Genomic DNA, 101,567 nt, shown 5'->3' on the forward strand with positions numbered 1-101,567 from the left:
AATATCTAAAAAATATAATCGTAAAAATATAGTAGTAGACAGACTGAGTGAATAGTTGAGTTTATTATTTATTATTGCACATGAGATATGAAATGTTGATACTGTATTGGATGAGCGTCTCCAGAGGATGAACCTGTTGCATTTGGAAACTCCATGAAACTTTCCTCTGGCAACTCCCCAATGTCAGCTTTGCGAGACCTACACAAGACTTTTACTGAGTGGATTGTCATGAAATGTATTGTGGATATTCATGTTCACCAGAGGATAGATTTGTATGATTTTTGTTAGCCCTTTGTCTTTTACTTTTTTGAAACCGGAGTAATTTTCCTCTCTATTTCAGAAATGCCACACTGTTCCAGACCATCGCTCCTGGCTGGTACCACCACAGTCCTCTGTTGGCCGCTGAGCAACTACACAGAGGCAGTTTGGTGTTACGTCCCCACTCTGATCTATCCTGCCTGTCGCCAAACTCATACAATGTCTTCCAAATTTATTCCAAAATCATCTGTACAGATTACTATAATTTACTGGAAACATTAATGTTGTTTATTTTACTTGTGAAGTGACCTTTCCTTCCTTTCTTCCCCACCCTCGGGCCTTCTTGCTCCAAGGGTCTAACAATAAATAAATCATCATTATGTTTTTTAATCAGTCCAACACTCTATTGTGATGAATGTTGCAACCTCTAGGGGCCGCTAGTGGGCTTTAGACTTCAGTGTTCAATCTATTAATGAGAACAATTATCAAATCATTAACTTAAAACAGGCTGCCGGGTCTTTTTTTTAAACTTTAATTTCACTTTAATTTGCATATGTGAAGTAGAGATCAGAAGCTGATATGAATATGGTTTTGTGTCTTCTTTATGGGTTATGCAGCTCAGCCTCCTTTAACCCAGCTGATGGTTCACTGCACCGGGCCACACCAGGGTGAGTAGTGTGCAGTTTACTGAATGTACAACAGAGGTCACTAGAAGCTGCTCCTGCATGAAGCTGGCACATCCTGGTGGGTCACTCTGCTGTAGATTAAAGTTTCCAGAAAATGCTGTAGTTGTGAAAGTCTTTCTTTGAGCTACCATTAACAAACAGCTTGTATCTTATTTCCACCCTCTCTGATTCAGCAAACCTGCAAGCACAGGCGTGCTTTATTTATGCTGCTGGATTTTATGCATGACAGTTTTGCTGAGGGGAAAAAAAAAGTTCCTCCTCCTCCTCCCCGTCTTCACCATGTTTCCCCCATTGATTTTGGCGCTGCTTTGATGTGAATCTGCGCCAGAAGTGTCACTTAGATGAATCACTGTTAGTCCAAGCTGGCATCGCTCGGCACTGACAGAAGGGAGAATTCCACGCGGATCAAATAAATACAGATGTGAAGTAATTAGTTGTATTCCCAAGGAGCCTATTGTGGGCACGTTAAAGATGCTAGGGATCAGCTGGCTCTCCCACCAGCAGCTTTTATCAATTTAAACAGGAACGTGAACTAGGTGGGTCACAACCCATGTGGCACTACAGGAGTCACATGTCCAACCTGGGAGGTGAAACGTCTGCATTGCTTGAACATTTAAATAGGAGCTGACTTTTGTGATTAACAAAAACCTGGCCTCTTCTTTCACAGAAAGTCACCAACTTGTGAAATTAAACAAAAATATTTATTCAAGGTAAGTCAGTCAGTGAAGTTCAGGCACCACTTCTGTGGGCTTTATATTGTTCCTGGCTACGACCGGGGACAGTTCAACAACAGCTTTTTGAATTACTCATTTTGTTTTTGTAGTATTTCACAGTACATTTTCTTTTTATTTAACCTTCATTCAACTAACCTGAAAGCAAATTGTTATTTACAATGTCATCCTGCGTGGCAAAAGGATTCTTGATTGGTGGAACTGACAGAAAGGAGAAAAACACATAATAAGAAACAGCAAAGCACAAAGCAGACACAAACAGAAACACGTGGAATCGTACCACATCTGCAGCATTTTTCTTAAATTCAAGATCGGGGTTGGTTGGCACACAGCTATTTTATGATCCTTTTGAAGGTCACAGAAACAAAAATGGAACAAGTTAGTAGAAATAGGAATCTGCTATACTGATATAAGATTTGAAAGTCTGAGATGAGTGATGGTAGCTGGCTAACAAAGTTCTGTAAAATGTGAGCGGGGTTGGTTGGTACATGTCCATTAATGTAACTGTTACTGTATATTCTGTTGAGGTATTTTGAGAGATTACAAAAAATTTTGAAAGTTCATACTTGTATTTTGGGTTTCTACTAGAACATGTTTATATGCTTTAATGTTAAAAAAAACTCTTTATTTTTCTCATATCAGCTGTGAAATGATCTGTTAAAGCCCAGTCTGCTCTGATTGGTCAGCTGGGCCACTCTGTTGTGATTGGTCAACTGAACCAAACTCTTCAGACTCCAGCTCCGCTCTAACTAGCTTTGTTTGAGGGCGTGCCAAACTAGCCGTTATGCAAATGTGTTACTTGGTAACATCACCACGTTACGGAAGAAAAGCAGGACTTCAATTAAGGCGTTTCAGGCAGTTCAGGAGCAGTGTTTCTATGGGGGAGAGTAACTCCCTTTGGCGTGGACTTTGGGCTTTATAACTTTACAAACCTTTTACATTATATAGCACACTAAAGGAAAGAGAAAAAGCACAAAAGAATAATAGGTACCCTTTAAAAAATGGGCAGCAATTCTATTAAATGTTCATGTTTTCTGGTTCTTGTTTGACTTAAATGTTCAAATTGTTTCTATTGGTTGCTTCATTTTATGTAACAATAGCATTTTAACATTGTTCCAACCAACCCCGGTCTCTCTCTATACTGATGGTTCTGTTTAACTAGTTTTCAACAAATGCTGTTGCTTTGGTGCATTACAACATCCTGAGAGGCTCATCAGGTCAGAGGCCTCCAACAATTAATGTAAAACACGCTTTGATCTTCACTGACCAAAAGCACATTTGAAAAAGAGCGCTGCTTTAAGTGCATCATCTTATAACAAAAGCAGTGTACGTTTGCCACATAATGCCGCCATTACGATTAATGCCACTTCCTTGTGAAATTGAAACCCACTTTTTTATTTATTTTTTTGCTCTCGCAATTATAGGCCCCTTCAGGAGGGGACGTGTTTATGCCCGGCAGTTAGCAATGCATTGATTTAATACGTTTCTAATCAGGACATACAGCTTCAGGGTCTGAAATGTTAATTTTTCCTGCTGCTTACAAAGTAGCCTTTGATTTTCTGTCACGGCAGTAATTACAGTGTTTTGCCACTAGATAGGGAGAGAGCTTTGTCTCGTCTAATTATGAGGTAATCATTGCTGTAGTGCCAGCATGTTGTTCTCACCTTTTTGTTAATACTATTTTCATTTTATTTGTACAGCTTCTGGCTGTTACCTTCCCTTCTAATTCACACTGTGACACCGTTAACACTGTGTGTGTGTGTCTGAGTGTATATTTGGAGTGTAGTGACTGTAATTGTTGTGGTATGGGTGCTGTTAATTACTGGAGTAAACGGTTGAATCACGGCCAGGGCCCTTTGTGGTTGCAGAGTGGCGGGCAGCAGCAGAGAGAGACAGAGGGCTGGAAAATTGTTTTTACCATCTGGGGACCGAGGGAGAGCGAAGGGGAAGCAGAGAGGAGAAAAGGGGGAACAGCGGCAGACAGAAAGGCCCAATTGGTGGCCAGAGCCTAAGGGTCCGGGGGTCCATATGGAAGGAAACACTTTGCCTTGCGCTTTATTGCACACCTTGCTGTTTTAATCAATGGCAAGCCTGTTCACAGAGCCTAGAGCAGCAGTGGTTGTTTCTCATTGTCTCGCTGCTACTTCCACTTTTCCTGCTCCACTACACCCCAACACTTCTCACCAAATCTCTGAAGAGCTGTGCAGCACTTTCAGGCCTCTCTGGAAGCCGGAGAAGTGGGTGTGCTGCGGTGAAAACGTTTGTGCGACTGGTAAAAAAGCTCCTATTTTGTAATGATGATTTGATACGCTTTTGGCTCCTGCCTGCGCTCTTCTAATTTCCCAACAAAGCAGGGATAAGAACGTAGACGCCCGCTGTGTGTGGAGTCGTTTCTTAAAATGGAGGACACCATTCCATCTGAATTCCATTTGAGTGTTGAAAGTAATGGGATTAGGCTACAAAAGGCGTGTTAACACCGAGACGCTGGGACGCGTGCTAATAGCGCCATAAAAGTGCCAGCCAGCAGTCGTCTGACTCCCTCGTAACCCCACCCTGGTTGGAGGCGGCTCTGGTAATCACCCCCCTCAGACCCAGCACCATGTTGAGGAGTGAGGCCTTTACGGTGTGGGAGGCTGAGTGTTTGATTTCATCACATGCAACGATATTTCATTAAATTAGACCCATTTTGTAAAGAACACACAAAACAGGTGACGCTACCTGTTTGAGATGGAAGACCTGCTGTTTTAATTATTATTATTAGTAACGGAGCAGCAATCACACAGAGGAGTGCTGCACTGTAGGTCTTTCATCTGATGGTAGGTAATGACTATAGAGGACAAATCCATTCAAACTCCAATTCATGTTGTTGCAATGATCTACAGCAATTCCATACATGAGCATAAATTAGGTCACACAACACTTCATTTCTATAAATAGATTAGGCATTCATATGAAGAATTTGTAGGTAAGATTTTGGCATCGGAAGCGTTCTGGTTTCTGTTTGTAGTCAGAGTTGGTAGTATTGACCAATCATGTTCGAGCAGGCTTTGGTTGAATGTCAAACATTCTTACTCCCAACTCGTCACATACCGCTGCTTGGTCAGTGCCCCTTGGCATCGGAGATCAACGCACAGGGTACCCCTCTTGCGTTACTAAGGAAACGGTCATGGTTGACTTTCACTTCACTTGACTAGTGACTCAATTGACTTACGGGGCTGACGACACTAAACGACTCACATGACTCGCCGGACTGACGATACCAAAAGTCATGTGACTAATAAAACTAACAAAATAAGTCAACGTTACTTTTAGTTTCACACGGGACACGAACAGTCTCCTGGATGAAAGTCTTGTGTTTGTTTGATCTCCAATGGAGAGCATTGGAAGCGGGCTCCCATACATTCCTATGAATGTTGCTCAGTGGCGCATGAAGCCAAAATGGCTCGACTGCCGAGTGATAAAGTAACCGGATCATCCGGAAATCGTTCGCATCCATTGGGCCCATATGCAGGCGCAGGAATGTTGCCTTTAACTCCGCCTCCCAGCCCTCGCTCCAGCCTCGGTCTGGGTCTCATTCACATGAACGGAGGAAGGAAAATAACTCTGGATGTCGCTATTGGTGCATTTTACAACTTTTAGGACCTAATGATTTAAATAAGGGCTATTCAAGTGTTCGTACTGGGAAGTTGATTTACCTCAAAAAAAATATCCGCCAAATTACAGACGTCTATTTCCCAATGTAAGTCTATGGGAAAATGTATTTTAGGGCCCAATGGCATCATGTGACGGACACAGAGGTTGTAGTACCACCGTTTGGCCAATACGAAAATTTGCTTCACAGCCCGGTGCACTTCCTGGGGGCTTGGTTGAAAGTCTTGTGTTTGTTTGACCCTTCAACCACCACTCCCGCCAGCCCTTAGCAGACTCTCACACTATTAGTACTACGTCACTTGCTCCAACCGTCGAATAACGCCGCGGGTGGGTTTACATTACAGTTAGTTGAAAACCCGGTTCGTCACAGAGCCTACTGTTGCCAAAGCGTGCCTCCGTGCGTCGTTTTCCGATGCCGAGGGGCACTTACCAAACAGCGATATTTGAGGAGTTAGGAGTGAGAACGGGTTGTAAACAGTCCGTGTGGAGAGCAAAAGAGGCGGAACGCAATCTCTGAATCCACCGGCTACCGTCTGACGATAATTTAGCTTTTTATTGTTTAGCTTGTAAACGGTCCACTTGTGAAACAATCCGGTCGTACACATCGTCTCTCAAATCCAACTCCAGTCTCACATCTCAAGTTGATAATCGGACTGTAAACAATGAGCAGCGCACCAAAGAGGAAGTCTTTGCCAGGATATCGGCTGGCTACACCACAACCCCAGAAATAAAGCTCCCCAGCGATCTCTATCTGTCGTCAGACCAATACAATTGGTTTCGGAGATTGCACTGATGCACACTAGAATCCAGAAAACCACAACTGATCAGTGATTTTATGTCCTTTACTTCCAAACTTTACCTCTTTTCTCCAGATAGGGCATCGACAACTGCCCTTCCCCTGACCCTGTCTTGTGCTGCCTTTATGGACTCATGAGAGACCTCATCATGTAAGTAAACCCATGATTTCTGTTTAATGTAAACAGGTAAAACTTCAAAGCTGTTGGTAATACACCAGGGGTCGGCAACCTATTTGATAAGAAGTGGCATTTTTTAAATTTCCTTGTTAATCTGTGTGCTTATCAACATTAAGGTTAACATTAAATTTGATTATGACATCACATCAAAATTCAAATCTTCCAGTGGATTTAAAAAACCTCCCATAATCAGGACATTGTAATTATTATGAGAGCAGAGCACTCTACAAGATCCACCATCCACATCTGTCTGAGTTCAATCAGATCTCATTGTTGAAAATCAATCAAACTATACTAATAATGGGCAACGCAATGCCAATGGTTGTCAAAGAGGTAATTTGGCATGCGGATGAGAGGCCACTTCAACATATCCAAAAAACTCTCTTGCACACTTATTGCTAGTGTACCAATGGTTAAGTGGGCCATTGGTGGCACCCCTAACTGAGGTTGCCTACCCTTACATTACACGGTGCATTTTTAGTTTTTATCATTATTATTATCATTCCTTTGGATAAAAGAGTACACATAATGTGACATTGCACCGAGACATTTCCACTATATAAAGTATTTTTTTTTTAAATTAGGAGAGTTGAAACAATGAGGGGAAGTGGATATGCAACAAAATAATTTCATCACAAAATAACTATTGTAACTCTATGGACTGGACATTTTTAATAACTAGTTTTGATGCTGTTACTCCTGTAATTAGCTTTCAGATGCAAGTAGACATAAAGTGACTACCCAGAGTGTGAACCATCCGTCTTACTATAACCAGATCATGCATATGTGTACCAAGCATGTTGGAGAGCTACGGTGGCCGACGCGAAAATGCGAATGTCCCTCTCTAAAGCCAGTTGTTGTAAGAGTAGCGTAGGTCGTTTTGAGCAGGGCCAATGCTTAGAGTGTGTGTGTACAAGGGAAGTGAGTGGTGAAGCAAGAGAGAGCGAGAGAGAGCGTCGGCGAAGGGAGCGAGTAACGTTACCAACTCCGGCCCAAGCTGTTCTGGGCTACTATGTAGAAACATGGCGGTGCAACATGGCGGACTCCGTGAAGAGGACACGCTCCCTATGTAGATATAAACGGCTCATTCCAAGGTAACGAAAACACAACAATTCTTATTATCAGGTGATTATACAGTAATTAAAACATATTTATTAATATTATATTCCATTTCTGCCAATAGATCCCCCTAATTGTTACACGCTGATCCTTTAATAAAGTTCACAGTTGAGTTTCCAAACATCGACAGTAACCTGGAGGGAATTTTTGAAGTAAAACATTTGTTCCCAAAACAAACCTCATCATCCCGAAAAATGCCGGATAGTATTCTGTGCTTTGATTGGCTGGCACAGCTGCATGATGTCATCCAGATGTCTGCATGGTGCAATAAACAGAATTATGTCTACTTTCCAGAAGTCCGACTGCAACAGTCTGCACTGTCTCTCCTCCACCTAAACTGACACTGTCACTGTTGTTCGCCTCGTTGTATTACAGCCTTCGCCATTACTTGGATTTGTGATTAAATTTAGCAAAGTGCTGCCGATAGCCGAATTGTCCAGCCACTCTCAATTATCGTCTAGGGAGGGTACCTGAAAAAGCTTAACGCAGCAATTAACAACTTAATTAAGTGCCACAGCCATTGTGGCACTTCTAGAGCCATGCAACAAGGGGCGTATTGATTGCAGGGGATTGCCAGTTGGTCCCCAATTGATCGCCCAATTGATTGGCTTGGATAGGCATTCCTCAATGACTCGGTGGAGGAGTTGTATGTGTGTGTGTGTATGTGTGTGTATGTATGTGTGTGTGTGTGTGTTTTGTCTCAGAGGAAGTACGCCGTCACGCCGATGTGTGACACACTGATAATGACCTGCCAGACTGGCTGCATGGCCTCTCCCGATCCCCCTGGGTGAGACACACATGTCTGGTGTCAATCACTCACTCACTCTCCGTCTCTCTCCTTCACACACACACTGACAAACACACGCACACACACACACACACACACACACACACACAGAGAGGCCCCATGACTGCGCTTGAATCCTAAGTAACATCTGCAGTATATTCGTTCTAAATACACCTGACAGAGATGCAGTAATAAACACACAGTGCAGAATACATTGTGAGTGAGGATGCACAATGGTATCAGCACATCATCGGCGACGGCAGATAAAAGCTTTAAAGTTAAATATCAGCATCAGCATTTCCTGTGATATGACAGGCCGATATGATGACGCATATACGCACACGATGCAAACCGTTGACGAAGCAGGTGCAAAATCAAATATGTCTGTGGTGTGGAGGTACATCGTTTTGCAACTTTGAAATTTTCCCTGGTTGTGCCTATTTTTCCGGATTGTCTCAGAGATAGCATCATCCAAGCCCGTTAAAGTAGGATGAATACTTAAGTTTTGTTTGAAAATGTTACATAATAATAAATATGGCATGTTTTACATGTAGCCTAAGTTCAAGTAGCTTTCTTATTTTGCCCAGTGAATGTTTGCATTTTGAAAAGCATTGTATTTTATTTCTGCATCTGTCATCACAATAACAGTAGGCATAATAATATATTAATACTATAGCTTTCAATTCATTAAAATACTGTATTTAATCGCAATTAATCTCATGATTGTCTATAGTTAATGGCGATTAATCGCAAATTAATCACACATTTTTTATCTGTTCAAAATGTACCTTAAAGTGAGATTTGTCAAGTATTTAATACTTTTATCAACGTAGGAGTGGGTAAATATGCTTGCTTTATGCAAATGTATGTATATATTTATTATTGGAAATCAATTAACAACACAAAACAATGACAACTATAGTCCAGAAACCCTCACAGGTACTGCATTTAGCATAAAAAATATGCTCAAATCATAACATGGCAAACTGCAGCCCAACAGGCAACAACAGCTGTCAGTGTGTCAGTCTGCTGACTTGACTATGACTTGCCCCAAACTGCATGTGATTATCATAAAGAAGGCATATCTGTAAAGGGGAGACTCGTTGTAACCATAGAACCCATTTACATTCACATATCTGGAGGTCAGAGGTCAAAGGACCCCTTTTAAAATGGCCATGCCTGTTTTTCCTCACCCAAGTTATTAGTAATATTTATAATAGCATAAGTTTGGAGCGTTATTTAATCTCCTTCACGAAAAGCTAGTATGACATGGTTGGCCAAAGGATTCATTAGGTTTTATAGTTTCATATGATACCAGTATCTTCACTCTAGCTTTAAAGTTCAGATATAACCTAAAAATCGCAAGTTTAGTAAATGCATTCTATTAACACGTTATTATCGCGTTAACTTTGACAGCTCTAGTTAATTCCACTACAGGAGAGACTTGATATTTCCTCTGCAATTAGATGGGAAAAAAACTTGCATATATCGGCAATCGGCCAAAATGAGTTGGAAAATATAGCGGCAAAAATCCAATATTGTGCATCCCTAATTGTGAGCACTGAATACACAGGTACAGTACAAACTGATACTTTAGAAACACAAATTCATTTCCATATAATTCCAATGCAAGTTTTTACATCTTCAATAATTTCTTGAAGTCTTGATTTATACTGGTCAGAATTTATTTGTATTATTTCATTTGTATATGATTAGAATTAAGTCACAATTTGTTCAGGAACAATGAAGAGAAGCTCTTTTGGAAAAACATTGGACACAGATAAGCACATGAGGACAGACACACACACACACGCACACACACAGGTCCAGTGCTCCCTGGGGAGCAGTTAGGATGCGGGGCAGGGCTGGATGTAGGAGGGGAGTGAAGTGGTGGTAAGATGTCAAATAAACTGTCATCTCTTATTGTGTCAATGAAGTAATTCCCTTTTAAAGGCTTGACCCTTCACCCCAGAGGAGCTCGGCCAATTGCACAGGAGCCATGAGGTGATAACAAATGACTCAACTGAGGGGGGAGGGTGCCGCGGCGGACTCACCCTGGACCAGTTACACCACTTCACCAGGTGAAGGATGTGTCCAAATCAATTATAAATAACCCACACTTTCACAACCAATCGTTTATCTTTGTAACAGTATTAGTATGTTTTATTATAATTTCTATAAACTCACTGATTATTAAATTCAAACATTTATCTGAATATTAAAGAACTACATATGTTTAATTCTCTAGAGTAGGGCTGTCAAAGTTAACGCGATGATAACACGTTAATGCAAATGTTTTAACACCAGTTTAATAATTTAATAATTTCTTTAACTCATTAACACAACTTGCAATTTTTAGCTTGTAGTGGGCTCAATTTTAAAGCTAGAGTGAAGATTCATCATATGAAACTAGAAAAACCTAAAGAATCCATTGGTACCGATCATGTCATACTAGCTTGTAGGCTAAATAACGCTCCAAACTTAATTAACTAAATTTTGGCGAGGAAAAACAGGCATGACCATTTTCAAAGGGGTTCCTTGACCTCTGACCTCAAGATATGTGAATGAAAATGGGTTCTATGGGTACCCACGAGTCTCCCCTTTACAGACATGCCCACTTTACGATAATCACATGCAGTTTGGGACAAGTCATAGTCAAGTCAGCACACTGACACACTGACAGCTGTTGTTGCCTGTTGGGCTGCAGTTCACCATGTTATAATTTGAGCATATTTTTTATGCTAAATACAGTACCTGTGAGGGTTTCTGGACAATGATGGTAAAAAAGACAAAAAGCATTACTCAGGTCAGAAAATTATTAAATTCTAAAACAAGTCTGGCCTTGAACCCCACAATGAGCCCACAAAGAATGATTTCCAGTAATAAATATATACATACATTTGCATAAAGCAGCATATTTGTCCACTCCCATGTTGATAAGAGTATTAAATACTTTACAAATCTCCCTTTAAGGTACATTTTGAACAGATAAAAAAGTGATTCATTTGTGATTAATCAATAACTATGGACAATCATGCAATTAATTGCAATACAATTATTTAATCATTTGAATACCCTACTCTAGAGTGAAGTCTTACTAAACAACAGCTTCCTTTCAATTTACTGCATTTCACAGCATTAGTAGTTGCTTATTTCACCACTAGGGGGTAGTGTTATATGGACGGACATGAGGAGAGCTCTCAATGAGATACTCTGACTTCCTGGCACAGTAGTCCTGTCAGCTATGATCAAATATGTTTTTTGGCAAATACATCCACAACTTCCCAGATGCTCATACAGCGCTACGATGTAATGACACTTGATTCTGAGGGAAAATGATGTCTGTTTGTATGATTGTGAATGTGAGTGTGTGTGTGTGTGTGTGTGTGTGTGTGTGTGTGTGTGTGCGTGCGTGTGTGTGTGTATGTGTGCGTGTGTGTGTGTGTGCATGTCAGAGCGGTTGACAGGCTGAGCTCTCTCCCTGCAGCCTGCTGTGGTTCCGAGGTGGTCAACTTATGACCTGTAATTACATTGCTACTTTGCTCACACATCTCACCGGAGCAGGTTGGTCTCGGACACTTCAATTACCTCCCTTCAATACCTCTGTTGCTCTCACATGACCAGCAAAATCATAATGATAGTCCAGGGAATGGACTCAGATTTTACTACTACTGTGCCACAGGAAATGTTGCCAATAGAAAGACACTACAGAGGAAAACAACAAAATAGATTAAACCTCATCTTTTCTGGGTGTGTATCATTCTTATTATACAATTTGCATATTTCAAAACAGGCATTACTTGTCAGGGGGACAAAATTAAAACCTCATGCATCCCCATAAACAGGCTTGTAACATTTCAATATGCAGATCTTTCAATACTTAAACAAGGGAAGAAAACAGCCCAGCAAGGCCAACAACAATGGCCGACACATACTCTTTGAAAATGGTCTGCATCAATTTGCATTCAAACTTGTTGTAAAATAGAAAAGAGCAAAAGATCCATCTATTGGGGCATATTTGAAGGTTGGGTCCAGGTCGCATATGTTTGCCCTTGTATAGCTCTGCCACATTGTGGTGTAACGGAGCCTCAGCTGCAGGATTGCAGTTTTTAATGAAAAATTGGGGGCCGCCACATCCAGGTAAGACCCCTGGAGGTTGTATTTCCAGGGCTTTGTTATATCCCACAATGAAGCCGCGCGGACACACAAAAACACACACACACACACACACACACACATACACACACACAGATTTAACCAGACGATGAGAAGCATCTGATAATGCACACATGTATTTCCCTGTAAAAAGCGAATGTATCTTTGATAATCTGAACGAATCTCAGACAGGCGTTGGATATTATATGTCTCAAAACTTCCATCAAGTATATGACGAAACAGTTATTAAATGATCAGCAAATGCTACTTTGGAAATGGAAGAAAACCTGTTTGGTAATAATGAAAAACAGCCAGACATATTCACAGAGTTCTTTGTGGGCTCATTGTGGGGTTCAAGGCCAGACTTGTTTCATAATTTAATAATTTTCTGACCCAAGTAATGCTTTCTGTCTTTTTTTCCTCCTCATTTATAACTAGTTTTGTATCAGACAGCCTTCAATACAGCAAAGTGATGATTACCCTCACACTAGATTTTCTAACTGATTTTTGGATTTATTAGTAATGTATAAAACAGTTTTTATTGTTTATTATTTGTATAAAAATGTCTCTTATATTTTCTCCAGGACTGATTAAAATATTTATTTGATCGCATGATTGTCCATAGTTAATCGCGATTAATCGTAAATTTATGCCACATTTTTTTATCTGTTCAAAATGTACCTTAAAGGGAGATTTGTCAAGTATTTAATTTGTTTGTGCACAGAGATGTAACAGAATTTTAAACAGTCCAGTGTGTTTTCTTCATTCTTGTTGTAAAACTTACACCTACTCCTGTTGCCTTTTTTAATTGACACCTGAGTTAATTTGTATTCAACGTGACACATTGATCCCAAAAATTTACAACAATTTAATCATAAATGGGAGGAGGGATCTGGTTATGTAGGAGCTGGTTGACATGGCAGCAGGACGGCTAAGAGTTTATACGGTATGTAAGGTATTCAGGCTGTCCTCAACCAAAGAAAGTCGTTGATTCATCAATTAGTTAATTTAATCCACAGATCTGTGAAACTGAGTTTCTCCACAAAGAATCACACAAAAGCATCACTATAAATCTTGTGTTTACCAGAGATGTGCTCATAAGTTTCTTGGAAATAAGTCATCCACCATGAAAAAAGCATAAAAAAACTAATCAACTAATGAAATCTTAGTCCAAAACCACCGATTAGTCAACTAGTCGACTAAGAGGTGGCAGCCCTGTATGTACATCTTTAGCAGTTTCCACTGGGCATCTTTGTAGAGGGCTCATCAGTCAGCTGTGGCGTCCCAGAGACACTCAGCTACGCTGCACTAAACGCCTCACCTTTCACAGACACCATGGCTCATTGTTAGACAACAACATGTCACCCAATAATTTCCAATCACACCGCAAATCTTAAAACAGATCAGCTGACCATCCCGGGTTGAAACAGTTTCCTCAGCAACTCAGAAACACTGACAAGACAACTGACGCCGGCAGCTAGAAATGACCTGCTCAAATCCCCAAAACTGCAAATTATTGGCAGTTGTGTTCTCTCTCTTGTGTTTTTATAACAAATAAATAATGAATATGAAGCTCAAATCTGTACTCTTGTCTCCAACCAGCTGTTTAACCCTGCTGGATACACAAACCTGGATCTCATCAGAAAGCTTCGGTGGTGTGAGTATTTTTACAGTGTTATATGATCTGAAAACGTTTTTCACCGCTGCACACCAAAGATAACCTAAAGAGACGGCTGACACATGTAGCTTCAAAGAGAGTCCACTCAGCAGTTCAGAAACTACCATCTGTCAGAAATCATTGAAAATTAGTCTTATAATAATAATAATTTACACTGAGATCATTTTGCCCAAAATAATCTGATCCTTCTTTGTGCAAAGCTTTATAGTCTGATGAACACACAAGATGTTGTTGGCTTTTCACATTTAGGATTAAACTTTTTTCTACAGTATTTATTATTTACTTTTTATGAAGGTCAAATATTATCATTAGTGTGATTTAACAAATCAGTAATTTCAGCTGTTGTTAATTTAAAATATAAAGGTGTACAGTACCTAGCTAATTTGTAGACTTTAGACTCGACTTGACAAAATCAAAAAAGACTTTCAACTCGACTTGAACTTTAATGCCAGTGACTCGTGACTTCACTTGGACCTCAGCCTTTTGACTTGATATCTTCCCCCAAGCCCAATAATTAAAAAGCATGTTATTTGTTGTTATGTATGTGTGCCACAAATCAATTATTTTCCCTTCACCGTTAACGCTGTTCATTCCCAGCAAGTCGTCACTTAACTCACCGGACCCACTTTGTTTGAACCAATCCGACAGCATCCAGTCAAGGTACAGGAGAGAACCATGAAGAACTAATGTTACATTACTAAGCGCCAGTTGGAAAAAATTATACCAAAGATTATTTCGTTCATGTACAAAAACTATGCGATAGTCAACAAAAAACTAAGTGTAGCATGCAAAACGTGCAGGTCGAAAATTACAGACGGAGATGCAAATGGCATTAGATTTGGTGAAGAGCACATTATGACTCAAAACTCAAAGTTTAGGACTTCAAGGCAAAGACTTGAGACTTACTTGTGATTTGCAAAACAATGGCTCAGTCCCACCTCTGATATTTGGTATATGGTAATTATGGTGAGCAGATTTTCATTTGATTTTTGATGTTATATTTTGTATTATGTTGTATATTATTCAGTTGGCTTTTAGTGTTCCAGTCTGCTGAACAAGTATTTGATAATAACACCTAAACAATATACTCAATCAACAGTATTTCCCAAATAATGTTACACATACAGTAACTGGTGTTGCTTCTGGCTTATAATGTGGGAATGTACATGAAAGAGCTTTTGATAATTTGCCAATATTACAAACTGTAAGAATCTGAGTTTTGAAGTCCGCCCGGACCAGTGCAGTACCTCACTTGATGCTGACAGTATTGCTTAAATACTCTCCTACAGAGGGAATTGGACCCATAAAAACGCTGTGCAGCCACTATTGGTTATTGTGAGCGGAAGGTCAGACAATAGGCAGAAGGATAAAGATTTTAGTGTGTTGGCAGTGAGGAGAATCTCATCTGACAGGAAGGACCAACACACACTAACCCCACTACAACTTTCCACTGACTCACCACAGTATCAGGTATGTTAGTCTGCCATAAATTAGACCAAAGGAAGCTAGGTGCTAATGGCCTACTTGATTAACTACAACCTGTAAATAATTTGCTGTCCACGCCACACATACTGATCACAATAACATAATAATGTGAAATTTTATCGATTTTAATAAGAAATGTTTTCCCCTTCAGGGAGGTCAGATGTCAAGTTTGTGACAGGACCAGTGGGCAACTTCCAGGCCAGAAGTGAAGCCAATGCTGAAGTGCCTTAAACTTGCATTCTTTCTAATAGCCAGCAGGGGGCGACTCCTCTGGTTGCAAAAAGAAGTCAATGAGAAAATGAGCCTACTTCTCACTTGATTTATTACCTCAGTAAACATTGTAAACATGAGTTTATGGTCTCAATCACTAGTTTCAAGTCTTCTTCAATGCAGCATGATGTTCATTTAGTAAATTATGGTCCCATTCAGAGTCAAATAGACCATAAAGCAGGGGATGCTTTAGGGCGTGGCTACCTTATGATTGACAGGTCGCTACCATGGCGATGTCCGGTCTGGGTGTTGTCTGTGTTTTTGTCTTAGAACTTTAACCCTTTCACAGTGTGTTTTCAATAAATGAAAGTTAATTATAGCCTTTTTGGTCGCTAGAAAACATCTTATTCAGCATTCAGTTGTACTTAGCTCCACCCTCTTGTGTTACTTCTAGTTGCAAAAAAACAACATGCGACAGCTAAAATGCCGAACTTAAGGCTTCAAAACGGCAGTCCACAAACCATTGGGTGACGTCACGGTGACTACGTCCACTTCTTACATACAGTCTATGGACAGCATAGTTTCCTTGTAGCTGCTAGGAAGTGTCTATTTGACGGACCCCGTAGAATGATGGAAGCTTTATTTCTGGTAACTGGAAATCAAGAAAATATAAGAGGATATAAAGTTTATATGGTGTTAGGAAAACAAATTAATCAAGAGATTACTTTGAATAGCCTACACTTATTGCCAGGTTTTAAGGAAAGTACCGATATAAGCATTTTATGCTATAAATTTCTTGGCAGAAAATATTATAAAACATTAACTTTCTTTTTAAACTTGTTTGGTTGTTTAGCATTTTAGCATGCTAATATAAACAGGCACTCCGTCATGTGTTACACTTCGATAATAGCCTATACAATTTCTTTGATATTTAAAGGTTCTATATACGGTATTCAGAGCATTAATATAGCAGCAAACAACTGTTTGCTATGTAAAGATATAGTGGAGTAATGTCTACCTGAGCAGAGAATGAAGTCACTCTCCCTCTGTGTCCGAGCTTCTCCTCGCTTTGTTGACGTAGCCTTTGATATTTAAATTAGGTTTTGAAGCTATTGCATAATTAAATAAATCCACTGTGCTTTTGTGGGCTCAAAGTCTAATGTCTCCACACAGTATCCAAACATTTAGCCAATCAGCATCATCATGAACACTTGCTGTTGTTGCAGTTTTAGTAATAATTTTTAATACGACTTTGTAATTCACAATTGCAGCGTAAAAATGCACCATTTAAAATACTGATTCATAGAAAATAAAGGCACAGAAAGAATGTAATTCATGGATTAAGTTCTTTCTTTCTTTCATTGTTTGTTGTCTTTATTACTTTCACTGCTCAGTTCATTGTGTCGGGCTTTATATGACATGTGAGCAGTGACCATGATGAGTTCTTTCACACACCAAAGGTCAGAGGCATCACTTACAGAAAGAGAAGGACCCCCCAAACACTCACTAAGTCATTTACCTCATTCCCTATCAATTATTGACATGCAGTTGTCAGTTGAAAAGCCGGCCAGACTTTCCGTTGATCTGTTTGATGAATATTTCAGCTGACAAACAGGTTACCTGACACTCTGCACCAAATCAATGTGTGGTTGGCCGCAGCCATGCACATATGCATGCACATGTATATACAGTTACAGTGTTGTTGTTGTTATTATTCTGTCCTTAATGTTTTACTTAATGTTTATTTAAATTGATATCCCCCTGGACCATGTGCTTGTCAATGTTTGATTTAATTTTGAGCCACTTGTACTTGAGTACTTTATGCTACTTTATACTTCCACACTACATTTCAGATGGAAATATTGTACTTTTTACTCCACTAAATTTATCTGGCAGCTACAGTACATGTAGGTATCACTTACTTGGCAGATTGAGATAGTTCCTGCACAATCATTTAAAATACAACTCATTGTTATAGATACATTTACCCAACAGTAATAGTTACCTCCATCAGCTGAAACATTAACATTAGAAAGTATAATCAAGAACTGTACAGTATACCACTTCTCTACTTTTACTTTTTACTTCTTTAAGATTTTGAATGCATTGATAATGAATCCTTTTACAAAGGCCTTTAAAATGTCCTGAATAATGTACCAAAACTTATTTAGGTACCTATTTATGTACATTTGACAGACGGAGCTCCTGAGGCTATGCTACTTTCAAATGATGCTAGCTTTTGAACATCGTCGACCCTATCTTTAACTACAATGTAAACCCATCGGCGTCAATATCAAATGCTCAGGGAAAGTGCTGTGGCGACATAGTTTAAAGAGCGAAAGAAAAACACAGGGCGGGCAGGTCCAACAAACACAAGGCTTTTATCCAGGAGACGGCTGTTCGTGCCCCTGCATCACATTACAATCAGCTGTTCGTTCGTGTCCCCTGTTCACAACGTTCAGTGTTATTTTCACTGAACCAATGTAGTACCTTTTAGCTCAACCACGTTGGTTTTTCTTAAACCTAACTAAGTGGTTTTGTTGCCTAAAACTAAGCAAGTGTTTTTGTTTAATTCTCAACATTAAGCACGTGTTTACTGCGACTGAAAAGTGACGTCGAGGGGTCTGACAAAGTTTCAGTATGTGACGAGTTGGGATGAGAACGCATTGCAACAGAATATAAAACAGGAGAAAACAAGAAGGTTCATTTAGCTCCTTGGTCTCAACCAGCCCCATTTGTGACCTCAGCACTACATATGTCCCGCCCATATGATTCGGTCACCATAGGGGAAAAGTGAAAATGTTATTTTTTTTTACGTCATCCAGCAATGGGTCTGTCTGCACAGAAAGAAAATGAATGAAAATAAAATGTCTGCTCAAGGCAATACCAAGGTTTAAATCCAATATTTCCACAGACTTCACCAGCCACTGCCGCGACCTGCACAGCAAAGAAGAAGAGCAGAGTGGATCGGCGCGGCCTCTAGAAGTGTTGGATTTAAAAGTTGGCTTCGCCCCGGGCAAAAATGTCATATTTCCATGCAGAAAAAAGACATCTGTGATATCAGGAAAATACCTCTGGAACATCCTGGGAATCATCAGTACAGTTGGAACCTAAAATTAGATAGCAAAGTGAAATGTTTTGTGGCTGTAAGCATTTTTGTTTTCACTGTATCATGTGAAAATCAACACCATGTAGTCACATCTTGCATTCAATAAAGTCACTTGACCACAGCATGAAAGAGGAGCCAATAGAGCTCTGGTGAACTGGTGATGTGTTATTTATGTCAGGCTCAGTTCAACAGCAGCCTCTATGGAGGAGACACACCCCATAAATTTTCCTATGGCCCCTATGAGCAGGTCAGGAAGGCACCAATATTTCCTCTTTATTAGAAACAACAGAAACAACATGCAGCCATAAAAGGGAGCTCAGAGGTGAATCTGAAACATGGCGAACGGCAGTGAAAGCATGCTGCTCCGAGAGCTGAGAGGTAGTCACACAATCCATTTCTCCCAGCCTGCCATGGTGCATTTCCTCATAACTCTCACACCAGTGACTCACAAAGTCCCCGTGCTTCATCACAGGTCAACTTGGAGATGAACTTTAAAGGAAGGTGTAACAAATGATCGCGGCCTCTCAGGCAATTCATATCTAGCTGAAGTGCCATAACCCTCTACATATCCTGACCTCAATTTGGAGTCTGCGTGTTGAAGGCCCATCTGAGGGCGATGGTATCGATCTGAGCAGGGACTCTGGCAGCATCAATAAACAACAGGCTTCAGGCTTCAAGGCTGAGGAGACACATCTCTATTTCAGCCGCAGGGTTCGCATCTGGATACCTGAGTTGGGACGTGGCCCTGGACAGATGGTGGGATGCGTTTTTTCTCACAGCAGGTCCGGCTCCTTTTGTGAAACCAAAGCCAGTGATATCATCCCCACTGTTGGTTTATATCAAGGTAAATAAGGCCTTAAACCACCACAGTTTTACTTTGAATAATTACCATTAATGTTAAGGGACATAGTAAATAGAAAGCTACCAAGTAACAGTCAATACCTGCGAGAACGATCGATGCTTAACCAGCAGACAAATAGTATTTCAAGACCTTCTATATCAGCATTACAGTGGAGGAGGACAGTGCTGACTTCGGCTCATTAATCAATAAACACAACAAGCCAACCAATACATTTGACACAGACTAATGAAATAATAATCATCATTAGAGGAGAAGGAAGACGAAACAAACACAGGCTGCTTTGCTGCACAAAAAAACAGCCAAATGAAAATTAAAACCATAGTAAATAAGTAATCTTGCAGGGTAATTTTGTTGCTGTCTTGTTTACTTGCTTTTTTCCGTCTTTGCTGAGAAAGTTAAATAAGTGTGCCTCATACATTCAGAGTCAAACTGAGCTCACTTTGCGCTAAGCAGCTTGTCAATAGGGAGAAAAGAGGCGCCAGCCAAGAGAGGAGGTCTGATAAAATGGCTTTTAATTACCAGACAGTGAATGCTGGCCTTCCTTTTCCACTTTCTCCTCCCAGCTAAGTCAGGAGTTTGATTTCTGATAATGTGGATTGCTGACTGGGCTTCATCCTGGTTGCCCCTAAAGCAGAAGGACCTAATGTCAAGTCCGGGGAGAGTATGTTTGACAAAGTGCCATATAGATCCTCTGCTTTTCATCAGAGGGCAGTGCTGGTGGAGGCATTAATCAGAACGCTTGATAGCCCGGCTTTGTTTTCCCCTTTTACTCTCCTGTAACAATTAGGCGCACTAATAATATCAGGCATAACATGGAAATCAATGGGTCTTTAACCCAGCTGTTGGTGCAGGTGGAAGAGATTAGATCAGAGCAGGTCGATGCCATGAACTTCTAACCTTTGTGTGTGTATGTGCAATTGTGTTTGACAGTTGACATCAGACAGACAAGGAGATAGATAGACAGCGGTGGAAAGTATATTTACTCAAGTACTGTTCTTAAGCACAGTTTTGAGATACTTTACTTGAGTATTTCCATCGAATGCTACTTTATATTTATATATTTCAAAGGGAAATATTGTAGTTTTTACTCCACTACATTCATTTGACAACTTTAATTACTAGTTCCTTTTCAGGTTAAGATTTAAAAGAACGTTGTGTACGATCTAGCGGTGACTAAAGCCTCTCCCGTGTGTCAAGCGTTTAGAAGAATTACGGTGGCCGACGCGAAAACGTGAATGTCCCTCTCTAGAGCTGTTGTAGGTAAATTTTCTAAAGAAAATTAAGATTTATTTTTATGATGCATTTTACAAATTAAGCTACCCAACAGAATATCAAAAGAACAGTGTGTAACATTTCGGGGGATCTATTAGCATTAATGGAATATGATATTCCTAAATATGTTTTCATTAGTGTATAATCACCTGAAAATTGTTGTGTTTTTGTTAGCCTAGAATGAGCCCTTCATATCTACATACGGAGCGGGTCCTCTTCACAGAGTCCGCCATGTTGCTCCTCCATGTTTCTACAGTAGCCCAGAACGGACAAACCAAATATCGGCTCTAGAGAGAGCCTTTCACATTTTTACGTTACCTGAAGGCCACCATAGTTCTCCGACAAGCTTGTAAAACTGCGGTAACGTGAGCTGCAGAGTGCAAAACCGTCTGACTTCTGTTGCTCCTAAAGTAGTGTTATTATGGTAAGGACGGCCTCTGAGTGAGGCAAACGGCGTTACCGCAGTCTTGGAAAGGGAGGAGTGAGCGAAGGGGTACTCAGTCGGTTGCAATCTGCAACCACAACACTAGATGCCGCCAAATGCTACACACTGTACCTTTAAGTAGATAAAATTAGGCTACACCTCGACAAGCTGCAACATCAAAAAGCTGCTTACACATTAATGCATCAATAGAAATAATCCAATTCTATAATAATATACCCTCTGAAAGGGATGAGTCTGCATCTCCTACTTTTGATTCTTTGTAGAGTATTTTTACACTGTAGTATCAGTACTTTTACTTAAGTAAAGGATAGATATACCTTTTCCTCTTGAATGCTTCCCTTACCTTTTAAATGAGATGGTACCAGCAGATAAAGAAGTTCAGCCTCAGGCCAACCAGAGGTAGAGACTTTTGTTTTAGCAGCCAGTGAAACCCAACCTGCTGCAGTGTCTGGCACAGCGCACGTCTCATTGATATTGTTTTCAAGTGCCACATGTCCAGGCAGACCTGAGCCGTGGGGACACAGAACAAGCTTTAACAAGTTCTTATCATTACACAACACCCCGGTCAACAGACTTGGGTATCAGCTCTGTGAGCAGAGCGCTGTAAATTAACAGAAAAAGAGACTTCATTTTGCACAGGGATCAATGTCTTGTTCTTGGAACTGCAATCAGAGCTGTTCGGTGAGCGGGCAGGGAGACTGATGCGGATCCTCAATCATAAGGCCGTAATCAACGGTTTTAAGTGCCCCTTTGTTTTACATTCAATTATACACTAATGACTCATGCCTAGTGGAAACATTTAAATACTAATGCTGTGTTAATGTAGAGTGAAAGAGGCAAAAACCTCTTTGAATACTTGAAAAGCCATGGTCATGAGGGCATGTACTCTTTTGTACACCTTCTACTTTTTAAAATGAGTTTAGGTGTATTGTCAATCAGGCTGAGGAGCCTAGTACATTTTTCACAAGTTTCTGTGAAAGTGAGGACCATTCATTCGATATTCAAATATAGATAGAACATGTACAATGGTGATCTAAGGTAAATGATAAAAATAATATTTACCCATTAGATACCCAGCCATTATATCCCCAGAAAGCTATTGTATGCTCACAATTGTGCTCTCTTATGAAACTTAATCTCACATCAAAGCAGTCCAAGGTGACAATAATCTCTTTTGATGAATGATAATTTCAATTCAGTATAAAAGGCTGAGTTACACAGTGTCTCACCCAGTGTTGCCTTCAGTCACTTTTGTTTGCAAAGCTTTTCAGTCAAACTCTTTCTCGTCCAGACACATTTATAACCAGGGTGACATCCTGGTTTTGTCAGGAGTGAATAATGACATCAACACAAAAGAAAATAGTTGAAGTATTTCAAATCACATTATTCACAATCCAATATTCACAATATATATTACTTTCTAATAAGTTTGAATTAAACATTGGAAAACGCTTTGAATCAAGTTGCTTATTTAATCTTTTTAGCATGTTGGTTGTTGGTCAGACAAAGTCATGCATAAAAAAAGTTTAGCTTAAAACTGCAGTTGACTGCTATTCAGGTCCTTACTGATTTGGAAACCTGGACCATTTCTCCCTTTGATGTGGAGGCAGAAGCACAGACTGACATTAACATTATAGGAATTTTAAAAGTTCTTTAACATTTTATGCAAATATGTGACAGAGAGCTTTTGTAAGAGTAGATTTGAATGCAGACCAGTTCTGCTGGTCAAGTGGGAACAACAGCCTGCATCTGCTGTTATTAGTTTTTTTTTGAGTAGTCAGTAATACAATTTGTAGTGCTACTTAATCTTGGTTGATGTAGCCTGCTGCAGTTTTAAGTCTGTTGTCTCTTTTATGTTTTATATTTTATGTTTTCATGTTTGGTTTTAAACTTTTGGCAGTTCTGTTTTTAAGTTTGTTATTTGTGTTTTTCTGTGAGTTTTTTTATGAACCTTTTAAGCTGCCATCTTGGCCAGCACCCTCTAGTAAAAAAGTCAGAATAAAGGTTAAATAATAATAATAATAAAAATACTTAAGTAAAAGTAATAAAACCACAGTATAAAGATACTCTGTTATAAGTAAAAGTCCTGCATTCAAATTCTTATAAAGTTATATATAGAAAAGTAGAAGTACATAAGTATTAGCATCAAAATATACTTAAAGTTCCAAAAGTAAAAGTACTCATTTTGCAGTCCTATTTCAGAATAATATATAAAATCACTGGATTATAATTAGTGATGCATTTTTGTGAAAGCACCCTTACCGAAATGAAGTTTATTCAAGTGTGCTATTAGTATACTTCTTATGTACTTATCAGAGATATACTTAACAAAGTTATACGTATACTTGGCTCACACTGACAAGTATACAGAAAAGTCTGAGTATACTTGGCTTATAGGCCTACTTACTTCATCTTTTGATCTAGATATACTTAAGACAAGTATAATTAAGTATTCTTGCCTTATAGGCCTACAGAAAAGAATACTTGGCTTGTAGTTGTGCTTACTTTTTGATAGAGTAGCCTATTAAAATGTGTGAGAGTTTGTAAAAGGATGTTTTGATATGAATTTACATCAATTCATCAAGTTTTTGGATTATCCGTTCACCGTAGAGGCATGCGAGAACAACACATTTTATTTATTTTTTTTAAATCTCATCACAAATCATCAAGTTAAATAGCAAAAGAAGTAAGTATCTTTATGTAATACATAAATCATTGGCTAAGTACTATAAGTTAAAGTATACAAAGTATGCTTTCATGAACTGAAAAACAGAGATGCTCACAAGTCATTTTTTGCAAGTCCAAGTCAAGTTTCAAGTCTTTACTAATGTTGCAGCTAAAGGTGGAGCTCCTTTCAACTACTTTACATATGTACCATAATAATGCATCATCATTTATTAGTTGATTTATATTCTGTAATAATAATCTGAATCTGTAAAAGTAACTAGTAACTAATGTTGTAAAATAAATGTAGTGGAATAAAAAGTAAAATATTGGCTTCCTAATGTAGTGGAGGAGTACATCATTATCAAGTAGCAAAACATTTGAAATACTCAAGTAAAGTACAGGAGGTACCTCAAAACTGTAATCAAGTACAGTACTTGAGTAAATGTACTTAGTTACCCTCCACCACAGGAAGTACGTCAGGCATCTTACTTGACAGTAAAAGTAGCAATATTTTGATTGGATAATTCAATTCAATTCAAACTTTTATTGCAGACTCAAGGTCCAGATAAGAAAAAAGAAAAAACAACAACAACAATACATTACATATAATACCTTACAATACAGGAAGCACTATAAAAAGTCATGATTAAAAGATATTAAAAATATAAATATTAAAAATATATATACATACATCAATGCCTTACATATAAAGAACTATACCAGTGCCTCCACAGCTGTATGGGCCCCTCCATGATGAGCTAGTCAAGATGAGGAGCACCTTCAGCCACAGACTCATCCCCCCTCGGCACAACACAAAGCGCCTGGGTCAGTCCTTCATGCTGGTAGCCATCAGGCTCCACAACCAAGGCTGACCCCCATATGAGAACTATGAGGACTTTAAGAACTTTAAACATGCACTATCTGCAACCATCTTGGACTTCTAACCACTGGTGCACTTTACACTTACTTTACACTATACATCCTATATACCACTTTATAGACTGCACATATGTACATATTACATTTATTTATTGTACATACTACATTTATGTATTGACGGACTGCACACACTATGTTCACCCATTCACTCTGTATCTTTTATATCTCTAATTATTGTTTTTATAATTTTTGTATACCTTTACCTCTCCTGTGTTTCACTCTGTTTGCTGATGTTTGCTGATGTTGCTGCTTTGACACCTGGATTTCCCTCCAGGGATTAATAAAGGCTCATCTTATCTTATCTTGTATACATGGGATGAAGGTCTTTTATTTTGAAATTCCCTGAGCGGATGTTGATTCTGAACCGCTGTTGGAGCAGTTGTGTTTCCTCTAAACTAGCTTCATGGCTAAACACCTCAGATAACACAGAGTAACACCTGGTGAACACATGTTTACAGCTACAGCTGGACCTCCCGGTGCTGTTATGACGTGACGGCTGACGGGTTGTTGTTGTTAAACCTCCTCATCACTAGAGAGAGGTGTTAGCATGTGATGCTAGCTCGTTAGCTTAGCCAGCCAGCCCAGTGTTACTATGAGGCTGATCTGTTCCTCTTTATGCTCATACTCGATCTGAATAACCTCTCCGCCATGGACAGCGAGGCTATAGTGATCCGGATAAAGTCTCCGGCGGGGGACATGGACTCTGCTGTGGACTGTCCATCTCTGCTCAACTTCAACGACCTGCTAGTGAGTCTCCAGCAGACACACAGACAGCTGAGTCAGTTAGTGAGCTAGCTGTCATCTAATGTGGCAGTTCTCTGTCTGAACTAGCTGTAGGTCACAGTGAAACGACATGTATACAGTTTCCTCTGTCTGAGCCCAGAAGACACACTAAAACACTGTGAATGTGATTAACTTTACACTGTGTTTTATTATTGTCCCTGTTATAATTCACTCATGTCAACATTTCCAGGTTGCAATCAGAGATGTGATGCCTGAAGCCACTGTCACAGCCTTTGAGTGTAAGTGTGTGTTTCATACTTGTATTACTCTGCCTCTGAAACAGGGACTCTACCACCACAGCAAGGTTTATTATACACATCACAGCACTTTGTCAACTCCTGACAATCTCAAAGTTTACAGTAGTGAACTCTCTGAGACTTATACTGTGTTTCTCGTTGGTAACAACAGTTTGTACAACAAAACCATAGTCCTATAACTCACTAGCTGACAAAACTCCCCCTACTGCCGTATGGGAGCTCTTTAATTATTACCATTATCAATTCCCTTAAAGGGACTGTTTGTAACTTTCAGAAATGCTTGTTAACAGCGACACCTTAAGTCAACGAAAGTCAGCGTCCTGTTGCTCTCGCTTGCTCGCTCTACATAGACATGAACGAGCATTGCTCAAAACAGTGAGGCGACACACGTCAGCTAAAACCACAATATCACTCTATATTTCAGCTGCTTGGCAGTAATGTTAGTTGACCAGACGAAGGTCTCTCCATGAATCAGTGCTGATCCTAGTGTTGGCTTTTCCTGCTTCAGCCTCCGGGGCTGAAACGTTATCGTCTCCGACTGCGCCCGCAGGGAGACACCGGCACCGGGTCGGAGACTATAACGTTTCTCGCTGTGGAGCCCCGTCACTTCACAAGACACGGGAAACCTCTGTTGGTCTGGAGGAGCTGCAGCATTTATTTCTGCACAAACGTCGACTGCACATTCACTAGATATTCTCAGAGCTACGAAGTCTTCTGCAGTGTGTAGTGAGCGCGCATGCACGTGAGGTGGAGTGAGAACGAGCACGGCGTGTGAGTGAAGGCAGGCAGAGGAGCAAGGAGCAGAGTACAGCAGAGACTCCAGCCCTAGAGACCAAAGCTACGGTCTACCCCGCGTCTTCTGACCGCGGCCAACACTGTTTTGCAAGACGGGCTTCACTAGATACAACTTTGAGGTTTTGGTGCTTCCGTGTAGTTTGTGTTGGAGTCTGATGGTACGTGTCCACAGGGAGTCTGAACAGCATAGCCTCACACAAGCACGCATGTGCGAGCGTGCATGGGAAACCGACCCGGTAGATTTATACGTGTAAAAAGTTACAAGCAGTCCCTTTAATTTTACACTTAATAACGCATTATCTGTTGGAGATGTTCTGATACCATTTTCCTTCCCGATACAAATTCAGTTTTGAAAATGCATGAATGATCGTATCCCTTTGCATTGATGACACCCAAAATGTTGCAACCGTATTATTATATGTGCACAGTTTCAAAGATGACTTTGGTTTTACGGTTTTCATATGCAATGAGTTGCATCAAATATTTTGTTAACAGCTCACCATTAAAGTATTACTCATTGATATGTTACTAAATTCAGTTTAATTTGGTGTTCCAGTTTGCTGTATAGTTGCTATAGCACACCTACAGTAGTATAATCTTATCTCTTATCCCTAAATCAATCCAGTTTTATATCAAAAACGAGTTTTGTTTTGAGTGTAGCCTATGATATTGAAAGCTGTTTATATTGTATTATTTTGTTATAAAGTTTTTCAATCCAAATTTTAAGATGCTTCTGTGTTTTGTAGATGAAGACGAGGTGGGGGACAGAATCACTGTAAGAAGTGATGAAGAACTCAAAGCCATGTTGTCATATGTGAGTATGTAAATGGATTTGTAATTTTTTCATCATGTCACACATCCATCCCACAACTTGCAAAACAGAATTGTGTTTTTTTTTGGATTCTTATGTTTTAGCACTTTTCACGGTGGATATTTCTTCTTTATAAAGTAGTTCTAATGAAAACTGTACACATTAAGGTCAGACATCACTTTTGCCATTTCTGTCTACAATGTAGAGTATATAAGACATCCACTGCATGTCTGAACATCTGAACTTTTTGTTTAAGTTTTTTTTCTGTTCAGCTTTTTGAATTCCAAATCAATGGCCTAAGAGTATTGCGTGTTATATGTGCTTTGTGCAGCACAATGAAATAGCCACTCACTTCCCTTTTAATTTGGCAAAAATCTCAGAGACAGACATCTCAAAACATTGCCACATAAAACTCAAACTCTCAGCTTGAGTGTTTACCTTTCTAGCTGGCATGAAAACAGCTTAAATATAAAAATCAAACCACTTCGAGAACTATTTGAAAATCTTTTAACGTTGCATATGTTTTTGCTGCAGTAGCTAATCTTAGAACATAGCACATTTCATTACACGTAAACTCAAAGTGCTTTGCATTTAAAGACCTAATATAGGCATAAACATAATAACATAGGTAGCATAAACAACATAAATACAATGATACAGTAGTATACACAAGCATACAACCAAAGAAATAGAATAGGAGTAGAACAAACATTGAACTGTTTTTCGTGGTCATTTGACTAGTACAAAAGAAAATGGTAATTGTTGTTAGTTCTTATGGTGACAACACATGTCAGTGAAAGCATGGCCGTAAAGCGTGTGGTCGCAGCTCTTCTCCAGAGCGGCAGGGAGTGAGGCGGAGGGACCGTTATAGGCCTTTCAGACAGAACGCAGCAATGGCACCACTGCGCTCTGAAACCCATTATCTCCAATGTGATGCGCTGTGACGTGCGCTGAACTCAACGGTGAGCGCAGCACAAACCGCGTTCTGTCTGAAAGGTCCATTAGACCCAGCGCTGCTGCTGGCCACCTGCCTGCTGTTCGGCTCATTTTCTGTAAACCAGTGTAGCATTCAAGCATGGCGGAATTAGCAAGCTTGCTAGCTGGCCAGTTGTTAGTTAGTTAGCTAGCTAGCTTGCTAATTCCACCATGCTTGAATGCTACACTGGTTACAGAAAATGAGCCAAACAAAGTTGTAACTCATCTGTCGATAGCAATGTGTTTTCCTACGCTGCGACAAGAGTGTGTGGATAAAGCATTAAGTTGTTAAATTGTACTCTCTCTATGCTTCGCAACGTTCCTAATCCACTGCTCATTTTAGTCGCTACTGCAAAACCTCACCTCATCAGTGAGTTCACGATGTGCCGTAAGTCGGTTTAGTTTATACGGAAGTTGGCCCGCTACAACAGTCGCAATGGCAACGGTACACATAAAAATGGCCGCCTCTCTGACCATCCTGCCACGTTGATTTGAATGGGAATGTCCATTTTACTCTTATTTTATTTCTTTTCATACACTCAACCCAGAAGTACAGGATCCCCTCCATGGTCACCAAAGCCTTATTTAGTGGTGTTCAAAAGGTTCAGGGTTGTCAGATCTATCAGATACTGTATTTTTAAAAAGAAGGCACTCACTATAATGTGGTGTAGGAGGTACCGTTGGTCTGGTAAAAAAAAACCCATCTAAAAAGAGAGAGGTGCTGAGGACTAGATAGGATTGATCAATGTTGCCTCCACCTCTACGCTGACATTGTATTAATCTGCAACTCAGCAACCTATAAGACTCATAGAGCCTCATCCAGTTGTGTTTATCCTCAGGTAAAAAACAGTTTATTGGTAGTTTTCAGCAACACACACACACACACATGCACACATGTCTACTACCCATTCAGCTCCCCCACCTAATGCTGTACATTTTCATATTCCACCATACTTACTGTTCATGCCACGGACAGTAAGAGTAATGGCGTGTAATGGGTTTCTCTACGAGGTACACTGAAAGCTAAATGAACTGTCAATTTTTATTATTTATTATTCAGTACTTAAAGTTTTGCCTCATTAAAGAGCGAGGCCCCCTGGGCTGCAGAATTGTTCAAAATCTACTTTCATCTGTGGATGTCTTTTACCCCCCATCAGCTCACAATGATGCTGCTGGAGCCACAGGCACAATTTACACTCCTTGTTTTTTGTCCATTTTTATCATGCATTCACTTGTGGTTGCTTTTTAATCATTAAGTAGCATAGGGTAGCAGAGTGATTAAGCAAAAAGAGACAGCTGTTGTGCCGATGAGTGTTGTGAAACAGGCATGGATAAAGTATTGACCTCAGCCTGCTTTATTATTCACAAATCCAGCCGACGTGTTTTGAGGATATTTTGAAATTTTGCTTTTGCTGTGCTGTTTGTCCTCTTTGAATGGGACTAGCAATCGAGAAAAGCACAATATTGATGTACCATTAAGATTTCAGGAATTTCCTGTCCTGGGTGTTTTGGTATTACCACCATTATTGTGTGTATTCTATGCTAAAAACAATGGCTAAAATTGCATCTTAATAGAGAGGCGAAATCCCTCCCCTTCCGGTGGATCACCATGGGACCTTATTTTGGAAAAAATATGAATGGTAGTCAACGGCTTCTTTTTTTGATGGTCCCATGGTGGTCCACCGGAAGGGGCGAGACTTTGCCTCTCTATATTCATGTAACTACCTGGATGTAAAATATGCTGCTACGCTAGATCATTATGGTGAAGTGTTCCATTCTTTCAGGAAATGTATGAATGCATAATTTAAGATGGATAGTTTGAAAAGAAAATTCCATGGTACTTTTATCCTGAAATAATTTGATACATGATCAACCATATATCAACAATAGTTGCCAGTATACCTACCTGTGCTTTTTTAAATAGCAGAGAAGCATGTATAATACAACTAAAACATCTACAAGCTAGAATTGAAGCCATCAGTGTCCCTGGTAGTCAAATGTTATATGTGACATGCTGACATCAGTTCATTTTGTCAGATTTGTATATTAAAATATCAATGAACTTGATCTTGATCACTTTATTATGTACCTGTATGTGTACATTTATTTAGCAGAACAGGCTACATAAACATGTAGTATTATATCATTTTGTAATGTATAACGGCAGCTTATCGTCCCAACACTTCTTCTTTATTCAGATGATGTCACATGTCACAACAGCATATTAATTTATGACCCTGACCTGCAGCACAAATATTTAGTATCCACAACACTGCGCTGCTTCGTCCACAGATTTCAAAAGCCACAATGAATTTTTTTGGCAAACAAATCCAGGAATGTAATGGCTTTCTCCTCCTCATGGGACAGACAAGCTGCTGATCACCTGGAAAATACTGGGCTCACTAAAATATAAATTACACTAGCCGAGTACTTTAAATGTCTTGTGCAAGGGTTATGCATTTCAGCAGTCATTTGCATTTGTATTCAGAGGATTTTTCTTTTTTCATGTTGTGGTTGTTTGCTGCGGTTGCCATTTGGCCTCCGTAGAGACCCCAGTGGGTTTTTGCCTCAGTGTTGTTAATTCCAGGTGAGCAGACAGCCATTATGTGAAATTAATAGGAATTAAGGGAAACCAGCATGTTAGGTGAAAGGTGGGATAATTCATTAGAGTCTCTCATGGTTGCCTCGTGTGTGCATGTGTGTGTGTGTGTGGATGTTTGTGATAATTAATAATTTTAGACTTTTAAATATACCTAAACTACACACTTTTTTCTTATTCAAGATCTCTGCTTTAACATTGCCTTGCGAAAAACTCCTGCTCCTTGTTGCTGAGCAAAATTAATGCTCAAATTCAGCACTTAATTAACATCCGTGTGCAGAGGGCATTTATTGTGAAAAGTATCCCCCATCACCGAGAACATTGATTGCTACATGCTCCTGTGAGACCCACTAGTCTTCCAGGCATCTCTAATCATTGTTCGACACCTTGAAAGACAGACGCCCCTGTTCAAAGTTAAAGACTGGCCTGTGTCAGGTGCTAAAAAAAAACATGTGACCCCATCCGTTCCTCGCTCAGCTCCCCCTGGAGGTAGTGGCTCTAATTCCACCATTCTTACTCCCATTTCCCCTTCGTCTGCTAATGATGATGAGACCCACTCTCTGCTCTCGCTCTCCCACTTGTCCCTTAAGGCTGAGCGATGGTATTTGGGATCGGACACTGTTTAGTTATTGGCCAACAATGGAGAATGTCTTTTAATAACACACCTACTACAGATTAGGTGGTAATTGCAGCCTTAATCAATAAGCTAGCTGAGCGGAAAATTAAAGGTACGTGAAGCCCGACCCCCCCCTCCCGCACGCACACCCTCAACACACACAACATGTTTTTTGGTATTAGGCCCATTGTTCAGATGTGGCCTAGTGAAAACGCTGGAGGGCGAAAGCAGAGGGCTAGGAGCGAGGAGGGATCTGACAGTGATAAATAGGCCTTTTAATAACAGCTGTGCCACTTGGGTAGCCATTCTGATCCATTCCCATCCAAGCCGGTCCCATCGTCCTCCCTCCCTCCCCCACAATGAGAGAGCAAATTTACATATCGCAGTGATGACTTGGTAGTTCATACTGGATTGTAAATGAAACACAATGAACGCATGTTTACACATGTTTGTGTGGACTACATAAAGACATCTTCACAAGTGTCTAACTGTGTTTTCGGTAAGGTCTTTCTGTTCATTTCTGTTGGTTTGAAGCCTCAAAAAGGAGGAGGCATAAACACACACACACACTCACAGTTTAACAGATGGTTTGGTTAACTGAAACATCAATTATTGCATTGCGTCTGAGAGGCTCCAGTGTGTGTATGTGTGTGTGTGTGTGCACATGTTAGTCCTGTAGGATACGAGTGTTTGGTGAGCTGTTGACCTGGAGGAGAAAAGGGTTAATGCTACACTCCTTCAGAACAAGCCCACAGGGCATTGGTCCTCATCGGCAACAGATTTCAGCACAGCATGCTCACATTTTTGGGACCACTGTGGATTAATTCTGACGTCATTTAGATAAACATTGTGTGTGTGTAAACATGGAATATTCTAAAATTTGTCAGTGCAGTGCAAAGCTTTTCTTCATCTGTTTTTTTAAGTAATCCATTATTAATATGGCTGTTAAAGTTAACGTGATAATAACGCGTTAACGCAAATTAATTTTAACGCCACTAATTTCTTTAAGACATTAACACAACTTGTGATTTTTAGGTTGTAGCAGGCTCAGGAGGCTAAATAACGCTATAGGGTTTCTGGACAATATTTGTCATTGTTCAGTGTTGTTAAATGATTTCTAATAATACATATATACATACATTTGCATAAAACAGCATATTTGCCCACTTCTATGTTGATAAGAGTATTAAATACTTGTCAAATCTCCCTTTAAGGTACATTTTGAAGAGATAAAAATGTGTGATTACTTTGCGATTAATCATGATTAACTATGGACAATCATGCAATGAAATATTTTAATCGATTGACAGCCCTAATTATTAATGAACCAAAGTATACTTAAGTTCCACTATAATCACTTCAAACCACTATTGTGTATCTCAACTATTTGTGACTTTGCTTTTCCCCTTTAGTACTTCAACACAATGAATGAACAACGCATGAACGGACTGCTGCCGGACCCTCTGCAGATTTTTCCTCGAGGTACGGAGTGACATCTTACAGTTTATCATGGATTGGTAACGCTGAAAGGCTCAATGCATCTTTGTAATTAATGTGTTGACAATTAATCACAAGGAAAATTTAAATATATACAAATATTCACACTTTCCTAGTCGGAAACCGAAATGTGGGTAAATCACTTGTTCAAACAATAAGAAAATGGGAGCATTTGGTGGCTTGAAGTAAGAATGCAGCCTCTGGAAAACATTCAAATTCAGTGGCTCGTTCTGTTATTGTGTTGACAGTCATTTATAAATCTACATTTCCTTTTTCTCCAAGGACATTGAAACTGCAAGCTTGTGTTCAGGATAGCCCAAATCTCTGGCGTTGTGTAGTTTCTTCCTGCTTTTTAACATATACATTTTCTATATTTTGATATAGTTTTCTCACCACTCAAAGTCATACATAATCGCTAACAGGCCCCAAGGGCAACATTTATTGTCTCCCTCTCCTTTACTCCATATCTGTCTCTCTCTTTCTATCTTTCTCTTACTGTGTGATTCTATTTTCCCTTCCCACCTACCACCAGCTGTCTCAAGAGCCCAACATCTCAATCACTCTCTTGTCTACAACTAATTTCAGAGTAACCCTCATTTCATTTCATCTTTCTTTTTTTTTTCTTTTACAAAGAACTGATTCCTTTTCAGCACATTTGTAAATGGCCCAGTGATGTGTTCTACAATCTAGTCAATTACTGTTTCAGCCGGCAAGACTCCAGGGATCCGGAACATACATGGCCTGAAGGTACCTATCTCAATAATTGTTTCAGCTGCCTTACACGGAGAACAAGGGGAGGGGAGGGAGGGAAGTTGAGGCAAATGGATTGGTAACGCTGTGTTCCACTTATTGAAATGTCAATTGAAGTCAAGGCTCTCCTTTTCTTTCACTCATTCTCTTGCTCCCCTCGTCTATGTTTATGTATGGGGACGGCTGGCTGTGGCTGCAGCGGGGCTCGCCTCTCTCCTCCTCTTGTCTCTTTGTATTCTTGGTGCTTATGGCGTGATAGTCATTTAAAGCAATGCTGAACCCCCTCCAGAGTATTATGATCCTCTAATTCCATACGATAAGAAGAGCATCAGCGTTGGTTAGAGCAAAAACTAAGTCAATAAGAAGATGTTATTGTTCAACCATGAAATTGACATTGCAAAGCCCCCCTCCGCCTTTTACAAATGGCCTTCCACAGACCTCCCATTTTATGTTACGCATATGTTGCTATTGAAACTCATTGCTAATTACCATGGGTTAAATGACTTGACACCTCCTCCATCTCTCCAGATGATCCATATTATATCCATCTCCATTTCAATAATAAAATCACCCCCCTCTCTCCAAATACTGAAAGTGCTTTATTTAATGTATCCTCTGAGGAGCTTTGGTAACAACTACTGAACTGTGTCAGTTTTTTTAAGGTCAAGGGTCTGTTTTGATAAGATGATGTTTTCCAAAAACCTCAAGTCCTTTGGTAATCTTTCCCCTCTTTTCTCCTGTTTTAATACAAAAGTAATTGGCTGAGGGGAGTCTGTTTAAATTAGGTCTTCCTGGGCACTAATTAAAGAGAGAATCCCTGTGCTTTAGTGGACCCAACACACCGGCCTTTTGACCTCAATTAAATGAGTTATTTTTAATATGCCCTTTACAGGATCTTGTCTCTTCTGGGTTGAGTACAGAGGTCTTTGGAGTAAACATAGATGCAGATGAATAAATGTAAAGAGCAATGTCCCTAGTGAGGGGGGTGTGGGGGGGAAAATCGATACAGCAAAGTATCGCGATATTTTTGTGTGGCAATATTGTATTGAAACACGATACACAAGTATCGATCTTTTATTATAAGGGCAATCAATTAATCAATGTTGTCAATCAATGTCAATAAATTAAAATATTTAATCACAATTAATTGCATGATTGTCCATAGGTAATCGCGATTAATCACAAATTAATCACACATTTTTTATCTGTTCAAAATGTACCTTAAAGGGAGATTTGTCAAGTATATGATACTCTTACTGACATGGGAGTGGGCAAATATGCTGCTTTATGCAAACATATGTATATATTTTTTAGGGCTGTCAAAATGAACGCCATAATTATGTGTTTATGCAAATTCGTTTTAACAGCATTCATTTCTTTAACGCATTAACGCAACTGGAGGTTGTAGTGGGCTCAGTTTTAAAGCTAGATTTAAGATACTAGCATCAAATCATAAGTAGATAACCTAAGGAATCCATTGGTATCAACCATATCAAACTTGTCGCAAAGGAGGCTAAATAACACTCCAAACCTACGCTAAATTTTGGCGAGGAAAAACTGGCATGGCCATTTTCAAAGGGGTCCCTTGACCTGAAAATGTGTTCTATGGGTACCCACGAGTCTCCCCTTTACAGATAATCAATTCTTTATGATAATCACATTTATTTTTGGTCAAGTCATAGTCAAGTCAGCACACTGACATAAAGCAGCATATTTGCCCACTCCCATGCTGATAATAGTATTACCTATTTGACAAATCTCCCTTTAAGGTACATTTTGAACAAATACACAATTTGTGATTAATTTGCTATTAAATATTTGAATTGATTGACAGCCCTAATATAAACTATTAACCTATTAATAATCCAATGGCCCTCCAGATACTTAAGATACTGAAGATACTGGTATGAATCTAGAAAACCTAAGGAATCGATTGGTACAGTACCATGTCATGTTAGCTTGTCGGGAAGGACGCGAAATAAAGCTCCAAAGTTACGCTAAATTTGGCGAGGAAAAACTGGCATAGCTATTTTCAAAGGGGTCCCTTGACCTCTGACCTCAAGATATGTGAATGAAAACTCTGAGAAGAAACAGAGTGAAAACTGTATCTTATTAAATGAAACAGATATTGACAAACTGAATAATGTGCAGTTGAAAAAAGGTAATAAATCACAATGTATCACAATATATCTCTCAATCTCAGCATATTGCAAAATGTTTAAAAATTGCAATAAAGTATCGTGATAATATTGTGTTGTAGGGCCTCTGGTGATTCCCCCCCCCGCCCCCCAACCCCCCATACTAGTGAGGCATGACATTTTCAATGTCTTAACTTTATTTTTCTGGGAGTGCTTTGGTAGCCAAGTCGTTGTTACAGCGTCATGCCACATGACCATAACATCCCGGTTCGATTCCAGCCTTTGTTGCATGTCATACCTCTCTCACTCTCTCTCTCTCTCTCTTTTTCTCTCTCTCTCTCTCTCTCCATTTCCAGTCTGCCTTTACACTGTCATCTGTCCAATAAAGGCAAAAATGCTTAAAAAAAACAACAACACTACTTTATTTTCCTACAGTCTTTGTCCAAATCTGTTTTATCTGTCTCACTTCCTTCAGATTTAAGCCATGTTGCTGTACTTTCCCTCCCTCTGCTGTCTGTCATCCTTTCCCCTTCTCGATGTGGACACCTCTTCCTTTCTTCTTCGCCTGCCTCCCTTCTCTCCTACTGAAGCCAATTAACCTCCAGGCTGAACTGAGAGCGTGTGTTTTGTTCTTGTTCATTAGGGGGTCTGGCCATATGTCTGTCTGTCTTTTGGCCTTGACCACCAAGTGTGTGTCTGTGTGTGTCTGTGTGTGTGTGTCTTTTCACATTTTTGTGTATGTGTTTGCACACCCTCAGGTTAATACAAGACCTAACCCAGCCAATGACTGCACTCACGTTGTCCCAGACTCCATGGCCAACAACAGGTGAGCTGTGAGCTTGCTGGGGAGCATGTTACACTACCTGGAATAAACTTCAGTCGGTTGGTTGATAGATGAGTAGTAAGATGTCTGTGATACCTGCGTCAACTGTGCTCTGTTTCCTTCCTCCAGCTTAAAAAAATCATCCGCTGAGCTGAAGAGGATCCTGACAAATGGGCAGGTGAGCCTGAGATTTGGGTTTAAGTAGAATTTGACCGCTGTTATCTCACTGCTCCTGCTCTCGCACCTAGTTTCCACTGACCAGAAACACATTCTCTCTAGTGGTTGACTCTTTTTTCTTTGGCTATTGTGTCTTCACTGGGAGCACGGGGTCTGTGGGTTCATATAGGATCAAGCCTGCTAAAGTCATGTCTCTCTCTTTTATAAAACACACACTCTCTCATACACACACACACACACACTCACACTCACACACACACACACACAGTGGCTAACGTGTCAGGGAGACAATTAAGCCAGGGTCCTCTCAGGTTTCTGCTGTAACACAGTGAACTAATAGAGCTGTTCTCTACCCTCTCCTCCATCCCTTCATCCATCTTGTCTCATTCTCTTCACCTCCCTCCTCTCACCACCTTATCAAATCAATTGAGGTGGACTGGGGGGGGGGGGGGGGGGGGGGTGGACGTGTGTGTGTGTGTGTGTGTGTGTGTGTGTGTGCGTGCGTGCGTGCGCGCGCGCGCGCGTGTTGTGTGCATGCATGCATGCTCACATGTATTTTGTGACGCTTGCCCCTTTCTGTCTGTACAAATTAAGTTTTGGCCGCCCCCCACATTGACATCATATCAATATCAATCATTGAGAGCCAGACACACAAACGGTCCATACACATGTTGAAAGAAGTGCTCCGATGCAGAATGGACTAATTAGTTAGAGAAAAAATCACCAGACATTGTAAATTCTGGCCATTTTGGATGCAAAGATAATTATTTGATTTTCTTATAATATTTTTTATATTAGATTTTCAGGACACTAGTATTTTGCAATTGTGCATTTCCTGTTATATCGATAGGACATATAACATATTGCGGGGCTGCAACTAATGATTCATTTCATTGTTGATTAATCTGTCGATTATTTTCTTGATTAATCAATTAGTTGTTTGGTCTATAAAATGTCCAAAACTCAAAGATATTCAGTTTTATGTCATAGAGGAGTATAGAAAACAGAAAATATTCACATTTAAGAAGCTGGAATCATAGAAGCTAATCGATTAATCGTTGCAGCTCTAAAATAGTGTAAATGATATAGCTCTTCAGTTTTAAAATTGCGGTTTTGTATCATAGTACTCAATATGTTTATGTGAATGTAAAAACATTGGCAGAGATGAGATTTATTTAATTTTATGCATTTAAATTTGGAACAAAATATATTTAGATCATATTTTGCTTTTGCCACTTAGCATGTTAGATTGTTTTTTTTTCCCATTTACGGTATTAACAGAAGAGATTCAAACAAAGTGGTCGTTGTTACTGTTGAAATACAGTAAGTCTCACTCTAAAACTCAAGACCAGGTATAAACTACGTACAAATATATTCATGAATTAGTTATAAAATATTCCACACTTACATAATGATATGGAAGTTTTTTAGTTTTTACATTCTGTAACACTTTATTTAAAGTAGGGCTGGGCAATATGACGATATATATTATCAATTCGATATAAAAATGTTTATAGTATATATTTAGTACACTACGAGTGTTTTAAATTTTTTTTTATAATTTCACTTATAACTGTTATGTTCATTTTGCACTCAAGTTCTTAAAATGAAAAAAATAATTTTCATTTGTCAAGTATTTAATTCACACAGGGGACTAAACATATATACATGCTTTACCATGAGGTTATTTCATGTAGACTATGTAAAATTGGATTACCAGAAAACATGCTATTTCGTGATATATATATCGTTATGGAGATATGAAATGACCTATATCGTGATAGAAGATTTTGGCCATATTGCCCAGCCCTAGTTCAAAGTGTGTAATTTTATAACTGATGAACTTGCGGAGTCAATGTTTTCCTCTGTGTAATGCTAGTAGTTGCTGTTATATAACTAAATAATAACTACTGTTTAGAGTAATTTCATTATCATACAGGAACATTTTGACTGGTAATTTCAAAATGTGCGAGAGGAGGAAAGTTTTGCTCAGACCCGTCATGTTAGCGCGGCCGACATTAAATACCCACCTGACACTTTTTTATCGTCGAGTGGAACAACGACTGCAAACAAATCATCATTAAACTCTACATCAGTTACTCCCCCACTCACCCAAGCACAATGTCCTTTTATAAATTGGACAGCAAATGTTGTATTGATCTCCTGCTCCTTCTGTCCCTCTGTTTTCTCTCCTTATGTTGCTGAACTTGGAGTGACCTGAGTGCTTGTCTTGTTTATAGCCTCCAGTGACAATGTCATCCCCTCTCTCTTACGCTCTCTCCTCTCCGCCTCACCTGTGTAGTTACACGTATCATCCACTGGTTGCATGTCTTCTCATGTTATAACATCTAAGTGCCATTATTGTATACCTGTGTCTGCAGATAAATGCTCAAGATATCCACTATCAAGAGCAGCTCGGCCATGGAAACGGAGGCACGGTTTACAAGTAAGTCTTTGCAGGCTCTCACATTGAGGCACCAACATTACAAGGCCACAGCACAATAACAGATGGTGACAGTGAAGAGATACTTGGCCAAGCAAGTGAGATGGTCTGAATGATTTATTCGGGGATGTTACAGCCTCTATACAGTGCAAATATAAAGGAAGAATGTCTCATAAGTGGCCAGTTTTAGACTGATGAGTGTGATAGGATTCTTGTCTTTTCATATTTTTTCTGCTCAGTTTTTATGGCAAACGCATCACTCTGCTAGAGGGCTCTGTGAAGGGTTCCCCATTGTTCACCACCCTCCCTCCGTTCCTTCATCTCTCCATTTATCTCTCACTGTTTGGTGTGGTATCTATCAGGCTGGTTTGTGTCTTTACCTTCATTTATTTATTCTGGTTTGAAGGTTGCAAACATATATGATATTGATTTGGGGCTGTAAGGTATGACAGCAATTGACTTAATCTGTCTATAGTTCCACACATTACCTGCCACGATAGGAGAGCTCCATCCTCTCTGGCCAGACAAATGTGTTACTGCCCTGCTAACGTTATGACAAGGTTGGCATTTGTGTCGCTCCCTCTATCGTTCTTTTTCCACCTCTTGTTTTCTCCTTCCCATCAATCCTCAGCTATTGAGCTGTTTTATTGAGATTGAAGTATTGATCACTGCTCAGACTAACCTTGACTTGACAGAGTGGCCTGCTTCACACAGTCCCCAGCAAACCCAGTAAATGTCCTATCTAGCTTTTTTTTATTTTCACCCCTTTCTTTCCGACCACCTTTTACTGTTTTATGACTTTGAGATAGTTTCATTAAGAGCCAATCTCTCATAGTTGTAGGAGGAATAAGATTGCTGATCAGTTTGGCACCAAAAATGGTTACACTGCAGTGGGGAAGGCCAATATTGCAAGTCCAACAACTTCTCAGTCAATTTAGCCCAGCAAAAAATCCATATGCTTTGGCGCTGAAATTTTTATGGTTGGAAGGAGAAGATAAAAAAAAAAATACAGATAAAGAACAACCCAGCCTGGTTGTTTGTGCTATTTTCATGATCCAGATTGTTTTATTTCATGCCCATTTTATACAACATTCAGAGCATTAATATAGCAGCAAACAGCTATTTGCTATGTAAAGATATAGAGGAGTAATATCTACCTGAGCAGAGAAAGAAGTCTCTCTCCTTCTGTTTGTTGTAATCCGATCTTCTCTGTGCTTTGTTGACATAACCGGGCCGGCTGCACGTGCCTTTTAGTGCATGTGAGTGTGCCCCACTGACTCTGCACTGCACTCATTAGGTGCTCCTACGGCAGTTACAGCTGATAATGCCGTCCCGACCGACGGCGTTGTTGTGGAAGCGTAGTGCCCACCCTCCGGTCCCCCCCCCGGTAACACTGTTAGCTCTGTCAGCACTGTTGCTATAGTGTGCGATGTTAGCGCTGTTAGCACAGTTAGCTGCGAGCCGCCGGCTCAACCGTCACCATGTTGAGAGCCGTGTGGAGGCAATAGATATGCTCTGAATTTTGTATTGAGCACCTTTAAGATATACCTCATTTAGTTAGATAGGAAAGGAGCCTGTCGTGTTCCAAATTCCTACCACACACTAATTCTCAATAGGTTTTGAGTATGTGGTGTGTTCACACTGTCAAAGTGACAAAATATACTCAAAACGGTCAATATGTATACTAAAAACACTGATTTTGAGTGTGCTATTGATGGACACTAGACCATTTTCACTGCAGACATTTTGACTTGTCATAGCTGGAAAAGCACAGGTGAAACAAATTTTGGTAAGGATGGCTGGTTTTGTTCTGTTGATCTTGGTATTACACATAGATAGATAAAATAAATCTGATATTGTTATGTAGCTACTAGCAATCTCTCATAAGCTCATACACTTAAGTGTATTTACATTTAGAAAATTATAAATTGTATCAGATCTGAGATGAATCAAAATTGAGTTTCATCGACAATGTTTGTATCATTACAACAGGCTTCTGTTCAGTAATGTCCCAGTTGAGCTCAACATTTGCCCATCCTGCTGAGGACAGCTAGGGTGAAGGCCTCTCCTTTTATGCATATAAAAATGCATGTTCAGAAACTTCAAGGGTAACTGTAAGTCATTGTCCAAGCCTCTCATGAGTCCACAACTGGGCTTTTGCTTCCCAAACTACCCCAGCTGCATCCTTCCTGGCCTGCCAGTGCCTCTCTGCTGAGTCAGCAGTGACTTAGTACGCACCAACGTGTTCGAGGCAGCTTCATCCTCTGCAAAAGATTTAAAGTAGGTCCAAATCTGACTCCACATACCCAATATCTAACATGCCACTGGAGAGGCTGGCTTGACAATGAAAGTTAAAATCATTCTGAATCCTCACGCAAGTGTCTCCTGCATTTATTTGCTAATACAGCAACATAGTTACTGTAATTGTAGACCACAGTTCAGATCTGATCTGGCTACCCTGTACTCTGCCTGCCCAGATCACAGACACACCTGCACTTAATGCAGCATCCTGCTTGACCACAGGTTTGTGTGGAACCGTCACCTATGAAAAAATTAATGAATATAATCTGTTGTTGCAGAAAATGCCAAGTATGAGCTAGTGTTCTAGACCTCTATATAACTAGACTGGTCATTAGAGCCAGAGGACACTCAAAATTATGAGTTTACATCACAATTGGTGTTAATTGTGTTGGTGGCCTTGACATCAGCTCCTAGAAATGTTCATCAATAACTGTTAATTGCTTCCCTGTTTCTTTCATTTTAATTATTTTTGTCACAGTCAGAAGAAGCTCTAATACCACTCTTCCCTTGGCGTCACCTGTGATGTGTTATTGACAGGTTGTTAGTCAGTGCTGACCTCTGGGTGTTGTATTCAGTTTGGCTTGATTTTTCACTTTAACAATTCCAATCAACTTATATAAAGCCCTCTTCTCTCAAATATTTAATGCCGAGTGTAAATTAGCTTATTTTAAGTCAAAAACGGTGATGCAGTGAGGGAGTGTATCAAAAGAATGCATTGGTCGGGTATCACTACAGCAATCTAATTTACAAACATCAGCTGAATAAACCAAAAAAGTCAGCTGCTAACGCATGCTTAAAAGTAAACTATGGGTTAGTGCAGCTTGGGTTACATTTTTTGCTGCTCTGGCCGTTGTTTTTTATCCATTGTATTCGCCAAAGTAATCGCTGAGATCTAGGACCAAGGCAGCATCATTAAAAGATGATGCCTGTAGCACATACCGAGCGCCCCATGCAGACAGAAGACGTAGTCAAGGTGGAGAAGCCATAAGGTTTCTGTAGCCACGTCAAACCATGATGCATTGATTGTCAAACACCACCGGTGTGCGGGCTTGCATAGAACAAAATTTACTGCTTTGACGTGTTGCTCTCCACAAATGTGTATTACCCTCAATTTTGTCTTTTGGCCAACTTTAAGAATTAACGTTAAATAGCTACAGCTGATAAAATATGCCAGTTTTATTTCAGCAGACAAATATTTACAATATTTTCATGATCATTTTGCTGGAAATTATAACAAGTTGCCAGATACACTACGTTTTCAATATCATGGGCACATGTGCCAAAACCTTTTTGTAAAACACGTTATGTATAAATTTGTATTTTAGCTATATTGGCCAGCTATACCGAACACATTTTGCGGTATTAAGCAGGAAATTAGGCATTTTTAAAAAAATACTATATGCATACTCACTGAGGCCGTGGACAGGTTTCCTGCTGTCTTCGAAACCAATTCTCTGTCCTCTTCAGCCTCTACCCTTTGGTCCAGCTTATATTAGGCTTATCACGTGTGAAAGCACTACCAAAGGCTCCCCACCTTTTAACCTCTTAGCCCATTTATGACCCAGAGCCATTTAGACTCAATTGGATGTTACCAACACCTCAGCTCTCCATAGCCACGCGTTGACCTAGCCATCCATCAATGTCGGCCTTTGTTTTTTATTACACACTCTCTCAGAGGTCCATCTTGTCCAGCAATCTCACCGACTCTATGGCTTATAAATACAATAACAAGGACACACAGGCTATTTTCGTGACTCATGGATCCAGCAGTGCAATTAAAACAAGCACATTTGCCTGACTGTGACTGTGGTGACATCTACTTAGACACCCACGGCTGTTCCTTTACACTGTCAGCCCATTTTCTCCATTGATTTAGTTTTTTTCACCTCATTGATTAGACTGTATATTGAGGGGCCAAACCTCTTTGGTTAATTGGTGGTAACCTAGTATATTGTATGCAGATCTGTTCAGCTTGTGTTTAGAGCCAGCTGAATGGGATTACAGTTTACACCGCGCATCAGTGCAGCCTAGGTTTTGTCTTTGGTGCAAAATATTTAGACTATAAACTTGGGTGTAATAATTTGTATATCTCTTGTTTAGGTAGACTTTTTGATTAGTCTAAATTATCTAAGGTTAAGAGTCTGAAAAAGTGAAATCTACAAATATATTCACTGATAAAATCATCAAAAGCCAACATTTAGTGCTTTACAGCCTCAAGCTAAATGATTTATTAGGAAATGATTGTGCTATGATATGATTGTTTGTTTGAGCATTTGGTATCTGCTGGAGGTTAGTCCATAGATTGTATATAAGAAGTGGACTTAGTGGACCATGACGTCACCCATGGGTTTGTGGACTGCCGTTTTGAAGCCTCGAGTTCAGCATTTTGGCCGTCGCCATATTGTTGTTTTTTTTCAACCAGAAGTGACACGAGAGGGTGGAGCTAAGTACAACTGAATGCTGAATAAGACATTTTCAGGTGACCAAAAAGGTCTGAAAATGAACTTTGATGAACTGATAACACACTGTGAAAGGGTTAAAGTTGTAAGATGAAAACACGGACAACTCCCAGACCGGACAACGCCGTGGTAGTGACCTGTCACAAGGTAGCCACGCCCTAAAGCATTCCCTGCTTTATGGTCTATTTGACTTTAAATGGGACCATAATTTACTAAATGAACATCATGCTGTATTGAAGAAGACTTGAAACTATCGATTGAGACCATAAACTCATGTTTACAATGTTTACTGAGGTAATAAATCAAGTGAGAAGTTGGCTCATTTTCTCATAGACTTCTACACAATCAGACTTTTTGTTGCAACCAGAGGAGTCGCCCCCTGCTGGATATTAGAACGAGTTCAAGTTTAAGGCACTTCAGTATTGGCTTCACTTTTCAGACCTGGAGGTTGCCCACTGAGTTCGTCTGACACAATGGTGTTCCAATTATTATTATTTATTTATAATGTTTTATTTAAATGCACTGGTGTTGCGAGACGTACAGTTTTAGCAGCTCTTACTGTCCTTGCCTGTAGATGGCGACATTGACATGGTCTACATCTGCAGCTGTTACTTTCCTTTCCTTGAGGAGGCACAATGTGGCATGTGTAGAACTGGTCTGACAATGAGCGAATGCTCTAGGGAACCCTCAAAGAATACCAAGTCGACAGCAATATTTTGCTTTATGAAAGTTGTGTTTTTGTAATTTCTTTGTCAGACACGTGAAGCCTCCTGTCAAAAGTGATGCCAAAGTCCTTTCATGGAACTAAGGAATATTGGTTTTCACTTTTTTAGCATGGTAGGATATAAACAAAACAAAAATAAACTTTGTTATTTGAGCTCTCAGCGCTTCGTCTAATCTACTGGATATTTATCAAGCCTTTTTGTGTATATTTGTGTGTACATGCAGGTCTGTCTATTAGGGCTGCCCTTCGATTAGTCGACTAATCGGTCTTTTTGGTCTTCTGCTTTTTTCATGCTGAATGACTTATTTCCAAGAAACTTATGAGCACATTTCTGGTAAACACAACATTTAAGGTGGTGCTTTTGCATGATTCTTTGTGGAGAAACTCGATTAAATCAACTAATCTATTAGTCGACAAAATCGTATGAGTGTTAGACAAATACAATGAATATTTCTTTAGTCGAGGACAGCACTACTGCCTGAATGTCTGTGTTTAGGTTTCTGTCTTCTCCGTGTCAGTGAGGACACTCATTATAGCCGTATCAGGTGAGAGTCAGGGAGAGAGAAAGGCGGCCCGTCATCCATGTGGCAGTGTAAAAGTACCACGTTAGCCCTGATCCAAGAGGCCAGTGTCTCTAACCCACAGCCCCAACTTCAGAGACATCGAGAGAGGCCCTATGAATACTGCATGATGGAGCTTTTATTACAGAGCAAGCTGGAGTGTAAATAAGATCCAGGCAATGGGGCACGTTTACTGGGGTCAGATCAGGGGAAGTGGCGGGGGGTGGCTATGTAACCTTGTCCCCATGTCTCCCGCTGTCACAAGCCTGTCACAGTAACTCATACAGGGATGCTCGGCCCTGAGGTGGTCAAGGACAGTCTGAGAATAAAGCTTTAACCAAGCAGTAGTCACATCATGTCTCCAGCCCTAAAACATGCCCTTAAAACACATCCGTTAAAACTTTGAGGTTTCTAAACTCTTTTACATCTAACTTAGACATACATTTCATTATTACCGTATAAAAATGAACTGCTGCTTTGTAAACATGCAGTAATATTGGGCCTGTTGTGCTTAAAGGGATAGTTTGGAGTTTTTTAAGTGGGTTTGTATGTGGTACTTATTCATAGTTAGTGTATTATCTACAGTAGATGGCGGTTGGCACGCACACAGTTTGGAGAAGAAGGCAGGAGTTTCCGGCACGAAAGCAAACAATGTACTGCTGTGGACGGGGGCTGCAGCAAGACGTATTTTAGCTAGCTTAAAAAAAATCGATCCGGTTTAAGTGTAAGCTATAAGTAAGCTATATTTAGAATATTTTCACCACTTTACCTTGCCGTCAAACAGCCCTTTCCGAGCGGGAACTGAAGTCGTTGTATCCATCTATGCTCTCTTCAAGGCCACCAGACTCCATTGACAAAAACAGTAATTTTACCTCGCAGAACACAGGAGTGGCTGGTCTACCACTGCCTCGATCGGTTAGTTTGTTTTTGTTATTGTGTGACTTCGGTATTTTAAAGAGTTGGATCGGATTTACCAAAGTCACACAATAACACAAACAAACTAACCAATCGAGGCAGCGGTAGACCAGCAACTCCCACGTTCTGCAAAGTGAAATAACTGTTTTTGTCAAAGGAGTCTTGCGGCTTTCAGTTCTCCGTCAGAAAGGGCTGTCTAACAGCAAGTAGGTAATACACTGATTGGATAAGTACCTCATACAACCCCACTTAAAAAAATCCGAACTATCCCTTTAAAATGATGTTATGGTTATATTTCCCTTCAGTCATATGTAAAGCACATTTAAGACACCACCCTGTGAAAAGGTGCTGTATATGGATGGCTTTAATGTCTGTTTACCTTGATCTCACTCTGGCCAAAATGAATCGCAGACATCAGAAAAAGACAAACAGCATTAGCTTTAATAAACAGATGTGATACTTCGCATGAACGTACATACACAAGAATTTACGTGCACTCCCACATGATGCTTGTGCACATGGTATCCCACGTACACGTTCTCATGTATTAAATTAGTAGTATGGCGCATTCAGCCACAGGCTGGGTATGTCTTTCAGCATGTCTACACTTCTCATCGGGAACTACAAGTTGTTTAGCAAGGCGAAGACTTGGTTTAATCTCTTTTCAAGCTGCCTTACACACACACACACACAACCTGCCCAGCCAGTATTTAACATGTCTACCCCTGCGATCTTGCCTCAATTAACATCTTTATCTTAATTAAGAGGCAGCACTCATGCTTAACTGATATTGATTGTAGCTTAAAGGAAGACGGAGACATCAAAATGGAAACAAGGCCGTCAGCCTTATGTGCAAAGAGCTCTTTTCCAAAAGAAACGTCACTAAAACTCTTTGGGCAAAATTAAATAACACTGTCCACTAGAGTCAGAAGAAAGCTCGTGGTTTGTTCTAATGACTAAAAACTGAATTTATATCTTTTGCTATTCCATATTATTTTATTGTTTATGTGTAAACTTTTGGCCCTAGCTACCTTATTCTTTTAACGATCTCTGAAAAGTCTGTAGTTTGTTTTTGACTTCAGCAGCGATGAGACTGTTATCAAAGATGTGTAAACTGCAGCTCACATACAGCTGCAGCTGGAGACCAGTGTTTGTTCCAACTGTGGGTAAATACCTGACATGGCACTAATGGGTGGCATTAATTAAAGGCCTGGGCCAGTTTTTAGGTGTCTGGCCGAAGAGCAATGCGATACTCCAATCTAAGACACAGTAATCACACCTTGCGCCATACACATTCTCTCTGAATACCCACTGACAGGTGAGTAGCCAGGTATCACATTCACTAAGCCTGCTTGTAAGCTAACCGGCCCGTGTGACGTGCACGGCCCCCACCTCATCCACATCACCTGACAGCTGTTGGACAGTATGTGTCCTTGAGGATTGTATGTTGAGAGGTCTTGAGGTGTTGTCACTGCTGGTGCCGTAAACCAACCTTCAAGGGCTGTAACTAAAGCCGATGTTTGGCATTAAGGAGTTTGATAATTAAATCATTACGGGGACGGTCTGTGGCTGCTGCTTTACCTGCAACTCAAAACTCTGTCTGGAACAACGAGTGATAGGGCTGACTGGATCTGGTTTTGGGTGGTGACCTCTGACCTTTAGGAGAAATGACAGTGTCTTTTTGTCATGCAAATTTAGACTCTGTTGCTCAGAAACTAGACCTGTGGAGTCTTTATTGCCTTGTCATTCATGTCATTTCATTACCCATCATTTGAACTTGATCACCATGTTTAGTACATTATTAGTCCATTACATTAACAATTTGTGATCACTTTGATCAATATTAATTTATTAACTACATCAGAATATTACATCTTTTTTGGGGGGCAGAGTGCATCGTTGATTCCAAGTATAATGACACCGTACCTTAAAGGGTAACATCGTTACCTTTCAACCTGGACCCTACTTTCCCATATTTTTGTGTCCAAGTGACTTATAGGGACGAATTTTTTTTTAAATTGGTCCAGTATTGTGGGATAACGCTGTAACCGACAGCTTTGAATCAAGCTGCGAGGGCAAGTGAGCGGTGTCAATGTAACATTACGTCCAATAAAAGTGCTTGTTTTTGCCACTGACAGGCTCAGATTGTTATTATAAGTGTCTGACAACATTATGGAAAGGACCCTACAGAGAAATAATAGTATAATATAGTATAGTATAATAGTCTGTTTGTTATTGCGTCCAAGTCCCGCTCAAGTCTCGTTGTGAAATCTGAATAGCCGTATACTCTGGCTCAAATAAATACGGGCGACATCCACATTGTCAAAATCATTTAAATATTCAGCCAGATTTCAGAACAAGACTTTCTTCCTCACTTGGAAGAAAGCTAAAATCAAACATTTTCCATTTAAATGCACCCTTTACAGCAACTGCTTTCTACAGTTTGGTTTCATATTATCTTCTGTTTTGTCCCTCTAGAGCGTACCATCTTCTGGGCAAGCGGGTTTTAGCTGTCAAGGTGAGAACTCCTTCCATGTTGATGATGGTACTTGCTCTTTAATAAGTGACCCTCAATCTATTCCACCCCATCAGAACCTCAAAGGAACCTGTTAATGTAGTGTTTATTAAAAGCTGTACCTTTCCCCCCCCATGTTTGATTACAGGTCATTCCCCTGGATATCACAGTGGAATTGCAGAAGCAGATCATGTCAGAATTAGAAATTCTCTACAAGGTAAGTTTGACTTGTTCCTCTTTACAAAAACAATGTCTCTTTTCTCCACTGAATGTTTCTGTCCTACTAGATCTACATTGTTAATAAACCACGAGTCTAACTAATGAAGTGCCATTTATCGCCTCTGATCTTACAATGTAAGCCAGGGATCAGTGAAACATGGAAACGCACGCAACATACACGTGGACTAGGCATGTGAGTTTACTGATCACTGTCTGTGGATTTCTTTCCATGTATAGGAGGAGGTTTTTTTTCTGTTGGCCCTAAAATGGGAAACTCACTTAAAATGAGCATGAATGCATCGTGTGTTATTAACATACAATGTGAAGAAAGAAGTTGTGGTGTAGCGATTTGCTTCCACTACCACGGGAGGTTATTTTATTTTACCCTGAAACAGAGGGAATAACAACTCACCTGTGCTCAGTATATGGATGTTTCTCTCTCTTCAGTTGATGGACTTCAAATTGATGCTGTTGAGTGATGGTTTTGAGCACTGACTACAATCACCTAAGGGGATAGTTTGGGTGTTTTGAAGTGAGGTTGTATGAGGTACTTACCCATAGCTGGTGTATTACTTACAGTAGATGATGGTCGGCACGCGCCCAGTTTGGAGAAGCAGACAGTAAATACAGCACGGAAGCAAAGAGATGTACTGATGTGGACGGCATCAAAATGTATTTTAGCCTCGTAAAAGAAAGGCCCACCTAAAAAAATCAGTTTGAGTGTATGCTATATTTTGAATATTTTCGCAGGTTTACCTTGCCGTGAGACGAGTATACAGTCTATGCAACGGGGGAACTGAAGCCGTTATCTATGCACCAAAGTCACACAATAGCACAAACTAACCGATCGAGGCAGACCAGCAACTCCCGTGTTCTGCGAGGTGAAATTACAGTTTTTTTCAATGGAGTCTGGTGGCTTTGGCAAGAGCATAGATGGATATAACGGCTTCAGTTCCCCGTCGAAAGGGCAAGGCAAAGCAGTGAAAATATTCTAAATATAGCGTACACTTACACTGATATTGATTTTTTTAGGTTAGTCTTTCTTTTAGACAACTAAAATACGTTTCGCTGTCGGCCCCGTCCACAGCAGAACATTGCTTTGCTCCGGTGCGGTAACTTCTGTCTGCTTCTCCAAACTGGGGGCGTGCTGACCGTCATCTACTGTAAGTAATACACTGACTATGGATAAGTACCTCATACAACCATACTTCAAAACACCCAAACTATCCCTTTAAGCATAAGTGATCATTAGAAACTGTACATTTTGTACACTTCAGTGCCGCTGCTGCACGTTTGCTCTCAAATTCCTGATCACATAATCACTTTTCACTCAACTTCATAATGACTTGGTCTTGCAGATAAATATTTTGGCATGCTCTTTAATGCTCACATTGTCTCTTTCTCTTCTTAATTGCAGTGTGATTCACCCTACATCATCACTTTCTTCAGTGCCTTTTTCGTAGAGAACAGGATATCCATATGCACAGAGTTTATGGACGGTGAGTTTCTTGGTGGCTTAAGCCAGTAGATCACGTGTTTTATCTCTGCTAGCCAGAGCTGTGTAGAAGAGACTTTGGGGATCTGTCTCTCTGCTGTGTATCCATTTACACTTCTGCAGATCAACAGAACGTCTTATCGCTGGGAGCTGCTTAGCATGCCTGTGTGCTAAAAGCTACAAGGGCGTGATAAATCTTGACTTAAGTGCATTTGTAGGTGCGTTTGTACGTGTGTGTCCAGATTGGTGTGAGATGGGGGACTGTCTGTTTTTAGGTGTGTGTGTTTGTCCAAGTGTGTGTTAATGCAGTGATTCCCCTGTTTCACACATTTGCCAGCTTGTCAACAAAGTCTGTCCAACCTCTCAGCACTCTTTACTTCATGAAACTTTTCTTTCATCAGTCATTTCCAGTTGATTATTGCAAACAAAATATTACGGTGTTATGAAAACATTTGACTGCATAAGGAAACATCAATGAATTTGTCATCATGTTTATTGTTTTATTTATATGACAAATAAATATTAAAGGTATAATATGTAACTATTGTCGGTTGCCGCATTCAAAGTTGGCTCACTTCTCCTCGGCTCAACGTGCAAGCGAGGGAAAGAGAGAGCAACAATGGCGGAGTGAGCTATAGAGTGAATGAAGAGAGGGAGCGCCGTTATTGAGAACAAAGCAGTGAATCAGAAAGTTATTTTCTGATTTTTTTCATTCTAAAGCACAAATAACTCGACCACAACTCCAAACACCTCCACACAACCCTGCGGGAAGGTGCCGCGTTGCCGGATTTTGAATGAATGAATCTTGTCCTCTATGCTTGGTGTGTGTGCCTCGGCACACCGATAGCAGCCACTCTGCACTCAGCAGAGGAGAGAAACAGGGGAAACTCACAGCGATGTTACAACCCTTTCTCATCCGTCAATATACGGCCGCTTTTTGTCTGACAGAGCTAAAAGGGGACTTGTGCCTCGGTATCAGATGCCGAGGGGCACGACAAAGAAGCGGTATATGACGACCTGAACGGGCTGCACACCCTGCACGCTGTTATTGGCTGGGGGTTACAACCCCACGTGGGACCGAAAAGCTATTTGCAGACGTCCAGAAGAGTCCCGAACACAGCAAAATAAGAAGAAAATACAGGCAGAGGGCTGAGTCTTTGTAGATACAGATACCAGCACACACTTCTAGTGGGTCATAGGTGATGATTGAGAGGGATTATTTTTGTACCAGTCTATACCTTGTATTGGATATTCTTGGATATTATACCTTTAAGCATATACAATGAAAGTGTCATGTGAAGTGGAATTATGAAAAACAAAAGTGAATATATCTAATATAACTGCATGTGTAGACTCATTTTCATTTCCAAGTACATTTTGAAACATACCTGGAATGTGTCGTCTGCATTTATACTATCTTAAATATTATGTGCAGTGGACAGCTATTCTGCTGTCAGCACATGTGTTGTCATGTTGTCACATTTTGGAATGCTGGTTGACCTATTGTAAATCTGGACAAGATGAAATTGCAAGCAACCCTTTTTTGTCAGTTGCAATCAGCATGGCCAACATGAATTTGGCTTTGTGATGTGCCAAAAAGGCCATTGGGATATCGGTTAAGAAATTGTACAAAATATGTTCATACTATGTCACCGCCTGAATGAATAAATTGTCTTTCGCAGGTGGTTCTCTTGACGTGTACAAAAGAATTCCAGAGCACGTGCTGGGGAGGATCGCAGTGGCAGTAAGTGTTCATGAAATCTCCCCATTAGTAGTTTGATTACTGAGCGAAAAGCATTTGAATCAAGAGGTATTTTAAGTGAACCACAGGTGTGAATTTTTCAGTTAGCTTCTATTTGGTGAAGTGATGGACAAAGTCAGTGTTATCTTCCTCTCATCCTCCCCTCTCTCCCTGTGTCCCTCCCTTTCTACTCTCAGTTAAAACTATAGAAATGGCCTTGATGTTGATAAATGTCTCTTTTTCCACACTCATTACCCTTCTCCTTTTTCAACCTCCTCCTCTCTGTCTCCGCCCCCCTTTAACTTTGTCCGTAATCAAACAATGACAGCTATTTAGTCAGTGTTAATTCTAATTCACAGCTTTGCCTCCTTTCCACTGTCACAGTTGTTAATTATCACAGAAGGAAAAGCACCCAAGAGGGTGTGAGTGAAGCTGCACGCTGCAGTTGTTGCACTCACACCACCACCTTTTGAGGCAGCAGGACTTCAGAGAGCTTTTGTGCTTTCTTAATTTATCTCAGAGGTTGTCTCATCAGAGATGGATGACAGGAGCCTAGAAGCTAGAATCAGCTCTCACATCCCATAAATGCAAAAAGCGGTATTACACATTTGGAAACAAGTAATACTTAAACAAAAATATAATGATTAGAAGGCTGTTGTATGAATCTAGCCAGGCGGGTGGAGTCATATGAGTGTGAGGGCTGCACAAAAAAATAAGTGCCTCACCTCTCCTACCCACTTTACAACATTTTTTTGCTCTCACCATTGTGTGTTTTACCCTCGTTGTTTCCTGCCAGTCATTTGTACACGTTACACCTCCAAGGAGGGGCAGCAAGGAGGCCTCCTTTCTACTAAACTCAATGAATTTCTTTCAATGTGAAGAAGCAATGTCTCATTACCGAGGTGCTCCCTAATTGCTTAGCTCCAAAGAGGCAAATCACCCTGTGAAGAAACATCTTCTTGGTTGCTTGTATCTGCAGTCTTATTACTTCAGTGTCTACCCAAAGCTTGTGACCTCACCGGAGGACTGGAGCGAAGATTTTGGAGAGCTTGAATGTGCAACTCCGCTCTCCCTTTGCCGCCACAGTTTGATACAAAGTCTGCTGTAGTGCAGCTGACACACCTAAACTGTAGTCAATTTTAGGATCTTTATTCCTGTTGTTAAGACTGAAAGATAGCTGAATTCCTCTAATTGGGGCAGATTCTCCCCCTCACCTAGGGAGAGTGAGTAGGAGTAGTAACGCTTTGCTCAACTAGAGACTGAAGACAATCTCCCTGGTTTCATTGCTATAACTGGGTGGAAACAATTATAGAGTTTTAAAAAAAAAAAACCTGCATAGCAGAACAATCCAAAGTTTTCAGGTCGGCCTTTAATATTTGGGCTATGACATGTAGAAGTTGTGTGCATGTAAACACTGGATCGTAGCAGAAACACATGCACAGAACTGTTGTTGCTACAGCTGCTCTGCTAGTGTGCTAACAGACACACACGAATGGTTCACTCACTGTTGCTGCTGTTCAAAGTTTAAATAATAAAAAAAATCTCGGAGCTCTCCTCCCACCAGTAAACAGCTCCAGAATATGATTTGCAGTCGTAGGTTTAATTCCTCCAGAATCTCCTGCTCCCTCCCACCTCTCTCCCCCGAAGCTGTCTGGAGTCGACCAATAACAGCGCGCGCTCCCCACATGGCACTTCATACGACCCCACACATGTAGATAAACCGTTGTGAGTGGCCTGTCCGAATCCAGGACATGTGAGGGGCATAGCTTTGTTAGAAGCAGTTCCCAATCCCCAGACTTAGGTAGGCGGATATCTCCTATTGTTGCAAGACTAAACTCGGGTAGAACCCATGGTCCATAAAACTAAGACAGACACAGAAATGCAGACAAGTTGCACCAATGTTGGAATCTAAGGCCCACAGTGGATGTGATTGACCATTATTGTCCAGAATGACATCACAGCTCTCTCTCCAAAGCCCGGTCTGTCACAGCACCGTCTTCAGAAGTCCTCTGGAAACACAGTTTTAAGCCGTATTCCAGATCTAAAAAGCACATCAACGTAGCGAATTTCTATGAATCCTCAAATGTCTGCCAGTCTGTAAAAATGACAAAATCCACACTGCTGCTCCTTAAAGTGAGGTTTAAAAATTGGCCTGTCTCTCCTCTCCAGCCTACAGGATTTCACAGGAAGGCTAATCGGTGTCAACACACCCTCTAGTCCTCATTTGTGAAACGGGCAGCACCGCTGCTGATTACCAATCTAAGGGCAACATCAATACAACATTAGAGACGTGTGTGAGCCATGACAGCACAGCAGTATCCAAACCTTTGAGCATTTCAGGGTGAATCTTGTCCAACCCTTTTGACTCTTCAGTGATGAGTGTCATGACAGCCAGGATGTGAGGTGTAAACTGGGTCATTGTCATTTTGTCCTAGGGGTGGGGGAAAAATCGTTACAGCATAGTATCACGTTATTTTGTATGGCAATATTGTATCGATACACGGACGCTTTTTCAGACTCGATACTGATTGCGATACCTGGGCTTTGGGTAACGGCCGATACAGTTTAATTAATAAGCTGTATGCCTCACTGTGTGGAAGTGACTGGGATCATTCTTTTATGTGTAAGGCAACATCAGGCTTGACTTAAACATTGCTTTCCTAACAAATAAACACACAGATATAAATTTACTGAATTGTTCTTTATTATTAAGATAATAAATCATACACCAGCAACTTGGTCAAAAATCTTCAAAAATAACAGAATTGCAGTTCAAGTGTAAACCTTTATACATACAGTATACTGTAGATATGTACAAGGGATGGATGCATTATCATGAGCTCCTGTGTAGTCTAATGGAGTCAGATCCATCAGCCTTACATGAAATTCTACCTTTGTGAAACATAATTTCTTTAACGCATTGACACAACTTGCGGTTTTTAGGTTGTAGCGGGCTCAGTTTTAAGCTAAAATGAAGATACTGGTATCATATGAAACTAAAGAACCTAAGGAATCCATTGGTACCATGTCATGTCATTTTCAAAGGGGTCCCCTTGACCTCTGATCTCAAGATATGTGAATGAAAACTCTGAGATGAACAGAGTGAAAACGGTATCTTATGCGGTTGAAAAAAGGTAATAAATCGCAATATATCTTATCGCAATACTCAGCATATTGCGAAATGTTTAAATCGCAATAAGATTGTATCGTGTCTTAAGTATTGTGATAATATTGTATCGTGGGGCCTCTGTTGATTCCCACCCCTATTTTGTCCCTACCTATAAGTTCAGTTTGTATAGTTCAACTGGAGGTAACCGCTCCACATTAACCAAGACATTTTTTAAGCCCCATGTGCTGGTTAAAGGTTGAATGTTAATCTGTTTTTCTTTCGTCTGTTTTGTCTGTCTCTCTACGTAGGTAGTCAAAGGCCTGACATATCTGTGGAGCCTGAAGATACTTCACAGAGGTGAGTAAGGCAGTGCATGGGCTTCGTGTTATTAAAAAAAAAGGACAGAGTTGATAAAGCTGTAGAGTGCTGATGTTGCAGTTCTATCAAGCAGTTTGTCTCCGCAGATGTCAAGCCTTCCAATATGCTGGTGAACACCCGAGGACAAGTCAAGCTCTGTGACTTTGGTGTCAGCACACAGGTACGCTGATTTGTTTGTGTGAGCATGGGAGAGAGAGAGAGAGGGGATGGAAGAAGGAAAACAATAGTCTATAGCTGCTTCATCACAGTCCTGTGCAATCTGTGTATGTGTGCGTGTGTGTGTGTGTGTGTGTGTGTGTGTGTGTGTGCGTGCATATGGTCAACGTTTCAATCACTGCATTCATTTTCAACTCAAAACATCAGCTCCGTCCCAAGGGTCTTCCTCTCACATTAACTTTCCCCCCCACCTCCATTGTTCTGCAGCCTCCAAAAAAATCACTTGTTATAATTATGACCCGCACACACAACGCCAAAGCCTCATTGATATGTATTCAGTAGATGTGGGGAAAGCGTGGGTGGCAGACAATAGCCTCGTCATTGTGTGTGTGCGTGGGGGGCAGTGTGTGTGTTTGCAATGTAATCATCAGGGACAGACCTTCAACGTTCCCCAAAACATCAACCCTGAGGACTCGGTCTCCCTTTTCAACACACACACACACACACACACACACACACACACACACACGCACACACGCACACACACACACACACACACACACACACACACACACACCGTCCTTTCTGTGGCAAATTGTTATTCATTTTTAACCTCCACTTCCTTGGAAGCTCCAAGGTGAATTTTACATCCTAGCAGCATTGACTTGTCCTCTGCCTTTTTTAACTCTATTTTTCTGTTTATCTCTCTTTCACACATACACACTCCCCCTCCCCCTCCTCCTCTCACACTGTAGGGCATGCTCAAAAAAACACAGTCATAAGGGAACAGACACTCATTATCACAGTCCTGTCATTGATGGCATGTGCCATTGTATCCACACACACACACAGACTCACTAATGTCTCCTTGTCTTACTCCTGTTCCCTTGTGCGAGGGTTGAGAGCAGCCCAACATATCAACCTGCCATGTCAATAGATTTAGATAATGTAAGTTAGGTCCAGCTATCTTTTTTTATTCCCTAATATAGGACAATTAATTAATTACTCTAAAAAGTTATTTATAAGGGTTAAGGTAGCTTATTACAGTTAGTTGAATAGTCTGAATTTATGTTAATATGCAGCACAATTATTTGCTTACCCACTGTTAATTAATTTCTCTTGCAGTTGGTGAATTCTATCGCCAAAACATACGTGGGAACTAACGCATACATGGCGGTGAGTGACCCCATAAATTCAGTCTCATGTTGAATAATTGTAAAGATGTACAGTAAGGGAAGATATGAGTTAAGGCCTTTGCACACCAAGTCTGTATTTTTCGTCAGAAATTGTTGCACGTTTAAAAATAAATACGACCTCAAGTTGTGTTAATCTCGTTGACACACTGACTCATTTTTGGAACAGCAGGTTTTCTGCCAGTGTATTACAAGCCCGGGGGCTCGCTGGGCCTAAATTGACTCCCCACCAGGCCTAAACATTGCGGAATTATGTCTTTTTAAGATGTTTTTTAAACTAAAATGTGTTGTACAAGTAGCAAACTCCTTTAAGGAATAACAGCGTAGGTTGTGTGCTTAGCGAGTGTCTGTGTTGGCGGTCGAGAGAGAGAGGGAGCGTGTGTGTGATGGCCTGACAGCGAGTATGAAGATAACATTATAACTGTGAGCGTAGCAGTGCAGTGTGTGTACGGTTTAGGCTGTGAGTGAAGAAATGCTACAACTCCTCAAGACACAAGCCAAGTTCCCGTTAGCCCCAAAGTTAGCCGCAACTTCAGCCAAACGTCATCATCCAAGGCGGCATGATAAACAATCATCTCCCAGCTCAAAGCACTTTACTATAAATGAATAAAAGAGAACAGATATGCAGAATTTATAGATAGATTGTGGCAGGTGATTGCAGAACAGCTTTGAATCTGGGATGGTCGCAAAACAAAGGATGCAGGAAAGATTAGACAGTAGTGATTGTGCTCTAGGCAGCTAAACGATAGCTTCTTGCTAATGTCATTCATTCATTAGCCCCGTTTGGCACCAGCGCTATCCATTGCACCCACGTAATTAATTCAGTTTTGTCTCGTATTGCGAATTTTCACAACGAAGAGAATAGTAAAAACGCATCGGACTCGGTGTGCAAGATTTCTGTGCGTACCGATTTTTTTCGGATGACAAATTTAAAAAGCTCATTTGAAAAATATGGACTTGGTGTGCAGAGACATTTAGCCTCCAACTTTGTCTTTACAGCTTTTGATGTTTGTTTTTGCTCCACAGCCAGAAAGGATATCAGGAGAACAGTACGGTATCCACGCAGATGTCTGGAGTGTGGGAATCTCTTTCATGGAGGTGCGACAATGTATAAATGGCTTCACACTATAGCTGGCATTTGTACACAGAGATGTGGGAATCTTATTAAGGGGACACTAAATTCTAGCAAAAGTGGTTCATTTATAGGGCTGGCCTTGACCACAAAAATTGATTGTTGATTTTATCTGTAAAACTGAGTTTCTCCACAAAGAATCTCACAAAAGCACCACTTTAAATCTTGTTTTTACCAGAGATGTGCTCATAGGTTTCTTGGTAATAAGTCATTCAGCATGAAAAAAGCATAAAAAACGACTAATCCACTAAAGAAATCTTAGTCGACTAAGACCGAAACAACTGATTAGTCAACTAATCAACTAAGAGGGGGGCCCTATTCATTTACATTTTTATGTAATTACACCGTTATATGTATTTAGCCTAAGATGCATCAGTATCTGAGTGCTTGACTGACACCCTTTGTTTTAAAATAACGTTTTAATTTCAGTATCACGTTCCCTGGTCTCTTGTCCTCCCACTGACACTATTGATTCTCCATCTGTTTCTGTCCACAGCTCTCCCTCTGCAGCATTACAAATGATTTGGGCTTCTGCCTCGCCTTTGTTTGTCAATAATGTTTAATATCATTACAATTATAACAATAATAGATGAGCTCAGAGGGAAGGAGCCATGTCAAAATTATTGACATGATCTCTGTGTGATAAAGATGGAGTTGAATAGCAGTGGACCCCGCTGGCCCTGTTCTCTTCATCTCTAGCTGTGGATGTGTGCATTAAGCTAAATGAAATGGCTTCCAGTCCCACTCAATTTGGATTGATCTTTAGCCTACTAGTTGGTCTATTTATGTTCAAGGAAAGACCGTGAGCGTTTTGACGTTTTAATAACGTAATGTTGCCAATAAGCCGCCCTTGACCAAGATGAAAAATGCCCACCCCAAGTGAATTGCCAAATGTCAGGGAGAGCTGTCACCCAACCCCCCCAGCAGCCAAAATAACGCACATTACATACAACCGTCCCACAATCCTGTCCTGCTTCTCTTTATCCCTCTATCTTGTTCTCTGCGGGTGGTAATCGTGGGGGGGTTATTAACTAATAGCTGATGTTGTTTGATGAGGAAGTGTTATCAGCAGGTGGGCACTAAGCTTACCTCAAAGACAGAAAGTCTCCAGTTCTGCACGCATCAGTGGCTTTAGCAGCATTTTCCTTCTGTGTCTTCAATTCCATGTCATTAAGACATCACTGGCAATGGAAAGGCATGTATACATTAATGCCATATATACTGTATATATATCTTAGGGCTGTCAAAGTTAATACAATAATAACGAGTTAAAGAAAATTTGTTTTTTAACGCCACTTATTTCTTTAATGCATTACCTTGCAATTTTTAGGTTGTAGCGGGCTCAGTTTTAAGGCTAGAGTGAAGATACTGACATCATATGAAACTAGAAAACCTGAGGAATCCATTGGTACATCTATGTCATACTAGCTTTTCGTGAAGGAGGCTAAATAACGCTCTAAACTTACACAAACATTTTGGACCTTTTCCAGTATGTTTTTATTATTTCAAATGTCTCAAGAAGAATCCAAGAATATCCTGTAGCTCTTATTATTTCTCTCTTCTTTACACAGTTGGCGCTTGGCATGTTCCCCTATCCACAGGTGAGTCATTCATTTATTTGTATTTTAGGCTAATTATTTTTAAATCCGTCTCCACCTAAAAATATCCAAATTTTTTAAAAGGTATTTGACTGTGAGGATTCATGTTGCAAGAAAATCACTATTAGTTTACAGTAGTAACAATGTTCCCTGTAGTTAAACTACTGTTTGTTTGTTTGTTTGTTTGTTTGTTTGTTTGTTTGTTTGTTTGGGGGGTATTTTGCTTTTTTTTTTAAGATCAGAATTTGTAACACATTTTGTATTATTCTTTTTTTTTTTTTTTTATTAGATTTTCAAAGAAGATTTAATAAGATGATTTAAAAGGCCCTGAATGAGACTAAGGGGTCTTTTGACCTCAAAATATAATTTTCTGTGATCTATATTCATTTCTAGATTAGTTGTTCAGTATTGATATACGACTTTAAATGTATAAATCTACTGTTTAGGTTCAGTTCCCCCCCCCCCCCCCCCTCCTCATTACACTAAGTTAAAATCCTGCTCAAATGTAATTGCCGACCTCCGTAGTGACTTCCCAATCCCATCAAGTCTTAATTAGCCCTTTAAGATGGGTTTATCTCACTAATCCCTAGCAGAGCACTCTAAACATGGTTACCTCAGGTTACCTCCTGGCCGCCTGCCTTCATGAAATGTGAAGGGACATGTTTTATCTAATGAAGAGTTTGTCCTTAAAATTACAGTTTGATTGTGTGAAAATTATGCTTATTTTTACAACAGAAATATTGTGGTTTTTAATTTCTATTTTAACATATGGACACTAGCTACAACTTTTCCTATTACTACTAGTACTTTTTCTACTCACTTTTTTGATTAACAAGGAAAATAAGTCTTGACAATGTTCTGCGTGTTGGCACATTTGATCATTATCTGTGTAATCATCCTGCGGGCTTAATGTATGCAACACTTGGACCGCTCCGTCAGTCAAATGAAACTTCATTGTGGTTGATTAAAGAAGCAGAGTGTGATGTAACCACCACTGCACTATCTGCCCGGGGATTGCCTAATTGACTGCTTCCTTTCACTATGCCAACTCTCCTTCCCGGGAAAGAGTAAAACAATTTACTAAACGTTGGAGTTGAAAATCATATGAGACTTAAAATCTCAGCATCTTTGCATTAAAATTAGGGCTGTCAAAGTTAACGCATTAATAGAGTATGGTCTAGACTTGCTCTATATGAAAAGCGTCTTGAGATAACTTATGATATGATTTGATGCTATATAAAAATAGATTGAACTAAATTTAATTTAATTAATAACGCGTTAACGTAAATTTGTTTTAACGCCACTAATTTCTTTAACGCATTGACGCAAATTGTGATTTTTAGGTTGTAGCAGGCTCAGTTTTAAAGCTAGAGTGAAGATACTGACATCATATGTAACTGGAAAACCCAAAGAATTCATTAGTACCAACCATGTCATACTAGCTTATCGCGAGGGAGGCTAAATAACGCTCCAAACTTGCCCTAAGTTTTGGTGAGGAAAAACTGGCATGTCCATTTTCGAAGGGCACCCTTAACCTCTGACCTCAAGATATGTGAATGTGAATGAAAATGGGTTCTATGTGTACCCACGAGCCTCCCCTTTACAGACATGCCCACTTTGTGATCATCACATGCCGTTTGGGGCAAGTCATAGTCAAGTCAGCACACTGACACACTGACAGCTGTTGTTGTCTGTTGGGCTGCAGTTTGCCATGTTATGATTAAAGCATATTTTTTATGCTAAATGCAGTACCTGTGAGGGTTTCTGCACAATATTTGTCATTGTTTTGTGTTGTTAATTGATATCCAATAATAAATACAGTACATACATTTGCATAAAGCAGCATATTTGCCCACTCCCATGCTGATAAGAGTATTAAATACTTGACAAATCTCCCTTTAAGGTACATTTTGAATAGTTAAAAAATGTGTGATTAATTTGCAATTAATCGTGATTAAATATTTTAATCGATTGACAGCCCTAATTAAAATTAACGGAAATTTCTTTTGGTCCATAAGTGTTTTGGGTGTTTGTGTCGGTTACCTCTGCTTGAAAATGTTATTTATTATGTGCTGAGAGAAACCCAAATGTGTTTTTTCAAGGATTAATTCAGCACGTAGCTGCGTACTTCCACAGTGAACAGCCGTCTGTGAGACAGATTACTGTCGTGATGCAGCTATTCACTTGTTTTCTGTGTTGATCATTAATTCTTGAGCCATGATGAAAAGCATATTCAAGCCTTTGTGCAAGGGAGCAAAGGTGTGTTTATACGGCACTTAAATTGTTTAGTGATGTAAATGTCACACAGTGATCAATCTGTGTGTCTACTTGTGTGGATTGTGCGTGTGACTACAGCCTCGGGCATGTCTGATTTTAGAGGGCTGTTCCTTCATTTAATGCTTCCATTATCATGTTAATTGTTGGTGTATTTTTGCAAATGAACGGCATTTTAATCTACCTTCATCGATAGAAACGGGGTAGACAAAATATTCGAAACACCCTCTCAGTTTATAGTTTAGGCTCTCCGCTGTCACGCAGCGTTCCTCCTCTCAGTGTTAATTTTCCCCTAACTCCATATGGTACTGCAGACAGTTCACCTGCAGGCTGTAGCAGAGCGGTGTGGCGAGAGCGCTCGGATCCAGCTCGTCAGGCGCAGCCAGCCAAAGTCCTCGGGCCTAAGCTGTCATTTTTGCAGACGCTGGCACAGCTGTCTGTGCAGAAACCCCTGCTACACTTCACAGAGAACATTTTAGTGCATACTGAGGGAGAGAAGTTGGAGATGCTGAGAGAGAGAGAGAGAATCAGAGTTTCCACTGTAGTGGAAGGTTGCGAGTTGTTAAAGTTGAATTTGGCTCTGAGGTGATCATGATTCGCACTTTTGCTAAGCCAATTTTAGCATCGTTTGGGGTCTTTTATTCAGCCTTACATTCTAAGGAAATGTGTGTGTTTTCCAGTTGCTTTTCATTTGTGGTTGGTTGATGCATTATCCCTCATTCATTCTTTTGTGTATGCACGCACAGTGGAATCATCACCTCACGTTCGTCATGATTAGAGATGGTCTCTTTAATTCCACTTCACCACATGTCGGGATTCATTTGCGTCCTTTGTCAGGAGTTAATGGAGTTTTTGCACGGCTCGCTCTGAAAGTCTTTGAAGACACCAGACCTGATGTGATGTGTATACAGCCGCCAGCGCTATTGCTTCTGATTGATTTGTTTGCTCCGTGGTTGTTTTTGTTTCTCTGTATTTTGTCATATTTTCTCAAATTTGAATGAATATTTGGATGAAATACCATGTCAGTTATTTGTGCGCATGTTTCAGGAGCTTCCATTACACATCACTGCATCCATCAAACAGCACAGACGCTTTCCCTGTCTTACTTTCTTTCTTCCTCTCAAATGGAAAGAAAATGGTATCGTAGTGCTCTGCACTGTGTCAGTAATTTTTCAGCACCCTATGCCAGTTCCAAACTCTTTTATACTTTGCTTGGTCACATGTCCCCTTTAAGAAATTAGTTAGTGTATTAGGCTTCCCTTATAGTATATAGATTACTTAACAAATGATGTGAAACAATATTGACCCTTCCTTCTCAATCTTAAGTATGTAAAGCCTCACTACATCTTTCACTATTTATTACCATGATAATTATAGTCACCCAAACACTTTGAATAATGCACAATGTCTGCATAACCTTGTATTTGGCTTCCTTATACAGCTGATTAACCCTCTGAGACCCACAATAGAGACGTTTTTGTCTTTTTTAGGGGGGTACAGGGAGTCTTTAAGGGGAGATAGCAGGTCAACAGTAGATGTCACATAGAAGTGGTGTACATCATCTAAAAGCTGGGAACATGAAGATTAATTTGAGATGCAGCTCAAAGTTTCTCTGGTCATATATCAGAAATAAACATGAAGATAAATTGTGAAAGTGTAGAAGGGCTTAGAACATTATGATAGAAGTATATGATGGCCATCCCCATGTTCTATTATGTCTCATAAATTGTTGAAGCAATTTTTGGGTTGATAACGTTTGTTACAAAGATTTGGTGCTAAATTTAACCATTTTTTACCACTCGAGAATTAATAAAAATGATCAAAAATCCCTCCAAAATACAACATTATATAATAATATTCAAACACACCATTTTAGTTAGTAATAGGCGAAAAAATAACATATTTACTGCATTCAAAAAACTGCATTGTTGGCATGTCTGTAAAGGGGAGAGTCGTGGGTACCCATAGAACCCATTTTCATTCACATATCTTGAGGTCAGAGGTCAAGGGACCCCTTTGAAAATGGCCATGCCAGTTTTTCCTTGCCAAAATTTTGCCTAACTTTGGAGCGTTCTTTAGCCTCCTTCCCATCAACCTGGTCCACAATCCCGCGGGTCTCAGTAGGTTAGTAATAGGTATTTTTTAAGGTGTAAAATGACTTTGCTATAACTTATTTTATTGCAAATCAAACCGATGATGCAAATCTAAATTTACCACTTAGTGAATGAAAGTTGAGCAGTATTGAAGCTTTTGGCTAAGAATGAAATATTTTCAGTGTGGAGGAAATCAGAGCATAATCTCAGAGTAGATCTCGGGCTAACAGAGTGACAGAGTTGTTGTTGACCTGACAGTAAAGAAAAGAACAGAGAAAACGACCTCTCACCTTTTCCCCTATTCTTATATTTATATCTCCATGTTGCCAGAGTGGACTGCACTTGCCCATAACCAAGACATGCATGTTAGTCTTTAGAAAGTCTTGTTAGAAACAGACGGTTTTGATCACAAAGGGAGCCTTTGGTAGGAGTTTTCTGAGTCCTTACCTTTGAAGAAATATCTTTTGAAATTCTTAAGGAGGGAACCAGCCATCTGATCTTTTAGAAGTGTTTATTGAGTTGCTCTTGAAAGGAACAGAAATCATTTGACATCTAAAAATGTTGACTTCTTATTATCGAGCCCGCTGTGATATTTTCAAATAACTGAAAAAGCTTGATGTGGCTCACAAATCGTAACAAAGCCACATGTAACAGAGACACAAGAAGCTGATGTTCTACACAACTACAGTCGTTATTTAGTGATACACACACAGTTATATACAGTACACTCCTACACAGTCCTGTCGGATGTGGATCCCTTCCCACCTTCTGCAGCAAACACAACATCCTTGCTTGTCAAACATCAATTTGCTTGTTCTTCTTAGATCCGGTTTCAGAAGGAAATGTGAAGAAATGCATTATTGGAAAGTCTTTTTAAGTATAAATGTCATATTAAACAATGTTCCCCTCAGGATGAACATGCAGATAATGATATGTCTAACAGATAATCAACCCACAGTGATGAGAGACCGTTAAGAGGGAGGGATAGGGAGGTATTGTAAAAGCTCTCCTTTTGATATGTGGTCAAGCTACCTAGTACAAGAAGAATAAATGCTCAATTATGCTTGAATAAGTTAGTCTCCCACTATCCAATTTCAACCCCTGGAGCAGCACGCAATTTTGTCCTAGTAATTATTTCTGAACAAATTAGTTTTCCATAGTTGCCTTTAATGTGTCTGAATCAGGCAAAACTGGATATAGAGGCAGTTTAGGAGTCTCTTGGTATTTGCAGAGTGTGAAAACCTGTATTTAATTGAGTGAATCAATAAGTGCTCTAATGCACTGTCAAAAGAGCCGGAGAAATGAGCAATTTATTTACCAAACATTCTTAGACATTTAGCTGAGCCTAGGTTTCAGGCCTTAGGCTATATCATTTAGTCTATATGATGAAGTTATAAATTTGGGTTTTTGGAGATTAAAACGGATTGTGCTGTTGAAATGAACCCTGGGGGGGGTTTAAGTACGAAAACTAAATGCTTTCTATAGTTTCACTGCATTGTCACTTCGGCCAGACACCCCAGGCACAAATATTGTTTTTCATGCACTGGTCAATTTTGAGATTTTGGCTATTTTGCTTCCATAACATGTCATCTTTCAGACTAGTGGAAAGAAAACATCCAAAATACACATTTAAGTGTTTATTTTACTACTTTGTCTATTTGCGTCTGCAGATTTATCTTATATTCACTAAAAGTTAACATTAGATAATGCCTCATTTGCATATTTAAACATACAATTTCAGAAAACTTGTAATGCAAAAAATAATTGTCTTAATTTAAGTAATCAACTTGAGAAATTCCATGGTGATATCTATTAGTTTTTTTTTACTCTATTCACCTGTAGTGTTTTGCAAAATGTATGGAATTTTACAATACATTTTATAGGTTTTTCTCAGACTCTGAGCCAGAAATCTCCACTTCAGTAGCACTCGTACACCAAACTTTCCAGTTTCATTCCTATCTATATTCTGAAGGTTTTTACCCAGGGGTTTTTTTCATATACCATTCATAGCCAGATTTATATAACATTGTATTCCTAAAAACATGGCAAAATTGGATTTTTTTATGGCTGTTGACAATATTTTCTGATTTATGGAGTGATAAAAAGAGATATCTAAAATTCCCTCTGTAAAAACCTTTGAGTTTAATATGTCAACAAAGTGAAACAAGAATTTTGAACCTGACTTTATCCAATGTTCAGATTTCCATTCTGGAAATGTATGCAAATTAGCACATATTTAATAAGATAATGCATCAGTTGCATATTTAAACATACAATTTCAGAAAACTTGTAATACAAAAAAAATGCTTTTAATGTAAGTAATCAACTGGGGAAGTTTCATAGTGGTATCTATTAGTTAAAACAATTTACCCTATTCACCAGGGGTGGCTATGTTTGGATCTTCCAAATTAAAAATTCCTATTCAAGCTCATAATATTTCCTTTCATAGGTTTTGATTGTGATCTTAGAAAGTATATTTAGTAAGTCAAATAAGTATGGAATATCTTAGATGTCTGTTTCTATATGTTGTTTGCCTCAAGACTAGTTATTTGGAGGGGTTTTTTTCTGCACCTTCAGAGATCCTCTTAATCCCTTTTTTCCCTGTAACCTTATTGTCATTAAGTATGTAGGTAGCTCACCATGTCGTAGTCTGTTTATTGTCAGTGTTGCACCTGTGAAATCGACACAATGAGCATGCTCATTACAAAGCTTGCTCATAGTGTTTCTAACAGTTATCCCAGCACATCTAGATAACCTGGAGGGTATGAATAAAGTACTACTCTGAAAATTAGCATTAGTGGATCTCTTACCCCCATTCTCCACAAATGAGAACAAGGCCATTAACATTTGTGTGTTTTCATTATGTAAATGGTGTTAGCGCATACTCACAAATTGCCAACAGGAAAGCAATAATTTTCTCCTAGTGATCATAATGTGTCCAAGTGCATCGTCTTGATTATGACACGCTAATTACATATTGCCTCGTCCCCTCTTCTCTGTCTTGCCCTACAGATTCAGAAAAACCAAGGATCTTTAATGGTAAGTTTTATTGCACTAGAATAGGGAGAAAGAAGAAAATAGAGGTCTCCCACACTATAGTCTGTTACTCTTGGTTGGCTCTCTCATTTGAAAAAACACTCAAATTGCATTTTTACAGTGAAATATTAGATCATGCTTAAACTGCTGGTATTACATTAGGTGCCATTATGGAATAATAAAAACATGCAGGAGCTGAAGGATTGCTTTGCCTGAGCTCGCTGCGTTTGATTAATCTAAGTAGATACTTTTTTTTTATCACACTATTGATTTTCCCTATTGCCAAGAAATTCCATGTAGGCTGACGTTGTTGTTTTTTTTTTCATCTCGCTGTGTCTCTCCTCTTCCAGCCTCTCCAGTTACTGCAATGCATCGTTGATGAGGTGAGTCGTCGTCTTATGTGCTTTTGCATCTAAAGTCAGTCCTAATGGCCCGGAAAGCTTATATTTTGTTTCCTAATGAAGCAAACCACTCAGGCGGCTTTGCTCCCCATTCACTCAACCCTTCACCCTATGCAACTGCCTCAGGCAACACACATATGCACACGCACATTACTGTAGAGGTTGGACCTGTCATGAGTGACACACACACACACACAAAACACACACGTACAGCATCACAGCTCTGAATTCTGTGTACTACGGAGCCAATACCAAAGCATTTGTTTAAGCAGGACTATTGTTATGACTGCACTGGGTGTTTGTTTCTATATAAAAAGGCCTAACACAAATTTAAAGAGACTGATAATGACACATGAACACTGAAGACCGCAATGAATACTTAGCCATCTAATAAGTAACATCTTTTTTTAAATCCACAATATACACACAACATATAAACTAGTGGTGCAATGGTCATCAAGCCCACTGCTCGGTTTGTATTGTGGTCTTTGGGTTTGGTTTGTTTTGCACATAGAGTGCTCCAGGGATGATGTATTTTTGTAGGCCAACAGGAAGTTAGCATCGCCCTGGTTCCCTCGACAAAAGGACAATGGGATTTTTCCATTGGGTTTTGGATTATTGCAGAAAATAAGCTCTGTGGCAAACAAACGTATATAATACCAACACGTTTTGTTCAACAAGATAATCTCCACAAATGCACATCACTTTTATGATTTTTGAAGCGTGTATGCAATCGCCATCAGTAGAAAGCTAACGTTAGGCTATAAATTAACTACACCGCGGTCGCATGAGCACGAGTATACACAACAAGGCTGTAAAAGTCTCATTTAGCCACTTCTTAGCAACCACGTTTTTTAAGACACATAAAGGCTTCAATATTCACAAGAGGGATATTTATTGATGTATTTTATGTCGTAGAACAAAACGTTAAAATCTCTTAAGTTTGTGTTAAGACCTTATTTCAGGCATCTAACCAAAAGCCCATTCAAAACACCCATTGACTTCCAGACAAGGGAACCGGAAGTGCTAAAATGCTAACTCCCGGGTTTTAGGACTCATTCCTCTATTCTCTCTATTAAGGAGAAGAAAAGCATAACCATTTCTAATGTGTTTGAACACCCAAATATTTAAATAGATAGACTGATTGATAGTAATGAACGATATTTCTATATTATATGAAGCCATAACACTGATTTTACACATGAAATGAGACGGACTACTTAATGGTCAAGTAGGCCTACGTTCAGATATTCGCCTCTTCTATGTCTCTGGCACCTCGTCAAATTAGCAGGCCTGTATTTAATAGTGGTGCAACAGTTCAACGAGCTCACGGTTTGGTTTATGCAGTCATTGAATGGTTTCGCTTTTTACGGTTCGGATTTGCATTCCTAAAATAAACATACATGTGTATAAAAGCAACAGTCAGACTGTACAAAAACAAAAAAGTGAATATGCAAAAAAACTAAGATGGACAAACAGACAGCAACAGACAAAAAAAGTTGACATACAACATATCTATCAACTCTTTAAAAACAGATGGCCCTTTTGTTGTTTGAATTTTAACCCTCCATCTTTCATTCAATCTCTTCCACTTTTCAACGATGTCACAGTTCCAAGCTTGTAATTGATTTTAACACTGGCTATAACCCAAACTTAGACAAATCTCATTATATAAAAATAGAGTAGTGGCACATTACAGAATATGATGAAAGTGATGTCTGCTGTATTTATGACTTTTTATCACAAGTTTGACTGACCTGATAATGAAGTGATCTCATGTCACCTCTCTTTTTCCTCACACACACAGTTTTTGATTTCTTGATGTATGGACATGCAAATGTATTATGTCTGTAAGCTCACACTGCTTATTCTTTCATCAGAAGCAGTAATCACAACCTTTCCCTCCTCTCTCTTTTTTTTTAACTTTTTTGCTGACAATGCCACAACACCTCTGTAGCCTAAACCAGCCCCCCAAACCTCACCACCAGCTATATCACACATTGAACCTACAATGTCACTTGTCCTTAACTGCCTATAGATTTGGCCTTAATTAATAATTAAATGCTTTTGGTTGTAATGGATTGACCCGGGCTGAACTGTTCATTAGTCAGCGAGACAGAGGCATCACTCAAAACTATTTTTCCTGTGCCTTGTCCTGTTCCTCCCCTTGAGGCGAGAGAACGTTTATGTTGTCCCCAGCGAGCCAGCACTGCCTTACTGTCCCAGCTAATGCAGTGCTTTGGAGGAAGAGACAAGAGGATAAGCACTCTTTAGAAAGATGAAGTCGCTCGGAGAGAATATAAAGGTTGAGGACTGCACTAGAGTGAGGACGTATATACAGTTCAATGTGCAGTACAATAACCAGAGAAGTGCTCTATCTTAAGGACTTTTCAGACGAGGCGCGACACTCCACCTGCATACTCGATTGTATCTGCAGGGTCTGACTGCTCTCCTCATGTGAATGGACAGGCAGCCAAGCTCTCCAAGAGGATACGCCAGGTGCTATGCGTGGCAACCATGCAAATGGCTTCTGTGCACTAGCATCCCCGCCGATATAACGGCTGTGTGGCGTATCATAAATCCATAATCACAGCTCGATTTGTTGACACATGTGGCAATCTTAGGCTTTGATTCCAACCACAGACTGTTATTGTTGATAGCCAAGGTTAGCTAAATTAGCATTGTTGCTAAAACAACTAGCCTATGTAACACTACTTGATACATCCAGTCTTGTGCCAATGCTCTGTCATGCGAAATCCCTCCTGTTTATGTCCCGAAAACAGTTATATATTTCAGGGAACTCCCAAACGGCAAGGATCAGTCTCTTGTTCATTAATTTACACCGCACATCGCGCCGCATGCAAAATAATTCTAGACAATTCAACTCTGCTAGGAGACGAGCGTGTGCGTGAGACGAGCATGACCGCGACAGTTTCAGAGGATTGCGTTCCGCCTATCAGATCACCTGCTCCTCCCTACCTGCCCCTCGCCTCTCATTGCAAATTAATTACGAGCCAGGTCACTCACTCCCTGTGTGAAAAGCCCTTGAGTATTCCCAGTTTGTTGCCTGTTCAGGACCTCATTAAAATAACAAAGAATATTTTTCTTACAACTGATGCTGGAGATTGTTTGATTTTCATTCTTCTTGATCTCAGCATTCGACACAGTAGATTGTTCTATTCTATTGGGTCGACTTGAAAAGTGGGTTGGCATCAGGGGCACTGCACTGGTTCAAACCTTATTTATTACCAAAACTTATTCTTTAGTGGTCGGTGATGCCTCATTTTCTGTGGCCAGTCTGACCTTTGGCGTTCCCCAAGGTTCCATCCTTGGTCCCCTGTTGTTCTGTGGTGCCACTGGGAAATAATGCACCTGATTTGACTGTTATCAGGCCATTAAATGTACGTTATCGCTCACTATATTTACTACGCCTACTACGTTGTAAAAGTGAAAGCAAAACTTAAAATCAATACATTCTAACACATTGTCAAACTGCATAATCATACACAATAACAAAATTCAGTACCATCGTTATGCAGATGACACTCAAATTTATGTCCCATTAAAAAACAATGAAAAGACCATTTTCATCAGCTATTATCTTCATTATTGTCTGTCATAAATAAAGTGCTGGATGTCCCCAAACATTCTCCAGCTAAATAAAAACAAATCTGAAATCATTCTTTGTGGTTCTCCAAAGTCTATCCCAATTTTGGCTCCCTGTATACAAATGGTGAACCTTTAGCCAGAAACCCAGGTGTAATATTTGACTGTGACCTTTAATTTGGAAAAACAAGTTACAAAAGTAGTTCAATCGTGTTTTTATCAACTGGGGAGCATCTCAAAAATCACAAATCATCATACTGAATACCTTTAAAGCACTTCAGTTATATTGCTGAGTTGCTGCTCCCCTAAGAGCTAGAGCGTAGCCTCATATTGTCAAGCACGGCTCTGCTGGCTGTTCATAAGTCCCGGCTAAAGACTAAAGGTTCTGAAAAGTGCTGTATAAATAAAGTTTATTATTTTTAATTTAATGCTAAGGTATTTTTAATTGAGCTAGACACACCTGACTTCAACCTCATGACAGGTGTGATAAATTATACTTGACTCACTGACATTTAGTAAGTATTGCCCATTAGTACATACTGTAGATGCGATCCAAATACTTTTTTTCTGTGGTCGTGATGCTTTGATATTGTTCACTGGGGATTTAAAAGTTGCTTTAATGGCTGAATGAGTAATAGGTTCCTGTGAGTGGATCATTAATATTATTGTAGCTAGAGGTATGTGTGTGGTGGGGGGTGGAGTGTAACAGTCTGCCTCTCTTTTTTCTTTCTTTTTCTATCAAAGACACAGTCAGGCATGGCTAAGAAAGGCGAAAATAAAGATTTGAGTCTCACGAGGCTCAAAATAAAGACCAAATAAATAAGGAGATGAAAATTAAGTTTAACAAGTAGAAGGTAGACACATCAAAAGATACACAGAGGACTGTAATTTTCACCTGAGTTAATTTTAAATATAAAGGCGGCTACACAGTAGGTCAAAGATTCTGAAACAAATTTTTATGTGGCAAGGAGAGTGGCCTTGAAAATAATGACATCAGCATAGATGAAATGTAACAGAGAGTAAGTCACAGCTAACCAGATAGATGGACATTTTCAAGGTAGTTCACCTCAAGTTACAAAAAAAACAAACACATTTTTTCACTAAGCTAGTGGTGTCTAGCCATGCAAAGTTGGTCAAATGGAATTTTGTTAAAAATTGCACAAGTCAAAAGCAATATCTCTTTCTAGAAACAGTGTCGCAGTTTATCTGGAAATCCACAGAACAAGCTGTCCACAGTTTCCATAGTGGCCTTTTTCTTTGATACAAAGTAGTTGGAATTAAAACAATTGTATGCATGCCACTTGGATGGAGTCACAAGTGAAAAAAGTTACATTGTGGGCTTAACAAAAGATGTACATATTGTAAGACCAGATACAAACTACATTGACCTTTCCTTCCTAAAGAATGGTCTAATACCCCCCCCCCCCAGTTCAAGTAAGACGTAAGTTATATTGAGGCCAAAGACTGGTACCTCATGTAGGGATGTCACATTGAGGAAATTAATCTTGTGACAACACCGGTGTTCCTGATTACACCGGACATTTTACAAGAACAGATGACGCCCAATATACTGTATGTAGAGCGCTTATTTTGATCTTTAACTTTGGATGGCTCTGTGTCTGGCCCATCCGGTCCAGCACTCGCTGACAGAGATTGCCTTATTGACGTTATGGTTCCCTTATATCACTGGGTTTAAATCCGAAATATTTCCAAATAGGCGCTTTTGCTTTTCGCTTTGAGACCAAATCCTCTACAGTCGTCTTCTTTGTCAATTCTCTGTCTGTCTGTCTGTCTGTCTGTCTGTCTGTCTGTCTGACTGTCTGTCTGTCCGTCAGTCTGTCACAGCTACTCCGCGCTGAGACTCCGTACGGAGCAGACACTTTCACTTTGTAGCGTCTGCCGTCCGACTATGTATTGATAACACAGCGCTGATTTGCAAAAATGAACTAAATGGGTTTATTTCTATAAAAAAGAAAGCAACGTTGGAGGTGGTGGGCAAGTAATGCAATCGATGTTTGCCTGTGTAACACCGCTAACACAGACTACCGCGGCAAGCCTAACCTCATGTATGTTCAATTTCAGTTAATTTCACTATTCTCCATTGAAGTGCATGCATTTTACACCATTTAGTTGGTATTAGTGTATGGCACAGAAACATGCTCCTAGTGTCTTGAAGGAGAAGTTCTCTGTAGTTGTTCCCACCATCTGTCCGCTGTCCACCCTCATTAAGGTGCCTCTCTGCTCTATTTGTTGAATAGCAAGTGGCTCCACTAATAAAGAACTCCCACTTTATTTTCAAGCCTGTAATTACTGATCTAATTTTGCCTAATAATTGCTCCATGGCAATGACATGTATATTTACTTGTACCCTTGTACCCTCGTAGTGTGTGTTCTGTCTCATAGTGGAGCGCATTGACAACCAGAGGAATAATTCACGCAGACTAGCCACTTTCATCAGCCTGCTTGTCTTTTGTGCCGTCGCCTGCTGCCACATCAAAGCTGCAGCGGTGTTGCTCTCAGCTGGAGACGTGAATACATGCATAAATGTGTGTGTTTGTGTTTGTGCCTGCAAAAAGGTGCATGTGCATGCAAATATGTGGAGAAAGTGCAGAGAGAGATTTTGCACGAGATTTAGCCTACACAACACATAAATTAGTTGTGTAGTCAACACTTTGCACAAACTGTGGGTCCAATTGATCCTGTTTTTCTCTCTGTGTGTGTTTGTGGGTGTGTGTGTGTACACCATAGTACAGTGGTTGCAAATTATTTGGTACTCTCTCCCTCTAAACGCAGCGTACACTCAGGCTTGTGGTGTGCATTGCTCAAGGGCATTTGTTTGTGCATGCCTGTGTGTGTATGTGCATGTGCTATGATATATTGCTCATCCAAGCGGCGGCAGCACTGTGAAGTGCAGTGAGATTAGAAGGGAACCCATTCCTTTGTTAATTTAAATGGGTTCATGCATCATGCTTTGCGGGAGCCTGCCGATCAGAGCATTAAGGAATAGCGAACACTGCCCAGAGGTGTTTTTAATGGCACAGCGGGGCTTCACATGTAAAGAGGTTTAATTCCCGGCATTTGAATAAACGCCTGCTTGTGGACCCAGACTTTATGATTTTTGTGCATGTCTGAGTATTTTGTGTATTTTTGTACATGTCTTTGTTCATATCATTGGATGTCGCTGCTTTGTATATTTTAAATCTTTTAGGACTTACATCTACTATTCCCCTACGGGTCAACTTTGATTTGATATTGTCTGATAGTATGTCCTGTATCTGAGGTCAACATCTGTCTTGCGCACATACTGTGTGTCAGGATGCAGTACGTTACATTTCAACAGTCAGTGTCACATGTAGGAAGATTTTAGTCATCCAGAGTTGTTGTGTTGTTTTACTGACTGTTTTTTTAAGGTATGAGTCTGTGTATTTTGACATAGACTGCATATATGAATGCTGCAGTGTCTGTGTTGAACCAACAACAAAATATGAATATAGATTGTACCACATTTTACCGTAATACTTTGTTAGTACCATCATGTCATTCTTAATTTATGTGTATCTTAAACCCCTTTTATTATTAAAATGTTTATATTTATTTTTACTTTTTTGCAAAATGTAAATGTCAACACTTGAAAGAGGAAAATGCAAATCACTTCAAAAATTTGCGATAATATTAACGACAGCCAAAAGTAAGGAAGGAAGCAGCGTAGGAATAGGAAACTAGATGGAGTAATGAGGTGGGGGGCAGTAATAGAGGGTCAGTCGGGCCCAGCTGTTCTACATGACACGGTTCATAGACCCTCCATTGACAACATGTCACAAGCCTGACTCTCTCTCTCTCACACACACACACACACACACACACACACACACACACACACACACACACACACACACACACACACACACATTACTATTGTTAATTTTGGCAGCAACGTTTAGTCCTACTCCTGAGATGAAATATCAGTGTAAGTTATAGTCACCTTTGGTCAACTTCACCCTCATATGTTGTGTGAATTTTAGTCTCTTGTTAGTTAAACAGAACTACGGATATTTTAGTAGTTTGAACAGTTTTGGTTCTATAAGAGCCATAATGTATGATTGTCTTTTTGAGATGAAGAAGCTGCCTATGTATTGCCATGTATTAGCTCTTTTTTATTACTATATTTAAACAAAGAAAAAAACATTTCTCTTTCATCACATAAAACAGTATCAATAAAATAAATAACCCATCCGGGCTGCAGTGAGCTTGTGCAAGTTAAGATCATGGCTCCCTCCCAGCACAATACAGCAAAATCCAAACTAAAAGCATTGGCAACACAGTAAAAACCTCAGAAAATATTGAGTTTCACCGACTTTGTTTCCTGCGTTCTGGTGACTTTTACAGAAAGAAAATAGCATAATGATAAGTTCACTGCAGCATTTTTATGTTAAATACTTTTCATTTTACTTTTAATTCTTAGGAAAGAATAGAAAATAATTTGCCGCTCTGGCGTGAACTTGCGTGAATCTCTGGCATGAATTAATATTAATCATTTTTTATTCATTCATTTTCAATTATTTCTTTCTCTTTGTAGGCTACTCTCCATTTCTCTCTCCATCTCTCACTCACTGATGGCCCTTTCAGACACAATACAACAACGGCACCACTGCGCTCTGAAAACCATTATTACCAATGGTTTGCGCCACGTCATGACGGCTTTTCGCTGTGTCGAGCAAAGCCCAACTTTGGGCGCTGCGCTGTGCACCTCGCAAACCATGTTGTGTCGCGAGTAGCTCTCTTCAGCCAGGAAACGACATTTGGTGTAGCTGTATTGATGTTCAGGTAGAAACAGTAGGGATTATACACGCTGTACAGTGCCAGAAACAGAGATAATGAAAAGGAAAAGGAAACAAAGGTGTGAAAATTTCTCATTAATCGGGAGAAATACGGGACAATTGTGACCCTGGGAGGAAACCGGGAGAGGGCAATGGAAAAACAAGAGTCTCCACGGAAAATCGGGAGGGTTGGCAAATATTTTTTTGCCTCGTCTTGCTTTATCTTGCTTCCCTTTTTGTAATTTAAATAATATATTAATTGTATAAACAACTGCTCTTCACTTTAAGTGTTTTCTCCTTGGCCTGAAGACCTTCATTTGCTCTTTTCAGTGAGAAGTGCATCTTGGCTCAGTCAAAGAAAGAATCCATTCAGCATTGGCCATATACAAGTTAATTTTTTGAAGAAGAAAAAAGAAGAATGAGTCTAAGAATTAGTACTCATATTATTGACAGTAACAGGTAAATTGAGTCATGTATAGCTGTTACGAATGTTTGTTCTTTCAGCATTGGGCTCTGTAGAATGATGGTGGTATACAGCAGTTCCTTTTACATTTGCACTTTCACCTATGAATCACTGGATTTGTTGATTGGTTCACCCAATGAGACAAATGTTGTCACCCAGCAGGTGTTGTACACCAACTTGACTCACTGAATACAGAGGATAAAGAGTGGAGCGTGTAGCCTTGAGGTCAGACACAAAAGTGTTCGTACAAGAAAGGTACTTAACTCTGAACTTCTCTGAATCCAGGCTCTTCAACGTTCTTTACTCTCTGAACATCATGTTGTATCAGTGATTGTATAATTTGCGTTGATCTTATTTCACTCGTGCACCTTTGGGACCTCGTCTTTTTTGAATAACCACTTGTAAGAACATCTTTCTGTAGTTTTTTGGAAGGACCACATTTTCCCACTTGCCATTATAATGTTGCTCCATTTGCTGGATGGTAGTTGGTGGCTAACACGTTAGCCATAATAGCTCAGTTTTGGCCGTGTATCTGTCAACTAATTGCTATGTTTTTCTGTCTGTGGACAAAAATGGTCAATTTTGATTTATAACACGTTAGCCATAATAGCTCAGTTTTGGCCGTGTATCTGTCAACTAATTTCTATGTTTTTCTGTCTGTGGACAAAAATGGTCAATTTTGATTTATTATTTTATCTAACTAATCAGGTTTCGTTGTTTAGTTGTTTGTCCTCTCAAAACCTAGATCGTATCCAGTCCTCTTGGCAGGTTCCCACGAGAAAAATAAGGAAAAAATTCAACCCAAAGTTTTATGATTTGAATTTTCAACGCACGACCAATTCAGCATTTTATGGAGCTTCACACTAATTTCCTTTATTTTCTAACTTTGGTTTAAATCATTAAACTAAATTTAATTAATCTGTTGTTTAATTAAATTGTACAGCACATTACGTTTAAATTGGGATTAATAATTTAATAGTAATAATTTAAATTAATCTAAACTATGACTAACCTTAATATTAGTTTAAATCCCTGTTGATGTAAACCACCCTTAATCTTTTTTTTTCTTCTCCACAGGATCCTCCAGTTCTTCCTGTCGGCCAGTTCAGTGAGAAGTTTGTTCACTTCATCACTCAGTGGTGAGTCAGTTACTGTTTAATACGCTTCCTAGAAGAACAGCCACCAAAATAATTTTATTGAACACCTTCAGATTGTAAATGGAATCGTGTCTGTTTTAAATGGCTGTTGACTGCATAGTACATTTGTTTGTGATTCTAGTTCATAATAGCTTAATATGTGTGGCACAGTCGGCCATCTGAGCCCCACAGAGCCAGACTGAACAATTACAAAGACCACAAGCTGCATTTGACATAGATGAACCAAATTATGGTGGATGAATTAAAGGTATAATGGTAATACAATGGGATTAAAGTGTATTTGCCTGTGTGTTAATGCATTGTGGTTGTAATGGTTTGAGCTCTGATATTCAGTGCTGCTGATATTGAATAAAAAGCCAATTGGTTTATCTAATGCAACAGGACAAAGACAATGTTTACCCTGCGTTTGCCTCTGATTCATTAGCCTCTTGTAACCTTTACAGTTGCACAAACATCTACATACACACCCAAACCACACGCAAGCTGTGTGTGTGTATGTGCAGCACTGACTAGCTGCCTATACCATCTGTTGTTTATCCCCCATGCCTGCTTTATTTACTCAAACAGGGCACCTCTCTCTCAGGACACACTGAGGTACCTGCCCTGCCCTGCCTTGGTGCATTATCTTCTCCCAGGCTATCCTTAGAGGGTCACGGCCCATTCATCGTGATACATAAACCAATTACATGACTAACTGCAGACGGGTCCCTGCACTAATTCCTCAAAGTCCCCAATATAAATACTATAGAGCAGTGGTTCCCAAACCTTTTCACATCAAGGACCCCTAAACTGACACGCATTAGTCCCCGGACCCCCATTTGATAAGATATTGTCCCAGGGTCACCCATCTGATTTTTTATTTATTTTTATTTTTTTGCTTTTAGATGTTTTATTACAGAAAGTGTATGAAACCCATGACAAAATAGTCATATAGTGGCTTCAAATGGGGTCGTGTTTACCATGTTCACGAGAGGAGACCATATGAACGTCCCCCTCTTGTGGTATTCACAACCTCATAAGTGGAAAGTTTCTGAAAACTCTGAGTTCACAAGTTGTGACGTGGTTGTTGACGTTGTCAGAAATGGCGGAGGCCATGGATGTTAATTTTTTCGGTGCATAATAAGTTAATATATTGTAATTTAAGTCGTATATTGTTTTTCTTCATAATTTTATAATAAGTCTGAGGAAAATGTTGATATTCCCAACGGCCTCATCTTTTTCCTCTGTCATAATTTCCTGCATTATGTTATCTGCTTGCTAGCTTGCTAAACTGTTAGCCTCTGGGACTTCTAGACGCCGACAGTAACGTTAATATTGCCGTTGCTTAGCAGCAGTGTTCTCACGACTTAACCACTTAAACGCCAAGCATATTGTGTACACGACTTCCCGTGTTGTAAACACGAGCTCACGAGTTTCTTTTGAAGGCACCAATACATTCTGTCATTGGGTTACTTATGGATGAAATTATAGTGAAAAAAAACTATTCCCCTTTTTGCTGAGGACCCCCTGGGACCCTCTCAAGGACCTCTGAGAGTCCCCGGACCTCACTTTGGGAACCACTGCTTTCGAGGACACTCACAGAAAGATACACACAAACACACACAAATCCACTGAACAAATGTGGTAACTGCTTCAGTAGTGCTCTGAATAATAAGAAATATTAATTGAAATTAGAAATATTAATTAAATGACTCTATTTGAAATACATGTTCTGTGTTTTTAGGCTATGGTGCTTATTGTCTATCAAGCCCTCTCTTTCAGTTCCTTCTGTGCCATGAAAGGATTTGTTTCAAGCCTCCTCTTGAATATTCATTTATAAATGAACATTATGCCGTTGAAATGAAACATCTCCTGCACATTTACAAACACAGTTTGAATAGTGGCTGGATATAAACTGCTTGTATCTTTTTTTCAGTATGCGGCGGCAACCCAAAGAGAGGCCTGCCCCTAATAACCTCATGGTAAGTTAAAACAAGACTTCCATTAAACAGCTCCAAGGACCACAAAATATAAGTTTTGAATAACTGTGTACAGAAGGTGGTCATATTCATGAATTCCAATAGAAATTCAATTAAACATAAATTTATTATATCTGTAGCCTTTGGAATATACAATTGTATTTTTCACCGTGATTGAGGTGTTTTGGGTCAAGGACCCTCAAAGTTGTGATTGCTGTGTGGAAACAACAGTAATGAACTTTTTGCTACCAATGAAAGGGGTCAGAGTGAGGGCAGCGAGAAACCTTGAGGTAGGATTGAGACCTACTTCAGCAATAATTAGTTCAATTCACTGCATTGGTTCCACTCTGAATGAATCAGGCCTAGCTGTTGTTCAAGAGTCAAATAATTCTAGTTTACCAAAATTAAGTTTTATACCGTAATGAAAATTTGAGCAAAGGGCAAAAGGAAATTATTTTTAAGTGTTTGTATGCCTGTCTTTGTGCATGTAACGGTAAGAAAGTATGCCCATGTCGCATTCATCATTTTAACTGCACAAAACATAATTAATTCTCAAAAAAAAAAGTTTACTGTCACCAAAGTGACCTCGAGCCTCATCTGCAAATAAGAGACATATAGAGACATTGCCGTTTTCTTTTATTCATAAATGTAAATCTCTAGGTCAGTTTTGCAATTTATTATACATCACCTTTAACTTTGGGTCATTTACTATACATGTATATTTTCTAGTTTGCACAACATTATTATTACTCATTCGGGTTGCATTTAATAGCCTCTGTCAGAGTGTAGCTTACACAGTATGTCCTTGCTGAAATATTAAAGTTTCTAATCACATAGGAAACAACTTGCTTAGTCCAAACATCCATCCATCCGTTTCCTATAGAGCTTATACAGCAGCAGCACAATGATTTTTCAACATTTAACCCCAAAAATTACATAAAAATGGGGGCTTTCAAAGTTAATGCAATAATAACACATTAATGCAAATTTGTTTTAACACCACTTATTTCTTTATCGATTACTGCAACTAGCGTTTTTTAGGTCGTAGCGGGCTCAGTTTTAAAGCTAGAGAGAAGATACTGGTATCATATGAAACATTGGTACAAATGTCATACTAGCTTGTCACAAAGGAGGCTAAATAACTCTCTACACTTACAGGAAAAACTGGCATGGGCAATTTCAAAGGGGTCCCTTGACCTCTGACCTCAAGATATGTGAATGAAAATGAGTTCTATGGGTACCCACGAGTCTATCCTTTACAGTCACTTGGCCTAGACTTTCTGTCTGAGAATAATTCAGCTGTGATTTGTCAAGTTGATTAATATTGAAATGCCATAGATGTGTTGCACTGTGACTCTGGTACAGTAGAGTTTTATAGATAAAGGAGAGGACTTCCCTGAGTTGCAGCTCTTCCTGTCTGAGTGGTACACAAGCCAGACCACATGCCACCCTCCCAATGTGGACTCTGTTCTAGCATTAGCACACAAGGCCACAGCGGTTGCACAAACTGCCTTTTAAGAGTTGCAACACGCTCTTCAGTGTCTTTCGGTGTTAGCACCAAGGACAGCGACAGTTTGGTCCACAGAGAGAGGAGGACTGAAGGTTTGTGTTGTGGGGATGGAGGGCTGTGAGGGTGTAAATGCAGAGCTGCTAACAGATTTTATGTTCTCAGTCTCACACCAGAAAGGAGGAGTAAAGGGAAATGTTGTCTAGACACTCACTGGGAATTCTTGCCTCCAGACAGAAGTGGTTGTCTTGAGAGAGACTGTTACTTTAGGGGAAGTTCAGCTTGTTGTGTTTGCGTTGTACTGCTCAGTTTTATTATGACTGTTCACACAACTTCCATTGTTCGTGTTGAGTGACACCTTTGACTCCAGTCATTAATACTTGTGTCTCCAAGTCTCTCTATACAATTTTTCTAATGGAGAGGAACTTGTGTTATTGAAAAGTCAGATCTACATCCTCGTCTCTCTCAGCCAGGCTGAATGCCCACTTCACACATCTTCTCCTCTGCTTTTGTGTTCACACCATGAAAAAGAATGTGAATGCTTGAGGAGACTGAATTATGAGCTCTCTTTCACAGCGTCTTCTTGTGGTTTCTTGTGTCCTCCATAGCTTGGTTTCCCAACTTAAACTTCATTCCAACACCAAATAATGCAAGGACAAGGGTCACACCAAATATGCAATATATACATTAGGGCTGTCAAAGTTAACACGATAATAATGCGTTAACTCAAATTTGTTTTAACGCCACTAATTTCTTTTTTTGCAATTTGCGATTTTTAGGTTGTAGCTGGCTCAGTTTTAAAGCTAAAGTGAAGGAATCCTTTGGTACCAAACATGTCATACTAGCTTGACGGGAAGGAGGTTAAATAACACTCCAAACTTGTGCTAAATTTTGGAGAGGAAAAACTGGCATGGCCATTTTCAAAGGGGTCCCTTGACCTCTGACCTCAAGATATGTGAATGTAAATGGGTTCTATGGGTACCCACGAGTCTCCCCTTTACAGACATGCCCACTTTATGATAATCACATGCAGTTTGGGGCAAGTCATAGTCAAGTCAGCACACTGACACACTGACAGCTGTTGTTGTCTGTTGGGCTGCAGTTTGCCATGTTATGATTTGAGCATATTTTTTATACTAAATGCAGTACCTGTGAGGGTTTCTGGACTATATTTGTCATTGTTTTGTGTTGTTAATTGATTTCTAATAATATATATATCTCCCCTACATACATTTGCATAAAGCAGAATATTTGCCCACTCTCATGTTGATAACAGTTTTAAATACTTGACAAATCTCCCTTTAAGGTACATTTTGAACTGATAAAACATGTGTGATTAATTTGCGATTAATCATAATTAGCTATGGACAATCAAGTGATTAATTGAGATTAAACATTTTAATCGATTGACAGCCCTAGTATGAATATGCAATTTGTGCACAATTGATCACACTGCTTCTCCTCTTTTCTGGTTCTTAAATGCTTTTGGTCATCGTAGCTCACATGGAGCATTTTCATCATTGCTCCTGTCAATGTTTCCTTATTCTCACTCTCTCCTCCTCCTCTGCCCCACTTCCTTCACATCCACTGTGGTCCCTGTGCTCTTTTAAAAATGTCCAGTTAACTCTCTCTCTTTCTCTTTCTGTCTATTTTTTCTACTCTCACTTTCTCTCCATCCCTCCCGTCTTTCCTTTACCTATATTTTTGTCCTCCTGTAGGCCTTTTTTTTTCTTCCTCTGCCCACAATGAACGGAGATATAAGGTCATGGATGCCTGCCTTTGTGGCACCAGCCTGCTGATTGTCTTTCTCTCTCTCCTCCTCCTCAGTCCCTCTTTCTTCCCCACCTCTCACGCTACCTCCCCGTTCCCCCAGCCTCCTGAGTACATTAAAACTCTTTACCTATTCTATCTGTATGTTAATGCACCCAGCCACAGCTCCCTGCCTCTCCTCTCCCTCTGCTTTACAGAAAGTGCCACCATTTGCTCTCAGTTTTTTATCTCTCCAACTCATTTCTCCTGGAAGGTAATGCGGGAAAATCACACAATAGTGTAGACACTGAGCAAATAATGTTGTTTTATGACCATACAAACTCACCTAGTGGCTCCAGTTTGCTCATCAGGTTTCAGCATGTGGTTTCTCTAATCACTGGTATAGCTTTTATTGACGTCATTATTTTCACTAGGGTTTTATCCTATTAGACGTTCCTTAAAGGGCTGCTGTTTGATTGCATGCCTGCTCTTGATGGGATCCGTTCCTGAAGCTTGACACAGTGTGCTACAACTACTTGTACTGGATGCTTTGCTAATACTGTTAATATTTTGTCCTATTCAGTTCAATATATGATATCCAGAGCATTAATATAGCATCAAACAACTATTTGCTATGTAAAGATATAGAGGAGTAACGTCTACCTGAGCAGAGAATGAAGTCGCTCTCCCTCTGTGAGAGTTGCAATTCGAGCTTTTCTGTGCTTTGTTGACATCGCCGGGCCGGCCGCACATGCTTTCGTGCATGTGAGCATGCCCCACTGGCTAGCTCACCGCTGCTCTGCACTACTTTCATACAGCAGTTACAGCCATTACGGAAGCGTAGCAGCCACCCTCCGGTTCCCCCCCAGGTTAATACTATTAGCTTGGTCAGCTGTGTTGCCTTGCAGATTGCAACCAACTGAGTTCCCCTCTGCTCACTCCTCCCTTTCCAAGACTGCGGTAATGTGAGCTGCTGAGTGCATAACCGTGGTAACGCCTCAGTCAGAGGCCATCCTTACCATAATAACACTACTTTAGGAGCAACGGAAGTCAGATGGCGGCTGGCGGTACCACGGTTTTGCACTCTGCGGCTCACGTTACCACAGTTTCACAAGCATGTCGGAGAACTACGATAGCCTTCAGGTAATGTAAAAACGGGAAAAGAAAGCGAAAACACAACGATTCTTAGTTTCAGGTGATTATACACTGATGAAAACATAGTTATGAAAATTATATTCCATTTCTGCTAATAGATCCCCCAAATGTTACACTCTGGTCCTTCAAGCTTCTAATAGACTTTCAAATTTCAGAATTTTTGCAAAAAAAATTGTTTTTATCTTTGGAAATTGCTCATTACTGCGATGTATAGTACTGTATGTAACAAGTAAATCAGTGGCTTGTAATTTGATACACCAATGGAAACGCTGAGCTGATCTGAGCCCAGATGGTTTACACCATGACTCAGAATCTGTTTGTCATTTTGTTGGACGTTAATTAATCAAGAATACATATCTAACTGAGCTCTGTCTGGCTGCATCGAGCTCAATACTTCACTTGTACCAGTAAGAGATCTTTATTCTTTTACTCCCCGTTTCTTCCCAACTTGTCCCTTCATTTGTAAAGAATCACTTGATGAGCCATCAGAGAGGAAAGTGAGTGTGTTTTCTCCCCTCATACTAATGCATCTTTCATTGTGGACACCCTATCCTGTCATCATAAGCTAATGACGTTGGTTGGTTGAGGAGACTTTCCATTGGCCCGCTCCCAGGACGTTAGCTGCAGGTATTTGGTGATGACCCATCCTGTCTGAGGTTTCTTGTTTTTGGTTCTAAACAGGCTGTCTTTCTCCTCCCCCTTCTCCTTCAATACAAGGCCTGGTCTGTGTGCAGCACCTATTGGCTTATTTATTTAGCTTTAGGGCAAGAAAGACCAAAAATATAGTGTTTGGTGTAACAATATTTTGTGCATCTGTGTGCTTGTTTAAATATGTGTGTATGAGAGAAAAAGAAAACAAAAGTGATGATCCAACACCCTTATATTCTTTGATTGTGATTTGATGGACATTTCATTTCTCTCCCCCCCACCCCCTCATCATTCCTCGTTCCCCAGCCAGCAGCCTTCACGCAGCCTTTTAGCACCCTTGTCAATGCAGCCCTCCTATTCTGCTTTTCTATTCATAGGCACACATACACACACGCACACATTTCGTAGCCCCCTTTCAACCCCGGAGACACCAGATGAGCCCCACGGTTTTTCACAAAGGAATAATACCCCTCCTGTGTCTGACTGTCCCGACTGTCCCTAAATCTAGTTTCAAATCACACACACACACACACACGCACACACACACACACACACAAACACACGCACGCACGCACACACACACACAGACAGATAGAAGCTGAGTAGCATCAAGTTTTGTCCACTTCCAGTGCCAGGATCAAAAACTGTTATTAACGGACAAACCCTGACTAGTTTATATTTATTCAAACTATATACCATGTCAACAGCTCCTTCATTTAATAACTGCATCTTATTAGACGGATATGTTGATTTATAAAAGCAGATAAATCCTACCGTCCCATACTGACTGACTTAGTGACACTCCATTGTTGAGACTAAATCCCCTGAGCCACTTCACACAAAAAAACACTAACATCTGGCTTTTGCCTTCAGTGGCAAAGGTTACAATCGGCAATAATTTCCGGAACAAATGACTCAAATGACTGTAGTAGTCACTGGTATTTATGGGCTCCAGCTCTGATCAACAGTGACGGAAACATGACAGCAGGGTGGACACGCTAATTTTCGCCCCTTTTCTGGTACGATGCTATGTGACGTCCGTTGAAGTGAATATATAATACATAAAATGAACAGGGATTTGGACAATTATTACAATTTGTTAACATACAAACACTCTGCTCTCCTTAAAGCTACCAGACTCCAGTCAAACAAGAGTCATTTTACCTCGCTGAACGTCGTAAGTCATTCAAACTCAACAGAAACAAAATAAAACTGATTGAAACCGTCTTCTTCAGTTTTTCCAACAATCACCAACTCTGGTTTGAGAGTTTGAAAGAGAGACTGAATAAGTAACAGATATTAAAAAAGAAGTAACTACCGTAACATTTTCATTGTTTACTAACTCTGCTTACGGTGTCAGCCGGCGCGTTTGTGACATCAAACGTGAAACACAAGGGAAAAAAAACCAGGGAGGCCAGTGCAACAACAGGGCTTACTCACACTGAAAACCTCACCTGTTTTTAGCTTGTTTTTCCGTATTTAAAAAATCTGCATATATGAGCTTATATTGGTGGGGAAAAGGTGATGAGATGAGGCCTGCAGTGGACTAAAGGACTAAAGAATGCCGATTTTGTTTCCAATAATGGGTTCTCAGATGGTTCTGTGAAACAAACCATCTGACAGGGTTAGGTGACGTGCACATTTTTGAAGATATTGCGTTATTTTACAACAAAATTTGTGAGCAGAAAAAGGCGTCACATTGACTGTTTTAGTACAGATAGAGACTATAGTACACATCTTGTGTATGTTGGTGTAATTGGTAATGCTTCATGTGGGTGATGTCTTGCATGAGTTCTAGTTATGGTGTCTCGAACTTTGGAAGCAGCTTTAATGTCAGAGGAATAGGTGTTTACATCGCTACATGTGCGAAAAGGATTTTCACATGCGTGCTTATGTATCATCTTTGGGGTTCATCTTGTCAGACTTATGCCAAATCACTGGCATCTCCTCCTCCCTAAACTTTTCTGTCAGCACCTTCGCTGCCAAATGTTTTCACATTTCACCCATGGGTCTTCTCTGACATACACCCCATTCACACATTCTGGGACTGCAGTGTGGTGCTGCTGCACAACTGTTCAGTCACGTCATTTCAAATGAGAGCTGGAGTCAAAATTACACTAAAATCTCATACAGTAAAAAATTTATTTTGGCACTTGGAGGAAATATTTATATTTTTGTGGATCATCCATGATTTGGAGGTTTATTTTTTTTCAGGTGTAAAAAGAAATTAGACAGTAGTGAATATTGTAGCTGAAACAAGCTTGTCTTATTTTCTGAAAAAGTTAAATGGAAATGATTGTTCAACAGGAATGGATTGGTTTCTTATAATGTCCATTTACATCAAGAATGTCAGTGAGTGTAAGACAGCCATGCATTCACCACTTCTTCCATTTTTCTTCCAGTTTACAATGACCAACATATTCCACATATGTTAAGGCCTTTGCACACCATGTCCCTATTTTTCGTCCAAATTTGTTGCATGTTTAAAAATAAATACAACCTCACGTTGTGTCAATTACGTTTACACACCGACTCCGAAACTTTCGTCCGTCATTAAAGTTTTCAGAACAAGTTAGATTTTCTGCGTTTTTTCGCATCGGTCAAAAAGTCAAAAAAAGGGTTGTTTGACCACTCAGAGCCACCGTCTGCATCTGATAAACATTCACTTTGTTTCCCAGCACAAAGCACTTAAGGATAAAGAAATAAAAGAAAACAGAGATGCAGAATGTATAGATAGATTGTGGCAGGTGATTGCAGAACAGCTTGGAATCGGGGATCGACGCAAAACAAAGGATGTGGGAAAGATTAGACAGTAGTGATTGTGCTCTACAATTCTTGCTAATGTCATTCATTCATTAGCCCAGTTTTGGACCAGCGCAATCCATCGCACCCACGTAATCAGTACAGTTTTGTCTCTAATGAATTTGCGAATCGCAAAAAAAATAGAATAATAAAACGCATCGGATTCAGTGTGCAAGTTTTCTCTGCATAACGTTTTTTATCGGATGACGGATTTAAAAAATGAATACAAAGAATATGGACTTGGTTTGCAAAGACCTTTACAGTCGTGGTCACTGATAAATATCTCTGTTGGTCTGGACTACCACGTCTCTTCTAAGGCACATATTTCCATGTTGAAACATCATCGATAATCACCTTTTTCTGCCCACGATCTCACTGTTCTGGTGACCAGCCAGTAGGATTTGTTTGTTCAGCAACCAGCTACAGTATGATTAGCTCTTTTGTGCTTTTGCGCACTTGATTTGGGACTAAATGAGGCCATGAGAATGATGATGGTCTTACTCCTCCTGGTCCTTTCTACATCTTTCCATTTCGCTGGCTAACATTTAGTGTTGTGGCTCATTGATAGGTGGCTATCTGGAGAAAGTGCTGCCTCACTATGCCGACAGTTTCGAAAGCAGCAGATAGATTTGAAAGCAGCATCAGATGCTTGGATCATTAAGTCTAGAGCATTGTACCTCTCTTAAGAGAAGTGTTCCTACATGTTCTGTGTCAAGATTGACCAAATCACACACACACACACACACACACACACACACGCACACACACACACACGTACTGTTCGTTCATACACACACCAACCGATGCCAGTTTCCAGAGGGAGCGAGTGATTAGCATGCAAATCTGTAAAGACCTAGTTATTCTATCTACCTCCTCACCCTTCTCTCTGTCTCACACACACACACTGACAAACACGCCACGTTTCTTCCAACACTATTCTAATGAGGTGATGACCAGACTCTTGTTATAATTGCCTCAAACTCCTTTTAATTTCTTTTGAGCGTATTAATCATACATATAGTTATTTAAAATCGCATAAATTAATCTTAGATTAAACAGACCCTTCAAAGGCTTCAAACAATTACAGAGTTAGGTAGAATTTCCCCTGGGTTTAGGCCGTTTCTATTTGAGCAGAGCAGTTGCAGGTGATTATCCCGTTTTGATGTGGCCAGACGGTGATTAATGTAACTTTTAAATGAGTCCTTCCCCCGTCTCACCTCTGTCCACGTACCGCTACAGCAGAAAGTCAAAACACCTTCAATGACCTAACTAAGGAGTATATTTGTATTTATAACTCTTTCCTTACAGGTTTCATACTTAATTTAAGTTGCAGTTGATTTAATTATTAGGTGATTATGTGTGTGTGTAACAGAGGATGTATTCCTAATATACTCAATATCAGGGTGTGTGTGTGTGTGTGCACCTGCATGTGTCTGCATCAAAGCAAGACTCTGGAGGCAGCGTAAGTTTAATATAATTGTGAGTCTGCAGATAACAGTCTAAAGATAAATCTGAGAAGATAAACAAATTAGAAAAAAAAGGCAGAAAAAAATACTTCTACTACACAAAATTACGTTTTAGCTTTTTCCTTGTGAAATACTTCATAATTTCACCTATTCAGGACTCTAAAAACTACTGTAATGGCGTCCTGACCAGAGAATGAAGTCGCACTCCTTCTGTGTGTGTTGTAGTGATGCCCGGGTCGATTCACAACCGGATTCAAGTGAGCTTACTAGAAAATATCACAAGTTCGGGCGTGTGGGTCAAAAAGTGACAAAGCAACGTTTCAATCAAGTTATTAATAGCTAACAGAAACAATGCGTGCAATAGTACACCTTCTCTTCCCGCGAGCCGCGGCTATTGAGTCCGCTTGTCTTTGTCCTTGTCTCAAACCTCAGTCCTGACAATTGTGCAACTATAATGCTTAAAGTTGGTGGGTTGGGTTCGGGTGGATGATTAACGCATATTTTTGCGGTTGGGCGGTGCGGCTTGGCTCTCATAACGGGAGGGGTGGGTGCGGCTAAAACCCATTACTAGTGCATTACTAGTGTGTTGTAATCCTAGCTTCTCTGTGCTTTGTTTACATAGCCAGTCTGGCTGCGCATGCATGTGTGCCCCACCAATCGCCGCCGCTCATATTGCACTCATACGGCGGTTACCGCTGATAACGCCGTCCCGTCCCACGCCCAACCTCCGTTTCCCCCTCAGGTTAACACTATTAGCTCTGTCAGCACTGTTGCTGTTGTTTGCTGTTAGCACTGTTAGCTGCTAATTGCCGGCTCAGCCATCGCCATGTTGAGAGCCGTGTGGATGCAATCCCTCAATCATAGATATGCTCTGAATTTGGAATTTCTCACCTTTAAACTATTAAAATGAGACGATATGAGAAGGAAACATCACTCCTTGGTTGGACTGCTCACAGCTGATAGACAAAGGAACAAGTACACATTGCTTGATAATAAAGAGCCACAAATCCAAACAGGTACGATGGGACTGGTTCCTGTTTCGTTCCAAATGTGTATTCAGAATACACATGTTGGATCAGTACTCTTAAATGTATGTGGAGTGAGTTCAGTCCCTCAAACATGCTTGATATTTGCAACAGAAAAGATTTGCCGATTGTGCCACTCTGGATAATTACAGCAGTGTATGGTACATAAAATCTGAGTGTGCCTGCTACCTCATTAATGCAGAGAGTTTTATCTGTTGCTATTTTTAATTTAGGTTGTAACCACAATGAAATAAGGACAAGGGACAATTAAGTTTAACTCTGACAAAACAATGACTTGACAAGATGCATTTAGTAGCTGTTCTGGAGCTTTCAATCGTATCACATGGTTCAAAGCAGATGGAATTGTAGATGCTTAAATTTCCATATTTCTGAGTACTTTAAGAACTTTATTCAACTTCTCGTCCATGTTGGCTTAAGAAGTTTAGATGGATTTTTGACCTTGGAAACACTAGTTAACATAACAATCTCAACACAAGATCCATTTACTGGATTTCCATCAAAATACACAATCTAATAAGTTAACTGAAATTTTGACTTTCTTTCTTGCCTGCTACCTCTCTTGTATGCTCTCTCTAGTTCTCACTTTCTTTATTTCTTTAATTTTAACGTAATTGACGTTTGTAACTGACATGCCTACTTTCAACCAAGCAGCAAAGCTTATTTGTGTGTTGGTGGAAGGATACATTTAGTGAGAGAAAGATCAGGCCTAACCAGTGGGCTACCTCCTATTCTGAAAAGTGAAGCCAATGCAGAAGTGCCTTAAACTTGTATTCTTTCTAACAGCCAGCAGGGGGCGACTCCTCTGGTTGCAAAAAGAAGTCTGATTGTGTAGAAGTCTATGAGAAAATGAGCCTACTTCTCACTTGATTTATTACCTCAGTAAACATTGTAAACATGAGTTTATGGTCTCAATCGCTAGTTTCAAGTTTTCTTCAATACAGCATGGTGTTCATTTAGTAAATTATGGTCCCGTTTAGAGTCAAATAGACCATAAAGCAGGGAATGATTTAGGGAGTGGCTACCTTGTGATTGACAGGCCACTACCACGCCGTTGTCCGTGTTTTCGTCTTACAACTGAAAACCCTTTCACAGTGTGTTTTCAGTTCATGAAATTTTAACATTGTGGTCGCATAAAAATGTCTTATTCAGCGTTCGGTTGCACCACCTTCTCATGTCACTACTGGTTGCAAAAAGCCAAGATGGCGACTCAAGGCTTCAAAACGGCAGTCCACAAACCAATGGGTGACGTCACAGTGACTACACTCACCTCTTATATACATTCTAGGGGCCTAACCACAGTTTCAGACGAGACATTTTATTGTGCGTTTTGCACGAATCAATGTTGTGTTTCTACAGTGTCTTGGCGTGTGTGTTTGTGTGTGTGTGTGTGTGTGTGTGTGCATGTACGGTGGTGTGTATTTGTGAGTGTGGTATGAAGAGCCACGCACCTTCATCCAGGTCACATTCCAGCAGATGTCTCTGGCCTGTCAGGGTTCATTTCTGGAGCAGAGGTGGATTTTAAAAACATCACTCCGGACTTCCTTCTTTATTTCTGTATCACTCCCTCTCTACTGAGGCAAGGAAGAATGATTGATGAGATGGGTATTCAGCACATAGGGGCACCCAGGAGCGTCCACTCCACCCGTCTCATACTGACACACACACACACGCTCACACTGATATGAGAGTAATTAACCTCAGACTGTGTTAACCCCAGCTGCCCATTAGAAGGACAACAGGATTGATGGGGCTCCCCCCAGTCCTTCGCAATCTCTCCAGTTTGTGCAGGATTGGAGCACGCTGGAATGTGTTAACATGTTCCTTTAAAATATAAAACTACACCAGACTAAATGTGTGGTGTTGAATGATCACAGCTAAAGGTAACAAGAATAGAAGTCAAACAAATAGATTTCGGTAGATTTTATAAAAGAATCATGATACTTCAATAACTTAATAATGTATTCACCCTTCTTGTGACTTTATTTTTATGTACTGTACATATTCGTCAGTTTAACATATTTTCCAGTGTAACCGCAAATAGACAAGAAGGCTCCCAGGAGGAAGAAAGTGGACCATCACTACCAGTCTGTCCTACTTTGTTGCTAATCTTACATTGTCTGCACCAGTTTGGGTGTTGCTGGGGGGTATTTCAACGTTGAAGAAACAGCTGACAACAAACACTGCTCACTTTGAAATCACTTCCAGCACCAAATATCAGACGCACAAAGTTAACGACCAGCTGGTGAACATAGTGGGACATTTCGTCGCTTAAGAGCCAGATATTTTCCTCAGGAGTTGGTGGCCAAAAACATCTGTTATGTGTTGGTTTAAAACATATATTTAATAACTCTGTACTGCAATTTCATGGCACTTATTGGCCAACATAAACACAGATACCAATACATCTCTGATAATCTTATATTGGCCAGGCCGATTTATCGGTTGGTTGCTCATTGAGACCCTAAATAGCCGAGCCAAAGTCTTTGTCAATATCTTAAGCTAGTCAGACACTGTACAGGTTAAACCTGATTTTATCTCCAAATTGGTCACCCCCAACCAATTTAGAACCGGATCATTTGTCGTGCAATTTGAGGGGGGTCACAATGTCCAATTAATTGCCTTAAAGGACCAGTGTGTTGCATAAAGGTGGATCTATTGACCGAAACGGAATATTTATTTCTGCAAAAATTGCAACTTCCACTGAATATTCACTTGATATTCTCAGAGCTAAACTAACTCTCTCTTCTGCGCCACTAGCTCACTTGTTCGCTCACATACATTTGCCGCCGCTCTCTCTCTCTTGCTTCACCACTCACTCCCACGTACACACACACTCTACACACTGGCTCTGTTACTTAGAACAACTGGCTCTAGATGGGACCATTTGCATTTCCGCGTCAGCCAACTCCTACACGCTTGGCACACAGGAGAGGTTTAAATTGGTTGCAATCTGCAACCTCACCACTAGATGTCAGTAAATCCTACGTACCGCTCCTTTAAAGATCGGGATCGGATGAAGATCTTACATGTCAGAAATTTTGGTCGGTTTTCTTGCAGTTTGAGCAGTTCCAAGATTCAGTGGCCGCTATCAAATTATCCGTTATAAATTGTAGTGAGCTTGTTATACCTCTGCGCCAGTGACAGCCGTGGCTGGAGGCATCATGTTTTTCAGGTTATCCATCCGTACATCTGTACAGGCAGATGTCCGTTCCTCCGTCCAGTCCATTCTTGTGAACGCGATATCTCAGGAATGCCTGAAGGAAATTTCTTCAAATTTGATATAAGTTTGAAGAAATAATAAATATCCATTTGGACTCAAGGATGAACTGATTCGATTTTTTGTGGTCCAAGGTCAAGGTCACTGTGACCTCACGAAACACATTTTTTTGCCATAACTCATGAATTCATATGCTAGTTGTTACACAAAGGTCTAACAGGATAAAATTATGAAGTGATGACATTTTGTACAGACATGGATGTAAACTGCAGCTTGACTTGTTGGCGGAGGCATACAACCGTGAGGTAGTAATTCAAGTTTTAATATTATTGCTGTTGTATTTTACATGTTGTTGCTAAAAATGTAGTTTTGACTGAGACTGTGTTGTGATATAAAACTAGCACTGAGCTGCAGAACAGACAGATCAGATTGTCTGCGTCTTCCAGCCATCTGAGGCTCCATATTTTTCTTCTTACTTTCTGTTCAGGTAACGCTGCCTTTCTGTCTTTTTTTTTTTCAACACTATTGAAGATGTCCCTGGAAAAAACAGACCAAGGGTTCCATGCTAATGTTCAATGTGAGCACCATGGTCAATTCATCGGTACAGTGTGAGCATAAAAGCCGCAGGTTGTGGCTGCGCAGAAAGGCAAATTAAAACGTGTAGTGTGAGTTAACAAAACATACAAGATGAATAAATAAAATGCACAGTTTCTGGCCAGCTTGAGTTAGAACTGAAGCCCCATTAACAGTGACAGTCTCTTGTTGTTAAGGACAGATGTCGTTGAAACCAGTGTTGACAAGTTCATTTAAACTGGCCGGCCACAGCGTTGTTTATCTAATTGGACATCTAGACACCACAAATAAAATTCATGGTCAGCCTCAGTTGAAGTGTCTCATTTACCACCTCCTCCCCTGTCACCTCTGACCCCTGTGTGACCTCTATGACCTCTGGCTCTGGTCTGGAGAGTCCCCCAGATGAGGCCGTTGATTGGGACTGTTGTCATTGAGATCTCACATGTGACATCTCTGTTTCAGTCCTGCAGCAGTAACAAGTGAACACTGCCAGCATTTAACAAACGTGATGAGCTACCAATCAACACAGACTGGTCGCATGTTTGTGGGTTTTCAAGAGCTCATTTATTGATGGGCTGATTGTGATTAAGACTGTACAAAAAAGAATTAATATCATAGTCAAAAGCATTTCTTAAGTCATTTTTAAATAGTCAACAGAGGTGGTTTGTGCTGCCGTTTTATTACGAAGCTCATTTTACAACCCGTTATGACTCATGTAGATCATTAAAGTGCAAAGATATTTCTTTAAAATGCCCTGACAAGCCATTACTTAAAACGTTTAGCATTTAAAACTAAATCTGTTGCACATGAATATTTAAGAGGGTTTAATGATGTTCCTGTTTAGTTTATTTGTATTTTATTATTATTTCTACATTCACGGTTTAGAATAATTATACAAACCAAACACCTCACATAAAGGTGTAATAATGTTTGCGGCTCCAATCTGTTTGATAATAAAACATTATATTGCAGAATAAGTATAAACTTGTTTTGATAGCTGTTAGAATATCCTTTTTCTGTTTTTATGAGGAAGCTCATTTCTTGTGTTTTTACTGCCACTTCAGTCCATTTTTGCCTTTTATTACAATTATTCTGAAGGTCGCATGTATGGAGTAAGATGAGTGGCAGCAGATATTTATTTATGCAAAAAATGTTCTTTGAAATATGAATTGCAAATAGAAGCTGAAACTATGCTTCAATAGATAAAATTAAAAATGAGACTTTTCCAGCACAATTTGCGATTGAATCCAACAACTTCTGCGTGAAGGTGATAAAGGCTTAATTGTGTCTTTAAAGTATAATTTCTAATAAATTTTTTTCAGTGCAGTTAACGCTAAATAAAAAAAATAAATAAAAGTCTATCCTCTGGATATATTTCAGGAATTTCAGTCTGAAAAAATAAATCACAACTTCTTAAAAATAATTAACTTTAATATTCGATCCCCTTTCATGCCATTATATTCAATTTGAAAATGTATCATACAAGTCTGCCTTTTGAGTTCATATATTCATGGAATAACTTTTTTATTATTGTTAGTATTGCAAATAAACCTTTTAAATGCACTAATTTGGTTCTGAAGATTTGTTTTTAATCGCAAATTAATCAGATAATTTTTTTATCGGTTCAAAATGTACTTTAGAGGGAGATTTGTCAAGTATTTAATATTCTTATCAACATGGGAGCGGGCAAATATGCTTGCTTTATGCATATGTATGTATATATTTATTATTGGAAATCAATTAACAATTAACAATTGTCCAGAAACCCTCACAGGTACTGCATTTAGCATAAAAAAGATGCTCAAATCATAACATGGCAAACTGCAGCCCAACAGGCAACAACAGCTGTCAGTGTGTCAGTGTGCTGTCTTGACTATGACTTGCCTCAAAACTGCATGTGATTATCATAAAGTGGGCATGTCTGTAAAGGGGAGACTCGTGGGTACCCATAGAACCCATTTTCATTCACTTATCTTGAGGTCAGAGGTCAAGGGACCCCTTTAAAAATGGCTGTGACAGTTTTTCCTCGCCAAAATTTAGTGAAAGTTTGGAGCGTTATTTAACCTCCTTCGCAACAAGCTAGTATGACATGGTTGGTACCAATGGGTTCCTTAGGTTTTTTAGTATCTTCACTCCATCTTTAAAAGAGAGCCCGCTACAAACTCCAAAAAAGCGCAAGTTGCGTTAATGTGTTCAAGAAATTAGTGGCATTAAAATGAATTTGCGTTAACACGTTATTATCGCGTTAACTTTGACAGCCCTAAAAATTATTTAACACGTATGTCCTTTTCGTTATTTTCAGGATCATTCCTTCATCATCCAGTTTAACGATGGTAATGCAGAGGTGGTGTCGATGTGGGTTTGTCGCTGTCTGGAGGAGAGACGAGCTCAGCAGGCTCAGGGACACATCTGACGTCCTCCTGCTGTCTGCCCATGATGGACCGGGACCTTGAACACGTATCAAAGGCTTCAGGGTCAAGTACGTCCATATGCACTGTACAAGTGACTCAATGTACATGGACAAAAATCACCAGATGTTACAAACTTTATGTGAGTCATTCCTTATTTTACAGCACTCGTTCGTCGTGACAATAAGGAGCTCACATCCTTTGAACTTTGCATCTTAAATCTCTGCATCCAAAAAGTGCAGAGAGGTCTGCGCTTTCTTTCTAACGTGGGTCACCATCCGCAGCTTCATCCCAACGTTTTTTCGGGAGTATACAGACATGCAGTGTCATCCCAGTCTGGTGAGTGGATATAAACGGTCCTGATTTAAAGGATCAGGGAAAAGAAACAACTTCAAAAGCATAAGACTGCAATACGCTGGCAGGGTAATGCTCCGTTTCTGGGATGGTATCTCAAATAACCGTCTTGTGCTTTACTGTTGACAGCCCTCTAGTGAATGTTAAGGTTTTTGCCTGTGAGTAACTGCCCATGTGTGTGCCTGTTTTTTCCAGTGGTGTAATTTATTACCTCAGCAAACTTAGGTTGTCTCTGTAATAGCAAAACTTCCTCCCAAAAAATACCTGACTTTAATTCCTGGACTAGAACATTTGTATCCAGTTATTGCCTAATCTTGTGAGGTTGGGGTATTAACTAAATACAAAGCTATGTCTTGAAGGGGTGTGAAGTGAACAACAAGCGTTCAGTGTTAGAGACTGCAATGAAATATTGACATGCATCTTTTCTTGGTTCTCAAGCAACTCGGCCTCACTCCCATCTGGTCAAATACCGCAGACTGGGCAGCGCCCCTCGGCATCGGAAACCGATGCAGAGAGGCAACCTTTAGCAACAGTTTGTGACGAACCGGGCTTTCAACTTACTCCAATGTAAACCCACCTGCAGCGCTATTCGACGGTCGAAGCAAGTGACATAGCATTAATAGCGTGAGAGTCTGCTAAGGGCGGGTGGGAGGTGTGGTTGATGGGTCAAACAAACACAGGACTTCCAACCAGGAGACCGACGTTCATGTCCCGCTTGAAACTAAGTTTTCGAGTATCATGAGCCCCGTGAGTCGCTTTCGTGAGTCGCTAGTGACGTGAGTTGTTAGAATCGTCAGTCAGTGAAGTTAATGTCAACCACGACCGTTTCCTAACCCCAACTCAGTGGTTTTGTTGTCTAAACCTAACTTCCTGTGAAACGTTTTATTTTGAAAGGGCACTATGCATGTAATGAGCGTATATTGACACATCCAAAAGTAATGTAAGAAGGGTACCCCGTGTGTTTACCGATACCGAGGGGCACTGACTAAGCGGCGTTCTAGGACGAGTTGGGAGTGAGAATGTGTTGTCTCAAACGTACTGACCAAACAAGTAATGGTTCTCACTCATCGGGAGGAACCAGGGCTTCTCTCCGTTTAAACTTCTTTTATTTACGTTTGCACAGACATGCCTGACATTGAATGCCACTGAATGAACTGCTGGAGATGGAATTGTGTTCTCTACTTTCATTCAGCAGCTATTTGTTCTTTTCTTATAATCCATTAATAACAAGAGAAACTATGGACAAGAAGAGAAACATAACAGAAACAATATCTCTTCCTCCCCTTATAAACCAACACTTTTTAAGTTATTGTTTTATCCACTTCCTCACCAGTAAGTCCTTACTTTAGCGAAATATGTCATGTACTATACAGAGAGTATGCTATGTTATTTGATTGCCAAATGAGATCAGTTGATAGAGAGTAAACATTAATGCAGTGCACTTAACACCAAAGACCACTGACGACCCAAATGGTGAATTTTCTGTATATGTATCTCTCTGACTGAGGCAAACATAATGGGTTAAATGACTAAAATGATTTGACATGGTTTTCATGTGCAGTTGGTGAAATGTGTCGAGCTCAAGTGCAATTAAAAGCCATTCCTACCACAAAGGAACCGTTAACGCAGCCTACAGTGACATGATGCGTACAGCATGAGCATCGCTGGCAACGAATGTAACGGCAGAACATCAGCGCATCAGAGAAAGGCTTAAAGCAGCAGTTTATTATACATGTGATGAGCAGTTTCTTCCGTTCACTGTCTGATGTGCTTTTGTCCTTCGTTACAATGACAAGACACAGGGATGGTAGATTTTAATCACCGGCCATTTGACTGTAAATCATCCAAAACTGAGAACACATTTGTTGTTTGTAGAACAATCAAACATGTGCTCCATCGTGTCATTCATCATTTGGAAACTCATTGAGATTTCTTGTATTTTTTTACATAACCAAGCCCACAGTTGTTTTTTTTTTATCATTTTGATTGTCAAGCACCTTATTTCCAGCATGGGCTAATCATTTAGCATTTTTGCTACTTGAGTAACATTTACTTTCCTTTAGAAATGACCTGTCTCCAGACAGGAAATGAAAGAAATACTGTATGTGTGAGGAAATCCCAAGCTATGTCCCAGCTCCGTACTACATACTAATTCTTGTATGTGTTGCATGTATATATGCATACAAAATTTAGTATACTAAAAGATACAAGTATGCATATTAAATTTGCCCTTTTTTTTCTTCTTTTTTTACATTTTTGTGATGTTAATGCACTCTGTTGTCTAACTAATTGAAGAGAGCTCCAGAAACATAATGAAAACAAAAAAAATCTTAATTTGACAAAAAAATCTTGACTCAAGGTCTTCTTACTCGCTTTTTCCGGAACTAGGAAGACCACCAGACGCTTTTTAAAGTTTGGGTAAAAGCTCGTAAGTGGAGTGTTATTATGAGACTACTGTTTCCAAGGTCGAGAGTGAACATTTACTCTTCGGACAAACATGTTACATTGGCAGGATCTTTCAAATCAGTGAACATTTGATATAATAGTACAAAAATGTCTTCAATGCAAAACAATATATCATGAAAGCAACCCCGGGACCCATCAGCTATCGGTCTGACGACGGATAAGCCTCTGGGATCAAGGTCTATATTTTCGGGGTTCTAGTGTAGCCTGTGGATATCCAGGCCAGACTTTTCTGTACGCTGCTCCTTGTTTACAGTCCGATTAGTAGCTTGAGACGCGATACTGGCGTTGGAGTAGAGAGACGATGTATACAATGGATTGTTTCACAAGTAGCCAGTTTACAAGCTAATTTTAAACCAATAAAAAGCTAAATCATTGTCAGACGATAGCCGGTGGATTCCCAGATTGCATTTCGGCCAATGCCTTCCGCCTCTTTTGCTCTCCAGATGGACTGTTTCCCTGCATTCAACCAAAGCCTGCTCAAACATGATTGGTCAATACTACTCGGACTAGAAATGGAAACCAGAACGCTTGTGATACCAAAATCTTGTCTGGTGATGGGTCATGATGTGTGAGGGAATCTTCTTATAGCACCCTCTACTGGTTGTGCTCAGTGCTTATCGAGACAAGATTTCTCTGTGAATTTGATATGTATTGAATCAAAATGTTCTCATACAGCGGTTCGTATGATATCTTACGAAAAAGTGATTTCTTCTTTTTCGTTCGTTTCCTACGAATGTCCAGCAACACGTGTCAATGTCCATCTTTACAGGAAACAACTTCCTTAGGTTTCAACAAAACTACTCGGTTAGGTTTAGGAAAAGATTGTGGTTTGCCTTAAAATAAATCCTTAAGTGGAGTTACCGAAGTACATAAGTTACATGACAAATACATCAACCTTGACTTCTGGTCTCAGACAAATTGTTTGTGAACTGCACAACCAGCAGAGGTGCTACGTGTCATGATCCCTCCCATACGAACAAATTCCATTAGTGCCATTGTTCTGCCTTTTATTCATTCATTATTCTCCTTATTTCTGCCTCAGAAAACTGAAGGCACAGCCTTTTTACTTTGATGTACATAAATATACTTTTACCTTTAACTTTGGGAAGGATTTCTGTGCAAGATGCCACTCATAGAGAAATGAATATCACTCTCATAATTTGGCGAAACTCAAAGTTGAAGATGTTCCAGTAACTGAAATACATCAACATGGATTTCCAACAGTTGCACAATGAATAGAATATGTATTTTACATAATACCACATGCTGTATATCGTTAATTATATTCATCTAACTGTCAAATTCTACTGTAGTATTAACACATTACAGTCGGCCTTAAATGTAACTGAAGCTATAAATACTTAGCAGTCTGGTAAAAGTAGTAAATATGTATGAAATAAGAGGAGCGTGTTGTGGCCGCTGGCTGCTGATGAACACGCTGCAAATATTAAATGTATTCTTGCAACTCAAATGAAACCAAAAAGTAAAATTGTTTGTGAACAGATGTTCTGTAACCTCCAAAAAGCTCAGACACATATTTTATGGTTTGCTCATTGACTGTGATTTTTGAATATGAATCTGCGGTTTCAGTGGAAATATTTATTATTTTTTTTTACTTTACAGCTTGTGACTCTCGCCCTGTTATTATTTTTCCTGTTTTTGCCTAAAACATTAAGTCAGTGATGGGACTCAGCAGAAATATTAGTGCTGTGATATTACTGCTGATAATGGCCTTTTATGTAATTATCTGTGTTGGCACATATTCCAACCGTCATGCACAAATAGAATAAAAAGTATTTAAACATAATCATTTGGGTGAGTTTGACATTTTGTTGTTCACTTAAAGGAACAGTGTGTAACATTTCAGGGGATCTATTAGCAGATATGGAATATAATTTACAGGTCCTCTTCACGGACTCTATCATGTTGCTCCACCATGTTTCTACCGTAGCCCAGAACAGACAAACCAAACACTGGTTCTAGAGAGACTTTCATGTTTTTACGTTACCTGAAGGCCACCGTAGTTCTCCGACAGGCTTGTGAAACTGTGGTAACGTGAGCCGCAGAGTGCAAAACGGTGGTACCGCCAGCCGCCCTCTGACTTCCGTTGCTCCTAAAGTATTGTTATTATGGTAAGAATGGCCTCTGAGCGAGGCAAACAACGTTACCACGGTTTTGCACTCA

General features: G+C 39.9%; 1 protein-coding gene across 3 annotated transcripts; it reads left to right on the forward strand.

The window, feature by feature from the left end:
* Nucleotides 1–25,378: 25,378 nt before the first annotated feature.
* On the forward strand, nucleotides 25,379–101,190 carry map2k5 (mitogen-activated protein kinase kinase 5). 3 transcript variants are annotated; one of them, XR_005209854.1, is made up of 23 exons: nucleotides 25,379–25,775; nucleotides 26,002–26,050; nucleotides 27,610–27,677; nucleotides 33,277–33,346; nucleotides 34,068–34,108; nucleotides 37,008–37,075; nucleotides 37,202–37,250; nucleotides 39,631–39,695; nucleotides 49,130–49,169; nucleotides 49,315–49,383; nucleotides 50,803–50,884; nucleotides 52,563–52,624; nucleotides 56,039–56,087; nucleotides 56,195–56,268; nucleotides 57,390–57,440; nucleotides 58,484–58,555; nucleotides 60,161–60,190; nucleotides 67,567–67,593; nucleotides 67,941–67,973; nucleotides 77,040–77,132; nucleotides 77,955–78,016; nucleotides 79,950–79,995; nucleotides 96,458–96,481. XR_005209854.1 is itself a non-coding variant. In XM_037791969.1 (22 exons), exons 1-22 carry the CDS (start codon nucleotides 25,644–25,646, stop codon nucleotides 96,566–96,568), a joined length of 1,350 nt encoding a protein of 449 aa, XP_037647897.1. In that variant the 5' UTR covers nucleotides 25,379–25,643; the 3' UTR covers nucleotides 96,569–101,190. The 3 variants fall into 3 exon arrangements, 2 of the variants coding, with proteins under 2 accessions (XP_037647897.1, XP_037647905.1); XM_037791969.1 differs by lacking the exon at nucleotides 77,040–77,132 and having other exon boundaries at nucleotides 96,458–101,190; XM_037791977.1 differs by lacking the exons at nucleotides 67,567–67,593; nucleotides 67,941–67,973; nucleotides 77,040–77,132; ... (1 more) ...; nucleotides 79,950–79,995; nucleotides 96,458–96,481 and adding an exon at nucleotides 65,466–65,918.
* The last annotated feature ends 377 nt before the right edge of the window (nucleotides 101,191–101,567 follow it).

This window comes from Sebastes umbrosus, chromosome 2, assembly GCF_015220745.1.
Source record: "Sebastes umbrosus isolate fSebUmb1 chromosome 2, fSebUmb1.pri, whole genome shotgun sequence".
NCBI classification, from domain to species: domain Eukaryota; kingdom Metazoa; phylum Chordata; class Actinopteri; order Perciformes; family Sebastidae; genus Sebastes; species Sebastes umbrosus.

What these genes read in the sequence shown, in the direction of transcription:
- map2k5 (XM_037791969.1), top strand. Translation starts at nt 25,644, where the DNA reads ATGCTCATACTCGATCTGAATAACCTCTCCGCCATGGACAGCGAGGCT. An exon ending in TCAAAGCCATGTTGTCATAT is followed by an intron (nt 27,678 to 33,276) that starts GTGAGTATGTAA and finishes TTTCCCCTTTAG; the next exon opens with TACTTCAACACAATGAATGA. An exon ending in CTGCCCCTAATAACCTCATG is followed by an intron (nt 79,996 to 96,457) that starts GTAAGTTAAAAC and finishes CGTTATTTTCAG; the next exon opens with GATCATTCCTTCATCATCCA.